Source organism: Esox lucius, chromosome 11 (assembly GCF_011004845.1).
Source record: "Esox lucius isolate fEsoLuc1 chromosome 11, fEsoLuc1.pri, whole genome shotgun sequence".
Lineage (NCBI taxonomy): Eukaryota > Metazoa > Chordata > Actinopteri > Esociformes > Esocidae > Esox > Esox lucius.
Window position 1 is genome coordinate 39,157,626 of NC_047579.1, and position 144,179 is coordinate 39,301,804.

The 144,179-nt window shown below is 43.9% G+C and overlaps 4 protein-coding genes across 8 annotated transcripts; 2 read left to right on the forward strand and 2 right to left on the reverse strand.

Annotated features, from left to right (window-relative positions):
- The first annotated feature begins 343 nt into the window (after positions 1–343).
- On the forward strand, positions 344–14,790 carry psmd3 (proteasome 26S subunit, non-ATPase 3). 2 transcript variants are annotated; one of them, XM_010866869.5, is made up of 13 exons: positions 344–735; positions 1,409–1,479; positions 2,984–3,148; positions 3,755–3,945; positions 4,328–4,465; positions 9,155–9,291; positions 10,241–10,431; positions 10,578–10,681; positions 10,791–10,905; positions 11,209–11,328; positions 11,530–11,633; positions 12,929–13,135; positions 14,452–14,790. In XM_010866869.5, the coding sequence occupies exons 3-13, from the start codon at positions 2,989–2,991 to the stop codon at positions 14,527–14,529; spliced, it is 1,545 nt and encodes a 514-aa protein (XP_010865171.3). In that variant the 5' UTR covers positions 344–735; positions 1,409–1,479; positions 2,984–2,988; the 3' UTR covers positions 14,530–14,790. The 2 variants fall into 2 exon arrangements, with proteins under 2 accessions (XP_010865171.3, XP_010865170.3); XM_010866868.4 differs by lacking the exons at positions 344–735; positions 1,409–1,479 and adding an exon at positions 2,779–2,873.
- A 16,262-nt stretch (positions 14,791–31,052) lies between these two features.
- LOC105007811 lies at positions 31,053–35,155 on the forward strand. Its single transcript, XM_010866870.3, has 5 exons — positions 31,053–31,299; positions 31,585–31,748; positions 32,300–32,431; positions 34,662–34,802; positions 34,961–35,155. The coding sequence occupies exons 1-5, from the start codon at positions 31,284–31,286 to the stop codon at positions 35,153–35,155; spliced, it is 648 nt and encodes a 215-aa protein (XP_010865172.2). The 5' UTR covers positions 31,053–31,283.
- Positions 35,156–37,275: 2,120 nt separating this feature from the next.
- On the reverse strand, positions 37,276–100,609 carry ppp1r9ba (protein phosphatase 1, regulatory subunit 9Ba). Of its 4 annotated transcripts, none has more exons than XM_029123152.2 (11): positions 100,466–100,609; positions 97,054–98,591; positions 55,240–55,372; positions 53,997–54,117; positions 53,566–53,670; positions 48,743–48,878; positions 45,506–45,649; positions 45,218–45,271; positions 44,895–45,124; positions 41,574–41,670; positions 37,276–41,385 (listed from the first exon to the last, which is right to left on the reverse strand). In XM_029123152.2, exons 2-11 carry the CDS (start codon positions 98,515–98,517, stop codon positions 41,332–41,334), a joined length of 2,538 nt encoding a protein of 845 aa, XP_028978985.1. In that variant the 5' UTR covers positions 98,518–98,591; positions 100,466–100,609; the 3' UTR covers positions 37,276–41,331. The 4 variants fall into 4 exon arrangements, with proteins under 4 accessions (XP_028978985.1, XP_028978988.1, XP_028978987.1 ...); XM_029123155.2 differs by lacking the exon at positions 100,466–100,609 and adding an exon at positions 100,124–100,202; XM_029123154.2 differs by lacking the exon at positions 100,466–100,609 and adding an exon at positions 99,602–99,648.
- Positions 100,610–107,015: 6,406 nt separating this feature from the next.
- Positions 107,016–126,950, reverse strand: col1a1a (collagen, type I, alpha 1a). The gene is given in 49 exon segments (XM_034295243.1): positions 107,016–108,361; positions 108,850–109,092; positions 109,226–109,416; positions 109,536–109,818; positions 109,918–110,025; positions 110,183–110,236; positions 110,317–110,424; positions 110,573–110,626; positions 110,786–110,893; positions 111,022–111,183; positions 111,414–111,521; positions 111,678–111,839; positions 112,169–112,222; positions 112,358–112,411; positions 112,648–112,663; positions 112,665–112,753; positions 113,065–113,096; positions 113,099–113,117; positions 113,692–113,853; positions 113,969–114,175; positions 114,419–114,463; positions 114,699–114,752; positions 114,862–114,915; positions 115,082–115,189; positions 115,326–115,424; positions 115,602–115,655; positions 115,787–115,885; positions 116,253–116,306; positions 116,858–116,965; positions 117,100–117,153; positions 117,310–117,408; positions 117,573–117,617; positions 117,732–117,830; positions 118,414–118,467; positions 118,588–118,632; positions 118,959–119,012; positions 119,138–119,182; positions 119,297–119,350; positions 119,519–119,572; positions 119,718–119,771; positions 120,101–120,154; positions 120,887–120,940; positions 121,356–121,400; positions 121,903–121,974; positions 122,766–122,858; positions 124,091–124,126; positions 124,385–124,410; positions 124,872–125,063; positions 126,720–126,950. Coding segments are annotated over 49 exon segments (4,347 nt in total). The 5' UTR covers positions 126,802–126,950; the 3' UTR covers positions 107,016–108,214.
- Positions 126,951–144,179: the final 17,229 nt, after the last annotated feature.

Genomic DNA, 144,179 nt, shown 5'->3' on the forward strand with positions numbered 1-144,179 from the left:
CATGGGGCTAGCCATTGGATTAAAAATGTGGTAGACATTATAATAACATGGGGCTAGCCACTAGTAACAGTATGCCCAGCCAGTAAGTAACAAAGGGCTAGTCAGTGAGATAACTAGAGGCTAGTCTGTTGGATAACACTGGGCTAGCCGTTAAGATAACATGGGGATAGCAATTTGAATATAAGGGGGTTAGCCAGCAAGATAACAAAATACTAGGGGTTGGGATAACAAAGAACTAACGAATATAATAACAGGGGCTAGCCAGTGGGAAAACAACGAGCTAGCCAGTGGAATATCAAGAGACTACCCCATTCTCCTTCCGATATGTTACATTTGTATGCATTCCAACAGTTCTCCCAACACGAAACGTGGACCTAGCGTGGATGTTTGTGGAAAACATTTCTACTGAGCTATTTACGTTCTTAGCAGTGCGCATTCATTGACCTTTGTTTTATCGTGTTCAACAATTTTGCTTTTCAATGTTAATTCATATTGTAGCATTTTAAACATTTTAGCATGCTTGCCAAATGGCTATGGGAAAAGTGTAGTTATCAAGCGTGGACAGGTTTTTGGCGATATACTGTTGGGAGACAAACCCTAATCAGTGCTAGAAATAATCAGTGGTAGAAACAAACCCTAATCCGTGGCCGAAGAACACTAGTCATTTGTCCACGATTCTGGATAATGGAGGAGTTGAGAACACGGCCCAAGTTTAAGCATCGCCTTCACCCAATTGTGAGTATTTACAAATAATCAGTGATGGAAAAAAAAAATACAGAACTATCTACTATATTATGTTATCTTAGCCCTTCTAGGCAGAGTTTGTATTACAAAGACTCTACCCACGGGGGATTGAGGTGTAGAGACAAACACTTACCTTGGTAAAATGTTATCCCATTGGTTAACTCATTATAACATAGCTACTGGCTAGCCCCTTGTTACCGTATTGAGATATGTGAGTTAACGGTAAGCATAGGTCCTGGGATTTTTTTCTTCACTGATAATTTTGACAAATTGCAGGTAGACCTGGCCACAGTTATTTTACAGATACATTTGATAATTTTCAGAGCTTTTGCTCTAATGCTCACAAGTGTCATCCCATTCAATAAAGATTACTCGGTGTGTGTTTGTAGTAGAGGCTTCCTGTGGATTTTACTGTGTATTTCTAGCTCTTCTGAATTCTGCCGGTTTCAAGCATTCCTGTATATATGTGGTATATAGGTAAATGTAACGACCAAAAGAATAAAAATACAATGGAAATGTATTGGTAGAATTCTGTTGTGATTCTCCTGAGAGTTATCTTACAGCATACTGTAGAAAATGATATTGTCATCATAACTTGAATTACACTTACAATACCTTTGACTACCTGATTGTTACCTTGCAGCTAATACAATGTCTTATACAGGGAGAAGCATTGAGCAGTTATACCATTCACATTTTACAGATCATCTAAGCCAGTGCAATTTGTGCAAAGTGGTGAGTGCATATTTTTTCATAAATTTGTATGCAGTAAAAACATCTCAATATATCCAAATCAGACCTCAGTAACCACATTCTGAGCATGTTTTAATAAATAATGACATTTGACGAATATGCACTTCCCCCTCCCCAACATGAATACTATTTTCACATTAGCATTCTCTTGTAATGGAAAGAAAATTGCACACTGTACTTCCTTGTAACTCACAAGTAATGATTTACCCTTCCCTGAGCCAAATAAAAATATAAAAAACATTATTCTGCTCAAAGCAACAAAAAAAAAAACAGCCATCTCCTTTCCTTGACCCGATCAGCTCCAAAGGAAATATTTAAATGTTAGCACAGTTTTGTATTAGTATGAGGAGTTCTGTGTTGTTGGAGGTATATCTGGGTGTTTTGCTCTGACCAGGTTGCCCTCTCAAATCTGCCCAACTTGGTGACCGCTTGTGCCACTGTAGGCTTGTGAGTGGAACAGTTTGTGGACGATTTTTACCACTGCTATAGTATACCATGTAATGCCTCAGTTAAACCACGGGGTACGGCATGACTACACCTCGATCTCATTTGTCGGCTTCTTAAATACAGGAAGGCAAATAGAGCCCCTTAGTGGCAGGATTCGGCAATGCAGTTCATTTGAATAATTTGTGTAGGTATAATTCTAGATTTATACAATCCACAGTTGATAAGCTTTTCCATTTCAAAACACTTTAACGAAGAATTGTGATTACATAACTTCATGGCACACCTGTTGCCTTTGGCTTGGTGTTTTCACAGCATGTAGTTAGCAGTTGGTATAATTTGGCTATATCAGGATAAAATACATAGACATACAATAGAAATGTCACGATTCAAGTCAATAAGTCATTTGTATTATTTGTGGTTTTGCTATGTGTTTACTCGAAATCCAGATGGATATATTTTGGCAAAGTGGACCCACATGATCAAATGAATAATAATTGTGTAATTGTGTGTGCCTAAAACTCTTCACTGGTCATACTAATTTTCAGTGGATTGACTCATAAAGTAAATTATTCCAGTTCCCACTAATGATGTACTCCATAATTCATTAACTGATGAAAAAGAACGTGCTTACTGTGGGAACAGGACTTTAAATTAATCCCCACATAGGTTACAATTCTGTAAATTTTTTGTATGCCGAAATCATTTACTAAATTCATTACTTGGGAGGAGTAGAGCCCATAACGAATGTGATTACTCTCAAAATGTGGGTTATTTCAATTATCAGCAGCTTTTCCTGTCTTATCAAAACAATGTATTTCAGCTATCTATTACTTTTGACTGCTCGACGTCATTTTCAACTAGTACGGTGTGTCCCCCATGATCCTTTGCGCGTCACAATAGTTGCCAGTCATTCTGCCGAAAAGACGAATGTGAGTGTTGACTGGTTCCGAATAACTTCTAACTGTAAACTGTACCTTATTTATATTGGCACTTCGATTGGATGTGTAAGTTGTTACATTATATTGCAATCGAATTTCAGACAGTATGAAGGAGACAACAGCTAAGAGACGCGAAAAACCCAAGGATTCCAAGGCTGAGAAACAGAAGGATGCGGGCCCCGAGCCGCAAGATGTGGAGATGCCGGAGGAAGACTCGGCTACTGCAGAAAAGAAACCCAAGGAACTTGATACTCTCACACTTGAAGGTAGATGCCGAGCTGCATGAACATAAATACTTTAAGTGATACTTTCAAACGAAATGTCAGATATGAACAGATATAGAAGATATGAAATATTGAGTTCGTGTCATTCACCGTTTGCTAACTAGCCAGCGTTAGCATTCAGTAGCTAGCCCAGACATTTCTGTACCGCAATAGGTAGTTACTTAACCAATTATCTAGCTAACTATTTAGCTAGCTACGTTTTGCAAAGTTTCATTGACATCGTTTAGTTCAAATATAAGGCAATATAGTTACAATACGCTATTGCTACTGCACAACAAGTTAATGCGTTGAAGGATTCTGACATTCAGTCGTACCTAACTACAGGTACCCAGGTAGTAGAGTATCAACAACAACGGAAGTTATTAGTCATTGCTAGCTGCCTAGTTATCTAGTTAGTTAATCTATCTAATGTGTCAGCTGTAATTTACTACAGTTAGCTTTCAAAGCAGTTTTTCATTTTCAGTTTCTGAATATCTTTCCCGTTTTGACAGGAGAGGAGAGAACTGAAGCTAACTTCCATGATTTTTGCCCACTCTTCCACAAATGACTGAACTCACAAGCTCACTCCTTCCTGCTCTTCCATTGCAGACATCAAGGACCATGTGAAGCAGATAGAGAAGGCTGTGTCAGGCAAGGAGCCCCGCTTTGTACTGAGGGCCCTGCGAGCCTTACCCTCCACCAGCCGCCGCCTCAACCCCAACGTCTTGCACAAGGCTGTGTCTGGATTCTACACCTCCAATGCTGCAGGCAAGGAGTTCCTACTCAGCTTCCTGGAGGAGGTATGTTGACCGGATATCTGTGTTGTAGCACTCCTGTTTGGGACCTGAGTTACATTTCATCATTTGACCCTAGGGGACTCACTTGGTCAGTAGTTTCAGTATTATTATTATATATTTTTTTTATATATATAATTCAATTTAGTAGCAACAGTGGCAGATATTACAGTTATAAATGATATGGTTATCCTTAAAATTAAGCAATTTATTGGTGTTGTATAGAAAGCTTGGACTGCAACTTGAACACTTGGACTCAAGGTTTGGTGATGTTTGTTGTTGAGAAACCTTGGCTAATGGCCTCTTTTTACTCTTTTCTGCTCCCCTTCTGTTTGGTTTCGGTCGTTCCTTCTCACCCCTCTCCCCTGAAACTGCCGTGTCTGGTCAGCCCATGGACACAGAGGGAGATGTCCAGTTCAGGCCCCGTACTGGCAAGGCAGCCGCAACCCAGTTGATCCCTGAGGTGGAGGCCTACCTGCAGCTGCTCTTGGTGGTCTACCTCACCAACAACAAACGTTACACAGAGGTGAGTTCTCCTTTTGTCTCTTCTGCCCCCCACCCCCCATGCTTACACAAACACACATAGTACATACATATGCTGAAGTAGGCTTTGAGAACCCATTGGTATTTGCAGCATTGCTGCGTCAGTGTGGTCATTAGTAACCCAATGATAACGTTGATGGAGACAAGCAAAGTATGTTAGCCGACAAATGCCTGCTTTTCGCCGGTCTCAGGTGTAGTAGACAGATGAAAATATCCCATACCATACCATCTTCTTCCGCTTATCCGGGGCCGGGTCGCGGGGGCAGCAGTCTAAGCAGGGATGCCCAGACTTCCCTCTCCCCAGACACTTCCTCCAGCTCTTCCGGGGGGACACCGAGGCGTTCCCAGGCCAGCCCGGAGACATAGTCCCTCCAGCGTGTCCTAGGTCTTCCCTGGGGTCTCCTCCCGGTGGGACGGGACGGGAACACCTTCCCAGTAAGGCGTTCCAGAGGCATCCGAAAAAGATGCCCAAGCCACCTCAGCTGACCCCTCTCGATGTGGAGGAGCAGCGGCTCTACTCTGAGCTCCTCCCGGGTGACCGAGCTTCTCACCCTATCTCTAAGGGATCGCCCGGCCACCCTGCGGAGAAAGCTCATTTCGGCCGCCTGTATCCGGGATCTTGTCCTTTCGGTCATGACCCAAAGCTCATGACCATAGGTGAGAGTAGGAACGTAGATTGACTGGTAAATCGAGAGCTTCGCCTTGCGGCTCAGCTCTTTCTTCACCACAACAGACCGATACATCGACTGCATTACTGCAGAAGCTGCACCGATCCGTCTGTCAATCTCCCGTTCCATCCTTCCCTCACTCGTGAACAAGACCCCTAGATACTTAAACTCCTCCACTTGAGGCAGGCACTCTCCACCAACCTGAAGTGGGCAAGCCACCCTTTTCCGACTGAGGACCATGGCCTCGCATTTGGAGGTACTGATTTTCATCCCCACCGCTTCACACTCGGCTGCAAACCGTCCCAGCGCATGCTGAAGGTCCTGGTTAGAAGGGGCCAACACGACAACATCATCTGCAAAAAGCAGAGACGAAATTGTGTGGTCCCCAAACCTGACACCCTCCGGCCCCTGGCTGCGCCTAGAAATTCTGTCCATAAAAATTACGAACAGAACCGGTGACAAAGGGCAGCCCTGCCGGAGTCCAACATGCACTGGGAACAAGTCTGACTTACTGCCGGCAATGCGGACCAAGCTCCTGCTTCGGTTGTACAGGGACCTGACAGCCCTTAGCAAAGGACCCAGGACCCCATATTCCCCAAGCACCCTCCACAAGATGCCGCGAGGGACACAGTCGAATGCCTTCTCCAAATCCACAAAACACATGTGGATTGGTTGGACAAACTCCCATGAACCCTCCAACACCCCGTAGAGGGTATAGAGCTGGTCCAGTGTTCCACGGCCCGGACGAAAACCACACTGTTCCTCCTGTATCCGAGGTTCTACTATCGGCCGTATTCTCCTCTCCAGAACCCTGGCATAGACTTTCCCGGGGAGGCTGAGAAGTGTGATCCCCCTATAGTTGGAACACACCCTCCGGTCCCCCTTCTTAAAAAGAGGGACCACCACCCCGGTCTGCCATCCCAGAGGCACTGTCCCCGACTGCCACGCGATGTTGCACAGGCGTGTCAACCAAGACAGCCCCACAACATCCAGAGACTTGAGGTACTCAGGGCGGATCTCATCCACCCCCGGTGCCTTGCCACCGAGGAGTTTCTTGACCACCTCAGTGACTTCAGCCCGGGTGATGGACGAGTCCACCTCTGAGCCCTCATCCTCTGCTTCCTCAATGGAAGAAGTGACAGCGGGATTGAGGAGATCCTCAAAGTATTCCTTCCACCGCCCGACGACATCCTCAGTTGAGGTCAACAGCTGCCCACCTCTACTGTAAACAGCGTTGGTAGGGCACTGTTTCCCTCTCCTGAGGCGCCGGATGGTTTGCCAGAATCTCTTCGAGGCCAGCCGATAGTCCTTCTCCATGGCCTCACCGAACTCCTCCCAGGCCCGAGTTTTTGCCTCCACAACCACCCGGGCTGCAGCCCGCTTGGCCTGTCGGTACCCGTCAGCTGCGTCAGGAGTCCCACAAGCCTACCAGGCCTGATAGGACTCCTTCTTCAGCTTGACGGCATCCCTTACTTCCGGTGTCCACCACCGGGTTCGGGGATTGCCGCCTCGACAGGCACCCGAGACCTTACGGCCACAGCTCCGAGCGGCCGCTTCGACAATGGCGTTGGAGAACATGGTCCACTCGGACTCAATATCTCCAGCCTCCCTTGGGATCCAGTCGAAGCTCTGCCGGAGGTGGGAGTTAAAGATCTCTCTGACAGGAGACTCGGCCAGACGTTCCCAGCAGACCCTTACAGTACGCTTGGGCCTGCCGAGTCTGTCCAGCTTTCTCCCCCGCCATCGGATCCAACTCACCACCAGGTGGTGATCAGTTGACAGCTCCGCCCCTCTCTTCACCCGAGTGTCCAAGACATACGACCGCAGGTCAGATGAGACGACAACAAAGTCGATCATCGACCTGCGGCCTAGGGTGTCCTGGTGCCACGTGCACTGATGGACACCCTTATGCTTGAACATGGTGTTCGTTATGGACAAACTGTGACTAGCACAGAAGTCCAATAACTGAACACCACTCGGGTTCAGATCAGGGGGGCCGTTCCTCCCAATCACACCCCTCCAGGTGTCACTGTCGTTGCCCACGTGGGCTTTGAAGTCCCCCAGTAGAACAATAGAGTCCCCAGTCGTAGCACTTTCCAGCACCCCTCCCAGAGACTCCAAGAAGGTCAGGTACTCTGCACTGCCGTTCGGCCCGTAGGCACAAACAACAGTGAGAGACCTATCCCCGACCCGTAGGCGCAGGGAAACGACCCTCTCGTTCACCGGGGTAAACTCCAACACATGGCGGCAGAGCTGGGGAGCTTTAAGCAAACCCACATCAGCCCGCCGCCTCTCACCATGGGCAACTCCAGAGTGGTGAAGAGTCCATCCTCTCTCAAGGAGTGTGGTTCCAGAGCCCAAGCCGTGCGTAGAGGTGATCCCGACTACCTCTAGTCGGAACCTCTCAACCTCACGCACGATCTCAGGCTCCTTCCCTGCCAGCGAGGTGACGTTCCACGTCCCTAGAGCTAGTTTCCGTGTCCAGGGATCGGGTTGTCTAGGCCCTCGCCTTCGACTGCCGCCCGATCCTCTCCGCACCGACCCCTTATGGTCCCTCCTGTGGGTGGTGAGCCCACGGGAAGGCGGCCCCACGTCGCTCCTTCGGGCTAAGCCCGGCCGGGCCCCATGGGGAAAGACCCGGCCACCAGGCGCTCGCATACGAACCCCGGGCCTGGCTCCAGGGTGGGGCCCCGGCTGTGCCATACCGGGCAACGTCACGGTACTCATAATTTTTTTCATCATTAAGGGGGTTTTGAACCGCTCTTAGTCTGACCCGTCGCCTAAGACCTGTTTGCCTTGGGAGACCCTACCAGGGGCATATAGCCCCAGACAACATAGCTCCTAGGGTCACTCGGGTACTCAAACCCCTCCACCACGTTAAGGTGGCAGTTCTTGGCCAAAATGTCCAGTGGGAAATATGCCACATGAATGAATAAATACATTAATAGCATATTAAATAGCTTGATATTGTGTGACCTGTATGATCTGATTTTGTTGCAGAGAAAACAGCGATGCTCTGCTCGCTCTTACAGTAAGACATTACGGAGTGTTTGGTCGTGACTAAGCGTGGCGTCAGATTCAAAGCGTTATTTGAAATAGCCTTCCTTACAAAACGTGTTTCAATATTTAATTTGCATTTGGAAAACATATATTTATATCCATACATTTTAAAGCACATTATTTAATTAGGAAATATGTTTGGAAATGTCAGAAATTGTACATTATTAGTAAAAAAAACTTTTTTGAGTATGAGGAGTTCTGTGTTGTTGGAGGTATATCTGGGTGTTTTGCTCTGACCAGATTGCCCTCTCAAATCTGCCCAACTTGGTTTTTGACCAAAGTTTTATTCCTTTGGTCCATTAGAGTTGATGCGACAAATAAGCGACTGAAATGCATTTGTTTATTAAACAATAATGTTGAGAAATTTGGCTATGTTATTTTGCGTTGTAAAACGATTCCAAACTAGATTTAAATACTGAAATTTAGAAGCAAATGTGTTTCAGTAAATTATCTGCGCCTATAGCTTTCCGCAGAGCTGTCAAACGCTCGGACATCCTCTGGAAACTGACATAATTCACATGGTATTTGTTGAGATGTTTCTAACACTGTATTCAAACTCCCTTATTCAGATTGGAAACATGATTTTGGAATTAAAATATTGTGCAAAAATATGTTGTCTATAAAAATAATTGCGATCTGGCTAAAATTATTTCAACCAGGCAGTTATGTAACAATTGGGACAGCCCTAAGTGTAGCCTATATACTCAGTTCGCAAATATTGTGAAGAGTTCATTCTGCTGACTGATTTAATTAAAAAACATTTGTTGGATCACTGAGTTTGTTTTATTGCTGTTTAAATGTAGGCTATATTATGGCTGTGTAAAACATGTACTATAGCTGTTCTATATGGCCGGAATTCTCCAATTTTAACGTCCTTATTCACCATAACAAAAAAAGTCCAAACCTGTTTGGGTGGTTAACCCCTGTCACGTTCCTCTCTCCAGGCCCAGAAGGTGTCAGACGACCTCCTGCAGAAGATTGGCTCTCAGAACCGACGGGCCCTGGACCTGGTGGCAGCCAAGTGTTACTATTACCACTCCCGTGTGTACGAGTTCCTCAACCAGCTGGACACTGTCCGCAGGTGGGTCTTCGTTTGGAAATGACTCCTCTTATGAGTGTTTTCTTTTGTCTGGTCATTTCTGCGGCCTACGGAGACATCTGTGAGTGGGGGGCGGATGGTGATGGTTTCAAAAGGCCTTAAGTCTAATTCCGATCTGTGCCGGCACCACGGATATATGCTGGAAGGTTTCGGCGTTAAGCTGGCATTTTTTTTCACTATGTCCCAATGTATTTAGAATTTTTGCTTTGAAATATCAGAATGTCCATAATTTCTGCAGCAATAGTGGAGTTATAGATTCACAATGTGTTTTCACCTTGAGATGATCTTAGCAAATCAAAATGCATTGAAAAAGGCAGACTCTATTGGACAACAGACACCAGAGCAGCTTCTCTTTTCAAAGGATTTGCTGCACACTTTTTGATCAGTATCACAAAACGACCAAACACCAAGCTGTCATTTGTGAGTAGCTGAAATTTGACACAATTTATCTTAATGTAATATGACAAGCATTAAATAGTTTAAGGAAAAAGTGGTTTGGTGCCGCCTTGTCAAAGGATCATTGACATCATTTTCTTGGGGGCTGATAGCCTTGTTATATGAGACCCTATGGCATCATATCCCTTATACTGCTCAAATTAGCATTGGTGACTGGTTTATGATAGCAGTAAGGCTTCTTTGGGTTTTGCAGTATATTGCCAATACACAGCTAAGCGCTGTGTCCAGCAGCTGTTGTACATTGGCCATGTACCCCCCTCTTACTGCTTAATCGCCAAATTCTGGCTTACGGTTTCCCTGCACGTTTTGACATCACTGTCCATTGTTTCTCAATAGACAGGCTAACTCAAAATACAGTTACACTGCTGAGTTACTCGTGTCTGCTCGTTGCTGCCAAGTCTGTGTAATGTTTAAAGAGACCAGGTGTGTGTGGGTGTAAATCTAATTAGCAAAACATGCCCTTCCCTCCTCCAAGTTTCCTCCACACGCGCCTGCGGACAGCCACCCTGCGGCACGACGCCGACGGCCAGGCCACGCTGCTCAACCTGCTGCTGAGGAACTACCTGCAGTACAACCTGTACGACCAGGCCGAGAAGCTGGTCTCCAAGTCCGTCTTCCCCGAGCTGGCCAACAACAACGAGTGGGCGCGCTACCTCTACTACACCGGTGAGAGATGCGGGAGGGGGCGAACAGGGTGGGGGTTATGGACGCATTTTCATTATCTTGGGCCGAAAGTTGTGGAGAGTTGTAGCTGCGTCCTTAGTTTGCTGCTTTCCCCAATCTCCTCAGTGTCTGTCTGCCTCTGTCTTCAGGTCGTATCAAGGCCATCCAGCTGGAGTACAGCGAGGCCCGTAGAACCCTGACCAACGCCCTCAGGAAGGCCCCCCAACACACAGCTGTGGGCTTCAAACAGACGGTCAGCACGCAAGCACGTATACACGGCGTGTTACAATGTTTTGAATAAATGCATTTGTTAAAGAGTTGTGTACTTCAGGTTGTTCACATCTGCTCTCGGTTACTTCCAGGTCCACAAGCTGCTGATCGTGGTGGAGCTGTTGCTGGGCGAGATCCCTGACAGGCTGCAGTTCCGCCAGGCACCCCTAAAGAGGTCGCTAGCGCCCTACTTCCTGCTCACACAAGGTAAACACAGGCCCTTTAAATCACCCATGTGGTTATTCAATGAGGTGATGGTGTGGCTGATTGAAATAGATTGTCTTCTGGTTTACCCTGTCAGGGGAATAACCAAGACCTTTTTTGTTGTCAAAGTCTGGAGCTTGTGATGTGGGCACGATGCTCCCGCAGCCTGTTATCGTTATGTAGACTGAGTGTTTAGATTGAACTGGTTCCTAATCATTGTCGCTCCAGCATGGTGTCCTCTGTGTCTCGTGTCCACCCGTGTAAAGCTTGCAATGAAGCTATGTGAACGTGCTTTCCCCCCTACAGCCGTCAGGACGGGTAACCTGGCCAAGTTCAACCAGGCCCTGGATCAGTTTGGGGAGAAGTTCCAAGCAGATGGCACCTACACCCTGATCATCCGCCTCAGACACAACGTCATCAAGACGGGTCAGTGGCCGACAGCATGGGGGCGTCTATGTCCAGTTATACCGTTCTGATGTTAGGCACTTTAATCTGCTGGATTTGCTCGTGTTGCCTTTTGACAGCTCATCATAGTAATATTCTTTATGGGCTGTATAGTAATAAAGCTTGAATGGATAAATGATTGCTGTGTAGGTGATTCCCTCTCTGCTCTGTTTACTCCTGTAGGTGTGCGGATGATCAGCCTGTCATACTCACGCATATCCCTGGCTGACATCGCCCTGAAGCTGCAGCTGGACAGTCCAGAGGATGCAGAGTTCATCGTGGCCAAGGTAACATTCTATTCATACAAAGAAATGAAGCGAGAAGCGGGTGTCTTTCCACACTGAGCCCTGTGTTACACCAAGGCGTCCCATTAGATTGCAGTGCATTGTATAACATCAACCACTGTCTGACCGTTCAGAGTCCTCGCTAACTCAAGACAATGTATAATACATTGATGTGTGCGAAAATGTGATCTACGTTACACTGTACCAGGGGTCGGAACCAATTTTAGGACCAATGACGTAAAAGTTAAAACAATACAAAAGAAAATGTCAGAATCTGCTCTGTAGGTCATTTGATAGAAGCCTTAATGCCGTTGACTGAGTCTAAATCACGTGACATCATGGATTCCCGGAGAACTGTTTTCAGGGCCTTGACCCTTGAGACTGATTGTGTGGTGTAGCAGCTCAGCAGATGTGACTGGGCAGTGGTACGGTACTGCTCATCTGGGCTAATATAATAGGCTAATATAATGGGCTGTCACTGCTAAGTAGTTTTCTATAGTCCCAGGGGTCCGTTTGTCGCTAGTGAGCGCCACATTAGCCTGTTCATCATACACTTCATCCGCTCCCGCTTTAACTGGAGATTTAAAGAAAATGGAGTGTTTTCCAATAGGGCTTTATTGACCTCACCTCTCACCTAGTTCCCTTGCCTTCCAGAGTACGCTTTGCAAAACGGCATGTAGAGCGCCAATAGTTCAGTCTGATATTTCCCAGGCGTACAGTGAAGAAAAAGAAAATGAATGCATGTATTTATTTATCTTCACGGGTGGACTCAACCGGTCCCCATACCGTACGGCCACAAATTACCTGTAAATCTTATAATGCATCAGGTACCTTAAATGTGGACTCAGCCTGCTGATTGAGTATGTCAGCCAATGCAAGGAACTCTCAATGGAATTCACTCACCAATCAATCAAATGTATTTATAAAGCCCTTTTTACAACAGCAGTTGTCACAAAGTGCTTTTACAAAACACCCAGCCTGAAACCCCAAAGAGCAAGCAACAACAGTGTTAAAGCACAGTGGCTAGAGCCTGATAGTAATTACAAATATAACGCAGAATATAATTGATTGTGTAAGTATTCACTCCATTCTGTCATTATTTGGTAGAGGCAATGTTTAAAGCTTTTACTTTGACATTTTACTTCAATCAACTTTGTGTTGATCACTGGTCATGTCAAAAAGTCAGAGGTGCGTGAATACTTTGGAGAGTATTGTGGTCCTGAAATGTCTTAATCCCCAGTTGACACTGGGAAAACCCCCACAGCCACATAAACCCTCCAAACCCCGCTCCCCTCCAGGCTATTCGCGATGGCGTGATTGAGGCCAGTATCAACCACGAGAAGGGCTATGTTCAGTCCAAAGAGACCATGGATATCTACGGCACCAGGGAACCCCAGCTGGCATTCCATCAGAGGATCTCCTTCTGCCTGGACATACACAACATGTCTGTCAAGGCCATGAGGTTTCCACCCAAGGCTTACAACAAGGACCTAGAATCAGCCGAGGTGAGTACAAATCTTCTAATCCTGTGTATTGGCTTATTGAATTGGCAATAGTTTATGGAGCCAAACTGAGCTCAAATGTATTGACTGTAAGAAAAGAAAAACGTAACAGAAGTATTTCATAGTATGAAAAAACTAAACTCAATAGTTAAATAGATTCAAGCATGGAAAAAAGTATATGCTAAAATCATTAAATGGATTTTCGCGTCCGATCTTAAAATGTCTTCGTTAAAACACTTTCCACGTTCGCTTCTTCTTATGACTACAATTTCTTCCCAACTTCGTTTGAATCATGTTTTCTCAAAACCAAGTTTTGAGCCTCTATTGGCTTGGAGGCGGGGCTTTATCTGGGCATTGAATTCTTGCACCTGATTGTCCATGAATCACACCATTATAAAGTGAAAATCATAGCCTTTCCATGCACTGCTTTCCCAATGCAATCTGTGGCGAGAAGTTTAAGAATTGTATAAACTAGGCTATGTGGGTACATTTAAACAGAATAATAAACTATTATCCACATTTTGCATCAACGTCACTGTTGCCATGGTCACAGACAGATATTGATGAAAGTTTAACGTGTTCTGGAGGTACTATGTACCCCAACATAATCTCCCCCCAGATTAAGGGTGACCAGGGTGACAGGAGCATATAAAACACGGCAAAATCAGTGCACAGTCTAATGGGTGTGCTAAGGTTTATTTAACTAATTAATAACTGTTTATTAATGTAAAAAATGGCAACAAAAAAAACTGAATTCAAATGCGGTAAATGTTATACTTAACTCATTAAGTGGATATTTTTTGCTGTGATGTTTCCAAACCATTAGGCTTAGAACAAATGGTAATTAAGCCCTGTCTAACTTCATTTGAACACGTTCAACTTTCATCAGTGTCTGTGTCTGTGACCATGGCAACAGTGACATTGATGCATCCTGGGAATAACGGAATATTATTCTGTTAAAATGTAGCCTAGTTCAGTCGATTGAATTGAGTTTTCATACTATGAAATATTTCAGTTACGTTTTTCTTTTCTTACAGTCAATACATTTGAGCTCAATTTGGCTCCATAATAGTTAGGGTTCGGTTTTAGGAAAACTGGGTAATACACTTTTCTTGCGGTGTGCTGAGCTGCCACGGATGTTGACCTGATGTGTCCACAGGGAGGTGGTATCTTTACGTTGTTTGTCTAGCGGTTGCAAAACACTGGAAACTTTTGCTAATTTCTGGTTGAATGATCACACGTCCTGTTTCCGCCTACAATTTCAAACTGAAGTGGGCTGTCTTTTGAAAATATTGGCTATTTTTTGTTTCACGTTTCAGGAGCGCAGAGAACGGGAGCAGCAGGACCTGGAGTTTGCCAAAGAGATGGCTGAAGATGACGACGATAGTTTTCCATGAGCCTCTTAAACGGGCGTGTGTGAAGATGCCTTGTTGTTTTTCAATATTTCTCCCTCTTGTAGAAGCTTTTTTCTTTTGGTTTATCTGCAGGTTTAAGGCCAATGTAACATACAGTTAGAACAACTCAATCCAGCTCTACCCACTGGTTCTCTGTCTGCTTCTAGACTTGGTCAGATGTGTCACTGTAAACTTGTCATCAAATAAAATCTCAAATGTTCAAGTCCTTGTGGGAGAAGCATTTGGTGTATCTGTACTGACTAAGGCCGGTGTACAAATAATCTGTCTGTTACTTTTTTCCACTTGAGTAACACTCTTGTATGGTGAATATCTAGCAGCTCTAGAGCCGTTTGGCACAGAGTAGTTCCTCTGGGTTTTATGACTGCTGCCCTATCAATCATGTCATGAATTTGGGAGTACACGTTCAAAGTCCATTTGTTGGCTGCCTTTAAAACTTTCAATGTCTATTTTTCTCTGCCACAAGATCCAGTTTCTCCCTCTTGCAATTTCTTAACTTGGCTCCTCTTTCAAAATGATCTCCTGTCTCAAAGTGAGCACCTGTTCAAGTTTCTGGTATACTGAAACTCCCTCTAGACATTTTACCACCAATGTAATTAGTCTTGATTTTGGGGAACTGGAGCAAAATGTGGTAATTGGGACAAAAAGACAGGTCTACAATTTAAGCAGGTGACAACTTAGTTTTGTAGTTGAGCGAGGCAGGTGAGTCTTTAATTTGTCTGGAGTCAGTGTAAGAGTGGTCAGAACGATGACTCGCCAGTGACCCCATTCTGAAAGGGAGCCTCGAAGAGTGGTGTATGTGAATTTTTTTCTTTTTTACAAAGGATAATGTGTTGTGTGAAGTGGAATATATACATATACTCCTAATTTTTACCATTATCATTAGTTCACTGTACAGATAATGACAGTGTGGTCGCTTCACCCATTTGCAATTGCCTCTGAAAATAAACATTCTGACTTTGTGACTTGATAGCAAAACATTAGGTGCATGTTTTTGGCCATTTGAAAAAAGGAAAGGAATGAATTAAATCCATTGAATTAAAACATTTTTTGTAAACACATTGCACCTACTGCTTGTGATTATTTGTAAAGATGTTTTTTTTTATTGTTTTCTTTTATTCAAATATAGGCTTGGCTGAAAAGAAATAGTCGTTGCTCAAACTTTTTTCTAAGTTTAAAGATCAACTATATAGCCACTTCATTACACATTATTCGGCACATTACACATTATTCATTACACATTATTCGGAGTTATTCGGCACATAGAACCGGGCGTTTAAACGTTTCACAGGTACGTTGGATCCATAGAGACAATATTGAATGATTCGGTAGCTACAGATTGGGCGGCGGTAAATTCTTATTGCCAGGGCCGGTTCTAGGCATAAGTGACATATGCACTTGTGTAGAGCCCCCGACCATTAGAGGAGGTGGACCCAAATCAAATTTTGTGATCAGCAGGTTCCATCTTACTGTTTTTCTCAATTGCTTACAGCACTGGAACCTGGGACATAATGACCAAAATCTGAAACTCATTTTATTCACTCATTTTTCAGTTCTGAACCACACATTTGCAAAACACTACACACAATTGTCAAATTTTCTTTGATAATATCTCATGTTCACATGGAAAATACTGTCATTCAGAATACTAAATTCAAATCACCCCTCACACCACTGACTCCTCATACGGGAAAACACTTGTTACTTTATAATTAGCAATCACAGCTTTAGCAATCAAAGAGCCAAACGTGAGCTCTCCTATGTTGGGGGAATAATGGATTCCAAAGGCAGGATGCAGCCTTTTTTTTTTTCTTAACAGTATTTGAAGGATTTTTTTTTTTCTTTTTTATCTGTTCTGTTTCAAGACCACTTTCCAAATCCAACTGTGTTTTCTGATATATACACTCACCTAAAGGATTATTAGGAACACCATACTAATACTGTGTTTGACCCCCTTTCGCCTTCAGAACTGCCTTAATTCTATGTGGCATTGATTCAACAAGGTGCTGAAAGCATTCTTTAGAAATGTTGGCCCATATTGATAGGATAGCATCTTGCAGTTGTTGGAGATTTGTGGGATGCACATTCAGGGTACGAAGCTCCCGTTCCACCACATCCCAAAGATGCTCTATTGGGTTGAAATCTGGTGACTGTGGGGGGCATTTCAGTACAGTGAACTCATTGTCATGTTCAAGAAACCTATTTGAAATTATTCCAGCTTTGTGACATGGTGCATTATCCTGCTGGAAGTAGCCATCAGAGGATGGGTACATGGTGGTCATAAAGGGATGGACATGGTCAGAAACAATGCTCAGGTAGGCCGTGGCAATTAAACAATGCCCAATTGGCACTAAGGGGCCTAAAGTGTGCCAAGAAAATATTCCCCACACCATTACACCACCAGCCTGCACAGTGGTAACAAGGCATGATGGATCCATGTTCTCATTCTGTTTACGCCAAATTCTGACTCTACCATCTGAATGTCTCAACAGAAATCGAGGCTCATCAGACCAGGCAACATTCTTCCAGTCTTCAACTGTCCAATTTTGGTGAGCTTGTGCAAATTGTAGCCTCTTTTTCCTATTTGTAGTGGAGATGAGTGGTACCCGGTGGGGTCTTCTGCTGTTGTAGCCCATCTGCCTCAAGGTTGTGCGTGTTGTGGCTTCACAAAAACTTTGCTGCATACCTTGGTTGTAACGAGTGGTTATTTCAGTCAAAGTTGCTCTTCTATCAGCTTGAATCAGTCGGCCCATTCTCCTCTGACCTCTAGCATCAACAAGGCATTTTCGCCCACAGGACTGCCGCATACTGGATGTTTTTCCCTTTTCACACCATTCTTTGTAAACCCTAGAAATGGTTGTGCGTGAAAATCCCAGTAACTGAGCAGATTGTGAAATACTCAGACCGGCCCGTCTGGCACCAACAACCATGCCACGCTCAAAATTGCTTAAATCACCTTTCTTTCCCATTCTGACACTCAGTTTGGAGTTCAGGAGATTGTCTTGACCAGGACCACACCCCTAAATGCATTGAAGCAACTGCCATGTGATTGGTTGATAAGATAATTGCATTAATGAGAAATTGAACAGGTGTTCCTAATAATCCTTTAGGTGTGTGTGTGTGTGTATATATATTTATATATACACATCAGTAAACACAGTTGGATTTGGAAATAAGTACTTCCAAATCCAAAGATAAGTATTTCAGAATAAACAAATATTCTATTATAGTCCCTGTGTTTTATATTTGTGTATGAAAACATTGGTTATTGAATGTATGTTAATTTTGAGCAGATAACATTGTTTTGAATGCAATGTTTGCTCTTGCAAGAGATGTGTGGCATTTTGGGTTTTGTGTGTGAGTTTGGGGATTTGGGTTTAGTTTTCTGAGCCACGCTTTCAGGAAACTTGTGTAAGCAATTGAGAAAAACTGCAATAAATACAAAAAAGTATTCAAAGATTTCACACACTAATAATGCAGTTTTCTCAAAACTGCAGCTAATCACCCTCAAAGCATTAGCATATTTTAAAAGTAACAATGCTGTGAAGGTGCAGCACTAAGCCTACTAGAATCTTTTTTCATTGTTTTTGTATTTTTGAGGTGAGTAGGGCTGTGTGGAATTTGTGTGGAGTATGACGAATGGGGGATCAGATTACGCAAACAATGAATGCAGTCAACCAACGATCCCAGTGCTGTCAAAAAAAAGTTTCTCTTCCTCATTTCCACATGACGTCACAACACCACTGAAAAAATATTAAACCCTTTTGTAACAGCGTTCACGTAATTTCTGGGCAGAGCCAAAATGGTGCCAGAAAGTGGCCTCTTTACAACATATATGAATATGGATCCTCCTGACGCCTTCTTCAATTATTTTGTAAAGTAAATGTCATATATAGTGGGGCAAAAAAGTATTTAGTCAGCCACCAATTGTGCAAGTTCTCCCACTTAAAAAGATGAGAGAGGCCTGTAATTTTCATCATATGTACACTTCAACTATGAAAGACAAAATGAGAAAATAAATTCCAGAAAATCACATTGTAGGATTTTTAATACTCGTTACCTGTATTAATGGCACCTGTTTGAACTTGTTATCAGTATAAAAGACACCTGTCCACAACCTCAAACAGTCACACTCCAAACTCCACTATGGCCAAGACCAAAGAGCTGTCAAAAGACACCAGAAACTAAATTGTAGACCTGCACCAGGCTGGGAAGACTGAATCTGCAATAGGTAAGCAGTTTGGTGTGAAGAAATCAACTGCGGGAGCAATTATAAGAAAATGGAAGACATACAAGACCACTGATAATCTCCCTCGGTCCGGGGCTCCACGCAAGATCTCACCCTGTGGGGTCAAAATGATCACGAGAACAGTGACCACACGGGGGGACCTAGTGAATGACCTGAAGAGAGCTGGGACCAAAGTAACAAAGGCTACCATCAGTAACACACTACGCCGCCAGGGACTCAAATTCTGCAGTGCCAGACGTGTCCCCCTGCTTAAGCCAGTACATGTCCAGGCCTGTCTGAGGTTTGCTAGAGAGCATTTGGATGGTCCAGAAGAGGATTGGGAGATTGTCATATGGTCAGATGAAACCAAAATGAAAACTTGTCGTGTTTGGAGGAGAACGAATGCTGAGTTGCATCCAAAGAACACCATACCAACTGTGAAGCATGGGGGTGGAAACATCATGCTTTGGGGCTTTGGTGGCTGACTAAATACTTTTTTCCCCACTGTATAATAAATGTATCCCATTCATTCATTAAATCCTTGCATAAATACCGAGTGATCTAAGTCAAACAAAGTATGAGCAATTTGGTTTGTTTGCATTCTATCTCTGCTTACTAATGTTACAAACGTTGGTCAGTGGTGTTGACCATTATGAAATAGCCTACTGGGAATTCCAGCTTTGTGGTTTATTCTGTAATTTATCGTTATTATTATAACTACATAATTGATTTTGCCTGTGTGTAATAAACAGTGGAACCAAAACCTTGCCTGATATGAAATGAGTACTGCACGAGCTGATTTCATCAGTCCAGTCTGTCTGTTTTAGCTACATCAAAACGTCTGCATTTAGCTTCAAATTGTGGCCTCCACAACGGAATTCTATAAAAATGAAGGCCATCTATGGAGCCAAATTGAGCTCAAATATATTGACTGTAAGAAAAGAAAAACGTAACTGAAATATTTCATAGCAGTGGCGTCGTTAGCCCTGGGCGTGCGGGGCTATAGCCTCGGATCTTTTATGAATAAACCAGGATCTCCCAAAAAATTATTTCATTTAGGCTTGTTTATACCATTCTTAAACTTCTCTCCCCAGATGGAAAGGCTATGATTTTCACTTTATAATAGTGTGATTCATGAATAATCGGGTGCGAGAATTCAATGCCCAGATAAAGCCCCGCCATCTACACCAATAGAGGCTCAACACTTGGCTTTGAGAAAACATGATTTCGAACGAAGGTGGGAAGAAATTGTAATCGTAAGAATAAGCGAACGTGGAAAAAACGTGTTCTATTTTTTTCAGACGATTTAATAAAATTTTTTCATACTATTAAATATTTCTGTTACGTTTTTCTTTTCTTACAGTCAACACATTTGAGCTCAATTTGGCTCTATAGCCATAATTCTTTGCATTCCTATTCTGACATCCAACTTCAGTTCGTGGATCTTGCCCATTTCCATACACTTGTTCCCGCAGTTGTCAGCCACCACCAACCTTCAGTGACGTAACCGTGACGTCCACTCCAAATTGGTCTATAGGAAAAATACCCTTTTTGTGTAAGAGCATTTTGAAAGAAAAACAATTAACTACTTCCTCGTTCACGAAGATGGGAATGTCTTGGTGACATCAGAAGTAATCCGAACTGTTCATATTGTTAAAGGGATGGGGTTATCCGTTCCGTATTTCACTGAAAAAAATAACGTTCTGTTTTCAAAATGGTATTTCCGTATTTTACCATCTTAGTCTGATTCATAATTAACTCAGCCTTAAATGTGTTTTGTCACAGCACGATACAACTGACGAATGAGCTGGCTGTGTGTGGGAGTGCGAAGGTTGAAGGGCCATTTTGTTGTCGTGGTAATGATGAGGAGCGGGTGCGATAAAAGACAAATGTGGAATCGTGGAGGTAGATTCTGTACGTGCGCATTTTTTCTGCGCATGTATTTCATTATGATTAAGTACACGATTAGATATTTAACAGAGCAAAAAGTATTTAAAGTAAGCAGTGATGTAGCAGTTACTTCATGCCACACTTAACCATAGTAGTAGCGCTAACTGCAATGCTTGTGTTGCGCTTCATTGTGGGTGGCTTCAAAGCCGTTATAGGCTGAACTCCCGAGATTACGCTAGCACATTTGGTAGTGTAAAGATCATAAGGGCATACACACAAGCAGTTTGCAATATACATTAAGTGGATCTAAGTGGATTGTGTAACAGAATGAACCATGAAAGACCTCTCTCCAACTCCATGTCACATTTAATATGTGCGCTGTTCAACCATTACTGTACTTCCCACTCGTTCCCGTTCAACTCTTTATTATTTGCCCCTAGAATATATATATATAGACATTCACATTATAACGGATTGTTATTGTCATTAAGTCTGTAAATTATTATTGTTATTGTGTATGCCAATGCTTATCATCCTAAGTCAGACAAAAGCTGCACTTTCGTAAAGGGTATGCATATCCACCAATGGTGTAGAATTAGGGGGGACGTGGGTCATGATATATAATCAAAGTCATCATCATCATCTTCCTCTTATCCGGGGCCGGGTCGCGGGGGCAGCAGTCTAAGCAGAGATGCCCAGACTTCCCTCTCCCTAGACACTTCCTCCAGCTCTTCCGGGGGGACACCGAGGCGTTCCCATGCCAGCCGGGAGACATAGTCCCTCCAGCGTGTCCTAGGTCTTCCCCGGGGTCTCCTCCCGGTGGGACGGGCCCGATGCACATTATATGTGCTGTTCTACATGAGACCAGCATGGCACAGTAGGAATACGGCTGTTATGTTTAGTGGTTACTTTTCTATTCAGAATCCTCGACACAGTAGCTTAATCCCATTGGCTAATTACCATTGCGAGCTTTGACAGGATGTGACTTCCTGTGACCATGACTTCCTGTGAACCAGTGTTCTGTTGTTATCTAAACACATTTAACTTACAACACAGCGTACATTCATATGATATTCTCACAGCATGGATAGACCTGAACTGCCGCTGCCTGTCTTATCTGTGGTCAAATGAGCAAGATGAATATGTGACAGTCTATGGAATTTACATCTCTTTCCAATTAAAATTTCTCCTGTGGGAAGACCACCCGGACACCCCTCCTACCTGGTCCTCCCCAATGTGTAACTGACTGTTTTGGCTTTCACACACAGACACACAAACACACACACGCTTGTGTGCTCAAAGCACTCGTATCTCGGTGAACAATACAATATGCTGCACAGCAGCATCAATGACTTAACCAGCAAGCTTTGATAAACAACCATGCATAACAATTCACTTCCTGGTTTATTAAGAACCTTCCCAGGAAGGCGTTCCGGAGGCATCTGAAACAGATGCCCAAGCCACCTCAGCTGACCCCTCTCGATGTGGAGGAGCAGCGGCTCTACTCTAAGCTCCTCCCGGGTGACCAATCTTCTCACCCTATCTCTAAGGGATCGCCCAGCCACCCTGCGGAGAAAGCTCATTTCGGCCGCCTGTATCCGGGATCTTGTCCTTTCGGTCATGACCCAAAGCTCATGACCATAGGTGAGAGTATAATCAAAGTGATTATTTAAATGGTAGCTGTCCATCACATCTTCCAGCCGCATTCCACCGCAAGAAATAGTTGGCCTCATTAATTCAACATATTTAAGAACATATTGTCACCAGTCTTTTGATTGGTGAATTAACTAAATGCTGTATGTCTGTTTTTTAGACCTTGATATAGGACACTGTGTGGCATTGTTAAAATCTTATTCCCAGATTCTTCTGCGGAAAGCAGAATTTGCGGAAGATCGTGTGGAACGTTCAGCAAAACTTTGCCTTCATTTGCCAACAGGGCAATGTTTTAATCTACGAACCAATAACCTCCCAAAACACCTCTCCATGTGCCGTTTGCACTTTAGCATCAATCCCTACATGGTTTTGTTGACATGAAACAGCTCAGTATACTATGCCGCTGAGCTATTTCCAAAAAGACTGCAGTGACTTGGGGCAGAACAATGGACTTTTCTGGGGGTGCTATGGCTTGCTGTGTCGGGCATTGTAGTTTTGACAATGTTTAGGTGAGGTTTGGATTTCTATGGTATCTATCTATGGCATGCTATCTGTCATACCATTGGCAACCTGTTTATCCGTTGGAAGCGCTATGAAACATGAGCAATGGTTTGCACAAACATGGCTTAAGGGTATAGGCTGATAAAGTATCTTCTCTTGTTGACTTTGTTCCTTCGTGGATGTCTTGGACACGTCTTTCTTTGTTTTTGCTGCCGCAAATTGATACTGTGGGGGATTATTTTTTTGTTCATAATTTGTGCGTCACAGCCCTTCTTTCCGGTATTCCGTATTACAAGTATTTTATTTTATTTATTGTCTTGGTGGCACATAGTCATGCTCGCGACTGGATGTAGTTACTCCTGTTTCCAACTTGGTCTCATTGGAATAAGTAAACTATTATACCTAAATCTACGGTACCTCTCTCGCTCGTTTGCTTCACCATAAATCGTTATTTTATGCCCATACTGGATTTCCAGGACCCTTTTGCAAACCATTAGAAACAACACCCAATCGCTACTGATGCATGAAAGCTGGTTTTAATTAATGTGTTTGACATTAATAATAAAAAAATTAAAATAAATCACTGTCAAAAAGGTCTTTGTTTTTCTTGTAGCACCCAATTTTTACACATCTGCAAACGTTACTAGGACGCTACCTAAAACTGAAATGGGCTCCCCCACCATGCTACCCCTCAACACTTCCTGTTATGTAGCCTGCTAAGAAATTAAGATGTTTTTGCTGTTTATCTTGTATCTATTTTTCTATGTCTGCCTATCTGTCTGCGTTGCCTATCAGCAATCCAGCCAAGAGTGTTTATAACATTTACAAATTATATAATTAATTATCAATAAAATGATAATTTGTCAGTTTCTCTTGGCTCTACCAATTTGGGATATCAGAAAATGTTGTTCAGAATGAAATGGCAAACTCCCCCATATTATATTTAATCATATATTCAATACCCATACCAGAAAGTAAGACAACCCATCATTTTAATCAACATTTTGAAAGGAAGCTACTTGTTCAGCAAATCCTTTTTTTATGCCTTCATTGAAGAAGTCAATCAATATCTTAGGATGTTTGATAGACCATTGATATACCATTTGCTAGATTACCTCTTGGACACTGATGAGGTTCACTGTTGAGATTTAATTTCACTGAATAAGTGTTACATTAGTTAGTCAACAAAAAACCCACATGTATTTTGAGAACAGGAAGTGATTGTATCATATCCCGTAGGAGTCATCTATATGATTAACTTTTAAAGTGGAAGAAGCCTGAGGGGCTCTCGGGAGATTCCTGAGAGAAGTAAGCTATCCTAATTACCACTTTTCCTCCCATATATGAGTAAGATAAACCGTTTCTTTAATGTATTAAATCCAAATTCAGAGTCACGTAAGTCATTGTGTTCATGTTTGTTGTTGTACCTACAGATATGTACCGTGCTGACTATAATATCATTGTAACGGATGAAAGACAAAAAAGTGATGAGTGTCCATGTGTGAAACTTGACCACAAAGATATTTTTCTTGATTTTGTTCATAGCAGAGCCTTCATATTATGTGTCCAATTTTGTTGGGCAAATTGTCTATGAATACAGATTATTAAAGAGATATTATTTCCAAGCTTTTATTGAAGGATATTAGTCTATATAGTGGAATCACCATTGCCCCTCTGTTTCAGGGCAACATAATCAAAGGAGCAGTTTGGTTAACAGGCTTTTCTTGTTTGGTGTACTCTATCACATAATTTGTGCAGATATTAGAGAACTGTCAATGTCTAGTGTTAATTCTAGGCTATATATTTGCCTTAACATAATGATAGATCAAGTGACATGCTCTAGGACGTAGTCGTGGATGATTCACCCACTCCCGTCTGCAGAATAACATCTGCAAAACTACAGAAGGTGTAAGGTTTGAAAAGCAGCGTGTCAATATTGCAGTACCTAAAACAGCCAGCAGAGTTCTGGAAATAGGTTTTGTGGACAGATTGATGGACCAGAGAGATAGCAAGAGGACGGTTTAGGGCATGTCTGGCTCCTGCTGCAACTGGCCTGCTGCAACTGGTTTCTATATATGCTAGGGGGATTCAAAATACAGTACCATCTGTAATTATTGGGATAGTTAAGTATTTTGTTGTTTTCTTCTATTGGCTCTATTCTCCCGAAGTTGATATTGAAGTTGACAACTATTTCTATGTGGTGAAAGTATAGGTTATTAGCTTTTATTTGAGAGTACATATTGGTTTCACCATTCACTTTAAGTGACACTAATTACATAGTCCCTCTATTTCAGGGATGCAAAAGTACTTTTGTTTGGTATGTGGTTGTTCTTGCATTTACGTGGCTAACTTCACTGTTTATGTTTTGTCAGGTCGTTGCTGCAACTGGCCTCTCATCACTGATGATGTCACTGCTGACGAAAAGTGTACAGAAACCTTGTCTTCTGTATTACAAGCAAATGCCAAACTAATTGGATGGCGTGTGTACAGCAAAACCACGATGGCCAAAACAAACTACCACAGCAACTAAGGGATTTTCTATCTGGCCAATCTCCAAATTTAAATCCAGTTGAACTTGCCTTTCATTTGTTGAAGATTGAATGTAAAGTAAAGAAAATACCTCAAAACCAACAACAGAAGATGCCTGCAGCACCAACCTGACAAAACATTGTATAAATGGAATAAATGGGCAATTATCACATCCAATTCCAACATGGCTGGTAAATTCAGTACTGTTAAATGCATCATGCAAGTATTGCTGTAGACATACAGTACAGTGGCCTCCGTCATTATTCAGAAAGAGAAAATTTCTTTAAGCTTTTCTCCAAAAAATCTGGAAATTAAATCAGAGAATTACAATGATGTCAAAGTACAGATTATCAACTATTAAGGGAGTTTGCTTTCACCATTAAGTGCACCAAAACTAATCAGGGCAACTAGTGTTTTCGGACAGATTACCTTCCCATCTCTGATTACAAAGCTGTTTTATTTGAAGTCTCTGCCCCTCTTTCTAAGCAGCATTACTGTCACATCATTGCCTTCAGAAATATAAAATGCATCACAGCTACTGATCTCATGGGCTTGATAAACACATACCCAATCACTGACTCACAGACCCCTTTAGACTTTATCACTCACTACAATGACTGCCTTTCCTTTCCCTGGATGCCCTTGCTCCGCTTAAAACACACACAGTCTCCTTTACCCACACCACTTCCTGGTACACCCCGGGAACTCTGCCTGTTAAAAATTAGCGGGAGACGTCTTGAGTGTCAATATAAAAGGACGGGCCTAGTCTCTCACTCATAAGCCTACAAATATCTCCTTTTGGGGTATAAAAATGCACTTTCCGCTGCTCTTTCATACTACCCTGATATTATCAATTATAGTTATAGCAACTCTAAGCTTCTCTTTTACACCTCCTGACAACTTTCCTTCAGATCCCTCCCCCGAATTGTGCAATACATTTTTTAAATTTTTTTATTATAAAATTAATGACACCCATCGGCACATACAAAGTCACAGTACTCCAGTCTAGAACCTTTCCTACATGAACATCTAACACTACTTACATCTCAGACTACACCTGGCTACAGAGAACCTCATCACAGAGCTTATCAGAAAATCCAAAACATCCACTTCCGAATTAGACCCAATGCCCACCAGTCTCATCAAAGCCTGCCTGCCTGCATTTCCCCCTTAATCACTAATATAGTTAACTCCTCCCTCTCCACTGGCATTGTACCACCCACTCTCCAGATTGCTGCAGTCACCCCCACACCCAAAAAGCACAACGGTGATCTTGATGACCTGAGTAACTTCCGTCTCATATCAAACATTCCTACATGTCGCTAAAATACTGGAGCGGGTGGTGGCTAATCAACAACATCTTGAATGCAATTTTAGATATGAATGATTCCAGTCTGGTTTTCACACCTAACATAGCACTGAAACAGCATTGGTCAAAATCACCAATGACCTGCTTTGTTTCCGCTGACTCAGGTCTTTTATCAGTCCTAATCTTACTTGACCTCAGTGCAGCCTTTGACAGCATCTCACATCACCTTCTCACAGAACATCTGGCTGGTATCGGTATCACAGGTATGGCACTCCTGGTTTTCCTCTTACCTTACTGACCGTCCACAGTTTGTCCAATTGAAACATCACATATCAAGTTGTGCGACTGTCACATGGGGTGTCCTCCAGGGGTCAGTGCTTGACCCTCTCCTGTTCATCATATACCGCCTACCCCTGAGTAAGATTATGCGACACCACAATATACACTTCCACTACTATGCAGATGACATCCAGTTCTACCTCTCCACCAAACCTGCAACTGCCCGCACTCCTACCCGCCTCATCAACTGCCTCCAAGACATTCACAATTGGATGGACACAAACTTCTTACAACTCAACAGCAATAAGACTGAGGTCATGCTCATTAGCTCCAAATCCACCCTCTCCAAACACCACAACTTCAACATCACCATTGACGGTTTCCCAGTCTCTCTGTCAACTCAAGTTAAAAGCCTTGATGTCACTCTGGATATTTATCTTTCATTTGAATCTCACACAAAACAATTACCCGGACATCATTTCTTTTACCTCTGCAACATCAGGCTCAGACCCTCTCTGTCACATGCCAGCACTGAAACATTCTAACATGCCCTTGTCACTTCTCGACTCGATTACTGCAACACTCTACTCGCCGGTATTCCCAAATAACACCTACAGACACCAACTGGTTCTCATACAAAATCATCTGAACACATTACATCCCTTCTTATCAGTCTTCACTGGGTTCCTGTGCTCTACCGAATAGAATTAAAGACCCTCCTCCTCACCCACAAAGCCCTCCATAGTCTTGCACCTTCTTACCTCTCTGACCTCCTGTCCCCTCTCACTCCCTCCCCTCTGCCTCTGCTGACCTCCCTGACCTCCTGCCTGGCTATGTCCCCTCTCACTCCCTCCCCTCTGCCTCTGCTGACCTCTCTGACCTCCTGCCTGGCTGTGTCCCCTCTCACTCCCTCCGCTCTGCCTCTGCTGACCTCCTGCCTCGCTGTGTCCCCTCTCACTCCCTCCGCTCTGCCTCTGCTGACCTCTCTGACCTCCTGCCTGGTATGTCCACTCTCACTCCCTCCGCTCTGCCTCTGCTGACCTCCCTGACCTCCTGCCTGGCTATGTCCCCTCTCACTCCCTCCGCTCTGCCTCTGCTGACCTCTCTGACCTCCTGCCTGGCTGTCCCCCCTCTCACTCCCTCCACTCTGCCTCTGCTGACCTCCCTGACCTCCTGCCTGGCTGTGTCCCCTCTCACTCCCTCCACTCTGCCTCTGCTGAACTCTCTGACCTCCTGCCTGGCTGTGTCCCCTCTCACTCCCTCTGCTCTGTCTCTGCTGACCTCTCTGACCTCCTGCCTGGCTGTGTCCCCTCTCACTCCCTCCGCTCTGCCTCTGCTGACCTCCCTGATCTCCCGCCTGGCTGTGTCCCCTCTCACTCCCTCCACTCTGCCTCTGCTGACCTCCTGCCTGGCTATGTCCCCTCTCACTCCCTCCGCTCTGCCTCTGCTGACCTCTCTGACCTCCTGCCTGGCTGTGTCCCCTCTCACTCCCTCTGCTCTGTCTCTGCTGGTCTTCTTGTCACCCCCTATTTCCGCCTATCTACTATGGGTGTGAGGGCTTTTACCTGCTCAGCACCTAGGCTCTGGAATGTGCTTCCACCACTTTTCCAGAAATCTTTTAATCTGTAGTTTCATTTTTATTTATTTTATATTTTGTTATGTTACACCCCACTGTAATACAACCAATACCAGGTTTTAGTCTTTTTTCCGTTCTGTGTAAATGGTGTCTTTAATATGTAAGATGTTCAGAAAGGCGTCCGCCAAATAAAATGTATTATTATTATTAAATTAATTATGTTTCTTATTTGATTGAATAACCTTGTATGCAATGCATCTGCCTGAAGTGTGTGTGAACTATTGACCCCACCAGACTTCTCTGGAGGTATCTTCTTTGGTGGTGCTCTGCCGGCCCTGTACTACAGTCTCCTGTATGGCAGCCATCTTTCCTTGTTATTTATTTTAAGGTCTTTAAAAGGGCATTATGTAGACTTGTTTTACATTGTAATGTCTATAATATATCTACAGTATTAGACAGTGATGCAGTGTTGTCTGGGTAGGTGGGTTTAATGTGACTTCTAAGGGACAATTTTTTTGTTGTTGGTTTACCAGATTGTAGCTGGGGCAAATGACCAAGTGGCACACGCCATTGACCTGCCATTGACAACTACAGACCTCAATACACAACCACCAACCTCTGTACATGACCACAGACCTCAGTACACTATCACAGACCTCAGTACACTATCACAGACCTCAGTACACTACCACAGACCTCAGTACACTACCACAGAACTCTGTAAACGACCACAAACCTCAGTAAACAACCACCGACCTCTGTACACGACCACAGACCTCCGTAAACGACCACAGACCTCAGTACACGACCACAGACCTCAGTACACGACCACAGACCTCAGTACACGACCACAGACTTCAGTACACGACAACCGACCTCTGTACACGACCACAGACCTCAGTACACGACCACAGACCTCAGTACACGACCACAGACCTCTGTACACGACCACAGACCTCAGTACACGACCACAGACCTCAGTACACGACCACAGACCTCAGTACACGACCACAGATAAGGGCAACACTATCTAAGTTCCTACGAGGTCAAGACTGAACAAGAACTGGAGAAACCTGAGAAGGCTCATCTGAAGTCCTACATACCTGAAAAAACAGTGTTTCTATGGTGATATGAGACATTGAGTTCACTTTCGAGTTTATTGTATAGACAGACTTTAAACCAATGCTAAGTTGATTCTGCGGTTGTGTAAAAATTTATTGATTACCAATATTGATTACTCATATCACAGGAAACATTTGTGGCACATAACTACACATGCAGCGTTGCTGGATGACATCATATTGTGGTTTGTCTGGATACAGCCCCTGGCTCTCAGTCATGGCATACTGGTCAAGTGCCACAAACCCCTGAAGATAAATATGACAATATCTACCCTACAAATGTTCAAAGCCAGCTGGTTTTCTGTCGGACCTCATCACTAATTATACCCACCTAGTGTCCTAGATCTAAATACGTTTTCTGATTAGAGGGTTGAAATGGAAAATTGGAGTGGAACAGACACTGAGGTCCAGAGTTGAATGCCCCTGTCGTATACCAATATAATTGGTATTTCTTTTAAAATCACCTGGTTGTTAAAGGAGTCCCTGTTGCAATGTGTCCCAACAAGGTTATCAGGGCCTTGTGGAGGAAAACAGCACCATACTTCAACATCACAGATCCACCACCATACTTCAACATCACAGATCCACCACCATACTTCAACATCACAGATCCACCACCATACTTAAGCATCACAGATCCACCACCATACTTAAGCATCACAGATCCACCACCATACTTAAGCATCACAGATCCACCACCATACTTAAGCATCACAGATCCACCACCATACTTCAACATCACAGATCCACCACCATACTTCAACATCACAGATCCACCACCATACTTAAGCATCACAGATCCACCACCATACTTCAACGTGATTTCTGCTCATCAGACCATAGAACCTGGTTGCAATTGTTCCAGCTCTAGGCACTGGCATTTACGTATTGATGAGAGTAGAAGTTTTTCTTCTAGCAAAAAGTTCAAATAGTGTGTTACCATAGAGATGGCGTTAAATTGTAATTTTGGAGACTTGGTGACCCTAGGCAAAATACTCTTGGGTTATTTTCCAGGCATGTTTATCACAGGTCCAGTTGAGTTAAACCTTCCCGTAGTAGTGAAGATGGGTCCCCACACGAGGTACACCCCAAACCCCCAGGTTAGCCTCTGCTCTGAGATGTTGCTCTCCTGGAAGACCCTGTGTACCAAGGCCTACATTTTGCATTCAATGTTTGAACCACCCGGTTTTTAAGTTGCTTTATCTGATTTAAATACACAATACAACAAATATTAAACCAATTAGCCCGGAAAGAAACATCTGAAGTCACATATTTCAAGCATATAATAAGACTAAAAAATATAACGTGAATAAAGTTGACGGAAGTGAACTGGGTAAAAGTAAAACCTGAGAAAATATCAGCGATTGCTACACATTTCTGACCTCTAGCAGCACCCCGCAAAAGGCAGTGACGATTTGCGCTCGTCACACAGCTTAAGTGTTCCAGTAGTCACCGATGGCCCAATGCAACTTTGGGTGAATGTTGCGCACTTTTTTTTTGGTTAAGTTCGCTTGATTCAATCTGGTTTTATTACCGCTCATCGGAAATTCCAATTTACGTAAGTTGATTCATATATATATACTTCAAGTTATCTTCAATGGGAGACATAATCCTCCATCAATTGTCAATATACACTAACCATACTGGCACGGAATGAACGCTCTCAAAAGTAAGTGTTCGGAAGATAGACTCTTATTGAGTAGTGTGCTTGGCGCGACTTGGAAACATTGATCTATTTTTTATGACAGGACTGTTGTATGAAAAATGTCATAGTTAGGACACATTTTGAGTAAAACGTAGTCTCACGTGCATTACGCACTACAGAATTGTTGGGAGCGCATTTATTGGAGACCATTCTTTTTTTTAGCGCTACGGGTTGTTCCTTGCATACAAAATACGTCGTGTTGAGGATCCTACCGAAATAAGTTTTGCAACTTTTTTTTCTTTCTCAAAGTCTTAGGTCTGCTCTGCAGCTTTACCTTTCTCGCCCGTGCTGCACCTACCCCCGAGAAGTCAGCGGACCCAGAGTTCAAAAGCCATATAGGGCGTGCAAAGAGTTTGGTCGAGAAAGTTCTTGGCTACATATCTGCGGTTCACCAGTCTTGTGTCAGCACAGAGGTAAGTCTGAGAGCGCGACGGCGAACCTTAGGTTTGCTGCCTTTTAACGTATTATATGTAATGTACCGGACACTTTTTATGGGTAATCTAGCTCTGCATGCATGAAATTCACTTGCACGACATATTTCTCTAAACCGTTGTATTATATTGTGTTTAACAATATGGAATACACAGTATGTTATGCTAAGACAATGGCTCTAATGCAAACAGAAATACATAAATTAAATAGGGCACCTGGCTTGGTCGCTGGGTGTGTTCTGAGAGGGAGGGGGCGAGATAGTTTCTAATAACTTTGTACTGCGCATAATCATCTCGACGTGGAGGTCTATGGTTCGGCGTGCTGGGCTGTTCCTGTGATTTCATAAGAACTGGCGCTGACCTGTAGTAAAGCAGTGAATGTCGAATTGGTGTTTAAACTTAATTATGGGTTAGTTCTCCATTCAGTCGACATGACCACTACACCATATAGACTAAACGTCCAAACCTGACATCTGTATACTATGTGTTACACAATCTCCAGCGCCACAACAATACCCCTCTCTCTCCTATAGGGCCTGACAATTGACCCGTCCGGCCATCCTAGAAACTCGCAGTACCATTCCATGGTAATCTCCCTGGGCATCCCCAAAGCACCAGAACTCGGAACCACCTGCAGATCTCTTAACCAAAATAACCTCCCTCTTGTGAGTGTGTCCCTATCTTTGTTGTTTTTAACAGGCTTTCCTATGTTACCAGACAAGTCGACCAATAGTGTGTGCAAGTATGTTTCATATATGACATAAACAGCAACTTGAGGGGCGTAACAGTGTTGTCATGATACCAAAATTTGGACTTCGATACTGATACCAAGTGTAGTATCATGGTACTCTATACTGAAACTATACTAAAAGTACTAAAAACTGAAATAGAATAATTTGACAATGGTTTAGTCTTTTATTTTCAATTGGAACTTTTTACAATGTGTATAGAAATGTAAGCATAAATAAAATGAGCTTTAAATAGACAGAATGCAAAAATATACAACTCAAAATAAAATCGATTTTGAAAAAAAAAACATTAATATGAACACAAAATTTGAACATTGAACAATTTTGTAAATATATAATTTGGTAAAAAGTACATATTTCTGTCGAATTGAATTCATCATTTTATTATTTGGATTAACTTATGACTATTTGGAACAGGATTTGTATCACACAACACATACCTGTAGCTCTTTAAAAACATTTTATAGAGGTTTGGGTGACTGTCATTAAAATGCTTTGCGATGTTCCTAGTGTTGCCTCCCTTCGCTGAACATAATTTGAAGCGCTGCTTGCATATGAAGAAGCGCCATATCTCACTCAGAGCTCCTTGTTTATCAACAAGTTTTGGTTTAGCAGCCGCACGTTCTCCACCTGTAGCCATCGCTAATCCACGACGACCCACCTTTTGCCCCTTGGCTCCGCTTCAAACACACACCGGCCGCATGTAGCACAGCACAGGTGTGACGTTACACTCAGGTCGACTTTTCTTGAAGACACAGTACAGCTTATATCGCTGAGGTTCTGCTGCCTGTTTTGGTGCATAAAAGAACAGTTTTTTTCTTAATGCCAGTGTAGTACCATTCCGAAATAGCCAGTACCTGGTTCCGGTACCGGTATACCATGCAACACTAGAACGTAACAGCAGAATCATTGAATAGTTGGGTCATGATTTCTTCAACTCTTACTAATAATCATAATAATAATGATAAGCCTGATAATAATGTCAGTTTAATACTAATAATGATAATAATAATGTCTCTTCCTGAGTCAAGTCTTCCTGGGTTTTGGATGCATCAACTCTCAGTGCATAAGACAAGCTTGGTGCATATAATTGATTTAGTCAAACCTAGGTTGTATTGATTATTTTTAGACTATTGAGCAACTATATATACCGTATGTATAATGTCAACTTTATTTATAAAGCACATTTAAAACAACTGTTGTTGACCAAAGTGCTCTACAGAGCTAAATCAAAATATATGAAATTCACATGTAAATTTTTTATGTAGGTACACATAACAAGAAACAGACAAAATACTAGCACAGACATTTGATGCCAACTTAGCTAGGATTAAAAGGTAGTCTTTAGCAATTACATAAAAGTCTATATAGTCTGGGCGTTTTGAATATGCAGTGGTAGGCTATTCCAGAAGATGGGACCACCCACCGCGAATGCTTGATCCCATCTTGTTTTTTAGCCTGGCTTTTGGGACAATTAAATGTAACTGGTTAGCTGACCTCAGTGCTCGGGCTGGAGGATGACGATGTAAAAGTTCAGATAGGTAGATGGATATAAATGGGCCAATCCATTTAAAACCTTATAGACAAGCATTAAAATCTTAAAGTCAAACCTGAAACAAACAGGAAGCCAATGGAGGGAGGCCAAAATTGGTGTTATGTGCTCCCATTTTCTTATTCCGCTTAAAAGTCGAGCAGCGCATTTTGTACTAGCTGGAGCCGATTTAGGGTTTTCTGATCTACCCCCAAGTACAAGGAATTACAGTAATCCAGCAGAGACGTAATAAATGCATGGATAACTATCTCAAAATCCCTCGGAGGAAGATAGACCTTAACCTTTGACAAAAGTCTTAGCTGAAAGAAGCTAGATTTTCACTACTAGACTAATTTGCTTATCGAATATGAAGGAGCTATCGAAGATAACACAGAGATTCTTAACAAACGGACTACTATAAGAGGCTAGAGGGCCTAGGGTACCAAGAGGATCACCCAGCAAGTTACCTCGTCCACACATAAGAATCTCTGTCTTACTTTCATTTAAAGTTATATGTAACAATAAATCGGACATTTCTTTGGGTTGTCCCAGTCTACTGAGCGTGTTTCTGGGTGTGTGCGCTGATTGGTGTGTGTGCTGCCTGTCCCCGAACAGGAGGCGTGTTTGAGTAGCATGTCCGCTGGTCTACAGCTCTACCAGGATGTGCTGGGGGTGCTGGTGCTCAAGGTGACCTCCGCCGACAAGGTGAAAGAACTCCAGGCAGACATCCGAGACCTGCTGGCCCAGGTCAACAAGGTGAGACTGGCGTGCATGCAGACACACACACACACTTTTGTCATAATTTCCATATGCATGTAGACTGTCTCAATATTATTCACACACACACACTCATAATTTCATGTGCATTGAGGTGTTCATTTTGTCTAAAAACCTGCGTGTTTTGTGTTGTTCAGATGAAAGGGCCGGGCCAGACGGGCAGTGCAGCCCAGTACCAGGCCTCAGCTCTGTCCGCGCGTCTCCAGGGCGACTACGAGGTGCAGGTGGCCTCTCACTTCACTCTGCTGCATCTTCGCGACTTCACACAGGACCTGAAACGCAGCCTGCGCAACATTGAGAATCTGTCCTCAAAGTCCATTCAAAAAGCGTGAGCGGTTAGCCCCTCTCCAGGCCGGGACAACAGCTGGGGCAGCACGCTACACCTGCACTGCCTCACAGGCTTGACAATCAAGTCAAATATGTCCCCTTCCCCTGAAAATATGCAACAGCAAATCGATGCCAGAAAATGTCCTGTGCTGACTTTCACTACATCGAACTGTCAGTCAATTGGAATCGGGCGTTTCAATTTTTTGGGGGCAAAAACAAAAACCAAACGTCTGGCCTTGGAGATAAGCCTGATGGGTTGATAATATTATGTTTTTATTTATTTTAATGTTTTTGTAGGGATGTGTGTATTTATTATTTATTTATTTATATGAAATGTACAGAATTTATTTAAGTGTTTATTCTGTTTCTTTTTTAATTTATCAATGCAGACATTTTGAGTAATTTTTTTGGTGGGTTTTAAGAGTTTTGTACCATATATGGTTTGTCAGAGTTTCACCTTGAACATTTATATAAAAACATGTATTAGACCAGTTTTGTTTATAGAACTGTTGGAAGTCAGGAGCCAGTAATAAAGAGTGCAACATATAGTGAAGAAGGGACAGCCAAGTCATGACTTGCTCCAGTTTGACTTGGGGGCATGTATATCTGTGGGAATCAAATGAGGAATGAAAATAATTATTACTCAACAGTCCACACTATAGTAATTTCCTGGGTGTCAAACAATATTTAAGATGTTTTGATGATGTTTGTTCCTTCAGGAAATTCCTTTTGAAAAAATCCAGAATGAGGAAATCTGAATGGCTATGTATGTTTGAGTACTGATTTAAATTAATAGTGTTTGAGTCAACACTGTGTTTGGTGAAATGGTCTCAAAGTTGTTTTTATTTTATCTATGATAAAAGACTATTCACCCTGATCATTTTGGTAACTAGAGCACTGCATGATAAGCGAAGTTGCAACTTGCCAAAGCCGTATCCTAATTGCCTAGTCATAAAATTCCAACATACCTGTTCCACAAGTAAGACATGTTGTAATGAATGTCATTTAAGAAGGTTATTTTAGGAATACTAATTCTAATGAGAATCAAGTGTGTTTAAAGAGGTTGATGTCTTCTTCTCAACACAGATGTGTTGTTAGTAAACCCTATGGGAAAATAACTTTTATACATTTTGTTTACCACCTTTATCCTCTGCCTGAGATTGCAATCAGGGGATTTCATATAATTTCCACAATGTTTTTTCCCTGTTATGCCATTGATAATAAACGTTAATGTGTAACTAGACATATTTTTTGTTTCTTTCATCAGACTGGGAGTGACCTGAAGTCATTGTTTACCCTGGACGGTTTGGTTCTTGAAAAGATAAGGTCGATTTGACTGTTGTAATTTGGAAATGTTGGAATACTGAACTTTTCTATTAACTCCATCCTCAATGAATCAACAATCTGTACACATTCAGGTCTGTTTCTTTGCTTCAGGAAATAATTTGGTCATTGCATCACTTTGGAAATCCAAAAGATAACTGCCTTTATAAAAATCCAGCCCTCTACATCCTCCTGCAAATTCCTAAATCTGCCATGTAAACTTAGCTCCACCCTACTCTTAACCTTATCTCCATGGTATCCCAAACCTTTGTTCCACCCAACTCCCAGTCTTGCGCCACCCTATCCCTAACCTTAGCTCCACCCTACTCTTAACCTTATCTCCATGGTATCCCAAACCTTTGTTCCACCCAACTCCTAGTCTTGCTCCACCCTATCCCTAACCTTAGCTCCACCCTACTTGGCTCTGCCAAGTCTTAGATCTGGCTATGAAGAGTCAATGCTTATCATGCATTATCAAGGCTACTGCATGACTGCGCGCCAAACCGGAAAATCAGGCGCTCCTGTAAAGGTGTTTGTAAAGCGAATTGTAAATTTAAATTAAAATCTGTCAGTTTTCCACTTTCACACGGTTTTCCTGATCTTGCCCCACACGTCTGATCTGCAGTCTGCTTCGCAAGCCTTCCCAAAAGTCTCACGAGATTGTTTCTGGGTTCAGAAACACAGTGGTCTAAAAGGTATCCTGCTACGGGGAGATAGTCTGTGACAGAGATACGTTTTTCTGCTTTCTAGGTATGAAGACTTCCTCCTTAGAAAAAGCCTAAAAACAACAGAAGTCATTATGCTCCATTGAGCTCACCTGTGTTTATTGAGGACAGTATTATGAGACAAACAAGATGAATTTCTGAACATTTTTCAATATATATATTTATACCATTTCCTCATATTTATTGTGTTCGCAAACCACATGGCAGGGATAAAAAAATACAAAAGGAATGGACCTGGTTTCTTTCCCGTCAGGAGTGCACCGCTTTTACACTGTACCAATGGATAACGGTCAATACTGCAGGAGTCCAGTACGAATCAGAGATCCAGAACTTGTTTCCAAAGACGTTTATCTGTCATTTTGAATCTCATGCGCTCAAGTAACAACAAAGTGTACAATGGAATGTAATAGATGAGAGAAACTGTAAGACTAATTCTGCTCTAAGACAATATAATAGAACGGTTCAGTTTCACGGGTCTGTCTGCAGGTTCCACGTGTTCGTGAGGTTTCCCTATCCTGTTCTAAATTACAGACATGAACATGCATTCCTCGGCAGATGTACTGTGTTCTAATGCTGCCCCAAGGAGTACTGAAACCGTGAAAAATATAGGTGCCGTGTCAGGGTTCCACTTTACTAAATGACACAGCTTCTTCGCCTGACCATTTCAATAGTCAACTACACCCACCCTGACACATTTCGGTCAGCCAACGCACAGGACCGATGGGTTTTACGTCATTGCCAGTGTAGCCAGCCACGGAATGTTACTGTATGTGAAAACACTTGATCAAGTCCAGTTTTTGTCAAATAATACTTGTCCAGTGTCGGTCCAAGAGGTGAGAGGCGGTCCATTTCGTAATGGAGACTGTACAGGCAAGCCCATCGGGTTGCGTCCATTCGAGAGCCATCCTAAAACCGATGCGGTAGAACAGCACGCATCCAGCCGTGTTCTACGCACAGTCCTCCTCCTCTTGGCTAGCGGAGGTAAACCGGTTTGTTTCACGAATGTAGGAAATTCAGCGGAGATGGATTTAAATGAAGGTAAAATACACATAAACTGCTTGAAGCTGCGAGAGAAGCACACACTACCAATAATACAACAAGGATGAGAGGCACTGCTTGTCTCCATGAAGGTGAGTTGCCCATACCCTGAACACTCACACTGTAACAGCATCCTATATAGGCCTACAAGCATGCCGAATGGATTCAATAGGCTAATAATGGTTCAATATCTTCCAAGACTAAAAGAGCAACAAAGAAATGCTCGAAGCGTGTTTCCTTTTAAGTCCCCTTTCTATACGACGTCATGACTGACCGCATCGTTGCTCTTTCCGCACTGACTAATATCAGCACCTTGTGAACAGAGATCAGAACTTATTCCAGACGGTAAACCAGGAATTAGCCCCTTCCCGGTGACCTAGGTCAGTGGTTCCAAACCCCTCATAGTAACTGGACCGCCTACTGAATTCTGATCTGCACTGAGTTCCCCTGAATTACCCGCTGTGGAGAGGCCAATACCCAGGGTCGGGGAACACTGACTTAGTATTCCTCTGAAGCCTGTCAAACAGTGACCTCTGTTGGTGTGGAGCAGTATTGCCACATAAAATACAATAGGGCCAATGAACACTGTGAAATACATGTTTTCCATAGTTAAAATAATCAGAATTTGACATTAAAACACCAAATGACACCAGATGACACCAGCTTAAAAATGACATTTGGCCACTGATTTTAGAAAAATCTACTAACTGTCGGGGGCTGGGGGGCAAATGTGTCCAGAAAGAAGAGACGGTTGACAAAGATGAGCAACACTGATGGTGCAAGGCAGCAGGTTGGGTTGAGAGGAGATCGGGGAGCGTACTGATCAACATCGATCCCTGGATCTCAGTAGTCAGCTTTGGGTGGCGAATCGGGTGCCGAGTCGGCTCCTCCTACACTGACCCGAGTCGGCTCCTCCTGCACTGACCCGAGTCGGCTCCTCCTACACTGACCCGAGTCGGCTCCTCCTGCACTGACCCGAGTCGGCTCCTCCTGCACTGACCCGAGTCGGCTCCTCCTGCACTGACCCGAGTCGGCTCCTCCTGCACTGACCCGAGTCAGCTCCTCCTGCACTGACCCGAGGCCATCTGGACAAGAAACAGGTCCTCTCACAGGCTTTGGATCGGGAACACACATTTCTTTGCTTTCACCTCCCCTTTTATGTCACAGGTCAGAGAAAACATGAAGGAGAAAAGCCACTTGCGGTTACCGAAGCAGGCTGGAGTCACCCACGCCTCGCTCAACCTCAGACTCTTTTCTCCACCACCCACTCCTCCCTCCACCTCCCAAGCCTCCTTCCACCTCTCCCTTCCACGGAGAGTCTGTGTGACACCCGGACATTGCTGTCCTAGTCACCCGAACATCACACAAACACACACATCCGCTACATAGACTAGGAAGGGATGCACTGACTGGGGACTAGACTCAACCACTCCTGCTAAAACTCCTGTGGTTCTAGGCGCAGAGGTGAGCGTGTGAGAAAGACCTTATTTGTTGGAGTGATGGGAAAACCCAGATTCTGAAATGTATATGGAGTAAAGCAGAAGGCCGTATATAATACTGACACTAAGTTATCACGACCAAACTGTGAGACTCACTTAAACCCACTGGTAACACACTGAACTGTTGACCACATCTTCACACCCTGTTTGCCATTTTGCTAATAAAAAAAAGAAAATGCAGCACTTGGCCTTGGACTTCATTCACATGGACGTCCTTTGTGTGCCCTGTCTTTTCAATATCAACATCCTCCCACACCCCAGCTCAGACCCAGCCATATTGCTTAAGCCTTTAAACAATTTTAAATATATGTAAAGAATATATACAGACAAATCAATCTCCATCCAGCATAGCGTCACTGTACAAACAAACTTTAGCCCAACATGAGTCTCTCTTTCCATAATACACGGAGCAGCTGAACAAAAAGGGTGGAGCAGCTGTAGAGATCATGCCACACAGTAGAATCACCATCCATCATCAGTTATCATTACAGTCCATCACCATTTATCATCACCGTCCATCACCAGTTATCATCACCGTCCATCACCAGTTAGCATTACTTGTCCATCGCCATTTACCATTGCTGTCTGTCACCCTTTATCATCGCTGTCCATCACCAGTTGTCATCACTGTCCGTCACAAGTTATCATTGCTGTCCATCACCAGTTATCATCACTGTCAGTCACAAGTTATCATTGTTGTCCATCACCAGTTATCATTGTTGTCCGTCCCCAGTTATCATCGCTGTCCGTCACCAGTTATCATCGCTGTCTGTCACCAGTTATCATCGCTGTCGATCACGAGTTATCATCGCTGTCACTGTCCGTCACCAGATATCATTACCGTCCATCACCAGTTTCCATTAATGTCCATCACCAGTTTTTATCACTGTCATTGTCCGTTACTATTCATCTTCACTGTCCATCACCAGTTATCATCACTGTCACTGTCCATCACCAGTTATCATCACTGTCACTGTCCATCACCAGTTATCATCACTGTCACTGTCCATCACCAGTTATCATCACTGTCCGTCACCAGTTATTATACCTGTCCGTCACCAGCTATCATTACTGTCCATCACCAGCTATCATCGCTGTCCATTACCAGTTATTATTACTGTCCGTCACCAGTAATCATTACTGTCCGTCACCAGTAATCATTACTGTCCGTCACCAGTTATCATTACTGTCCGTCACCAGTGACCATTACAGTCTGTCACAAGAATCTGATGAGAGTCTTTGTCCTCATGACAGTTTCTTCTGTCCAGTGTGTTCCCCATATCCAGTATAGAAGCATTGTAGATGTCAGGAGAGGCTGTGCATCCCGGTTGGTTGGTTAGTTAGTTACGTTACAGGTAATATTATAAAAAGACGAGCATGGACGTGATCTCCATCACAGATCTCTTGGTAAGTTAACTAGTTGACTGTGGTTTGATGCGAAGATTCAGGTTCTGAAAAAGACACCCCCGCCACTCACTTTCAAACTGCTGCCCCTAAAGTCTTTCTTTTTCCATTATGTTCTTTATTTTTGTCGTTCTTACAATCCATCATGGGAGAGGTGGATTGGGAGAAGATGGTCCCAGTGTGAAGGCAGATTTAGGAGGGATCAGAAGTCTTCAAAGCACCCACCTTGGTCTCCAGATCTGTGATCTGAGGACAGAGAGAAAGAGAGAGACAGGGGGCTTTAATATAAAACAATATGTCCAGGCAGCAAGATAACACCCCAGTAACACCTCTTCCAATACGCCTTGACATTGCATAGCAACATACATTTCTTACATCTTTAATGAGAATGTGGTTATATTGAACACACTGAACCTAAATATCCAACTACACACCTTGTCCTGGAGCAGATCTGCCTGTTCTTTATGAGTTGCTTCTGTCTCCTGTTGGGCTCTGCGTTGGGCTGTCTCCTTCTTCAGATATTCAATCTCCCTGAGACACAAACAGCCTGGTTACACTAATCCTACCAATCAACTATCATACAACTTCTAGAATCCACATTCGTCTTAGTCCTACGAACCCCAGAATTCTCTTTTCATATTCATTAGCATAGCAGTTCAGACAGGAACCCCCGAGGAACCTCATTGGTCAGTGACGTACCAGCTGTCCACTGGGATAGGTCCTATCAGAATTGTGGATTTCAAACTGACTATTTAATCGTCAGGTTACTCAGTCATTCAGATGTGTGCTGGTCTACAGGCAAGCAGGTGCGAACCCACCCACCACCCCTGCCTCCAAATGTTCGGTTCTGTGTTTCCTTTGTGGGGGGTTGGTACTGCGTACCTTACTCATTGCCTATGGGGATTGCTATTAGTGATATTATGGTGTTGATATCATTATTAGTAGTATCGTATACACGATCATGTTATGGCAGTGAGTTTTCTTTGAGGAGCAAAGTCTAACGCCAAGACCTGTGTAAATTATTGTTGTGCATGTTCTAATAAATGGTTAAACTTAAATGTGGCATTTTCTGTCTGAACTCCTACAAACCCCAGAATTCTTTTTTCATATTCCTCCTACAAATGTAATCGAGCTTGAGGGACGCGCTGTCTTTAAATCTGACCGAACAGTGGTGGATTATGGTAAGATCAGAGGAGGTGGCCTGTGCATTTATGTAAACAAAGCATGGTGTACTGACACTAACGTAACCGGGAGTCACTGCTCAACCGATCTGGAGTACCTGATGATTAAGTGCAGGCCTTTTGTACTTGCCTCAGGAGTTTACATCTATTGTTGTTACTACAACCTACATACCACCGTATGCTAATGCTAACCTAGCAATGGAAGAGATGCTAGCTGCTATTAGCAAGCAGCAAACTGCCCAGCCGGAGGGTGCCTTTATTGTATCAGGCGACTTCAATCACACAAATCTGAAAACAGTTTTTCCCAAATTCCATCAGAACGTTTTCTGCTCCACCAGAGGAGAGAATACACTGGGCCAGGTGTACACAAACATTCCAGAGGCTTACAAAGAAAGTCCCCTCCCCCACCTGGGTCAGTTAGACCACCTCTCACTGTTCGTTCTCCCCAAGTATTTACCCCTTGTTAAACGGGTGAAACCTTCAATGATGTCAGTCGAAGTGTGGCCAGCGGGATCAGACTCACTACTACAACACCAGTTTCAACACACAGACTGGAGACTGTTTGCCACTCCAGCCACACTTGACTCCCATACGGACATTGAAACATATGCTTCCTCCGTTCTGGATTACACTTGCACCAATGACGTCACCACCCACAAACTAATAAAGACCTTCCCCAATCAGACACCATCTCCATAGCTTTACACTCTGCCCTGACCCACCTGGACAAAACCAACACCTATGTGAGAATGCTATTTATAGACTTCAGCTCAGCATTCAACAGCAGTCATCCTCTTTAGGCTGGTCAACAAACTCCATGAATTCTCCTCATATTCCTCCTACAAACCAGAATTCTGTTTTCATATTCCTCCTACAAACCAGAATTCTGTTTTCATATTCCTCCTACAAACCAGAATTCTGTTTTCATATTCCTCCTACAAACCAGAATTCTCTTCATATTCCTCCTACAACCGAGGGTCAGCAATGCAGGGTTAAATTAACAGTTTCAAGTGGTAAGCCATTAGTAGCCTAAAGTAGCCGACTGTAGATGGAAGTCCACGATTGAAATCTCGGGAGGTGACTCTGCAACAAGCAAAATTCGGATACTGTAGTGGTTTTCTTGGGCAAGGCTCCGATCAACATGGCAGCGTTGCCTCTGTTCATAAGTTATTCTTCAAAATGTAGTAAACACATCTCGCACAACAAAACATGCGACGGGTGCAGCTACTGAGAAGCAACTGCAAAGACTGCAGTCAAAATGTCATAACCTTAGATCACACGATTTTCATCCAATCAGAATTTACTGTAAAAGCAAGTCGTAACATTTTATTCCTAAAATATAAGACACTTAAAAATGCAGTGACAAACGCTGGGCTAAGTCTTAATGAAACTGATCCAGTAAAACCAACATCAAAAAATTCAAGGGATCATCAGGTGGATGGACTCTACAATATTAGCATTGAAAATGTGACCAATGTTCGAAAATTACATTATAAACTGTTTTTTTAAACATTTTAAATATTGAAATGAAAAAAATCACAGTCTATGTTTTATTGTAGTAGCTGACATTCACTACATATGTGATTATGTTTTAGTCTGACAGCTAAAGAAGGCGTCACTCTGTTTTTGAGCTTCAAACAAATTAATGGATAAGTGCTCCTAATTATACGACAGACTCATTTGTTCATGTCAGATTTTTAGACTTGGCTCATGTACAAAACTAAATAACTCTAAACTGAACACTAAATTAAGTGTTCAATTGTTAATGAGGTTCATTTCTCATAAGTTGACGCATATTAAACCTCTAGCCACTCTGTGGAGGTCAACCTCAGCAACATGTGACCACGGAAGGCCCCTCCGATCAAGTTCGTCGAGGATATGGGTTGGATTCCGATCTAAAGACTATTTCTCGTCCTCCAACAAGCCCCACGCCCCCCCTGTCTCCGTTCCTCCAACAAGACCCCACGCCCCCCCCGTCTCCGTTCCTCCAACAAGCCCCACCCCCCCGTCTCCGTTCCTCCAACAAGACCCCACGCACCCCCGTCTCCGTCTCCGTTCCTCCAACAAGCCCCACCCCCCCGTCTCCGTTCCTCCAACAAGCCCCACCCCCCCTGTCTCCGTTCCTCCAACAAGCCCCACGCCCCCTGTCTCCGTTCCTCCAACAAGACCCCACCCCCTCCTGTCTCCGTTCCTCCAACAAGCCCCCCGTCTCCATCTCCGTTCCTCCAACAAGCCCCACGCCCCCCTGTCTCCGTTCCTCCAACAACCCCCACGCCCCCCTGTCTCCATTCCTCCAACAAGACCCCACGCCCCCCCGTCTCCGTTCCTCCAACAAGACCCCACCCCCCCGTCTCCGTTCCTCCAACAAGCCCCACGCCCCCCTGTCTCCGTCTCCGTTCCTCCAACAACCCCCACGCCCCCCTGTCTCCATTCCTCCAACAAGACCCCACGCCCCCCCGTCTCCGTTCCTCCAACAAGACCCCACCCCCCCGTCTCCGTTCCTCCAACAAGCCCCACGCCCCCCTGTCTCCGTTCCTCCAACAAGACCCACGCCCCCCTTACAGCCAGCCTTACTTCTGCTGGTACTCCTTGATGAGGCGCTTGGCCTTGGTGTACTTGCGCTCCAGTGTCTGGTACTGGGCCTGCGTCTCCTTCAGGTGCTCGTCCACTGCCTGACACAGACTCTGGGCCTCCATCCAGTAGCCCTCCAGCTTTTCCATGCGCTCCTTGTTCTCTCGCACACTCTGCTCCAGCTGAGCGCGCTCCGTACGCCAGCGCAGTTTATCCTGCTCCGCATGTGCCAGCTACAGAGGGGGGAGGGAGGGGAGGGGGTAAGGTTTACTCCTGGACTTTGTGTTGACACCAGCTCTGTTAGTTCGTGTTGGAGCCGTTCTTACCTTCCTCTTCAGCTGTTGGATCTCAGCCTGGGTGACGGCATGCTTGATTTGAAGCTTGAGAGAGAGAGAGAGACAGAGAGAAAGCCAAAGAGAAAGATTAGACAGAAGCAGAGGGAAATGAAAAAGAAAAAGACAGAATAACAGATAGAGAGAAGGTTGGAGACGGAGAAAGAAATGTGTAGGTTAAAATATGACACCATGGCGTACTCCAGCAAAATGTATTATAACCCTCAACAAAGTTAAACAGAACACAATTTTTTCATACTCATCTTGAGATGATTTGCTCACCTCTTTAAACTTGTGGGCCAGTTTCTCTGGATCCATCTCTATTGGGGAGAGCATGTCCTCCTGCTCCGCCAGGTCAAACACCTCGATGGCGTTGGGGAACATGGGGCTCATCTCCTCCTCCTCATCTGTGGCGTACTCACCCGTCTGCAGGACATTCAGAAGATCCACAGAATCTTCACAATATATTCAGAGAGTGTGTATAAACATCCTTTAATGTCTTATTGTCTGTGGATGGGGCAGTTCTTAAAAGACAAAGCATACGTCTTCATTTTCTTTTTACCAGTGTTTCCCTTCACTCAAAAACGGCCACTAGATGGTGAAGTGGAGCTAAGTGGAAAAAGCCTTTTCAGGAACAGCAGAGACCAGTGGGCCAGAATTGACAACCGAGAAGTGGGCAACCACCATTTTGTGTTTACCAGGGAATCCTGTTAAAAGGCAGAGCTTACATGTTTGTGGACACCACAGCCTTCCACACATACAATAAAACAAACACACCGGTACAAAGAAACACACACAGGATACACACACCAGAAGACCGGTAGGCAAATACTAATTCTCATGGGGGACACAAACACGTTTTCACCACAACTTTGTTAGATCGCGGCCTCAACAAAGCACCCTCACCTTAATAATATGTCCCTCTCTTAGGGAAGACCAGACCACTGCTGTCTCTCTCTCTTATTCTTCGTTGTGGGGAGTAGCTGAAACACCTTGTGGGGACTAATTTGTCAGGTTATACTATTTTTTATTGGTCCCCACATGCATACATAAAAGAGGGAGGCCTGATCTGTGAGGTGGAAGGCTTGATCTGTTGGGAGGGAGAACTTATCTGTGGGGAGGAAGGCCTGATCTGTGGGGTGGAAGGCCTGATCTGTAAGGAGGAAGACCTGATCTGTTGAGAGAGTGAACTTATCTGTGGGGAGGGAGGCCTGATCTGTGGAGAGGATTAGTGTGACGAACAACAGACCAAGCCCCTGGCACCTGGCCCACACAGTCTTTCACACCCAGGCATCTACTGAATGCGACTGAATTTAACATAGAGACGGATTCAATTATTCAAGCATTTCCTCTCCATGAAGAAGACTGAGTGGAGATTAGGCACTAAATGTGTCTGACTGGGTTTCCTTCCAGAAAGCTGTCTGTTCCTCTCGGTTCTCAGTCAGGCCTTGTAGAAACCTGAGATGACTGCAAAGGTATAAAGCACTAGGTTGACATCTAGTAAACATATATTATATATTTGTTTGTTTGTCAAATATAAATACATAATTTCCAGCATTGTAACATGGATTTTAATCGGTGAGTTAGATTTGTAGATGTGTTTTTAGATTTTTCACGTTTTCTGGGGGGTTTTGGGACCACTTACACCCCTTCCAGCATGAACAGGGAGTGACATGGAGGGAACATCCCTTTGGATGTGTGTTGGTGTAAAAGCATCGGAGCCCCCTGCTTCTGTGTCAGGGAGGAAACGGCTCTGCCAAGGGGAGGGGGACAAGGCGTGTGAAAGAGATCACACTTCACAACGGATCAAGGCGTATTCTTCCATTGTGCCAAGAGCCTGACAAAACATCTGTTGTCGGTGGCGAGGGTGTACGAGGAATGTCACATATTTCATTCATTTTGACATATTATTGAGTGAATTAATAAAGATGTTTTGGATGAATGAACCTTTTTAATTGTGAGTCTCTGTCTCCCTGTGTGTCTCTGTGTGTCTCTGTCTCCCTGTGTCTCCCTGTGTGTCTCTGTCTCCCTCTGTCTCCCTGTGTGTCTCTGTGTGTCTCTGTCTCCCTGTGTGTCTCTGTGTGTCTCTGTCTCCCTGTGTCTCCCTGTGTGTCTCTGTGTGTCTCTGTCTCCCTGTGTCTCCCTGTGTGTCTCTGTCTCCCTGTGAGTCTCTGTCTCTCTGTGAGTCTCTGTCTCCCTGTGTATCTCTGTCTCCCTGTGTCTCCCTGTGTGTCTCTGTCTCCCTGTGAGTCTCTGTCTCCCTGTGTATCTCTGTCTCCCTGTGTGTCTCTGTCTTCCTGTGTATCTCTGTCTTCCTGTGTGTCTCTGTCTCCCTGTGTGTCTCTGTCTCCCTGTGTGTCTCTGTCTCCCTGTGAGTCTCTGTCTCCCTGTGTATCTCTGTCTCCCTGTGTGTCTCTGTCTTCCTGTGTATCTCTGTCTTCCTGTGTGTCTCTCTGTGTCTCTGTCTCCCTGTGTCTCCCTGCGTGTAACTGAGTGAATTAGTGAATTAATAAAGATGTTTTGTATGAATGAACCTTTTTAATTGTGAGTCTCTGTCTCCCTGTGTGTCTCTGTCTCCCTGTGTGTCTCTGTGTGTCTCTGTCTCCCTGTGTCTCCCTGTGTCTCCCTGTGTGTCTCTGTCTCCCTGTGTGTCTCTGTGTGTCTCTGTCTCCCTGTGTCTCCCTGTGTGTCTCTGTGTGTCTCTGTCTCCCTGTGTCTCCCTGTGTGTCTCTGTCTCCCTGTGAGTCTCTGTCTCTCTGTGAGTCTCTGTCTCCCTGTGTATCTCTGTCTCCCTGTGTCTCCCTGTGTGTCTCTGTCTCCCTGTGAGTCTCTGTCTCCCTGTGTATCTCTGTCTCCCTGTGTGTCTCTGTCTTCCTGTGTATCTCTGTCTCCCTGTGTATCTCTGTCTCCCTGTGTGTCTCTGTCTCCCTGTGTATCTCTGTCTCCCTGTGTGTCTCTGTCTCCCTGTGTGTCTCTGTTCTCTGTTCATTCATCCAAAAAGATGTTTTGGATGAATGAACCTTTTTAATTGTGAGTCTCTGTCTCCCTGTGTGTCTCTGTGTGTCTCTGTCTCCCTGTGTCTCCCTGTGTGTCTCTGTCTCCCTCTGTCTCCCTGTGTGTCTCTGTGTGTCTCTGTCTCCCTGTGTGTCTCTGTGTGTCTCTGTCTCCCTGTGTATCTCTGTCTCCCTGTGTGTCTCTGTCTTCCTGCGTATCTCTGTCTTCCTGTGTATCTCTGTCTCCCTGTGTGTCTCTGTCTCCCTGTGTATCTCTGTCTCCCTGTGTCTCTGTCTCCCTGTGTCTCCCTGTGAGTCTCTGTCTCCCTGTGAGTCTCTGTCCCCCTGTGTCTACCTGTGAGTCTCTGTCTCCCTGTGTGTCTCTGTCTCCCTGTGTCTCTGTCTCCCTGTGAGTCTCTGTCTCCCTGTGAGTCTCTGTCTCCCTGTGTGTCTATGTCTATGTGTTTGGCCAGGGCCGGATGCTAACAGGTCATGGTAGGGGCCCCATCCCAGATGATCCCCTCACCTCCTCGTCCTCCTCCATGTACTGGTTGTAGCGCTGCTCCATCATCTCCTTCTGCCAGCGCTCCTGCTCCAGGGTCTGCTGGATCAGCTGAGCCACCTCACTCTGCTCCCCGGGCTTCTCCCGGCCAATCATGAACCTACACCAGGACAACGACACGTTCAGCTAAGATTTGTCAAAATTCACACACACACACACACACACACACAGGTATTAAAAGGCAAACGTGAATTGGAAAGTTGTTTTTGGAATACAACAAACTCCTCCGCAGACACCCACTGAGGCTGGGGTCAGGGTCACCACTGTCCAGTGACCCCAGCGACCCTAAAGCAATTCAGGCCAAGTTGCTTAAGGCTATTTTCTTTGGCATCTTTACTCTGGGATTCGACCTGGCTTTGTTTCAGTTCCTGGGCCAACCCTCTAAATCACCTCCCACCCTTATGTGAGCAGCAGGCTTCTTTGTTTTAGTTGCTAATGCAGTTTTGAACGTGCAAAAATGTATGTTTACTCGTGTACTCCTTCAAATGGTGGAAAACAAACGTGGGGAAATGTGTTAATATTACTCTGGGACAGTAGGGGGCGATGAGCTGGTCGCAGTCATACAGTATACGGCTTTAGCAAGATGAAAAAACTCCAGTCACTGCCGAAATTAACCAATCAAAATAAAATGTCTCAAACTTCAGGTACTACACTTTGAGTTGCATCAAGAAAAAATGCTGTGTGCGCTAATAACCATCAAGAAGACCGATATGACCCTGTTTGCCACAGAATGTTGTCAGAATACACACACACCAAAATAATGAACCGCCCCGGAACCTTTCTTGTTACATTCACCAAGACACCACCCCGACCTTTAAAAACAAGTGCAAAGTTGCCACTTGTGCCTGGAAGGGAAATGACAATCACTGCCAATCTTCCCTCTATTCAAATTGTTTTCACAACAATTAGCATGAAGGAAAAGTTAGTTTGAGGAGGGAATTGAGTTAAGAGGGAGGACATTGGGTGAACAAGTGTTGAAACACAATCAGAATAGGACATTGACGCCACCCTATGCATTGTACGGCACACAACGTCGCTCCAAAGCCCTGTGGGCGATGGCTAATACGAAGGCAATGCATAAGGACTAGCATGTAATAGCAGTTGCAGCCTTTCCCTTTGTAGGCTCATCACAAATAAAGAAATGAACGAGCCCTGATGAAACAACAGGAGGACGAGCACTAGACAATGAACGCTGAATACCTGCATACTGGTAGAGTTAAGGATTTGAAAAATACAGTCTAGTATAATCTTTTGAGGCAGAGAAATACTCTCTATAAAAACTGTTACCTTTATCTTTTATTTCCAAACCTTACTACAATGGTTACAGCTAAACAGTTAACTAGAGAGACAGAGTATAACTAGACCAGGGTGTTTAATTGACATCCTAGGGAGTTACTTTCCATCATATTTCATGGACTACACCTGCTCACTTGCTACTGCAATGTCTGACTCTCTCTTTGAGCTAGTTTCATGTTTTAAACCTGGGTGATAAGTCAAATGTTATGTGCATGAGCAAGTTACATCAGCAGAACACACTATCAAATACAATTCCATGACTTGACCATTTCAAGGATCTAAGAGTTCATATCCATATCATATTCAAATGGACTTTTCCCAGGACGTTCTACATGTACAGCCCTGCATGTTCATTTTACCCAGTGGCACTGTCAAATGTGAGACTTTCAGAAGGCAGACAAAAGACCCTAAAAACAACACCTTCCACTATTCATAAACCTAAAACCCGGCGACACCATATCAAATATACATCGCCCAGCCTCCAGAGGGACACGCTAATGCACGTCTCTCTGTAAGGTGTTTTCGTAGCACGTGACTGTCTGTCTCCATCGTCGAGCCCTTTCAGTCATGGCTCCGTCTGACACACACTCCCCTGCAGATGGGATCCTTCAGGCAGCAACACAGGCTGTCACATGTCGTCCACAGGAACGACAGAGCGGAAACACCTCAATTGGACGGCCTCCCGATGAGGATTTTTCACACCAGCGATGTGCGTCAAAGCTGCCAGATGCACACTGACGAGTGTGACGCGCACAGAAGCAGAGGACTTGTGTCTGTATTCACGGCAGCAGTGGGAGAAAGACAACTTTAAATATCAATGCTGTCCAATGATGAAATATGTCATCAAATCTGTTATATTCTGTTGACAGCAAAGATCACAGGCTTTAGCTGGTTGACAGCAAAGCAAGGGGTCTGTATTCTAAGACTTCATACAATGTAATGGTTAGCAAAATCTGACAAATTAAGGAAGGTAACTATATTTAATGTCAGTGTCAACTAGGTTAACAATGCATTATGTATTTGAGAATTGTTTTAGTGTATTTTGTATTTGATCAACAGAACTCTAGCAACGATTTGGTAACTCTTCAGTAAGTCTTTAGTAACTATTTTATAACTGTTTAATAACTCTCTAGTAAATGTTCAGTAACTCTTTAGCACCTGTTTAGTAATTCTACAGCCATGTTTAACATTACCAATGTGAAACGTATTGGCTTTCACGCCCTGCTTTAAGCTCAGTGATAGAAGGGAACTTTTAATTAACGGTCACCAACATCTACTCCTGCCTGAGATAATTATCCAAACATGACCTGAGAGAGTTTGACTCCATAATTCAACAGGGCTTCCAGCACCACTGCGTCAACAGGGGTTACAGGACAGTGTTTTTAACATCAGTGGCCCTTTCTTGACTGAGGAGAAATGACTCAGTGTTGGACCACAGGGGTAACCACCAAGCTGTGCATGGGAAAAGATGTCACACACCAATGACACCTACTCATCTACAGATTTTTCAAACCAAACCACGCAATCTGTTATCTGGGACTTGCGCTGGCATAGTAACGAAAAGAAAAACTGTTCTAGTTTTGAACGAATCAAATCAACATCCCTGGTCAGCGTGTTCAGTCAGCAACCTGCCGGCGGGTGATTGACAGATGTGCTAACCGATGAATATTCACAACTTCTGACACACACTATGCAGCCTGCAGAACATGAGATGAGGGGGAAAACAACCAGGCCTTGTCTGGAACTGTCTGTACATGTGAATCTGCAAGAATACCCTATCTACCATCTTTAAGACCATGCTCAACCTTGGAAGGGGTCAAACACCATTGTGGGAAGCAGAAACCCCCAATGAGATTGTACAGAGAAAAGCCCTTTTTTGGACTATCATAAAACAGCACAAAAACATTGGACAAAAGGGGACGAATTCACTTTGAGTAAAGGTTTTTCGACCTAGGTGAAACAAATGTTTGATTTGGTTGGTGATGACATTTTTGGGGCATCCCTCCCTCACTTTCTACCCCTACTTCTCCCTCTGTCCTTTTTCGCTTACAGTAGTGTCAGACAGCAACCCGAGCTTAGTCCAAAAATCAGGCTATGCAAGGCTGTGTTATGAATTTCATGGTCACGCCCTCAGTGCCACCCAGCTCTCCTCCAAGCATTAACCACGCCCACCTGTCTCTGAGTGGCTGTGATGTGAACCAACAGGAGAGATGCATCTCCAGCTACATCAGGTAAAGTGGCCGACGACACAACAACACAACAACCCTCGTCAGCAGGTAGTAATGCAGGAGAAAGGGAATCACATCAGGATCGGAGGAGGTAGTGTTATGGCACAAGGAATAGTAGTTTTGGTTCCCTATCGTCTGCCTTGGGTCTTTCCTTTTTTGCATCCAGACCTCGCCTCCTTCTCTTCGTCCCTCCCTCTAATCCTGTGCATAGTTAAAATCCTAAGATGTGTTGTAGCAATAACGTAATGGTAAACTTAATATTCTAATCACAGCTAATGTGTTGGTGTTCTCATTTGATGGTGAACCTAAGATTCTCTTGACGGCTAGCATGTTGGTGTTCTCATTTGATGGTGAACCTAAGATTCTATTGACAGCAAGTGTGTTGGTGTTTTCATTTGATGGTGAACCTAAGATTCTATTTAACAGCTAGTATGTTGGTGTTCTCATTTGATGGTGAACCTAAGATTCTCTTGACAGCTAGCGTGTTGGTGTTCTCATTTGATGGTGAACCTAAGATTCTATTGACAGCTAGAGTGTTGGTGTTCTCATTTGATGGTGAACCTAAGATTCTATTGACAGCTAGCGTGTTGGTGTTCTCATTTGATGGTGAACCTAAGATTCTATTGACAGCTAGTGTGTTGGTGTTCTCATTTGATGGTGAACCTAAGATTCTATTGACAGCTAGTGTGTTGGTGTTCTCATTTGATGGTGAACCTAAGATTCTATTGACAGCTAGCGTGTTGGTGTTCTCATTTGATGGTGAACCTAAGATTCTCTTGACAGCTAGTGTGTTGGTGTTCTCATTTGATGGTGAACCTAAGATTCTATTGACAGCTAGTGTGTTGGTGTTCTCATTTGATGGTGAACCTAAGATTCTATTGACAGCTAGCGTGTTGGTGTTCTCATTTGATGGTGAACCTAAGATTCTATTGACAGCTAGCGTGTTGGTGTTCTCATTTGATGGTGAACCTAAGATTCTATTGACAGCTAGTGTGTTGGTGTTCTCATTTGATGGTGAACCTAAGATTCTATTGACAGCTAGTGTGTTGGTGTTCTCATTTGATGGTGGACCTAAGATTCTATTGACAGCTAGCGTGTTGGTGTTCTCATTTGATGGTGAACCTAAGATTCTATTGACAGCTAGCGTGTTGGTGTTCTCATTTGATGGTGAACCTAAGATTCTATTGACAGCTAGCGTGTTGGTGTTCTCATTTGATGGTGAACCTAAGATTCTCTTGACAGCTAGTGTGTTGGTGTACTCACTTGACGGTGCCGGTAGTGTTCCTGAGGACTGAGGCGGCAAAGGCCTGGGTCACTCCAACTAGGCTGGTCCCATCCACCTCCACGATCAAGTCATTCACCTGGATCCTGCAGAAGGGAGAGAAAGAGAGAGAGAGATGGTGAAAAAAGAGGACAAGAAGCAAGGGGAAAACTGAATTCTGGGAAATACTGATGAAATTCTGTTGACATTTTGTCGACATACTGATGATATACTGACAACATACTGATGATATACTGATGACATACTGTGGACATAATCTTGACATACTGATGTTATACTGACAATATAATGATGACATACTGATATATTGATTAACATAATGTTGACGTACTGATGACATACTATTGACATACTGAAGAAATACAGTTGATATACTGATGACATACTGATGTACTAATTGTCTGGAGCATACCTTCCATCTCGATGTGCAGCGCCTCCATCTGTGACTGTCTTGACAAAAATGCCCAGTTTCTCCAGACCCATGTCTGCCCCGGCACCCATGCCAATTATGCTGATTCCCAGACCATCACCGTCTATGGAAAGGAGGACATGGGAGATAAAAGATTTTATTTGATTAAGTACTACAATAACCCCATGGACATCCCCTTTCATTGTAATTGTGTGAAACATAGAAATGTCGTTACTGGGGTAAAATGGGGAAACTTAGCTAAAATATTATTATGTAGCTAAAGCTACAACACATTTGTCCACATTAGCTACATGATCCGTATTAGAACCTAATTAACAACTGCTAAAAGCCCCAATCTAGTATAATATAAGTTTAATGAGGAGATAATTGTTCTGCCGATGTTGGTGACCACTTATCACTTCCCAAGGTGTTAGCTGGGCATGTAACGATCCTATAAGTCCTATGCTATGGAGAAATATGGATGATTTTCATTTAACGATCTTATAAGTCCTATGCTTTGGAGATATATGGATGATTTTCATTTAACGATCCCATAAGTCCTATGCTATGGAGAAATATGGATGATTTTCATTTAACGATCTTATAAGTCCTATGCTATGGAGAAATATGGATGATTTTCATTTAACGATCCTATAAGTCCTATGCTATGGAGAAATATGGATGATTCTAATTTAACGATCCCATAAGTCCTATGCTATGGAGAAATATGAATGTTTTTCATTTGACGATCCTATAAATCCTATGCTATGGAGAAAAATTTATGATTTTCAGCTTATTTGCATATTTCTGTCTCCATATGTATAGACACTGAACCAAAACCCAAAACACAGAATAAGGAAAAGAAAACTTTGACCTTGTTAGCTGGCCATATGAATTTACAGCTGCAGCTGTAGCCAACAGGCGTATGTGGAGGGGAGGATGGATTACAGACTCTAGGTAGTTGACGCAATTAAATTACACATTTAACGGGAAGCACAAAATGACAGACTTCACTGAAAATGTGTAACTACTAGGTGTAACTTGAATACAGTTACATGTTTACTGTTAATCCTCTCAATACAACTATTTGGGTCATATTGTGTTATGCGGTTTGAACTCCAAAGCATGTCGAATGCACATTCTACCTATGGGTGGCCCACAACTTCTGAACCATACAGGAAGAACAATACATTGTGACGTTCCGTAAAGGTTCTGCAAGCTTCTGGAAGGCTCCACCATGCTGTACCTTTCTCCAACTCCACAGGGAAAAGGTCCAGTCTCTCCACCCTTTTCTCCAGCTCGTATTCGGCTGATGCCGCCATGGGGTCCACGTCATCGTTACGCCGGTCATAGTCCTCATTGGAGTACGTGGTGAACACCTACCAGTAACACAAGACGAGAGGTCAAAGGTCAGTCGGACATTCACGTAAACCATGGGTTCCAAGGCTGCACACTGTACCAAAATGTCAGCAACGGGAAACATTCTGCAACGCAAACTAGAGTCTCTACTGAACAGTGTCAGGAGAAACTCAGGAGATCATCCAAAGAACTTCCAAGGCCTCTCGCTGAGCCAATGGGTGTCCAACCGAGTTTATCTGGTCTAGTGTGTGTGTTTGTGTCCGTGAAGATGGAGCGAGAGAGGGTGAGTTGGTGTGTCCGTGAAGATGGAGCGAGAGAGGGTGAGTTGGTGTGTCCGTGAAGATGGAGCGAGAGAGGGTGAGTTGGTGTGTCTGTAAAGATGGAGCGAGAGAGGGTGAGTTGGTGTGTCCGTGAAGATGGAGCGAGAGAGGGTGAGTTGGTGTGTCTGTAAAGATGGAGCGAGAGAGGGTGAGTTGGTGTGTCTGTAAAGATGGAGCGAGAGAGGGTGAGTTGGTGTGTCTGTAAAGATGGAGCGAGAGAGGGTGAGTTGGTGTGTCTGTAAAGATGGAGCGAGAGAGGGTGAGTTGGTGTGTCTGTAAAGATGGAGCGAGAGAGGGTGAGTTGGTGTGTCTGTAAAGATGGAGCGAGAGAGGGTGAGTTGGTGTGTCTGTAAAGATGGAGCGAGAGAGGGTGAGTTGGTGTGTCTGTAAAGATGGAGCGAGAGAGGGTGAGTTGGTGTGTCTGTAAAGATGGAGCGAGAGAGGGTGAGTTGGTGTGTCCGTGAAGATGGAGCGAGAGAGGGTGAGTTGGTGTGTCCGTGAAGATGGAGCTAGAGAGGGTGAGTTAGAGTGTCTGTAAAGATGGAGCGAGAGAGGGTGAGTTGGTGTGTCTGTGAAGATGGAGCGAGAGAGGGTGAGTTGGTGTGTCTGTAAAGATGGAGCGAGAGAGGGTGAGTTGGTGTGTCTGTAAAGATGGAGCGAGAGAGGGTGAGTTGGTGTGTCTGTAAAGATGGAGCGAGAGAGGGTGAGTTGGTGTGTCTGTAAAGATGGAGCGAGAGAGGGTGAGTTGGTGTGTCTGTAAAGATGGAGCGAGAGAGGGTGAGTTGGTGTGTCTGTAAAGATGGAGCGAGAGAGGGTGAGTTGGTGTGTCTGTAAAGATGGAGCGAGAGAGGGTGAGTTGGTGTGTCTGTAAAGATGGAGCGAGAGAGGGTGAGTTGGTGTGTCTGTAAAGATGGAGCGAGAGAGGGTGAGTTGGTGTGTCTGTAAAGATGGAGCGAGAGAGGGTGAGTTGGTGTGTCTGTAAAGATGGAGCGAGAGAGGGTGAGTTGGTGTGTCTGTAAAGATGGAGCGAGAGAGTGTGAGTTGGTGTGTCTGTAAAGATGGAGCGAGAGAGGGTGAGTTGGTGTGTCTGTAAAGATGGAGCGAGAGAGGGTGAGTTGGTGTGTCTGTAAAGATGGAGCGAGAGAGGGTGAGTTGGTGTGTCTGTAAAGATGGAGCGAGAGAGGGTGAGTTGGTGTGTCTGTAAAGATGGAGCGAGAGAGGGTGAGTTGGTGTGTCTGTAAAGATGGAGCGAGAGAGAGGAAGTGAGTATGTGAAGGTAGAACGAGTGAGGGCGTCTGTGAATGTGTGTGGATTTAAAGCCGGGCCTCCGCAGCCCAGCCTGGAAGCAGGGACATGCAGTACTTCTGGTCAGTGTGACCGGACAGACAGGCTGGCAGCTTGTGGATGCAGAGGGCTGGGGGGTGGTTTATATTGTAACAGACAGGATGCCTTTTTCCTAACAATCCCTTCCGTTTCAGAGAGGGGGGACGACCCGGTCGCGGGAGACATTTTCGGGGGGGCACGTTCAGTTCCGAGACAACCTAGGTTAAATATTTGAAAAAGGGTCACGCGCACACACAAATACCCACACAAACACGCACACAAACACACACAAACACACACATGAGGGTAATGGAGGTTGTTATGAATTACGCGTTATTACATTGGGAGGAATCCTTCCTACAAGCTGTTTAAGCTGGTCCGGTGTTGCCATGACAACATTAATAAAATGAATGCTTTCAAGAGTGAGGCCCTTCACCAACCGATTACATTGCCAAACCCCAACAATACATCTCAAATCACAAGTGTTGTCAAGTCAAGTAGATATCAAGTTAATCCTCTTAGAATAGGAGGACAAGATCAACACAAACAACAATCAAACTACATACTGTTGTTATTCAAATAAAAAATCACATTGTGTTCCCTGTTATCCTTACGAGGCTAATCTTTTATTTGCCACTATTAATGGCACCCTTGGTAAATTTGTGCAAAAAACATACAGCTCCGGAAAAAATTAAGAGACCACTGCACCTTTTTCTTTCCTTTCCAAAAAAGTTAAAAAGGAAGGTTTTGAGTGAGGATAAGAAGCGTTCAATTTGCAGTGGTCTCTTAATATTAACCCTTCTGTTCTTCCCTCAAAACCTTCCTTTTTAACTTTATTTGTATCCTCTTGGTCTTTCATAAAAAAAAACACAAAAATCGAACCCTTTCTTCATATTTACCAAGTGTGCCAATTTTAGTGGATGGCACTACACTAAGTCACAGTTAGTAGAATAATGAATTAGATTAGATGAGATTAATCTTTATTGTCATTGTACAGTATAACAAAATACAGTTAGCATCTAACCAGAAGCATAAATAAAGAGGGCAGAAAATGAACAACAATTAAGTATATGTATATTACAAGTGGAATGTATAGATGTGCAAAGAAGTCAACTGTGGTACAGATGGCAATACTAAATGCGCAATTAAGGCAAATAGAGGAGGACAGACAATTCACAAGTATTAAGTATAGAGTATGTTTCACGTGGGATAAATAGTTGCGTGGGTACAAATGGCAATTCTAAATGGCATTCTAAATGTGCAATCGAGACAAACTGAAGGAGTAAGGTAGCATGTGCAGAGATAGCAGCATTGAGGTCCTGAGGTAGACATGTATATGTAACAACCGAAAAATGCAAATGCAATTCTGAATGAGCATTGAGGGCAAGTTGAAGGTGCAAGGTGCATGTGCAACTGAAATGCAGGGATAGCAGCAGTGAGGTTCCTGAGGTACACACATACCTGTAACAATTGAAAACTACCTTATCAGACTTTGCTAGGCAGTGTCAGAGTCCAGTAGTAATTGGCAACAAATTGACATTGGAAACTTTTAGAAGCTAAGTAGGAAAGATAATAATTTAAACCACCTAAACATGGTCGCAATATCTGAACATCAATTTACTATTTTATCTATAAAAATTTGCTTTCCCACATTTAGTTTGCTATTATTCTGCTTTGGATACTTTTTCTACACATAATACAATATTGTTCCTGCAGCAGACCATTGTGTGGGACGAATGATGATATCTGACCGCAGAGCAGATTGCCCAACTGTTTTTGGGCAATATGATCAACAGTCAAATTGTTTCTTTAAAAGACATTTTTAAGTTATGCATACAGCTCCGGAAAAAATTAAGAGACCACTGCACTTTTTTCTTTCCTTTCCAAAAAAGTTGAAAAGGAAAATTTGAAAAGGACAGAAGCGTTCAATTTGCAGTGGTCTCTTAATTTTAACCCTTCTGTTCTTCACTCAAAACCTTCCTTTTCAACCTTTTTGGAAAGGAAAGAAAAAGGTGCAGTGGTTTCTTAATTTTTTCCGGAGCTGTATTTTCTAATATGTGTATGCTTATGCAGTAGTTTTTAAACCTCCATTCTAACACACGACATGCACACAGAGACACTCACGACATTTCATTTAGATGCTTGTATTAGGATTTATAGGTAAAACATAACGTACAATTGAATGTGTCCTTAGGTTTCAAAAAATAAATATGAACAAAAATGATGACAAAGAAATGACTAATAAAACTCACACTCATCTCCCTGATCAGGCTCGTTGTCATGTGCAGTGCTAACTGGCTAGGGTAGTCAACAGTTACACTGGCTATGAATTGTCTTGATCATGCAAAGAAGTATATCCATTGACCTTTTAAGGTGGTGCAGCAAGAATTGATTTGAAGGCCCTAACGTTGGATGATCTCCATCACACACCAACTACATTTGGTGATTATAGGTGACGCTAATTCAGAAAGAGGCCACTAGCCACTTTAGGATGTGGTGGGATGCAGTGGATTAGTGTCGTGCAGTGGGGTGGGGCGGGATGCAGATTGATGCAGTGGGATACAGTGTCATGCAGTGGGGTATAGTGGTGTAAAGTGATATGCAGTGGGGTTCAGTGTGATGTGGTGTAATGCAGTGTGGTACAGTGTCATGCTGTGGGGTGCAGTGTGATGCAGGGAGATGTAGGTATGTTACACAGAACACAGATCACTGTGTGTGTGAGAGAGACAGAGACTCAGATAAAATATAAATAAAACAATCATCCATCAGTCCAAAATATCCGCAATACAGGGGTCAATATTTCACCCTGGCTGTTGACCCCTCCCTGGACCCCCCCCCCCCCACCCCTATCTCCTCTCTCCCTCTTTCTCTCCTCATGAGCATCAATATTTTACAAAGATGCACTTTGATCTCGACTCACTGCTTCTCAGGAAATCCATTCCTATTCTTCAGCCCAGCTCTCTCTCCCCTTCTCACGCCTTCTCTAACATCACCACTACATCTGCTGACTGGTTTCTATTCAGTCTCTTTTCCCCTCGCCTTTATTTCTTGTTCATTGTTCAATCCCTAAAACGGTAACTCCTTCACTCCCTCCCAATCCCCCCCATCTCTCCCTCTCCTCCTCCCACCCCAATTTCTCCCTTTCCTCCCATATCTTCCTGCTCACATTCCTTCGCCCCATATGATCACAACTTAAATGTACATTCATTTTGGTCATGTCCAAATGCACTTCACAACGAAAGAAGGTTTTCATTCTATCCCCCACTTTCACTTCAGCGATAATCTCTCCATCTCTCTCCTATCAGTCCTCCTCTCTCTTTCCCCCACTATTCCCCTCCATCCTCTTCCCTCCGTCTTTCCCCCTCTCATGGAACAGCTTCCCCACTCTGTGAATACCATCACCATGGTCACGTGGTGCCCATCACCATAGTAACACGCAGCATTGACACCAGTTTCTGTCCCCCCCCCCCCCCCTTCCTGGGCCGCAGGAAGAGGACAGGTTTGTTTTCGGTCTAAGCATCTCTCTCTCCCTCTCTCTCTGTCTAGACCTCAGGGAATTCATTCTACACATGCCCGGCACACACAGAAATAAACAGGTTTCAGTGTCTTAATGACGAATATCTTCTCATCGTGGAAATCAAATGTAGGTACTGACATGTAAAACCCTTATCTACTAGATTGACAAACATGGTCTAATTACCGAAAGGTTCCGGAACGGGCAAAAACGGAAACGATAAAGTACCCTCTATTGATACGAACAAGCTGACTGGCTTAATGATTTATATTTACATCTCTTTATCTAGACAAACAGTTATAAATGTGCTGTACTAAAAATATCACAGAATAAAGCCAGGTAATGGAAATGAGGGTGAGAATTGTCCCCCTGTAGCTCGGTAGACCACAGAACTTGGGGCCCCTGGATAGTGAGTTTGATTCCTGGGACCAGCTATATGTACATTGGATGCTTGCACGATTGCAGTTCGAGAGAGAGAGAGAGAGAGAGAGAGAGAGAGGGAGAGAGAGAGAAAAGATTTCAGAGGAGCTCTGATGTTCCGATATGACTGACAGGGAATGACTACAGCTGCCCAGACGGATTTCACAGCCATAAGACATCATCCAAATGGATACATGTTTTTGTTTAATTGCGACACTAAAACTTAGGGAAATGTGACCATAGTTATTGCAGCAAATGCAATTGTAACAAGAGCAGTTATTAGAGAGTCAGATAATTTGCATATAATTTATCCCTGTCGCTAGCCGGTCTGCCTTACTAGTTCAGCAAACACCAGATAAGGTATCCATGGAGCTAGCCCGTCTGCCTTACTATTACAGCGAAAACTGATGCTAGTGTTCTGTAGCCTTGTTCAATGATATGTTCACTGATGCGAAGAGGCTAGCATGCAGACTAACGTGTAGGACCAACAGGAATGAGTACAGTATGTTAGCAAATCCATTCAGCTCTGAACCATGCTCTCCATTATGGGCCCTAGTAGTTCTGCCCTAGTCTGGTCTGACACATCTGGGAAGTCATCATTCCAAGCTGGCAGCTTGTCCTCTTTCCCTGCCTACATTCACTCATAAACATAGACAGAAGCCAGGGACAGAAACACATGGAATGAAATGAAGGAAAGAAAGAGACAGACAAAGACCGACTGAGGAAGAAACAAATGAAAGAATGACAGAGACAGACAAAGACCCGACTGAGGAAGGACAGGCTGAGGAAAGACAGAAAGATTTAAGAAAGTAAGACAAAGACAGACTGAGGAAGGACAGAAACAATGATGGATGGAAAGAGCAAGATAGACAAAGAGACCCTGAGGAAGGATGAGGATGTGGTTCTGGTAGTGTTCAGTTTGTGGTAGCTGGTCCGAGCTGCCAGTCCATGAATTACACTAGTAATGAAGATGAGCCCTGGGGATAAATCTGATCCTGGATCTGTGGTTAACTCAAACATCTAGCTGGTTACTCTGGGTAGGAAGACTGTGTCCCAAAAGGCACCCCACTCCCCATATACTACTCACCCTCAGGAGTAACACACTACATACAGAATATCAATCAAATTTCTAATTTATTTATAAAGCCCCTTTCACAACAGCAGTTGTCACAAAGTGCTTTTACAGGAACACCTGGCCTTAAACCCCAAGGAGCAAACAACAGTAGTGTTGAATTTCAGTGGCTAGGAAAAACTCCTTAACAAGGCCGAACTTTAGGAAGAAACCTAGAGAGGACCCAGGCTCAGAGGGGTGACCCCTTCTCTTATGGCTGTGCTGGGTGAGATATTAAGAGTCCAATTGGAATAAATCCAGAGTCTATTTAAATTTAGACTAGGTCAGAAGTATGACCAGATGGACAAGGACAGGGACAGTAACGGGCCCCCCAAACCAGGTACTCCGCAGGTGTGGCCCAGGACCTAATGTCCTCCTAATGTTTAAAACGGGAGTAGACTGGGAAAATTCAGAAAATCAACAACGATTTATAGTGGAGAAGGAGAACTTATTGGAGAAGGAGAACTGACCCTACTCCCCCAACACAATAATATAGCAACGTAAGACCTTGGAACTGAGACAGGGGGGTCCGGCGACACTGTGGCCCTACTTGGGGGAGGCCACGGACAGGGCCCAATAGGCAGGAAATCAATCCACCCACATTGCCAGGCATCAACCAAAGGGACACCCATAGTGGACCATTTGGGTGGCAGAGAGGGACTGTGAGGAATGTGTCCGGACCAATATATTCACCAATCTCCCCATCACTGCCTCTCAGCCATTCCAAAGGCTTTAGATATAGTGTGACCGGCACTGTGCTCCACTTGGCTAGCAGCAGCACAGCACGTTGCTAGTGTTAAGTCTGGCAGTATCAACGGTAGCACAGCACATTGCTAGTGCTAACAGCCTAGCAGTATCAACGGTAGCACAACACATTGCTTGTGTTTACAGCCTGGCAGTATCAACGGTAGCACAGCACATTGCTAGTGTTTACAGCCTAGCAGTATCAACGGTAGCACAACACATTGCTAGTGTTTACAGCCTGGCAGTATCAACGGTAGCACAGCACATTGCTAGTGTTTACAGCCTGGCAGTATCAACAGTAGCAAAGCACATTGCTAGTGTTTACAGCTTGGGAGTATAAACGGTAGCATAGCACATTGCAAGTGTTTACAGCCTGGCAGTATCAACGGTAGCACAGGACATTGCTAGTGTTTACAGCCTGGCAGTATCAATGGTAGCACAGCACATTGCTAGTGTTACAGCCTGGCAGTATCAATGGTAGCACAGCACATTGCTAGTGTTTACAGCCTGGCAGTATCAATGGTAGCACAGCACATTGCTAGTGTTACAGCCTGGCAGTATCAATGGTAGCACAGCACATTGCTAGTGTTACAGCCTGGCAGTAACAACAGTAGCTCAGGCTGCTGCACCTCCTCTCTGCTCCGCCCAGATGTATGCTGCAGTGGTGTGGAGGGAGGGTTGGAGGGAACACTGGAAGGAAACAAAACAGCCTCTGACAAGCGTAGTGTGAAAGCACTGGCACTGTCAGCAGTTTAGACTCCAGCAAGGTGGGGGACTGTGTGTGTGTGTGTGATAGTATTTCGCTAGCTTTCTCCCCCTTGGTTTTGGTATTGGTTTTACATGCATTAAGAGAGCTAATAATTGTGCATACAGGTTGAGAGTTTCACATTGCTAGCCTAGTTTCACAAGGAAATGCGAGCACACCCACGCATGCACCCACACACATACACACACACACAAATTTGACATAGCTTATTTTAATCCAAACATCACATTACAAAAGAAAATATTTTAAAAGTGTAAAGGTCATGGATATCAAGAGACTTATGGGCACCAGTTCCTTCTTCATACCGTTAGGTTGACCATGACCTCTGACCTCTGAACCTTTCTAATTTCCCTGCCAAGTTTTTTGAACAGTTCCCAGAATCGGCTTTAGACAGCCTCAAACCCCTTAGACAAGGTTGGTGGGACCACCCGTCTGGCCCCAGGAGCTTCCAGGTCAAAAAGGTGAGGTCACGATACGGACGGCAACAAGCTACGACAGGGACAACCAATTACAACTGTCTCAGCAAGTATGATGCAGGTGCATTGAGTGGGGTGGAGAGTTTTCTGTCACCATCACGTAGCAGTCTATAACAGCGTGTGTGTGTGTATGTGTGTGTGTGTGTGTGTGTGAAGCGAATATTCTCCCTACCTCTGCCAGTAACCGGCAGTTTTTTGTAAGCTCACTGCAGAGAGAGAATGCAGCAGAGCGGTCACAGAAATCTTAACATCTATCTGTCCACAAGGCCTAAACCACACAGAAAATGAAAAGAGACTGGCCATTCACAGGTTCTACATATCTACCTAACAGTTTAGAAATGCCCCCACCCCCAGTATTCCCTGCACACCTGTTTTATGTTGTGATTCGTGCAAATAACTAACCTGAACCTGTAGAGCAAAACATTTGACAACCTCAACACAATTTAAAACACTTTGCTGCGGAGGTGATGGAGATTCAAAGCACGTGGATATGGAATGCTTTGAATAGTTAATGTCTCATCTCAAACAAAGGCTTCACGTACATTTTAAAAATACCTAGTGAACGAACATCTTCACACCAACACCGTCAATTGGATTTGCAGCCTGGCTGAGTCAACGTTAGCTCGGAATATATGGCTGTTTGAATTAAATAAACCGGTGAAAACTGTTAATTATTCAGATAAAAAGATAGGTTGAGGGGAAAACAGCAGGTGGTCCCCTTTAAATCAATTCTCACATCCCACATTATAACACAGACTTTTTCCCAGCCACCAATTTATATCACCGCCTCCGAGCCCTGGGCATGAAATCAACTGCAGACTACCAGATAGCACCATGGGGGCAAGAAGATGCTGGGGGTGGGGGGCAAATAAGCCAGTTGGTGATCTGATAATGAACCAGAGGATACATGCTGGTTTTCACAGGGGGGTGAGCGGAGGGAGGGACGGATTAAAAAAAAACACACACATAGAGAGAAAGACGTGAGAGTGAGAGAGAGACGGAGAGAGAGACAGAGAGAGAGAGACACGGAAATATCTAGAGAGAACTACAGTAGCTGGTTTTGAAGGCAGATTGACTTTACTGTGTAGACTTGATGTCATGATGACAAACTGACATGACAATCTCCTCAGTCTGACACACACAAACACACACACCACAATGAACACTATACTCAAGCCCACAAATAAAGTGTAAGATTCATAAAGACAACATTTGTGGGAGCTCTCTTTGTAAGTACCCCTCTAGCTGCTTAGCCCTTCACTTACATAGGACTGTCACTTAAAGCCAAGCACTGTCACTGATATATGCTGGGAGCTGCAATGCAGCTTCTGCAAGTGCATATTTAAAATCACTAACTATGCTGGGTTGGACGGAGGAAAGTGAGAGAAATGTTTACATCTGGGGTGGAAGTACAAAAATGTCTTATTGTGGTTTAGGACACTAGGATAAGGGGGGAATTTCATGATTTAGTATCACTTTAAAAATGACTCTGGGACAGTTTCTGATACCAGCGGCGTGAGACAGGAAGCACAACACGACAACAGGAAGTGGCGGAGGAAGATTGTGTTCCACCTCTGTTGTAACAGCCATGTGAGTGAGTGGGTCTTTCTACTTTCAGACTGTGGGTTTGAGACTACTCCCCTTCCTGTCTCTGTGTGTGTGTGTGTGTGCCTTGAATCTTTTCAAACACTATCAACAATAGTGTTTTGGGGGTGTTTTCTTGAAGTACAGCTACAAATAAAGCATACTGCCAGAAATCAACACAACCACAGAAATCAGCTGCTATTAGGAAAAACACTGTTATCAAGCCTTGTACGTTTTAGTCTTTATGACTGCTTGGACATAGTCCTAGATTATTGTAGTGAAATAAACCATTCATAGTAGGAATTTGAAACAACCATTCACAGTTTCACCTCAGTAATGGTGTGTATGCCTTTCTGTAGAAAAAAACTCTATTTGGATGCCGTCTCTCGTAGCTGAAACATCATAGCGTTTTATCACAACCTAAGTGAGTGACTGGTTTAAGGGGACCTCAGTGTGTTTTACTTATTGTTAGTTTTGTGGTTTCTGAAGCCATCGGTTCATAATGTGCTCAGTGAATAGATTGATTTAGTGTCCATGACCATGTTAGACCTTAGATTTCAATGGCAGACACTGTCAGTCCCTGTCAGTCTGAACCCCAGTACAGTACAGTACAATGAGATACTGTATGTATATATATATATATATATACAGTATCTCACAAAAGTGACTACACCCCTCACATTTTTGTAAATATTTGATTATATCTTTTCATGTGACACTGAAGAAATGACACTATGCTCCAATGTGAAGTAGTGAGGGTATAGCTTGTATAAGTGTAAATTTGCTGTCCCCTCAAAAGAACACAATGCACAGCCATTAATGTCTAAACCGCTGGCAACAAAAGTGAGTAAACCCCTAAGTGAAAATGTCCAAATTGGGCCCAATTAGCCATTTCCCCTCCCCGGTGTCATGTGACTCATTAGTGTTACAAGGTCTCAGGTGTGAATGGGGAGCAGGTGTGTGAAAATACGGAAATAATGCTGGAAAGATGACTGAAAATGATTCTGAGTGGGATGCATGGATCATGAAGCTGAATGGCAGTAGCTACACACTGCACGTTAACATACCTGGCCACAGCAACTTTTACTTTCCTTTATTTAAAGTTCATTAGTCACAGAGTGTGTAGGCGCCTCAGAAATGTGTCACCTCAAACATAGATGTCACAGACAATCACACTCCTTATGTTTACAATCCCATTTCAGGTGAAAAGATCAAAGCTTGAATGCATTTTATTGATTGCAGGAAATGTGGCTCCTTTTAGTGGTCAATCAATAATTCAATCCCATTTCATTAGGATTTACTGCCCTGCAATAGGAGGAGAACGGCCGCAGGTGGAAGCCATCATCATGTCCCTGTAATTACATTCATTGACAGGAACCCAACAGACACAGATCTACCAACACACAGACCTATGAACACACACACACACACAAAACATACCAACAGACAAACATTGAACTACCAACTGACACACAAACACGCAGACATACGAACAGTCACACACAGACACAGAGACACCAACAGACACATAGAGACACACAAACATGGAAACCAACAGACCTACCAACACAAACAGAGACATACAAAAACACACAAACAAACAGAGCTACCAACAGACAAACACAAGCACAGACCTACCAACAGACACACAAACAGAACACAGAACTACCAGCAGACACATGCAGAAACAGAGACACCAACAGACACACACAGGCACAGACCTACCAACAGACACGCACAGTGGTGAAGGTAGACAAAGAAGTGTGATGTGGGGGATGGTAATGAGGGTGATAAAGACGTGTGATGTAGGGGATAGTGATGAGGGTGATAAAGAAGTGTGATGTGGGGGATGGTGATGAGGGTGATAAAGAAGTGGGATGTGGGGGATGGTGATGAGGGTGATAAAGAAGTGTGATGTGGGGGATGGTGATGAGGGTGATAAAGAAGTGTGATGTGGGGGATAATGATGAGGGTGATAAAGAAGTGTGATGTGGGGGATAGTGATGAGGGTGATAAAGAAGTGTGACGTGGGGGGTGTTGATGAGGGTGATAAAGAAGTGTGATGTGGGGGATGGTGATGAGGGTGATAAAGAAGTGTGATGTGGGGGATAGTGATGAGGGTGATAAAGAAGTGTGATGTGGGGGATGGTGATGAGGGTGATAAAGAAGTGTGATGTGGGGGATAGTGATGAGGGTGATAAAGAAGTGTGATGTGGGGGATGGTGATGAGGGTGATAAAGAAGTGTGATGTGGGGGATGGTGATGAGGGTGATAAAGAAGTGTGATGTGGGGGATGGTGATGAGGGTGATAAAGAAGTGTGATGTAGGGGATAGTGATGAGGGTGATAAAGAAGTGTGATGTGGGGGATGGTGATGAGGGTGATAAAGAAGTGTGATGTGGGGGATGGTGATGAGGGTGATAAAGAAGTGTGATGTGGGGGATGGTGATGAGGGTGATAAAGAAGTGTGATGTGGGGGATGGTGATGAGGGTGATAAAGAAGTGTGATGTGGGGGGTGTTGATGAGGGAGGGAGAGTCTCTCTTCCAGGGAGGAGGGAGGAAAAGATCGAAGTAGAGAAATGAATAGTGTAGAGGTTTATAGGTTCCTATGCTTTTGATGCATAAACCGTATCACACAAAATACAAAGATGGGGAAGCTGTGTTAACTTGAGTTTAACCCTTAATATGCCACTGGGCTGGAGGAATGCAGAATTCAGTCTCTTTTCTAATTACCCACTAACCCTTCCCAGAAAGACAGGAGTGAGGAAGGCAGGAAATGAAGGACCGAGCACTCTGCTCTCTCCAGCTCTGTTAACAGCCCTGCGCCTAATGAGATAGACATGAGAGAGAGAGAAAGAAAGGAAGGGAGAGAGATGTATCGTAATCTCAATGTTGTCAATTTCAAATGTTTATTCAGTTTTTTTTTTACTAATATACAACAAGCCCTAAAGGTGACCACCTGACTGAAGGGTTTGACTGACAGGTCCTTCGTCTGTTTTACGAGCATTCAGAATTTGACGACTTGCTGAACTCCAAGTCCATCTTAACAGCATATTTTTACCAAGAAGCCAATATAGCATAACAATAATGGTCAAACCCCTCCCTCAGAATATTCTATGCACCGCCGTGTGCCTTATAAACAATCAACCATGAAAAGCTCTGATTGGTTATGAGCTGATTCCGCCTACCAGAATCAGCCTAACAGAGGACACATGTTAAACTCCCAGATCCCCACAAGTGCTTAGCATTTAAGGCTTAGCATGTAGGGTTTAACATGTAAGATTTAGCATGTAAGGTTTAAAATGTGAGACTTAGCATGTAGGATTTAACATGTAAGATTTAGCATGTAAGGTTTAAAATGTGAGACTTAGCATGTAGGATTTAACATGTAAGGCTTAGCATGTAGGGTTTTACATGTGAGACTTAGCATGTTGGGTTTAATTTGTAAGGCTAAACATGTAGGGTTTCGCATGTATATATTAACATGTAGGCTTTAGCTGTTCCCCATCCTCCATCACCCCCTCCTTGTTCCCCATCCTTCATCACCCCCTCCCTGTTCCCCATCCTCCATCACTCGCTCCCTGTTCCCCATCCTCCATCACCCGCTCCTTGTTCCCCATCCTCCATCACCCCCTCCCTGTTCCCCATCCTCCATCACCCCCTCCCTGTTCCCCATCCTCCATCACCCCATCCCTGTTCCCCATTCTACATCACCCGCTCCCTGTTCCCCATCCTCCATCACCCCCTCCCTGTTCCCCATCCTCCATCACCCCCTCCCTGTTCCCCATCCTCCATCACCCCCTCCCTGTTCCCCATTCTCCATCACCCCCTCCCTGTTCCCCATTCTCCATCACCCCCTCCCTGTTCCCCATTCTCCATCACCCCCTCCCTGTTCCCCATTCTCCATCACCCCCTCCCTGTTCCACTCCCCCCTGGGACAGCCATGGCTGCTGGAGCAGTTTGACCAATCACAGAACACCACTGCCACAGTGCATGAGCCCCTCCAATCACCTTGGAAAGACAGAGAGAGTAGGTAGCCATTCAAGCACACACACACACACACACACACAAACACACCAACCACTGATACTTATTTATGCGCAAACATGGGGTTTCTCACTGTCTTTCAAATACACACACATGCATAGACACAAATACACACACGCGTAGACACAAATGCAGACAAATATGACCAAGGACCTAAATGTGTGTATTTAAAAACAGCCAGACAGTATTACTCTCTCGCACACAGAGACACACACAGAGCTTTGTCAAAGAGTGTGTGAAAATTCAGAGCCATTGAGCTCTCTACATAACAAAAACAAGCACACCTCCCTCTCCCACCTCCTCTTCTCTCTCTCCCTCCTTCTCTTCTCTCTCTCTTTCCCTCTCTTTATCCCTTTGTCAGCCTGCAGCCCTTAGATATGAACAGTCCTAAACACGACTCTACTGTTCTATCATCCATCCCTCCCTCCGTCTGTCCGTCAGTCTGTCTGTCTGTCACCAATAGGATCCACTAAGTCTCCTAATTGGACTATTCCTACACATTATGTAACAGGGACACTTACTGTCCAACGCTCCAGACGGTGTTTCACCTAGCTGTCCTGCAAAGCTAATTCCTTCCTTGACTACCATTGTTGGGTCCAAGCTATCCCCGATGCTAGCTGGCTAAAAAAAACCAAGAGGCTTTTGTTGTTGGCAAAGTTTTTTGACCATAGGCTATTTACACACCTAAGCTCTGATCAAACTTTTCAGACAAACTGTGGTAATTTATTGTGCTAAAATGGCCATTGATATTGCATATCAATAATTTCCCCCTAAGTTTGTTACTTTGACCCTCTACTCTCGCACTGTCACAGAAAAATTACTTTGGCTGACCACTGTGCAAATGTCAATCCTCTTGTCCCCAGACACTGCCTCGCGCTGTGTTCAATCACCTGGGGAAAAGGTTAGAATGTCTGAGATGTGATAGGCGTTCCGTCTATCCAATCAGCATTGGCGGAGGGTGTGACCTTTTTCACAAAGATGTATCAGGGAGTCAGAGATGTGATAGGCGTTCAGTCTATCCAATCAGCATGTGCTGAGGGTGTGACCTTTTTACAAAGATGTATCAGGGAGTCAGAGATGCGATAGACATTCAATCAATCAAATCAGCATTTGTTATGGGGAGTGACCTTTTTCACAAAGACGAATCAGGGAGTGAGAGATGCACAACTAGCTCCCAGACTGAGCTGAAGCTATGACTACCCAGTCCACACACTAACCTATATTTTATGTTGAGGTCGAGAGGCCCGGTAGCGAACTCTCCACAACCCGGTACCAATCTGAGGACTGGAGGTTCAGAATGTCTTAAGTGACACACATCTGTCACTTAAGACATACAGAGAATAACCCCAATCCACCTGTTTTCTACCAAGGTTGAAGACATACAGCTTTGACCAACAACAGTGGCAGTTTTGTTATGTTATACTTTTTACCGTGTTGGCAGGTTGCTTAGGATTCAAACCTTTTAAATTCAAACCTCTTCCAAGGGATTATGGACATCATCTGGTAATTTGGACAACATGCAATGGTAGCTTAGATTTGAATTCAACATTGAACTTCAACTAAATTGCCTATCCACGGGTCAGTACCATAATGTCTGTACATACGTCCATCTCACCGTAAGCGGTAAAAGCTGTTTTTTGCCCTCAGGCGTTTTCATCCTCCTGGTTCCTTTACCTATCCCTGACCACTGGGCCAGGACAGAGCGTGGGCACGCTAAACCGGCCATCACGCTGCCGTTTGGCCACAGAAAGCAGGCTCAGTGGAGCGGAGGGAAATGGGTCACGGTCAGAGGCCTGTTGCCTCCTCAGGCTACTGTCTGTGCCTGTCTGTGCCCCTAATTGAGGCTGGCTACAGCTGCGGCTGGCGAGGTCACTAGTTGCTACTGGTTTCAACTGTATGGTTCCTATGACGTTAGGAATACAGCTCAAAGGAATAAGTACAGTCTGTTTAACAGAGTTGAAGTCATTTATCAGTGCTGGAGAGAAAGAGAGAGATAGAGAGAGAGAGAGATAGAGAGAGAGAGACCCACCCCAAAGCTACTACCAGTTAGAACAAACAAACAAATCACAATATCTCCTCTCAAACCACTGCATCTTTACTTTCCTTCCTCCAACCCCCTCTCTGTTTCCTCCCTCCTTTCTGCAGAACCATAGCTGGTGGTTAAATGTTGTAGCTGTAAGGAATAGGATTTCTAAAACAGTTAACCTTGTGTGTATGCACACACACACACTCAATTACAGTGGCAAAATGAGGACACCCTGAGGAGCTGGAAGAATATTACCAACATGTTTAAAAAACATGACCCAACCCCCACAAACAAACACACACACACAAGCCAGGAACTAAAGAAAATAAGCCATGTAGAAAAGGAGAGAGTGTAGTGGGTGGAGTGTATAGGGGAGAGTGTATGGGGGAGAGAGAGTGTATAGGGGAGAGAGAGTATATAGGGGGAGAGAGTGTATAGGGGAGAGTGTATGGGGGGAGAGAGTATATAGGGGAGAGTGTATGGGGGGAGAGTGTATGGGGGGAGAGAGTATATAGGGGAGAGAGTGTATAAGGGAGAGTGTATGGGGGGAGAGAGTGTTTAGGGGAGAGAGTGTATAGGGGAGAGTGTATGGGGGGAGAGAGTATATAGGGGAGAGTGTATGGGGGGAGAGAGTATATAGGGGAGAGTGTATAGGGGAGAGTGTATGGGGGGAGAGAGTGTTTAGGGGAGAGAGTGTATAGGGGAGAGTGTATGGGGGGAGAGAGTATATAGGGGAGAGTGTATGGGGGGAGAGAGTATATAGGGGAGAGTATATAGGGGAGAGTGTATAGGGGAGAGTGTATGGGGGGAGAGAGTATATAGGGGAGAGAGTGTATAGGGGAGAGAGTGTATAGGGGAGAGTGTATGGGGGGAGAGAGTGTTTAGGGGACAGCGAGTGTAGAGGGGAAACAGAGTTTAAAAACAGCACTCGTTCTTTCCATCTCTCGCTCCCTGTTTTTCTCTCTTTAACTTATGCAAGTGTTGTTGTGCATGAAATAATCTTTAAAAAAGGAACAAGTTTTCCATGAAATGTGGAAATGATGTGTTTAATTATTTACTGCTTTGCTGATTTTATATCCAAATGATGGGAAAAAGTATAGATTTCTATTAGATTTTATTGTTTTGGAAAACCTTTTCTTACCCACATTGTATATTTTCCTACAGTGCTCAGCCTTACCATACTGTTGATCAGCCTGTGAGTATCCTAGAGCAATACAATGACCCCTCCTCGTTCCAGACAGTACACATATTCTATATATTGCATATAAAAAGCTCCAACTAGTCATTTTTAAGGAATTTATTTGTAAGTGCACCTGATGGTTATTTTCCATTGACTCATTAGTTTAGCATTTGGTTGATAACCACTCAAAACCTGTGATTAAAGCTGGTCTTTCATTTCAAAGGGCCTCTTCGTTGTCCCTCACCTCCTCCTCTGGGTCTCTTAGCCACGATGCGTGAGATCAGAAACAGCCCTGGAGGTGATGGAGCCAGAGTGACATGGGGCCAATTGGTCACGTCACCCAGAAAGGACAATGCATTTGAAAAGTACGGAAAACTGTTTTGAATGAAAACAATATAAACGCTATAGGAATAACAGGCTAAAGTAATACAACGGAAAAATAGTAATTAGCTAGGAATTGACATGACAAGTTACCTACTGAAACTGTACCCTGTTCTCTGGAGCAGAAATTTCTATCAATTATCAAAGAGCGATCAAATGAAGTCTTAACCTTTAGCCAAATAGTGGTGACAGCCCTAGCAGATTAAAAAATATGTTGAACAAATGCAAACACATTAAATGATAAACAAAAATACATGTTATGATGGGAACCATATTAAACTGGAATGTGCCCGAACTAGTCTAATACAAAATATGAATCATGCAAAGTAAATTTCTGTCATTCCGGTGGTAAATACATAGGATCCATTTCAAAACGTGTTGCGTTCACGATGCATTCAGTTCATTGATCAGAAAAAGCTATGGCCTGCCACTCAGTCCTCATGGGTATCTCCGCTTGCTAACACTGTGAAACGTACTACCGCAGACTGTGATATACAGGTAAAAATCATTTAGTTCACAGTTCTAGCGAAATATTTATGACTAAACTCTGAGCGTCCGTATTTTACATTGGCAAGTGTTATTAATGAGTTTCATGGTTCCAAATATCAAGTTAGTTACAATTATACACATTTTATACAAGTACAAAAGTAATTCCAAGTTTGCAACCTTATTTACAACTATAAAAAACGTATTTCGTGGTTCTACCTTCAGACTATCGCGCCTGAGGACAACACACATTCACAACACAATTTTCCAGATTTAATTCTCCTCTTAGAATGTCCAGATACAGTATCTCACAAGTGAGTACACCGCTCACATTTGCAAATATTTGTTTATATCTTTTCATGTGATAACACTGAAGAAATTACACTGCTACAATGTGAAGTAGTGAGTGTACAGCTTGTATAACAGTGTAAATTTGCTGTCCCGTCAAAATAACTCAACACACAGCAATGAATGTCTTAACTTTTGGCAACAAAAGTGAGTGCACTCCTAAGTGAAAATGTCCTAGTTGGGCCCAATTAGCCATTTTCCCTCCCCAGTGTCATGTGACTCGTTAGTGTTACAAGGTCTCAGGTGTGAATGGGGAGCATGTGTGTTAAATTTGGTGTAATCGCTCTCATACTCCCTCATACTGATCACTGGAAGTTCAACATGGCACCTAATGAAAAAGAACTCTCTGAGGATGTGAAAAAAATTATTGTTGCTCTACATAAAGATGGCCTAGTCTATAAGAAGATTGCCAAGACCCTGAAACTGAGCTGCAGCACGGTGGCCAAGACCATACAGCGGTTTAACAGGACAGGTTCCACTCATAACAGGCTGCACATGCTCAGCATCATATCCAGAGGTTGTCTTTGGAAAATAGACGTATGAGTGCTGCCAGCGTTGCTGCAGAGGTTGAAGGGGAGAGGGGTCAGCCTGTCAGTGCTCCGACCATACGTTGCACACTGCATCAAATTGGTTGTCGTCCCAGAAGAAAGCCCGCAAACAGTTTGCTGAAGACAAGCAGACTAAGGACATGGATTGCTGGAACCATGTCCTGTGGTCTGATGAGACCAAGATAAACTTATTTGGTTCAGATGGTGTCAAGTGTGTGTGGAGGCAACCAGGTGAGGAGTACAAAGACAAGTGTGTCTTGCCTACAGTCAAGCATGGTGGTGGGAGTGTCATGGTCTGGGACTGCATGAGTGCTGCCGGCACTGTGGAGCTACAGTTCATTGAGGGAACCATGAATGCCAACATGTACTGTGACATACTGAAGCAGAGCCTGATCCCCTAACTTCGGCGACTGGGCCACAGGGCAGTATTCCAACATGATAACAACCCCAAACACACCTCCAAGACAACCACTGCCTTGCTAAAGAAGCTGAGGGTAAAGGTGATGGACTGGCCAAGCATGTCTCCAGACCTAAACCCTATTGAGCATCTGTGGGGCATCCTCAAATGAAAGGTGGAGGAGCACAAGGTCTCTAACATCCACCAGCTATGTGATGTCGTCATGGAGGACGACTCCAGTGGCAATCTGTGAAGCTCTGGTGAACTCCATGCCCAAGAGGGTTAAGGCAGTGCTGGAATATAATGGTGGCCATACAAAATATTGACACTTTGGACATTTTCACTTAGGGGTGTACTCTGGCAACGTTTGTTGCCAGCGGTTTAGACATTAATGGTTGTGTGTTGAGTTATTTTGAGGGGACAGCAAATGTACACTGTTATACAAGGTGTACACTCACTACTTTAGTATCATTGTAGCAAACAGTCATCATTGTAGCAAAGTGTCATGTCTTCAGTGTTGTCACATGAAAAGTTATAATCAAATATTTGCAAAAATGTGAGGGGTGTACTCACTTCTGTGAGATCCTGTATAGACACACACATAAATATGAAATCACCAGAAAAAAACATCACTATTTTCCCTCTGAGCTTAGCTATTTCTACACGATACCAATTACCTTATTTTGGTTGCAGTTACACCCAAGCTATTACTTATACATCTGCTTTTTTTCTTTGCTGCCTGTTGTGAAAACTGAAGTGCCTTGGTTTCGCTTCCTCCTCCTCGGGCCGTTTGCCTCAAAACAAGCGACATGACAGCAAAACTTAGTTGTGCCTCACTGGCAAAATACAGTCCCAGGCAAAACGCCGACCCAGGCCGCTCTCCACCACTCTGTTTCCTGCCTGTTCTCTGCCAACATGGTTGTATTGCAAAAGTGTATCATGACCCCCGGCCATCACAATTCGTGTGACTGGACCTTGAAGTCACTATGTTCCCTTGAAAATGGCTACAACATGGTAGCAGTAAACCAAAGCTAAGGCAGGGATGTGATATACGTGTAGCCATGTCTTATTCATGTGTAGTTATAATCTTATAAATACGTTATTCATGTGTAGCCATTTCTTAAATATGTGATTCATGTGTAGTCATAATCTTATAAATGTGTTATTAATATGTAGCCATGTCTTATTCATGTGTAGTTATAATCTTATAAATGTGTTATAAACGTGTAGCCATGTCTTATTCATGTGTAGTTATAATCTTATAAATATGTTATTCACGTGTAGTCATAATTTTATACATTTGTAATTCACGTGTAGCCATGTCGTATATATATGATATTCATGTGTAGTCATAATCGTATGTGTTATTAATGTGTAGCCATGTCTTATTCATGTGTAGTTATAATCTTATAAATGTGTTATTAATGTGTAGCCATGTCTTATTCATGTGTAGTCATAATCTTATGAATGTGTAATTCATGTGTAGCCATGTCTTATAGAGACATTATTCATGTGTAGCCATTTCTTAAATATGTGTTTCATGTGTAGTCATAATCTTATAAAAGTGTTATTCATGTGTAGCCATGTCTTATTCATGTGCTATTCATGTGCAGTTGTGTTTTATTCATGTATAGTCCTGTCTTATTCCTCTGTTATTCGTGTAGTCATGTCTTTCTCATGTGTAGTCATGTCCTATCCATGTATGGATATGTTTTATGCATCTATAGTCATGTATGACTCATGAGTAATCATGTCTTATTCATGTGTTACTTATGTGTAGTCCCGTCTCATTCATGTCTTATTCATGTTATTCATGTGTAGTCATGTCTTATTGAGGTGTATCCACACCTTATTAATGTCTTATTCATGTGTAGTCCTGTCTCATGCATGTCTTATCCATGTGTTATTAATGAGAGGTCATGTCTAATTGAGGTGTAGCCACACCTTATTCATGTCTTATTCACGTATAGTCATGTGTTATTCATATGTTGTCACATCTTATTCATGTGTAGTCATGACTGATTAATGTGTTGTCATGCCTTATTCATGTCATATTCATGTGTAGTCATGTCTTATTCATGTGTAGTCATGTCTTATCCATGTGTAGTCATGTCTTTTTCTTGTGTTATTTACGTGTGGTCATGTCTTATTCATGCATAGTAATATCTTATTCATGTGTAGTCATGCCTTATTCATATGTAGTCATGCCTTATTCATGTGTTGACATGCCTTATTCATGTCTAGTCATTCCTTATTTATGTCTGATTCATGTGTAGTCATGTCTTATTCATGTGTAGTCATGTCATATTAATGTGTTATGTGTAGTCATGTCTTTTTCATTTCTTATTAATGTGTAGTCCTGTCTTTTTCATGTGTTATTCATGTGCAGTTATGTCTTTTTCATGTGTAGTCATGTCTTATCCATGTCTTATTCATGTCTTAGTCTTGTTACTTAATGTTATTTAATAACATTGTCTTCATGATAAGTTAACACAGAACTAATTGACAGTTCACAATCTGTTTATCATGTGTGTGACTGCCAAATGACATCCTATTTCCCTCAGTGTACTATTTTTGACCAGCTTAAAGTAGAATCATATATATGGGAAATACAGGATGAACAAAACAGTGTCACATTTAGTGCTGTGATTCAAATTTCAGCCTTCATTTCAGCAGCAAGCTGACTTCCAGAAACAAGTTCTTTTAACAGTGTGTTCCTTAGTTTCTGAGAAAATGGAAGGGAACTGCTGAACCGTTAAATCAACAGAGCTGTCAGGATAGAAAGGCAATGGAATGACACAAAGTGATTTTATAGACATGGTTATATTCATATGCATAACCAAAGACACGATTTCATAGACATAATTACATCTACTGTATATGCAGAACCACTTAAAGCTGTGATAAATAGTATTTTTTCAGTAAAAAAAACTATTACAGCATTTTGCAATTACTCAGCGGTCAGAAAGCGGGTTCCGCACCAATGCCTGATAGAGAATTAAGATCTGAATAAAAATATGAAAAATACAATTACCTGTTCCAAAAAATTTTAGAACTCAGAGTTCGATGTTCTTAGCCTTGCTTACATTAGCTTAGGGTTCCTGATTGCTAGCCATAGAGAGCTATTCAAAGTCTTCTTTTGCATCTTTGCAGTTTTCGTAGTGTATGTTGTAGTAGACAAAGAAGGAATTGGCAGTTTGTCGTCCTGGACTCAAGCTGTCATTTTAGTTTCTTACAATAAGCCAAGTTCGCTCCCTATGGCGTACTTATGCCATATACAGTATATACAGGGATATATAAAGTCCACACACCCCTGTTAAAATGGCAGTTTCTTGTGATGTGAAAGAATGAGACAAAGTAATGTCAGAACTTTTGCCACTTTTAATGTGACCTATAATGTGAACAATTCAATTGGAAAACAAACAAACCTTTGAGGGGTAAAAATGAAAAAATAAAACTCTTACAATAACACCCTCTTATAACTGGGGATGTGGCTATGTTCAGAATTAACCAATCACATTCAAACTGTGAAATAGAAGTCATTACACACCTGCCATCATTTAAAGTGACTCTGATTAATCACAAATAAAGTTCAGCTGAAAATGTCAGCTGATTTTCCTGACATTTTCTTATTTGCATCTCAGAGCAAAAGCCATGGTCCTCAGAGAGCTTCCAAAGCATCAGAGGGTTCTCATTGTTGAAAGATATCAGCCAAGAGAAGAGTACAAAATAATTTCCAAAGCATTAGATTTACCATGGAACACAATGAAGAAAGTCATCATCAAGTGGAGAAAATATGGCACAACAGAGACATTACCAAGAACTGGACATCTCTCCAAAATTGATGAAAAGACAACAAAACTGGTCAGGGAGGCTTCCAAGGGGCCTACAGGAACATTAAAGGAACTGCAGGAATTTCTGTCAAGTACTGGTTGTGTGCTACATTTGACAACAATCTCCTGTATTCTACATATGAATGGGCTATGGGGTAGGGTGGCAAGACAGAAGCCTTTTCTTACAGAGAAAAACAACCAAGTCCGGCTGAAGTTTGCAAAAACAAACATCAAGTCCTCCAAAAGCATGTGGGAAAATGTCTTATGGTCTGCTGAAACCAAGGTTGAACTTTTTGACCATAATTCCAAAAGGTATGTTTGGCGCAAAAACAACACTGCACATCACCCAAAGAACACCATACCCACAGTGAAGCATGGTGGTGGCAGCATCAGTTCCAAATACCAGGCAATATTGGCACAAAACCTTCAGGCGTCTGTTAGAAAGCAGAAGATGAAGAGGAAGTTCACCTTTCAGCACGGCAACGACCCAAAGCACACAAAAGCATGGCTTCACCAGAAGCAGATTAATGTTTTGGAATGGCCCAGCCAGAGCCCAGACCTGAATCCAATTGAACATCTGTGGGGTTATCTGAAGAGGGCTGTGCACAGGAGATGTCCTCACAAATTGACAGATTTGGAGCACTTTTGCAAAGAAGCATGGGCAAATATTGCCACATCAAGATGTGCCATGCTAATAGACTCCTACCAAAAAAGAGTGAGTGGTGTAGTAAAATCTAAAGGTGCTTCAACCAACTATTAGTTTAAGGGTGTGCACACTTATGCAACCAGGTTATTGTGAGAGTTTTACATTTTTTATTATTCCCCCTCAAAGATGTCAGTTTGTTTTTCAATCGAATTGTTCACGTTATGGGTCACATTAAAGGTGGAAAAAGTTCTGACATGATTTATCTTTATCACAAGAACTTGGCATTTTAACAGGGGTGTGTAGACTTTTTATATCCACTGTGTATATATATATATATATATATATATATATATATATATATATATATATAAAATTCAGGTAAAATGCACATTCACAAAACAAGCCAAGGAGGAAGGCCCGCCCCGCCAAAGGCAATTGGCTGGAAGGCCCGTCTCGCAGGCGATTGGCTAGAACAGGATTGCTGGAACAGAATTGGCTGGAAAGTAACGGCATGCTCCAAAAATTATAAATTGACATTGCACTGGTACTGAGCTGTCTGTGTTGCTAAATAACTCTTAAGAGAGCCTCATTAGCTTACACAACATGTTCATAGGGGACAAAACGTCCTACCGAGAGCAGCCCACCTGTTAGACTTTAAGAAATTACAATATGCAGAAATCTGTTTTGATATTTGGACATTTCACGCCAACCATAGCTGGGCATGAGCCAGGCATCTGATGGGCCTTCCTCACCATGACAGTCATCAACTAAGAAGTATCGCTTCTCTCTCCGACCATCACACACATCGTGTCTTACACAAGAGCAGGAAGTGTCAGTAGGCGGGGGCTGAACTAACAGATCTGTTACAAGATGAGACGCCATCACACTCGGATGAGTACAGCCTCAACTGCTCGGCCTGTAATTGGAGAACTGAAAGACCAAACAAACAACTAAGACTGTTTGGAAGGAATACTCGAGTGCCTGGGAATCCACCAATTATATGCTAATACTTGAAGCCTACCAATACCACCACTCATTTCAGCTGACTAGTTTGCTTTACATATCCTCTTGCCTCTTTCTGCTAGATTGCGCTGGATAACACGTCGGTAGAGGGAGACAGAGAGGAACGGCCCAGACAGTCGTCCAAGCTTGGGCTAGAAGCCCTGTCACCGGGGGGCATGAGTGGTCCGGAGCTCAGACAGCTACACCAGACTTCGGCACAAATGTTGGCACTTCTAAAAAAAACAGCAGCGGCAAAAATCATCATGGGTTGTCTGTAATACAAAGACCCTTTTCACTGAGGGCTTGCTGAGCAGGCAAAGAAAAAAGCAACATTTAAACAACTATAAAAAGAGTGGAACAACAAGGCCAGCTTTAATTCGTAGGCTGGAGATGAAAGATACAGCCTAATAAAAGACCAGGTGGGACATTGAAAGGTAAATATTAAGCCTGTGCTCCTCTTCAAGTCATGTAATGTAGACACAGCACCTCTCTCAAAGTCTCACATTGCTTTCGGATTCTGGGAATTCAGGAGGAACAAAGTGAGCATCAACTTACCAACAGCCCTATCAGCTACTGCGTAGCTACACTACAGCGAATCAGAGAGAGCAGAGAAGATGTCGGCTGTGATGCCAGAGTTCTATACCACGCCACAAAGACTCTCCGACAGTCTGTCACAGGGCTATGCAGGGGAGAAGGAGTGGGCTGAGAGAGACTAGAGAGCGGGGGGGTGTCACTGGCCTGGTTTGAGATGTCTTCTCTTCCTGTGTGTGTGTGATGCGTGTGAGGTAGTCTGTGTGTGTTCAAAAACTGACTCGGTATGAAAAGGGAAAGGGACAGTTGAGAAAAAAACTGCGATAGCCATCATTATGAGTGTCAAAGGGAGAATGAGAGAGAGAGAGAGAAATGTAATGAAAAACAAAGGAAGAGGTGGACAGAGACACAGAGACACTGACACAGATAAAGTCTGACAGACAGAAATCAAAAGAGAGACAGACAGAGACATAGAGATGGAGAGACGGAGATAGATGGACAGAGACGGAGACAGACAGACAGAGACAATGAAAGATATACAGTAAGTATGTGTTTGAGACAATGAGGGCCGAGACAGAGGGAGAAATGAACGTGTCCATGAGAGACAAAGCTCTTTTTCCCTCCTTAAACCCCACCAAACTTACCCAGCATGACTTGTACTCTTACTATCATCTACTATCATATCTGACTTCCCTTCCTCATCTGCATTCATAACCAGCAGTGACAATCCCTCTTTGCCATTTGTCGTTTTCCAGGCGGGTGCGGTTCACACATCCCCATGCTCTCGTGGGTGTCTGGACCCAAATCACCAGAAAAACATGTCAGAGGAGGTATGAAACAATATAACACTAATACCAGACTTCTGTTCTGTCTGAGTTACTCATTTTTAGATCATAACTAAGCTTATATCCAAAGGGCTGAAAGCCCTCACAGTGCTATATACTGCCTCAACAGCAGTTATAGTGGGTTGTTATGAAATGCAACATTTGCACACAGGAGTGTTATGAATACACTATATCTTTCAGGCTAAGACTCTATTGTATTTCAATTCACTCAATTCAGGAAGTGAAGAACACCAACCTACAAGACAAAGGGAGCAAATTTGCCTAGAAAATAAATATGACAAATTTCTATCCATGACATCTGTACTGACTCAAGAGAGAGGAAGGGGAAGAAACAGAGGTGATGGAAGACACAAATACAAATACAAACACATCCAGACAGAGACACTCCCAGACACAACCACACACAGACACATTCAGACAGACACATCAAGACACACACAGACAGACACATCCAGACAGCCACATCCAGATCCAGACCCATCCAGACATAGACATATCCACACACAGACAAATTGAGACAGAAACATCAGACACAGATACATTAACACACAGACACATCGTTAAGACACAGACAAATCCGCACAGACATCCAGACACAGACACATCCACATACAGACCCATTCAGACAATGACACATCAAAACACAGACACATCCAGACACAGCGTTAAACAGCCTCACATACAGACCCTTTCAGACAATGACACAGCAAAACACAGACACATCCAGATACAGACACATCCACATACAGGCCCATTCAGACAATGACACATCAAAACACAGCCACATCCAGACACAGTGTTAAACAGCCTCACATACAGACCCATTCAGACAATGACACAGCAAAACACAGACACATCCAGATACAGACACATCCACATACAGGCCCATTCAGACAATGACACATCAAAACACAGACACATCCAGATACAGCTTTAAACAGCCTTTCAGTTAAATCCAGGTTAACACTGAAAGGACAACTTCAGGAGAAAGAGATCTCAGAATAAAGGAAGCGTTAGAGAAAAAAGGAAAGTGGCATGACTGAGTCACGTCACAGAGAGTTTGGAACATGCTGTGACAGCGACCAGAGACTTAGTAACCAGTGGAAGGGGTTGCCAGTGGTTGCCCTGCCCGCATGTGTCATTTTAACCACGCCCCTAAGGATCTTTGACAAGTTAAAGACTTATTTCGATACAGAAGTTAGAACAGATACAAAACACAGTAAAAAAAAAGAATGGCAGTGATTGAGCCAGGGAGGTGGAATGGTGATGGCTGAACCTGCATTGGGGTAATCCTACACAAAACAAAGGCCTTATTTAAAGCAATTCCAAAATTCCTTATAAATAAATGAATGGTGAAATGCCAAAAGAACCTGTCGCACAGTTCACCGCCCGGCTTCATGGGGATTGTGACACGTCAACTATTTCAGTCTACACCAGGGGTGTCAAACCGGATCCACGGAGGGCCGAGTGTCTGCAGGTTTTTGTTTTTTCCTTTAAATTGGTTCCCAGTTCAGACCTAAACAACCAGGTGAGGGTAGAAGCTAACCAATTAGTGACCTAATTAATCAATCAATTACAAGGTGAGAGCAAAACCCTGCAGACACTCGGCCCGCCGTGGAATCAGTTCGGTACCTGTGGTCTACACCAACAGGTTTCCTTGTTTCCAGGGTAGTCCTAAACAGACATGCCTGGTTTCCAAACTGATAACATGTGCCACACCAACGAAAGCAGAATGAAGTCTGACGGATTGGGTTCAGTCATTTTTCCTACTTGTCTAGTGAGCCCATTCACACCAGAAATGTTACTCCTCTGGGTGAGACTAGTGACTAAAAATGCCAGGGGTAGATGGTCACAAAGAAAGGGCTCCCAAGGACGAATACTTCAGTCTCCGCTAGACTCAAAGTACTCAATTAAAATGGGGCACCAGGCGTGTCGGTATAGGGCTACCCTGGATCCTCTTCATGCTATGACCTCCTTTCACAGTGCCACTGTCCCAGATCTCTCAGGGGAATCTCCAAAATACATAAGCCCCCATCAGGCCTCTGTCCCTGGGCACAGCTTAGAGGTCACTGGGATCTGATCTTGAGCCACAGATCCTCACCGGACAGCCAGGAAACAATCAATAAAAATAAAGCTGAACTCCTGCATATAGTATAAACTGTCCTAATAGTGGAGGTATTTGGTGCAGAGCTGATCCTGCAACAAATGCTAAGAGGTAAAAACTCATACATTTGAGTTGCCTGGACAACAATCACTTCGACAACCATTCAAAGGTCAAAAGCCTGCACTGACGTCTGATGGCTTGCCTCTTTATGTTCACTTCATCTGCTAGCCTATATAATGTCCAAACTACAATGACCCTAAAAAACCAACTACAGCAATCAGACATTTACAACGTAACGCTAACCATGGTTTCAGTGTAAAGAAATCACGTTATCAGTTGCAGTGTGGAAACAGTTCCTTGGTGTCGATCAGCTAGATAGTGACAAGGCTGTTTATTGAAAGAAATATATAACACACAGTGTCTTCATGCTCATCAAAACGTTTATCAGAGTGACTAGTCTTGTAGACATTGGTTTGCTGCGTGTATTTCCAAAAGTCAAATTCCATCATGGCTGGTATATTCTGTAAAGTTACTCCCGGTTTCCTCCCACTCATCCGAGGACGACATGCTGTAGCGGTAATCCTATTATTTTAGGTGAGAGGTGGCTAGCTCTACAGCGTAGCGCCACACAGTGGAGTGGTGAGGGTCAGGAGGATTAGTGAGGGCCAGAGGCTGCTCTACTAAGAGGCTCAGTTAGGGAATGAGAAGATGGAGTTAAAGTACAATGAGTTACAGACAGCAGGGCACCAGACTAAGGCCATTTGGTTGACCTTTTTGACTTAATTGTCTATAATTGGTTGCATCAGCACAACCTTCAAAAAAGAACCATCTTTTATTTATTCCACGTTTCGTGATTTGGTCAAACAGCGTGCTAATCGTCCCTGTTGTGAAACCAAACCCTAGTGGTTCTCTCCCTCTCACTCACCCCCGTTAAGAGGAGTAACTGAGAGCGCGTGAAACAGAGGCGCGGCTGCCCCACACAATTAACATTTAATAAAAGAAACGGTAAAAGAGGCAGAACGAACCGAACAAGGACACAGAGAATTGTTACAAGCCTGTAATGTGCCATTTAAAGTTCAAATAAGAGATTGTCCTACAGAAATCCAGCTCCCACTCAATCCGACGTACGCAGAAGACACAATATATGCTAGTTTTATTGGCATCAAAGCAAATAATATAAAGGAATACAGTGTTGGTTCAGTTGCCACTATCTACACAGAAATCTGTCCCCAAACCAACGTGAGACGCGTGTAAACCACTACTAGTGATGTGCAGTTAATGAACGTTCCCTGCAAGGTCATTGCTGTAAATGATAATTGTTCTTGGCATACTTGCCAGGTAAAATAACAGGTAAAAGTGCTCGATTAGGCATAGTCATGAATAAAAGTGAACCAGTGATTAAAAGTGCAGGGTAGGACCATTTTGGCTCCAGTGAGAGCCAAGAGGCACTAGGTAGTCCATCAATCATTACCACAAAATACTGTAACTGTAATTTCAGCTCAACTTAGACTCTGCAATGCACAAAAGGGGAGGGCCCTATCCATTCGGCACTCCGGACTCTCAATCCATTTAGCACAAACAAGGCATTCTCACGCACCCCCTTCTCTGAGGGAAACAAAAACAAAAACACTGACGAATAAATGGGATCAGTAAACTTGCGGAGGTTACTTGTGTGAAGCTAAAACAAGTAATGGGGTATATGGGGGTTGACGCTGAAGACATATTGCCTGTACCTGACGCATACGTGCAGTCTCACCCTGACAGGACAGGCTAGGCACTGTTGGTATTCCCACGGACACAAATGTCATCCTATCATCCATTCATCCATCAAATGATGATTGCAGTTTACTGTGACGACGCTCGTCCTGTCCAAAGTGCCATTGTTGGCTACTTACAACTTGACTACTAAACAGTCAATACTGTGATGTGCCATATGTTTAGGTTAGCTGAATTGGTTGAGGCTGTCTCACCTTTAGGAGGCTGTAATGCTCATTCAGTAACTTTATTGTCCATGTTATAGCGAACGACGTAAACGTGTCCCCTGCCTTGCTCAAGGGCAGCCCTTCTTTAACCCGGAAGCACTCCCGCCTCCCATATCAATTCCCAGACTTTTCCTCAGGACAACATTTGGCAAACGGACCAAATCCTAATCAGCTGGGCAAGCTAAGCGCCCCAATGACGCGTGTGCCAAGGCTGTGTATGACTTACAACGTTTCCCTTCCCTGGCATTTGGTCACAACGTTTCCCTTCCCTGGCATTTGGTCACAACGTTTCCCTTCCCTGGCATTTGGTCACAACGTTTCCCTTCCCTGGCATTTGTCACGTTTCCCTTCCCTGGCATTTGGTCAGAACGTTTCCCTTCCCTGGCATTTGGTCAGAACGTTTCCCTTCCCTGGCATTCGGTCACAACGTTTCCCTTCCCTGGCATTCGGTCACAACGTTTCCCTTCCCTGGCATTCGGTCACAACGTTTCCCTTCCCTGGCATTCGGTCACAACGTTTCTCTTACCTGGCATTTGGTCACAACGTTTCCCTTCCCTGGCATTTGGTCACAACGTTTCCCTTCCCTGGCATTTGGTCACAACGTTTCCCTTCCATGGCATTTGGTCACAACGTTTCCCTTCCCTGGCATTTGGTCACAACGTTTCCCTTCCCTGGCATTTGGTCAGACTTCTGACTGTGACAGAGGCTGAAACTACCTTTATATGGTAAGTACAAGAGACTTGAGGCTACAACGAACTGTCAAATAAGCCCTGAGGGACCACTGGAACTTTCAACGCCACCCCGTTTTGGGTGGAGATTTAAGCGAGCCCAAGTCGAGTGCAATATTACAATGTTTCATAAAATAATATTTAATAATCGCAACTCATCATTGGAAATCAAATCAGTTACCATACCACTACAACCAGCAGCAGAATCAATCTCGCGAGAAGTAGGACGTTCATCATGCTGTTGACGGGATGAGTGCTGAAGCTCTGCCACGCGTCACTAGAACAACCGAGACTGTCCTATAAACTGACCAGACAGTACAAGCTATCTCTGATGTATAATACCTGCCAGGGCGATTTCTTTGAAAAATATTGCAATTATTGCGATTTTCAGACATGGGTGTAAACAGCGTAGATAATCTCACCTAATAATAGAGATCATAGCCTATAGGATGTGCTATTAAACTGAATACAAATCTAGTTAAATTGTATTCTATTTTACCCTTATTACCAGAAGGTGCAGCCTGTTTCGAACTACTCGTTTAAATGCTCATTTAATGCAATGGCGTTTGCAGCGTTTGCTATGTTTGTGCCGTTGCCATAGCTGGTTAGGCAACATTTCTCAACCCTTGAAGTATATTTTCTCCCATATTAGGTATGTTTGTAGGCACCGACATTGAAGCTGAAACTTTTAAAAACAATGTTGTTTTGTATGTGGGACAATTTCTTGGTGCCACTCGCTAACTTGAAGCAGACATCTTCGCTAGCAGTTGCAGTGTTAACTCAAACTAACACTGTAAAACCAACGACCAAGTATTTAAACAAAATTAGTCCAGGTATATAAGTAATCTACCAAAGCACCTACAACACCCGCAAGAAAAGCGGATGTAAAGTACGTGCCCATTGCCTCGCGTTTAGTGCATTTCATTCACCTTTTTTGGAGTTGAATATTGCGTAAGTTGGCGATTTGGATATTGCACTGTCAATATCGCAATTTCGATTATAATTTGATTAATCATGCAGCCCTAATACCTGCCATTCAGCAGAACGCTTTTGTCTGAGGTAACTTAGTGTCAAACATGCACACATTTTTCACATGGGATTCCCTTAGGCAAATCAAACCCATAAAGCTCATCCTCTTTAACAAAGGACCACACTGAAGCTCACCTCACAAACTTGTATGTTTTACAGTACACTGCCTCTAATTCCATGATAGATAATGTGGAGGCTTACACATACAGTACCTGTTGGCCAGGAATAGCCTTTCTAGGCCATGTTAGGTCACCTCAAACAGCAATGAAGTAAAAATGGACGTACAAAACCAGTTGGCAGAAACTGACAGTGGTTCCAATTACAGTGGCTTTTACAGGTAATTGGGAGATCCTGCAATATCCTATTTTTTTTCATATCTTTCACTCCCCCTTCTGATTCTGTCACGGGGGAGTAACATAAGCAGTTCCAAAGGCATCTGAGAATGATGGCATGTGATTTGTTGGCATGTAGTTAATTAGTATCATTAGAGGTTATTATTCACCAGCAGACAAATACAGTTAACGGACAGGCCAGAGACTTCAATGGTTAATGCATCAATACAATAGAATCAGCTGAAATCATTGATAACACAGCAACTTCCCTGTGCCAGCGATATTGTCACTATGCGCCATAGGAAAACAGAAGAAAACATGAGAGCATCGATGTGCTGTTTGTTAACGGCCAAGCTGAAACAAACGGAACATGACAGAGAACACTAAGGTTCTACTCTGAAGTGAACTGACATCAGCAAAACATTCAGAGGGCTGCAAAAAAAAGTCAGTTGTAGCAACGTTTGGAAAAACAATAATAGGTGAGGTTGTTTTTGAAAACACCTTGGGAAAACAATGTCTGTGCTGTAAGCGCAGTGGGTGACAACTGACAGAGGGCTCTAATTTTACAAAACAAACAAATGCTCCCACTTAATAAAACAATGGGACATTTTAGAGGAATTCTATGCCTATCACTTACCATCTCCAAAATAAAAGCCTGACAGTCAGGGTCCGAGCATAGACAATTCTAAAAACTATGGATAGATGATTGTTAGCACATTTGGATTGTGTGTGGCCTTTGAGTGTCTCAGTGGTCTAAGTTACTTCCTCACAGTAAAGCTTCATCATTGTGGTCTGTGAGCCCAGTCGAGGTTGTTGGCAGAGTAATGTGTTACAGCGAAAACCGCCGGTTGAGTAATCAGTCGGGTAAGAAGCCGAAAGCCTTGGCAAGAAGTGCATCTGAAGAGACGTCTCCATACTCGACTGTCCCGCACCTGCTGTTGAGAGGAAATCTGGTAAAAAAAATTGTGATGCTTAGGAATTTCTAGCATGGCCTTGGTATGACTGGTTTGACACCCATGCGCTGTCAGTTTGAGGATGTATTAGATACGTAATGCTATCTTCACAACCAAGAATGATAGACACAAGGCTGGCAAGGCCACAAAACACCAAGGCAACCTTTTCTGTAATGCCTTGGAGTCAACTCCAATACGAAAGTTAGTGTGCTGTAGTTTATGTAAAATCTAGCCGGTCAGGCGGGTCTAAAAATCTCTACCAGCGCTCTTTTTAAATAATGTTCACACCTAACATATTTCCAGCCCTCCAATCTGCGAACAAGAAAGCTGATATAAAACAGGTACATAACCATTCTTTGGGCAACAGCTTGAAAATAGCAGAGTGCTGACTTTAACAGATCAATGTTGCCAACTACTTGCGTTTGACACTAGCCCTGCCTCACCGCAAGCCAAAAATAGAGCCTCAAGACTCACAGACTAGCCTATATCCTGTCGGGGATTGGGAGAAAGAAAGAAAGGGACAGGTTTTTTAATAATCCATAGCTCCAGAGGGGAGGTGGGGCATGCGTCAGATGGAGGCGAAGGAAGCAGAGGGAGGTCTGCTGCTCGGGCATGCGATCAGTATTGTTCTCCTTCCTCTATTTAATATGCACTCGCCAAAACTCCCGGACACAAAGAAGTACACTGTGAACTGCCATACGGCGTCCATCACACAGTCCACCAATCAACATGTGGACACCAACTCTTGACTTCTTGTTTTGTTTTGGTACGGGTAAAGCTAAGTAACAAAAACATAACATTGCCATATTATCAAAACTATGCCATGTATCTTCAACATAAGCCTATCAAAACTACTGAAAAGCCTTAGACAATATACAGCACAGAACATTGTGCCATGTCTGGGGACTGGTCTTCATTCTAGCTCCACCCATTACAGTCAAAACAGTGTCACCCTTAAGATGTCGGTACAGCCAGAAAAGCCAGAACAGCAAGTGTCGGCACAGCCAGCAGAGGACTGGCCACCCCTCAGAGCTCCTCTCCAGGGTTATTCTGAGGTTCTGACCCTTCTGGGGCATCTTTCCTAGACACTGTGCACTCGTTTTTTGTTGCCGTTGCTTGCTATTTTGTTTTTGTTTAAGCTGGGTATCTGTATAAGCACTTTGTCATGAACTGTCAACTGCAGAAGTAAAAATGGCTTTATGAATTAACTTTGATTGATTTATCATGACATTGTTAGAGAACACACACACACACAAAGGGAAATCTGCTGTTCATCTTCAGTTTGTTTGACGCTGCGTGTTTTAAGGACCACAAGCTGGTGGATGTCTAACTGCTAACATTGTATTGGTTGGCAAATACAACCCGCCCACTCTGTCTGTTCAGAGGTGCTAAGTACTCACTTACCCAGCCAACGCTGCTACGCGTACGTTAAAGCGATTAGACAATGACAATATCATTATCAGGAGTTCACATGGAGGATGGGAACAGAGGACACTAAGACCTCCTGTCTCACTGCAGGGGGTAGAACTATGGACAGTAGTGGCTAAGCCTTAGGCAACATTGTAAACATATAAAACAGCTTTGTCAGGGAGTGCATCTGGTCAAGTACCGCGCCCGTCAACAATGATCCAATCTCAGTTGACTGTCACCTACGCTGTGGTAACTCCACCCATCCTCCTCAACCCACGGACCGGCCCTGCGCTCCCCCCGACCATCCTGATGCAGGCGGAGGTCTTTAAATATCGCCTGTTGGTTCAGAGGCTGGAAGAATCCAGCTGTGGATTATGGGAACCTTCAAAGCAGTAGAACTGTATTTATAACTGCCAGGGAATTCTGCTAACACAGGGCTAGGCAACTTTCATCCTGGAATGCCGAAACACTAGGCAACACGTTATGGACTACATTATTATACCAGCCGAAACAGCCTGCATAGCCCAACGCCATAGACAGATGTTGAGAAGGCCGTTTTTTTCGGAATAAGCGAGAAATACTTGAATGGAATTATGCCTAACAAATCTAATTATAATGCTGTCTTCTTTCTGGTTTAATTAAGCATTGATGGCAACTGGGTGTCGTCGGTTAACATGTCAAACACCAGGTGCATCAGGTGTTGCCACGCTGTAACACTGTGAAGGGCAGCCAAGACAATCTGCAGTCAGACAGTGACGGAGACCTTTGACCCGTGATAAGACGTTGACAGATACAGAGACGCGAGCCCAGCTAGGCTGTGGTGATAACTGGTCCCTTGGTGGGCCCTTAATTTCAGCCTCGGCCTATTCTCTGCTTCAAACCCCTGGAAAGATTCAGATCTCAATGCACTGGAGGTTGCACGTCAACACACACAAGCTCTCTGTCACACGTGAAAATTTCTCTTCCCCTTTCTCAATCTCTACCTTTCTCTGTGTAAAATATCTTGGGTGACTTCCTGCTTTGAGACTTGCCCCCACCCAGGCCTTGTTTCCCCTAAAATGGCTCCAGTCCCTCTGCCCCCTGAGCTGCCCAGACGCCCCCGCCGTCCTCTACACTGCTGGGCCATTTCCTGCCTTTGAGAAGATAAGAGGTGCCGCCGAAATCTGTCTGGGATCAGGATGCACTTAATAACACACACACACACACAGGATAAACAGATACAAACTCTCACCTTACTTAGGAATACAAAAAATACCACTGAACACGCACACACACACACGTATACATTTACACACATACATACACACACACACACACACGCTCACTAGTCTCACTAAGCAGACCAGAGCAGACAGTTTCTCAATTATCTTCCAGACTACTTAGTGATCTGGGATAAGTGGCAGATAGGCCAAATGAGGCTCATAGAGGACTGAAGGAATGTCCTGGCCAACTGACCCACAGAAAAAGAGAGAGAAAGAGAGAGAGACAAGAAGAGAGAAAAGTGCGAGACTGAGTGAGAGACAGAGGGATAGTGACTGGCCTTCAGGGGCACTCTGCACTATGGATATTGAAAAATGACTCTGATTACAGTGAAAGCATTGGAAATCAGCAATGGTTCCCCAGGTCTCAGAGCATTGTTGCACCGAGAAGGAAATCCTAATGTATAAAAAATTTAACATTTTGGGCACTAATAGGACCAGAAAGTGTCTAATCAGGTCCCATGGTTAAAAACCAAATTATAGGAAAAACCTTCGTCCTTGGCAAGAAAACAACCTGACTGGACACAAAAGCTCATGAGGGCTGAACGTCCTTCATGGACTGTTGTCCAGTCCAATGGCTGATAAAATAAACGTAGTCTGTACCTGAGTTCATTCCTGTACTTATGATTAATGATTATGATTAATTCAGGCTAATTATGATGGACAGAAAAAGTAGAGGTGGACTACTCAGTCCAAGTTAGATACCAATTTGAGTTCTCACAAATCATCTACAGATAAACACTTTGTTTACCCTGACCAAAGGAACAGGTGCAATGTAGGAAATGATAGAATGTATGCTGCGTCAGTTGGCTATACTACAGTTAATCGGAGTGAAACACCCTCTCATTTCCAGGCGAGACAAGCTGTCCAATTGTTCGTATTTAGGTGTAGGCTGCTACATTTATGTAAGCGCTTTCGGATGTCTCCATCAAGAGTGATGTGTTATCATGCATTGATGAATAAACATACTCCTGGAGGAAAATGGACAGTGCGCCTTGATCTTTATGTCTGGCCATGAGCTGAAATTTCCCAGTCAGGCAGTCAGTACAGAGTCTGCAGTAGCACTCAGATGAAAAGGATGGAACAATTTCGAATCCACTTCACCTGACTTTTTTACACTTTGGGAGTAGGTATTTTATAAAACAAAATCAGAGGCCACACCCGATTTAAAAGTGGCAAATCCAGCCTTGCCACATATTTTTAACCCCAGCGCTGTTTGTTTTGTCCATTTTTTATTTAGAAACACAGACAGAGCAGTGTGGGTAAGACACTGAGGGATACAGTCAGTTAGGGAGATATATAAGACACACTTTTGCTTTCAGAGTCTTTGAGGTAAGAGTGGGAAAACTAAACAAATAAACCACTTAAAAGAAAAAGGTATGACTGCAGGCAAGCTTGAAAACGCAGGTTAAAAGCAGAGGAACAAAGCAAAACCAACTGTTTCCCTGGAAGGTTTCAGGGACAGAAAACACAATCAGTATTTGAAACACGACACAAGAGCGCAGCTGAACTGGTCAGACACGTTGTTCCCTGGAAGCCCGGAAGATTCACCAGCTAGAGATAGTGCCTATTTCTACACAAAGCTGTCCTTCAACTGCTGCATCTTATGTCTCTTATCACAAGGGGGAAGTATGTTTCACAGTATCCTTAAGGTGGCAATTCTTCTAGTACTTGAACCGAACAAAATATGTGCAGGAAAGGAGGTCACAGATGTGGAGCATGTGTTAGTGCAAGAAACACCAAGGTGACCACCGCAACCTATTTCCCTGCATTGTTTGTCCCGCTGGCTATCGATTAGTAGGAAAGCCCCATGGGGTATGCAAATTGGCAAGCATCCCCTTGGGGAGAAGGGAGGCATGGACAGCAGGGTTACTCCTGGCCTCGTCGTTCTCTGGCGACCCCCTCCGGCAGCTCATGCGCCCGCAATGTCATCAGGTGAGTGAGTGTGTCTTCGCAGGCATTGACCTACTTGACGTCCTGTCTGACAAAAGTGGGCAGGGCTTTCGCGTGGGTGGCCGTGGGGAGGGAGGGTTTGTCGGGACACATCAGAGTCAAGGGCCAGACTGCATTGGAGACACCCTGCAGCAGAGACTACTGGGGTGTCAGAGTATTGTGACTCAACGGAGGAGTTCCACAGATGGACAGGAAGCCAGAAGGCCCATGGGAGGAAGCCCAGTGAGTGAGATGGAACTGGGCCCTGGGCCTCAAGATTTTACTTGTTGATTAAATATCTGATCTCAACACACTTTCTATCACAAGGGCAAAAGTAATTACAGAGTGGCCATTATTTCACTTTGCCAAAGTGAAAAAAAAAGGGTTACTTAGGAGTGCGAGTTGAGAGTGGTCCTAGGTGTTTCTGTCAGCATTACCGCCTGACTGGATCTCGCTAGTTTATGCTTAGCCATGCCCACCTTCATATGAAATGACAGCTTGCGGGCTATATCTTGAGTTAGATATAAACATCAGAGGTAATCCCTCGAAAAGTTAGATTTTACTGACCACCTCATATAGGATCTGAGGGCTACGTTGGCACTTTGTTTCAGGCATGCTGCCCCGCACCGGACATACGCTGCGGCCACCAGACTCAACTCGTCTTGACCCTAATTTGAGTACTTGAGGTAATTGCAGCCGTTCCTTTTTCCCTGTGGAACCGTTATTATGAAAAGCTGGCTAGTTCCATCAGGCCTCCAGGACCCAGGCCAAAACAAGACCTCCCCAGCTCCAGGAGCTCCATCCCTGGACGTTGTGCACCGAAAAGCATCTTATTTTATTATCTGTATGGTGCACACTCTGGCTCAGCTCAAATATAAAGTAAAAAGAGCTACAAAACACACGTCTTATCTTTCGGGGATGTTGTCATTATAATTTCTACCTTAAGCCATCAACAGCTACAGACCTATCTCTAGGAAGAAAACAGAAACTGCTGTGTTATTCACACATTTTAACAGCTATCTGAGGATACAGCTAACCACAGTTCTACAAACAACTTTTTCCCCCATATTATCTTGTGAGCCCATTTTAAAATCAGACGACCTCTGGTTTGGAAAACGCTAGGGAAGAAGGTCACAGACCTCCTATAACCCAAACACTCTGCAGCAAACTGAGAGGACAGTGGACTAGCCTGTTCCATTTCTGAAAGAGGGGACAACACGGGTGATTCACAGAGTGATCCCCTAGGCCTTCTGAATGAGAAACACATTCTCTTCCCCAGTGCCTTTGACTTGGCAAATAGACAGAGTCAGAATCAGTCACCCATGGTACTGGTACAGTGTGTCAAAATCAGGCACTGCTGCAGACAAAACAAGACAGTCAGACATTGCCACGATTATCAACATCCGAGTCTGTCAGAAGAACAAAGTCCCAGGTGCATTGGAACTCTAATGGCTAAAGGGATTCTGGCAATGTAGCTTTACCTACTTCCCATATCTCTGTGCATTGTACAATTGATGCATCGCTAGGTGTCCACTGATGTCCAGTCGTTGTGCTAACGCTAGTTGGCAATTGTGCAAACGCTGGATAGAAACGTCTGGCAAATAGCGTGCAGGGTAAAAAAATAAAATAATATCTGATGCTTGGGAAGTAGAGGAAGAGCTTCATTGTAAAAATTGGGAACTGTCCTTTTAAGCTTAACTCCTAAACTAAAAGGTGTTGTTGAGTCAAAGTCAAATCAATTCAATAGACCAAGTTCGAACAGTTCTTCCACAGGTTAATTCTGCAAATTATTCAAAAGATAGATCACCACTACAGTTTCAAACCACTACAGTTTGAACTCTCTTCAACACTGTTTTGCAGCATCCTGGACCCAGCTTCGTCCCACCACCTACCAACATTGAATTATTAAATAAATGTTGATATAATTGGGTAAGTTGGGGCCGCCCAGGCCTGTATGATAACTATCTAGCCATGGCAACTGAAGAAGAAAGGGACACTGCCCGGTGCGACAACAGAGTCATGGCGTGCCACTGCACATTTCACAAGCGGCTGCGGTTCAAGGGGTGGCCAACGGCAGAGCGGACATTCAACATGCCTACTAGGATTACAAGGCTCGGCGGCAAATCTCTGGGGCCCGCAGCAGCCATGAAATCTCCCCAAGACACTCATTGACTGAGAAGAGATGAAGACGCATTGTACGGCAGCGTTCCTTTTCACGGGCACACAAAGCCACTGGAAATCCCTCTCGTGAAGAATTGGGTCGCAGAGACACGGCGGTCGCCTGGTTGACTAGCACGCTGTGTGGGCGGGTAGATAAAAGATGGCATGGCTTGGTTGATATTTCCTATCAAGTTACTAAGGGGACAGGAGGGTCAGTTTAGAATTAAAATATAGACAATCGCTCGGACCGTATATTGTACTACCAGCTAAACAGGTAACCTCACATTTGGTGTAGATTATGCAGTCAGCATTAGGCGCTGTGTATACAATTGATTGAACATGTACATGCAGAGGATATAAGCAACGAAAGAGGGATTTCCACATAGGTTTTCAACAACATTGTTTTTTGCTGATGCACGATGAAATGTTGAACTTCCCAGACATCATGGCAGCAGGGGAGAAAAAGTCCCTTCTGTGTCTTGTTGTCAGGGCTACTGCCTGACTAGGCACTCAGTGTCTAGCAGATGATGCTGCTGACCAAACCAAAAAGAGATTTCACAAGTTGTCGGTCACTTATTGCGGGGGCCGCTGTGACGCTGAAGGTGTATAGCGGTAAATGTGTGCTGTTTTGAACGGCTAAACTGGTAATCCAACTGAAGGTGGAAGTAAGAAAGTGGATGCGGTTTCCACAAAATGTTACAGCAAAGAATGCAAAGTGGGATATGGGAAACGTCTGGCATTAGTTTGTGGCAGCATCGATCAACTGCTGTTATGACAGTTATAGCTGCCACACAAATGATTGCTGGGAGCCTTGAGTCATGTCTTATTTGGGTATTGATGCTCATCATTCCTCATAACATTTAGCATTCACAAAACTTAAACCTTAGACTGTTTCTACTACTTGTACAGCATTAAGGTTTAAGGGGCCTGCTGAATACAGTCACAGGTAAATGGTGTTGTTCCATCCGACACGATAGCAGAGCACCTGCTCATCTTAGAGATGCATTGCTGTTTTCATGAAGCAGTTACAATATATCCACTGCTTGACTTTTAATGGATTTAGAAACGTGTCTTGTCTGGGCACCTACAGAGATCAAAATTCTACATATGATTAGAAACTGTTAGCTGACATGATATCCAAACCCAAGGATCCAAACAGGTTCTATGTTCTAGCTCCAGTTTATCAGAACTTTTCTGATCTCAGTTTGGGACCAGGACGGATATCCTATCCCTTACTAATATCTTGATCTACCCAGCCAATATCGCTTGAAATCAGAGACTGACCTTAATGGGTCCAGTGCTGAAGCAGATCTTCCTGTTCTCAGGAGGGGATTCCTCCTCAGGAGGCAGCCCGGGGATCTCAGAGCAGCTAGACTCTGGCTCGTAGGGCTCATCTTCCTCCTCATCTTCATCCAGCTGACTGCCACCAGAGTCCTCTCCGATGCCGCTGTATGCGCTGATGTCCACCAGGTCGCCCTCTGAGTAATCCTCTTTGCGGGACTCCTCCTCAACGCCATCCTCTTCCTGTCTCTCGCTCCGGGGCCCCTCCCCTTGACACTCACTCTGGCCCCTCTCTCTTTCCTGCCTCCCTGACATGTCGCTGGGGCCCTCAGGGGCCTCTCCATTCTCCAGGGAGGCATGAACATCGGCCTGCACCAGCCGACTCCCAACCTCGGGGGCAGAAGAGGAGTCCCCGGCGTTTCCTGGTTTGGGTTCCCTACCTGGCTCACTTTCGGTACTCAAGCCCCTGGCTTCTTTGCCACTTTCTGTCTCAGGCTTGGCTTCGCTGGAGGATGACGAGGTCCTGTCCCTTGGTCGTGGACTTTCTGAGGAGCCATCCACATTTTGGGGGGCTGCTCTGTTCTTGGGGCTTTTGGGAGAACCCTCAAGGTCGGTGGGCTGGCCATCCTCTTGACTCCCAGGGGGGAAAACTCGCACCTTCCTTGGGATGACTCTGGAGTTCAGGCCTACTGCCGTTTTAGCCGGAACAGGGCTTTCTCCTCGGCAGGGCAGCGGGGATGTGGAGGTTGGCCGGTGCAGGTTGTTCCTAAGATCTGCCTTCTCAAACACGGCGCTGAGCTGGCTAACGGTGGGCGAAACCGCCTCACCAGCTCCCACTACCGTATCCAGGCTGTCCAGAGACTCTGTGCTGCCGTTAAAGCGCACCACCACATCCAGGCGGCTGTCTTGGACTGCAGACGAAACCGGACGTTCTTTCTTCAGCAGTATGCGGTTGGTGGCAGACTGCTTCTCCTGCAGCTGTCGCTGCTCAAAGATCTTCCGTGTCTCTTGCAGCTTTGAGTAACCCGTGGCGGCACCGCGCGAACCACCAACCTCACCGCCCTTGGGGTCGAAGCGGTTGACACGCTCGGAGACAGTGGCACCCAGCTTGAGCAGGGCGCTGTGGTTCACGTCCTCGTTGAGGCTGCTAGCCCGGGGCAGGGAGAGCCGCACCGCCTGGTCCTTGGCCTTGGCCGGGTCGTCCTCGTCCCCTGGCGACTGCATCTGCATAAACATGCTCTTGATGCGGTGGACATTGGAGCCGTACTGGCGGCGGCCCCTCCCGGTGGGTCGCAGTGGCTTGCCATCCTTGGTGGCTTCTTCCCCATTGGCGGCACTGTTCAGGGCATCATGGGCCTGCTTCAGAGCTTGGATGCCAGCCTCGTAGGCGTTCCGGTGGGGGGACGGGCTCCGGAGGGTTGAGCTGGCGCTGGCGCCGCCCGCAGGCGGGGGTTCAGTCTTCATCATGGTTGATCACACTGAGCCGGTGAGAGTGGGCAGTAACGGCATAGCTCCCCTGTTTTATGTCTTCCTTCCCCTCCCTGGATGGGAAAAACAAACAGAATTAGTCGAGTTCACCTGAGGAAAGTCTCAGCACAGCGCGGAGAGGCACGAACGCAAGCCAAGAAATTGAGCAACAGAAAAGTGGGGTGGGGGGGATTCTGTGGGTGAGTGAAAAATAGAAGGGAGATGGGAGATTCTAAAACTTCAAGAGTGGCCAGTAGATCAACAAGATAAGAAAATGAGAGAGAGAGAGAGAGAGAGAGAGAGAGAGAAAGAGATAAATGAATAAGGAAGACCCTGCGGCATTGCATCTATTTATGCACCTAGACTCAGGAGGACCGGCAGTGGAAGCTACATGGGAGAAACACCACATAACTAGTCCCTGGCTCACAACAAAGACACCCAGATAACATACTGGAGAGTAGGCCATTCGGATCTGTAATCCAAGCGGTGATGGATGACTTGTAATGCATGTATCCCATGTATCCCATGATAATATCTCAATTTTATCATGTTGATCGTTGGTATTTTCTTAGCTGTGCCTTTTTAAGATATCTAGTCTGGACAGAAAAGGCTGCACAGGGTTAAAGCTAACGGCAAGTTTTACAAAAACCCACATTCATGCAATCAGAGCCAGAAGTCTGGAAGTGAGTAAAAAGAGAATCTGTTATAATGCTCATTGTAATTTCTTTATGCTCACCCATGGACCATGTTTGAGAAGCAGATAGGCTTGGTTGTTGTTGTAAAACAGGCAGGACTGCTCTTATTCAAATAACAACCACAAATGCCTTTGTATTTTCAACCAGGCACAACTGCATTGAGTTTCCTGTTATTGTAAATTACCAGACCGACCCCTTAACCCATGACTTTTTCTAATTGTAGATGAAACAATGAGAGCAGTGACCTTCTACCCACCATGAACCCATATAGGCTGGACTACATTTCACATATATATTTAAAATGACTTAAAAATTAATATATATTAGTTATTATATATATAACAAATTTCAATGCATATACGCCTAAAGATGTCTATAATTAAACCTACCTAACATAAGAACTTGGTGACTTGACTCAACTGGAGAATGAGTTGAATATTACTCAGCTGTATAACACCTAAATGAAATGAGACAAAATGCGGATATCCGTATCTGAAAAGCTGAATATTCACGGATAGACCGTTATAGCTGGTTATAACATCAGAATAAGCACTTATTGGTTGCAACAATTAATGCATTCATTATCAAGACTAGGCCTCTGCGGTGGTGGCACAAAGGACTTCTAAACACGAACGAAACTGATACGTAGCTAGGTCTTTAGGCACAGATCATGCTTTTTGTCAGCAATTCCATTCTCCGCGAACAGACCATTCGTTGTGTCACAAAATAATTATTTCAAATTTGTAACTACCGTACAACATCTCCTAACAGGAACCTACATTTGCATATGGTTTCTTGACACATGTAGCAAATTGTGTCGGTATTGCAAAGGTGCATCAATTCTAAATAAACACATCTTGCGTGGACAGTCATGTGTTAAGATAGGCTTTGTTGTGACGTGAATAGCATACCTGGCAAACAGACGCATAGTTGGATAGGCTTAACTACAAACCCAGTTTAGCCAACAAACGGTTCGCTGGCGCTGCTCCACAACAGACTATGTAAATATATATAGGCTACACACGTATTATTAACTGGCAATAATGTCCGTCTGTCAATCACCTTTGTGGTGTTGTCAAAAACATTAGGACCCAGCGGAAATGTAGGGCCTCTGCTCGAAAACCTCGCTTGCCTGGTGGCTCTACGTCGCTTCCTGCATCTTCTGCGGAATAACAGTTCTCTTCGTAACAGACGAGCCAAATACAATCACAAAAAACGAAATGCTGTTACTTTACGTGGATCATTTAACCTACCTTGTTCCAGTGTAAACCGAGGTTGGTTCAATTTACGATCCGCCTGCTAGAGAATCCATTGTGTCCACGTTCTGTTTTCGCTCCTGATTCCCCTGCGAGCTTAGCGAACTGACGCCAGCCAGCCCTCGTTCATTCTCCCCCTCTCCATCCTCCCCCTCCCTTGTCCTCATCACCACAGCATATGGCATCACAGGCACCGTTAACCCTTGGTGGAGGGCAAAACAGACTTATTGAAGATATCCCTCTTCTCTTTGGAAAGAGGTATACCAACCCGAGTTATCAATTGTGCTGATACGTAGGCCAATCCGTTAGTAGTCGCTGAACTACATTATAGTCCACTCATTGGTTTATAGAATTAGACCTATGTCATCGGTTGACCAAAACACCAAAAGTCTTATGCAGGTTGCTCTGAATTTAAAAAAAGTAAAATAAATCAAATCAAAGCCCAATATTGAAACGTTTGGTACACACATATGATCTAAGGATGAAAATGAATGTGTATTGTCATGGGTATTGACATGGGTATTGTCATTATTCGTGTTTGTTATCACTGTTATTAATTTGTTATCACCATCATATGTATATATATTCATTATATGATTCGATAATTTAATGATAAGCTTGCTGAGGGAGTGGATACATTGTTACATTGTTAGGCTATTGGTGGAATGCAACATGTGAGTGTCGGCGACCTCGTGAGGAAAATCTGTGAACGCACACGAAGAACATTAAGACGCTAGGCCTGGCGCATAATTCAGTTTTTTCGGTTTTTTTACCACATTGTATGATTATCCGTTCAAGAAGGAGTGTTTTAAGTGACGCGTTGTCATTGTAATTTTCTTCGAATTATAGGTTTGTAATACAAATAAATGCTACTTTATATAGGACCATTGTCCCACTTCCATCCCAGCTAACCCGATTTGTTTCCCTGAATGTTCTGAGAACGTTGCGTTTTGATTTTGGGAAGGTTCCCTGAATGATGTAGTGTCTCTTAAAATGCTCCCATGGATGGTTTTCTTGAACGTTCAAGAAATGTTATGATATGTCTAAAGGTTACATTGTTTATCTGAAGGTTGCAGCCTTTTCCACGATGGTTTGCTTACATTTTTTTTGCTTACTCTTGTAAAGTTACATGATGGTATGTGGATAAAAGAATAGGGTAATTATACAAAAAGAATAGGAGGATTACTCAAGTATTAATTTTATTCTGAAGAAAAATAACATCAGCTGGACTGGTTAATGAGTCACTCCGTAATTAAATATATTTCAGAATATTCAAAAATGATTACTATGGTGTCACGAATGACTTAGAAAGAACTGTTTAAACTCGTTTTTTTAAGTTAGTTATTTAGAAAATGACATGCACTTACCTCTACGTACTCTTTATCTCATCTCCAACCTTTCATCTTAGTTTTGCTCGTATACGAGAATGTTCATTTACATACGAACAAATGGAAACCACAAGGGAACTTAACGTAAAAAGTTCTGATATCCAACACAAAATAATGTTATTTCAGGTGGTTATTTGAACTTTCTCAAAACCAATGATTCTACTTTTCGAATATAGCAAGACTCCATAAAGGTCGTCTTTTGGTTCATATAAACATACATTCCCACAATGTTCTTAGAATGTTCTGTGAAAGTATATTTTCTGTAAACCAAATAACTTTTAAGGAACGTTATGTGGATGTTCTCTGTTAGGTGGGATGTCAGTACCATTTTGCCAAACGACGAATTGGAGCTGAGCCTAATACCATTCTTCCTAGATTACAACAAAAATATTTTTCTCGTTTATGGGTTTACTGGGTATGTGGGCCTAATCTGGATGATATTTGGATGAGGTTATTAGATAAAGGCATTTCGGTGTTTCATGTTTGTTGTCTAGGAATCTAATTTTGGGATTAGGCCAGTCTTTAAACAAATTCCGGCTTAAATAAAATATGATTTGATTATATCATATTCCACATCAGAGCATGAGTCATTTACCAAGGTATTTATAGGTTTTTTAATATTTAATTAATTCTACTTAGATTGAGATATTGTATTTCATCATAGTCTTGACTGAGTAAAAAAATATATGCCTAGTTAACTTCTATTTATAGTTAACCACGTCAAATAAATGTTTTTTTTTTATAGCTTGGTCAAAAAACTAAAACAAACATTTTATGAAAATGTACAGAAATAGGGAAAAATATATATTAAAATGTTAAAATTGTTTTGAATTTCATGAATTGTTACTCATCTTGCTGCTTTTTGCATTTCTTTTTTTATGATTAGAATTATAATTTCTATATACATGATAAATATTTTTTACATATTTAAAATGTATTTCAAATTTTTGCTTCACTGACAGAGAAAAGATTCTGATCAAAGAAAGAGTAGTTCAGATTCAAAAACATGCTCCGGCAGTTCAAGGCCACCAGAGGAATTGGCTAGAACACTGGACCAGCCTTTGCCATATGATTTCTATCTATTATCTTTGTTGTTTTCTTTTTTTATTAGTATTAATTAATAAAAATTCTCCAAGCCAATACTCCTAGTACTTGAGTTGAACAACACCATGTAATTTTCTTTTATTGCTTCCTGTCTGTTAAGGATGAGGTTTGGTGACAGTGTCAGTACAGCATCCCCTCAGGCCTTTGAACCACACTAATAGACCTAGAAGATTCTGTAAAGACATCAAGGGAAAACTCTGGGAAAACTATGTTCTAAAAGAACTCTGTATGCTGAACATTCCTGCTGGTTAATGGGATTCCATTTGTCGTCCAGTCTTCACATAGATCTCTTTCCTTTATCGCCAGCAGGTTCTAATGGGCACTGGCAGATTTATCATTCAGTTGGGTTAACCAGGGTCAGTATATGTAATAGAGTCCCACATCGGCAGATTATTATCAACATAATGCACTACTTTAGACCAGTACCAAAAGTATTAACCTATGTAAGAGAGCCCTGATCAAATCTCCATATCAACAAGATTAACTGCAGAGAGAGGATTAAGATAAGGGTGCTTATGTTTGTGCTGTTCTTATAAGTGTACAAGCTATTTAACATAGCTACAGTATCTTATAAAGAATGAATACAATGTCTACCTATTCATAATATAACTTGTGTTATCCCCAACAATGTTAGTAGGATTCCCATTTTAGCCAGCTCATGTAAATCTTTATTGTCACCAACTCTGTGAAGCCAGTAGATGGCAGAGCGATGGTTAGATTTCACAGTGAACCATAGTGCAGGCCACCGGCGGTTCTAAACCTGCCGTCCCTCCTCTTTGTCAGCTCATGCAAACAAGAAAGTTGTGCCCCCAAAAGCCCAATGTGAAAAGCTGCAAAAGAAACAGACAGTATAATTGTTTACCAGAAAGAAAGCATTTGTCAAACACTCATGGGACTGCCTAGTACCCTTTTACAGACAATTGTGATTGCTTCTTTTAGTATGTCTGTCTGTTTTGTATGTTTTTTTTAATTATTGTTGCTGCACAACAAAGCTCAGCTGTAAAATGAACATTGGTTACTGCTGTATATTGATGTTATTTCTCACTATATAAAATCTTCAACATATCCACATCCATGATGCATAATAAATTGCTACAATAAATATTTATTTTCTTCTATCTTCTGTATGTGGTCATATGGTGAATGACAAGACTGCTCTGGGAAGAAGAGTCAGAAGACCAGAGATAATGGTGCAACGCTATCTAGTGTTTTATAATGTCTAATGACAACATTTATAATATTATATAAATACAGAGGCAAGACTAGAAGAATCCATTCTATCACATTATTATGGGTCTGTGGGACAAATCAAATTGAAATGATCAGACATCTAAACCATAGTTTGGTCATTTACATTTTTTATAGTCTGATAACTCCTGCTAACACAAGCCACAAATTTTAACCTGCTTATTAACTCACTGGCTTGCTGAACATTTGAATATCCTGATAAATGACATGGCCAAAAAAAAGTATCTTATAATGCCTCACAAACACTATCATGTAGTTATAATCTCCAATCCCCGGCATACAAATAAATTGGACTGGTCATGCCTCAGAGTCTGGCTCCTCTCAAGGTTTTTTCAGAGATTCTTACCACTAGAGGAAGTCATATTTCAATATGATGTGGTTAGTCCTATATGAACTTAGTAACTGGTTCCAGAAGATGGCAGTATTCACTCTACTGACATGAGAAATATGTGCACTAAAGAAATAAGCTTTTTTATTCAACTTTTCTAATAAGATTTCAATAACCTTTGGGACAACACTGAAAAAACGTGTTATTGTATTATGTTAATTTGTATTTATGTAGTGTTTTTTCTGAGCGAATTAACACTTACTGCCCAGAAGAATGAAGTCCCTATTGATAAAAAAAAGTTTTTTGGGAGGTGTCATTTTGGGAAAAAGCAATTAGCAATTTTGGTGATGAAATTAGCTTCATTTGGGGGGAATTTGGGTTTGGCTTAGTTTTTAGGCATCACTTTTTAGGTTTATGGTTAGTTGTTAAGGCTAGGTTACATTTAGACAAAAAGGTTGGGTTTAGGGCTGCAACAACCTAATCAACACTCATGTTTTGTGTTCAGTTAAAGCTGCCTGTTTTATGATCCTCAGGGATGTGCTACCCTTCCCCGTTTTTCCTTGTTAGTCTTTATATTTTACAGGTTCATTTAGCACACAGTGCAATGTGAACACATTCTAAAATTATATGTTTGTTCAAGATATTTGGAAAAGAGCATAGTGCAAGATAAGAAAAACACTTAAAACGTTGATGTAAAATGAAACAAATATTTAATGCAGGAAATTTTAATTTAGATCAGATTAATTCAGATTAGATTCAACTCTATTAGCATTGAACAAGTACAAGTACAGTACAATTAATTATTTGAAGTAGTAATTCTAATCAATTATTAAAATAGTTCTTAGTTGCAGCCTGTCCCCCCAAAGATAGAAAACAAAAATCTACACAAGTGCCTTTTTTTGTTTCATCATTAATATCTAATTTCCAAGACCACCTGTGGTAGTTTGAACATTTCGGAATACCTGAAGCGCTCCTGCTACCACCACATAATTCTGTGTTTGTGTGTGCACGTGTGGTGCATAAAAGCCAAGTACCAGGTGTTATATTTGTTTAAATTTCCGTTGGTTCGTATGTCATTTTATTTGTTGTCAGCTTGTTTGACTACTGTTAACCATTTGTAATTTTGAATGTCTCCCTCTATAGGCCGGAAAATACTAACCGTTTCCAGCCCGCAGGCACGAGGTTATGAGCAGAGAGGTTTAGGGGAATTGCTGAATAGAGCTCGTACAGTATTTCAACTTTTCTTGCACGTTTCTTAACTCTGTCACAGCTGGGTATTGTCAACAAACAAAACACTGGGGTCTAACCATAAAACATCCTGGTTGGAGCCCGAAAGCCCGGGTCTTATTATACCCCCTGGCGTGTCCACGCTCCTACCGACACTCCTGACCACGTCACACTATCCTTGATATACATAGTCAATAAAATGACTTTATTGGCGCTATTATCGCAAAAGTACAAATGCATTTCTTTACCTCATAATTGTTTTTTTATATGACTTTGATTTTGACCACGTTCGTTCTAAATCGAATGTAGTCTACCCCGGAATAACACACGATACAACATCTCCCAAAAGTATGAACTGTTTATCAGTTAAACGTACAAATATGTTGTAGCCATCGTGTGAGCGGAAACGTTGAATTCTACAGAATAATTCTACCCCCTAGTCTTCTCCGGAATTTAGGAGAAGCCGCCTACTATGCTGCTGACACAGGAAGGTGGACAATCGGGCTCTTTGTGAAAGTAACTCAAGCCAACTGTAGAGTAAAGTCCACCTGAATAGTGTGCCACAGAAGGGGACAGAGATGGTCGGACTTCCTAGGCTACAGCACTGACTACACGGGTGATTTTTTTATGGATTAACTATGTTCTATTTTGGATTAGCTTTCTTGAAACAACTGGATTTAAATTCTGGAGTAGTTTGGGCTTTTCCAACATAACTTCAATATAAGGGCAGTGTTTTTTTTTCGTGCGCATCTATGGGCTGCATTCTTCAAAGGCGCGCGAATGTGGATATCACTGTGGACCGAATGGAGAGAATGGATTGTTGTACGTAAGTCCACCCAATTGAAAGGAGACATACAACGTGCGGACTAACGTCAGTGTCATGGGTGTGTATATTCAGGTTTTGGATTTGCTGTGAGTGGGTTAGAATCAGCAAACGGCTAAAACCATTTATCCTAGGTCTTTCGTAAGTTAGTATTGAAGTCTACGTTTTCTTTTGACATTTTTGTACAGCTAAGCGCTATGGTACGCTAAGAACGGCGGCCACCATAACAACAGGCCTACTAATTATGTTGACCTGGACATGGTTCCAGGCGAAATGTCATCAGATTCTGAGATGAATATAATTTTCAGAGTCAAACATTTCTGAGATTTTCTTTAATCTTTCAGTCAAAACAACTGTAACAGGTGCAAGCTGTGCTTCATTTAAGTCCATTTGGCAGCTCGGGAATAGTGAAGATAAGTCTGACAAACATAAGGTAGACCACTTAACATGCTTTATTTCAGCATCCAAAATAATTAAAAACATCTCAAATTATTATACATATACAAAATAGGTACAGATCCTCTTGTTTTAATCCCCCAGCGGTGTGTCTGCTTCTCTCATAATTTGACGATATTTCAATATTTTTCGGTGTTATTTATTTTCTTTCAAAAAACCCTTCGCATAAAATAACAAGAAAAAAAAAAACTAAAACAATTGGGGGGGAGAGAGAAAGGGGGTACTGCTAGAAGCAATCTGACAACAAAAGGGGGGATTTCAAAACGAAACAAACAACAACCAAAAAGTGTCAAAAGATGTTTAAAAAAAAAGACTCAACAAATCCACCTGCTAATGCTACACTCGACAGGACCGCGTGCATCCTAACTACAGTACATCTGTAGCTAAAGCTCTGTTGCTAGGAGAGCTCAACCAAAACTTAAAACACATCTGTTACGACTGACATCAAGACGATCTGCTAATTTAGCACCTAAGGTCCCGCAAGCAAGAATGACAACACAATAGCACAATTTGCATCGCCCCTTACTGACAGGACCTCATGAAGAATAGCACCATTTGCAGCTGTTACTTTCGACCATACTTCTGCCGTGTAAAATCTGACCTGGGGTTCACTAACACTGGGTAACGTGGATTTCCTTTTTGAGGTAGCCATGAGATTAAAAAAAGAAGTTGAACCCATGCTTCTAATGCTGCTTCGTGTGACCTCAGAAGGAACAACAATTGCTTCTCCAGGTGGGTACAACAACAAGACACTTTACTGTCATTTTTATGATTTATTTGACATCACCTGAAATTGGTACAAAGCATTTGATTTTCTTTTTTATTGTCCTTCCGCAGTGGTAAAAAAGTCACGTGTATCTGGGATGTTTTTTTCTTTCAAACTCCAGGGGGGATTTTACACTTTACAAGTATATATTATTTTCTTGTTGCCAGGGAAACAAATGAGTCTTCTAAAGCATCCTTGGTGTTGATGGTGGTGGTAATAGTGGTCCCAAAAAAAGCTTGACAACACACAACCACTGTCTTCAGATGTGCGGCTTTAAGCAAGTGGACCATTTGAACGGCCAAATGGAACTCTAGGGTTTTTTAAATGCAAAGAAAAGGGTTGAGAGATGACTGCTAGAAAAAAACACACATACACACACAAACAATTTCAAGTCCAGATTTCTTTTTTACAAGAAGCAGACTGGGCCAACTTCAATGCCAAATTCCTGATTGGGTGCACCAACGTCCATAGGAGCGATGTCAATAATAGGCAGACGGGATGTTTTCGTTGTCTTGTAGTCGATGACTGTCTTGCCCCATGCGCCAGTGTGCGACTGTGATGAGAGAGAAGACGGAAAAGGCACAATCAGAATCCATTGTATTATTTTCCGATTTGTTTCAAATGATTCCCTGCCCTCTCTCTTAACTATTACCCACTCAACAGATGGCTTTTGGAAAGGGCCCTTTACATCAACCTATGAGATATATTATCACAGATACAAAAAAACATCATCTGTTCTCATTTAGTGACTCTTATCCTTTACTAACACTTATCATATTCCAACAGCCCTTTCACATTCAACCTGTGCTGCTGCTTATAGCAACAGGCTAAAAGTAATTCCCTCTTTAAGAGGAAAAGACTCCTACTTGAACAGTTCCCAAGGCGGAGGCATCTTTCTAGAATTGATTTTGCAGGGAATTATTGTTTCTACCACATTTCCTGGGGGAAGTGGTCTTTCTAGATTCTGAGAGGAGGTTTTTTTTCTAGAACAGTTCCTGAGCAGAAACCACCTAAGATGCAGCAGGAGAAAGGAGAACTCACCGTGCAGCCATCCTCGGTGACGCTGTATGTGAAGCGGCTGTTGCCCTCGGCTCTGATCTCGATCTCGTTGGAGCCCTGGAGCAGGAGGGCCTTCTTGAGGTTGCCGGACTGTTGGTCCATGTAGGCAATGCTGTTCTTGCAGTGGTATGTGATGTTCTGGCTGGCCTCAGTGGACATCAGGCGCAGGAAAGTCATCTGGATGTTCACATCCTGAGCATTGGAGCCCTCACTGCCATACTCAAACTGATGGGGTGATGAGAGAAATGGAGAGAGATTGAGTTAGCATGGTTTGAAGTTGGAGTACGAAGCACTTGTCATCCAAAACAATGGCGCAACTATGACCTTCTTTCATATACCACTGTTCGTTGATTCTCACCTGGAAGCCATCGGTCATTGCCTCGCCGAACCAGACATGCTTCTTCTCCTTGATGTTCTTGCTAGTGTACCAGCTCTTCTTGGGGATATCTGACTGGGTGGGGTAGACGCAGGTCTCGCCAGTCTCCATGTTGCAGTAAACCTTGATGGCATCCAGAGTGCAGCCCTGGTCGGGGTCGATCCAGTATGTACCTGCGTGGAGAAGAGAGTGGAACATGTCAAGAAGAGTGCAGACTGCAGAAACTAAAAGAGCATGTGAATACAGATAATATCTTTGCATTCCGGAATGAGTCTATGAGTGTCCAACTTACCGCTCTTCCAGTCGGGGTGGCACATCTTCAGGTCTCTGCAGGTGCGAGCGGGGTTCTTCCTGGTGCCCTCGGGAGAGCGGATGTTCTCGATCTGCTGGCTCAGGCTCTTGAGGGTGGTGTCCACCTCCAGGTCGCGGTCGCGCATCACGTTGGCATCGTCGGCACGGTAGTGGCGGAAGGGATCGGGGGCCTTCTCCTGAGCTGGCTGAGCAATGAAGCCCATGTCGAATCCGCCACCGGGAGGTCCAGGGGGGCCAGGGGGACCGGGAGGTCCGGGTGGTCCCTATGTTGTGGCAGAAACAATAGACCAATAACTGGGTATGAAGAAAAATGGAGTACAAGGAGCAAAGGAGCTGATTTTGAAGAGGTTGGAGTGACTTACAGCAGGTCCCATCTCTCCAGAGCGACCACGTGGTCCAGGGGGTCCAATGGGGCCGGGCAGACCGCTCATACCATCCTTACCGGCGGCACCAGCGGATCCAGAAGGTCCCTAGTGCGGGTAGAGCCATAGGTTAGTACGGCAGTGTAGACTGCAAGCTTCATGATGCCACCAGAGAAATGATCACAGTCGTTGAGTTGTTGTGCTGATAATATTTTGACACAATGGTAGTGATGCTGACAATCGTTCTAAAGTTGGTGATACTCACTCTAGGTCCAGCAGGGCCAGATGCTCCAGCGGGTCCTTGCTCTCCAGATGGTCCCTACAGGCCGAAACAACAGATTTAGGTCATACATGAAACACATCATTTATTTTTAAATGGTCATCAGCGTTGGTACTCACAGCGGGGCCAGGGGGTCCCTGCATGCCGGTGAACCCTCTGTGTCCCTTCATGCCTCTCTCTCCAGCCTCGCCGGTCTCTCCCTTGTCTCCACGAGCACCAGCGGGTCCCTGTGTGGGATTATTGACAGGAGTGAGGTTCAGTGTACCTCTTCGTTAGACCCGCAGTGCGTTCTCCTCAGATTCTCAGTGTAAGGGCAGACATTGTGTTTGTTGCGGTCGTATTGACTGTGTCTTTGAGGACGGAATGTGTACGTACAGCAGGGCCACGGGGACCAGCAGGGCCAGCAACGCCAGCGGGGCCAGAAGGACCCTGGAGGACAGAGAAACAGATATGTTCCAATCAATTCAACTGTGATATGAAACCTGTAGCTATCAACTACTGAGAGGTTCAGCATGGATGGTGTTTTGACAGGACAACAAACAAGTTACCCAAAATCCACACAGAATGACACAGAATCCGGACACTTACAGTCTCTCCACGTTCACCGCTCTTTCCGGCAGGTCCAACAGGTCCTGGGGCACCAGGGGGTCCGGGGGCACCAGGAGCACCAGCAACGCCGGTTTCACCACGGTCTCCCTAAAGGCAGGACAGGGGGAACAGAGATGGGTCAAGAGGAGACAAAACCGCTGCAGTATAGCAGCAGAAGTCAGAACAAACGGAGGGGTGAATGTGTTGCGAGGACTGAGTACGGCCATCGTTCTCACCTTGGCTCCAGCAGCACCGTCGCGACCAGCAGATCCCTCATTACCAGGAGTACCCTCGCGGCCAGGCTCGCCAGGTGCTCCAGCCAGTCCAGGGGGTCCCATGGGTCCGGGGGGTCCACGCTCACCAGCGGGACCACTGGGTCCCTGCTTGCCAGGCTCTCCCTAAAGCAGGAACCACGGAACAGGGTGAGGCCTCAACCACAACAAGAAAGGAACCAATATTGCAAGAGCATTGCCCTTTCCAGCGTACATCTTGGATGAGCTAGCATTGAAAGCCTGAAGCGTTCTCACAACAGGCCTTTAGACAAGCTAGTTGGCGCTCGATTGACAACTGTGGATGAAACAGCTTAGACTTGATGTGATAATTTTTTTTTTTCCTGTGCAGTACTGACCAATTGTCCAGCCAGGCCGGGGAAACCACGCTCGCCTCTCTGTCCGGGCAGACCGACAATACCACGCTGTCCAGCAATACCCTGAGGTCCAGGAGTACCAGGGGCTCCCTAAAGAAGAAAGATGAGACAAAGGGATGGTCAGCCATGGAGATGTCAGGCCTGAACTCCATGAATGGGTACCACAGATGCACTCCGACAGGGTTACTGGTACGAGCGGTCAGAGGGCAGCTCTGGGAGGGTTTGACCCTAGATCGGGGCACTTACATTGGGGCCATCACTGCCGGGCTGTCCCTTCTCTCCCTGGGGACCAGGGGGTCCAGCAGCTCCGAGCTCACCAGGACGACCGGCGGGGCCAGTCTCACCACGGTTACCCTTCTGTCCTTCCTTTCCTGAAGGTCCTGCGGGTCCAGGGGGTCCACTGTTGCCCTGAAAGGAGGGAGAAAGGGAGACTTTGAATGTGAGAGAGGCTTAGGTTAAACAAGTACGCCCGTGTGAATGTTTGTTATCGTCCTTGGTCTTTTAATCAATTAGGTGTTAACCTAATGCAGAGCTATGGGCCTGTTTAAAAATATGGACGACACATTGTGCCTTGGGTTGGCTGAATAATGTTGTGTTGTTGTGTTAAGCTATCGTTCAATGGTTTCAGTATTGTTCTGTTTGCTTGTGCTGGAGTGGTATTGTACTGGAGACTGGGTACTGGCCAAGATACTCTCACCTGCCTCGGTGTAAATAGTGGTGGGGGATTTGGTACTTACAGATGGGCCGGGAGGTCCAACTCTGCCAGCAGCACCAGGGAAACCAGTAGCACCCTAAAGAGAGGAGACAGCCACTCGTAAACGCATTATATCTGATTGGGAAGCGTCATATTACTTTATAAATGATACACTTATTTTATGGTTGAGGTACACAAGCGATGTTGGAGGATTAGATACAAGGCTACTTACAGGGGGACCAGCAGAGCCACGGGCTCCCTTAGGTCCGGTGTTTCCAGCGGGACCCTTTGAGGACAAAACAGTGTTTCAGTCAGTAACCGTGGTAACTCAAAGTATCACAAAGGAATATACAATGAAACAATTTTTTCCATATAATGGGACACCTAAATCCAAGTGACTTAGAGTCATTGGTATATTAGTACCGAACCGGGAGTTAAACCTGCTGTCCTGACACTGCAAGAATCAAGCTCTGCCAATGTAGCAGTGGGGAGAACTACGGGATGGGTCTCAGTGTGTCATACCTGAGGTCCGGGGCTCGGTGGGCCCAGCGGGTCCTTGGGGACCAGCATCACCCTTAGCACCATTGTCACCAGGCTCTCCCTTAGCACCAGGCTGGCCATCACCACCCTGAGAAGGAGCAAGGAAGGAGTGAATGAATGTGGCTCGGGGGTAAAATGGATGATTGTGGAGCTTCATCTACAGGGATCATCCATTGAAATTAATTCAGTTGAAACACATTAATGGTTTGAAATCTACGCTTTTTGTGAAACAGTGTTAGAAGTGCCCAATGATGTATGTGCTCTGTATATCTGTTTGAATTGGGAGGTGATGTTATTAATCTGGCCTAGATTTGGCAACTGATTCTGTGTGATTTGGAACCAATTCCTGTGTGAATTGGAGCTGCTTTCTGTGTGATTTGAAACAGAAGTTGTACTTACAGGAGGTCCAGCAAATCCAGCGGGTCCAGGGCACCAGACTCACCACGCTCACCCTGAAGGAAGAGAGGAGTATAGCGTTTAAACAAATCAAGGAATAGAATGCGGGTGGATTAGTTGTTATGTATTAAACCAGGGTTGGGTTGGTTACTTTGTAAATGTAATCCATTACAGTTAGTTACCTGTCAAAAATTGTCATCAGTAATGTGACTGAGCATTTGGATTACTTTGTATTTGCTGTGTCATCATAGCGGTCTATTTGAATGTAAAAAAAACCTTTAACACTGTTCGGTTTTTCAATGCTGATGTGAATTTAATCTAGAAAATGTTTTCAATGTCATTTCTGAATTTGAAAGTGATCAAGGTTTCTTAAAGTTATCTGGTACCAGGTCAATATAATTTTTTTGCTGGCAATGTAACAGATCATAGTTACACATGTTGAGTGTCTCTCATGCCCTTGGTATGCCTTCAGTTTGAGTCAGTTTAGCTTATCTTCATGCATTGTGGTGATGTGGTCTCTGTTTTAATAACCAACGTCTGCAGCAACATGGCTGTTGAGTTAGGTTTCTAGGACTCTATGTGTCTGTGACGGGGCGGTATCCAAAGGCCTGGCAGGACCCAGAAACTCACAGGGGCACCACGGGCACCAGTGGGACCAACAGCTCCAGGAGCGCCAGTCTCTCCCTTGTCACCAGGAGACCCAGATGGGCCGGGAGGTCCGATGGGGCCAGTCAAACCGCGGATACCATCCTTACCAGGGGCACCATCAGTTCCCTTAGCTCCTTGGTCACCCTGTGGACAGAAAAGTTATTGAGTTACAATTTGAATGACTGTTCTTTAAGTGGAGCTGATGGGCATGACTCTGGGCACAAAGGATGGTGAGGTGAGGGCAGGCATCGGTACTCACTCTGTCTCCCTTCAGACCAGGCAGGCCAGCGGCACCGCGCTCACCGGGCATTCCCTGCAGGCCTGGGGGTCCCTGGCCACCGGGGGCGCCAGAGGCACCGGGCTCTCCCTTAGCACCGTCGTTACCAGCAGAGCCGGGAGATCCACGGGCTCCAGCGGGTCCAGATGGTCCGGGGGCACCACGCTCACCGGGGAAACCTCTGTCACCCTGTAGTTTGGAGAAAAGGAGAGGCTATTGGCTTTGGTTCTAGGGCATCGCAGGTGGATAGAGTAAAAGGAGGTTATCGATGTCAAGGCTAGGGGAGTAAATGTGCCAGTTAATATTTTTAGCCTGTGGGCTAGTTTGTGTCTGCTTTAGCTGGAATTGTCCATCTTGTTTGATTAGGCCACAATGTTGCTAGAGCGTTAAAGACCCAGGGAGGGATGTCATTGCTGGTTGTTGGATACTCACTCTGGAACCGGCAGCACCAGGGGCTCCAGCTTCACCGGGCAGGCCCTAGAGAAAGGATCAAAAGGGGAGAAAAAAGAGAAAGAGCACAAGGCATTAGAAAGGACAGGCCATTCATCTTTAGCAATGCAGACGGTTGAGGGAAATCCTACATGCTTTTATGAAAACATTTAAACAAGTCAACAGATCTCAACCTGAAGTCAGTGTCACACGGTAATGGGTAGCATGGGAATGGCATGGCACACGGCCGATGTCACTGAGCTACTGCTACGTTCGTAAGTACCTGCTCTCCGGGCTTGCCAGTCTCGCCAACAGCTCCTTGTGGTCCGGGAAGACCCTGTTAAACAGAGAAGACAAGGGAGGGACAGGTGAGCCATTGGTCAGAATTCCAGAGGTTGGGGAAGGTATGTGATTGGTTCAGAGGTGTGATCAGTTCAGTGCCGTACCTGGAATCCGGGGGGTCCAGCGGGTCCCTGCTCGCCTCTCTCTCCAGCAGGTCCCTATGTGAAGGAGGAGGTGAAGAAGGAGAGTCGTTTAGGGACTTCAGGAGGAACAGCACAATGGTATCCTCTGCAGCCTGCTAATGCATGGGGTTACCGTAGTGCAGGGAGTACTGAGGGAGTGAAGCATTATGGGATGCTTCACTCAGGGTGGTAGTGTACTTACGGAAGGTCCAGGGGCACCAGGAGCACCGACATCACCGTCCTTGCCGGGAGCACCACCAGCGCCAACGGGTCCCATGACTCCTCTCTCACCAGGCTTGCCAGCCTCACCCTATAGGGGGAAGACAAATGTCTGTCAGCTGAGTTACCTGCTCAGTCCAACCCTGGACCACACATCTGGGAATAAACCCGAAAATGATGGCGTCTCCGTGAGACCGTGAAGGGATCCGGAGAGAAGGGTCACTCACAGCGGCTCCCTTGGGTCCGGGGAATCCCATGACTCCGGGCTGGCCTCTGGCTCCAACGGGGCCTGGGGGTCCGGGGCGACCATCTTGACCAGCGGCACCCTATAAGAGGGCAGAGAGAGGGAGAGAAAGAATGTGAGTGTGAGAGTTTCCCTGACTGACGAAAGGGTGCCATTGAAGCAAGTCGGTGACCACAGTGACAATGAAGACGTCAGTGCCTTTTAGTGACATTTAGCTTTTCTTGTGAGGGTAAGGCGATTCAGTAGCCTGGGTACTTACAGCGGGGCCAGTCTTTCCATCGGGACCAGGGCTGCCAGGGCTACCAGTCATACCCTAGAGATGGGTGAGGGCAACGTAGAGGGGGTAAAAATCAAGGCCAGAATAACCACATAGGCGTATAACACAAATGCCAGTTGCACGCAGGTTTCCTTGTCTTGGTCTCCAAGACAGGCCGTCTAACTCACCTTGGAACCAGGCATACCGGGCTCGCCGTTGCGACCAGGCTCACCAGTGTTACCCTTGGCTCCAGCTACGCCGACACCACCGCGCTCACCAGGGGCACCCTATGGCAGAGGGACAGGGACAGAAGGCCTGGTGAGTCTCCACATAGTTAGCGACCGTAGCTCCTAGCCATATCAAGAGGTTGATTATGCTGTACTGAAACGTGAACAGGTGTAGGTTCCAGGTGTGTGCTGTGCATGTGTGCTGTGCATGTGTGCTGTGTGTGTGTGTGTGTGTGTGTGTGTGTGTGTGTCTTGAGGGGCTTTGGGTGAATGTGTTTTTCAGGTGTAGGTGTGTTCAAGCTTTGCAGTGTTCCAGTTGTGTGTGTGTGTGTGTATGTGTGTGCATGTGTTTGTGTTTCAGGTGTGAATGTTCAAAGAGTGTGTGCGCGCTTGTTAGAGGTGTGTGTGTATGTGCGTGGGAACTCACCTTGGGGCCAGCAGATCCATCAGCACCAGGGAAACCACGGCCACCTGGGCACCACTGCAGGGGTCGATAAACCAACAAAGGTCAACACTGGCAGCGCGGCTTGTCACTCAGTCAGAACCACAACACAACCATTCAGTCATATCATGTCGCTGCTTGGTGCTCACTGCTCTCTGGTGGACAAATGAGGGTGTAACAACACTAGTTGTTCCAATTAGTTTATTGTTCAGAAAATGGGATTCCAGGACGAGTTGGATTATTATAGATTTTTTTATGTGTGTGTGCCATTACGAGCTGTAATGCCAGGACATTCGCTAAGTAACGTAAAAAATCAACAGGTGTCCCACGATCCTGGTATAACGCTCTCCCACTGGGGAGGCAGAAGGTCAATATGGGATATATGATATAAGACAGTGAAACTGAGAGATTTGCTTTAAGATTATAGCCATCCTCGTGCCTTATTAATCGCTCATTTTCGCTCCAACTCTCACTGTCTTCAGAGTGAGGGGAAGCACAGCAGTGAAGGGGAGGTAGGAGGGCCCAATGTTAAGGAGAGCAGGACACTACGACAGAGGGGGAAACAGTGTGCGACTATTCGGGGGACTCACGCGCTCGCCGGGGGGTCCACGTGCGCCGGCACTTCCAGGCTCACCACGGGCTCCTCTCTTGCCTTCCTCACCAGCGGGGCCGGGGGGTCCCTGGACTCCAGCGGGGCCCTGGTTAGTGGGGGAAGAAGATGGAGTTCAGAGGAGTGGAGGCATTGGCATTACGGCTTGCGCCCCCCTGACAGGGTGGGTGTCTGCGTGCGCGTGTGTGCATGCGCAAAGATAAAGTTGCAAGGTTTACTTACAGCCTCTCCCTTAGCACCAGCCTCTCCTTTAGCACCATTAGCACCAGCCTCACCCTGTGTTGAAGACATGTAACTGCATTATTAAAAGGCCGACGGCCTGCTCATCCTGACCAACCCACCGCGGCATCGTCGGAGGAGTTTCACTGTGTCCTATTTCTTTTCTATCTAGCAACAGTTGATGATTGAAGTCTAGGACAGCTGGACACGTACAGTGTTTCCCTTGGGGCCGGGAACACCTCCAGCACCCTGGGGTCCTGGGGGTCCACGGGGTCCGGGGAAGCCAGGAGCACCAGCAATACCAGCAGCACCCTAGAGGAGGTGGCAGAGACACAGTGATGAGCGTTCTACTCCCCGGGTGTGACATCACCGCGAGACACACACACAATGGATCTGTCACTTCAGTCGGCTCAACCATCAACAATTGTCCCGATTGAGCGATGTCCGCACAATCATGGGGGCTGGTGTGTACTCACGGGGGCACCCTTGGCTCCAGCGTTTCCATCAGCACCGTTGTTTCCCTGCGGGAGAGAGGCAGACCAGAGGGTTAGATGAGGTTAGATCAAGCTCAACATCGATCACCAGAAAGGTCCAGTGGTCCATTTGGGTATGGGTTCCCCCCGGGTGAGACTTACAGCAGGGCCGGCAGGGCCAGCGGGTCCGGGGTTGCCAGCCTCTCCACGTGCTCCCTGGGGTCCCTCAGCGCCACGAGCTCCCTGGGCACCAACCTCTCCCTGTCGGGGTAAAGACAGACATGGTCAGGGACACAACAGGAAGAGCAGGAGACTACTAGTACTATTGTCATTTCCTATGCTAAGTCCTAACACATCCAAGTACAAACTCTACAGTAGTACTGTAGTAGTACTTCACCCTACTCCTTCCATGTCCTTCCATGAATGCCACCATACCAAGGTACTATAGTCTAGTAGTGCTCCAACTACAACATTAAGCCATTATTTACTGCCATTAAGTATTGCTGTACTAAAGCTGTATTATGATTTGCCTTGCAAGACCCTATATGAACCCAAAGTGCCCCATGACCCTATATGACCCCTATGAAAAGGTCATGGTAAAGGCACATGGCCTGGCAGCAACACCAAAGGGGAAGCTTCAACCTGTGGCCAATTGACTCTGAAATTACCTAATTATGGTGCATATGGACACCGTTGTCAAGAACTATTTTACTGCTGTTGATTTCTTTGGCTCCTGTGGAAGCTATACTGTATGTTTTTATCACCTCCACCTCTTTGGATGGGGTCTCCTCCAGGAGGAGCTAGAGGAGAATAGGTGTGTTAACGGGGACAGGCGACAGCTCACCTTGGCTCCGGGACCGCCTGGGAAACCGGGGGGACCGGCGGGGCCAGTGGGACCCTAGAACACAGGACCCAGAGAGACGACGGGTTCAGAATGAGGTGACAGTAGACATGAGAGGCTTGGGGTAAGTTGGCCTCTGCCTGAATGTGTTAGTGTTGATGACGCCACAGTACTTACGGGAGGGCCTGCAGCTCCAGCAGCACCATCGTTACCACGAGCACCCTGTGGGACAGAGAGAGAGAGGGAACAATCTTTACTGTCCAACACCAACATTGCTGAACTTTGAATTTCATTGTAAACAAACAAAATGGCCGACCCGTCAGTGTCGGACTCCAGTGTGAACTGCAAAATCGTAATTACTGGAATACTGTGCAGTTGAAACTAAAGTTATATTGTGTTTACTAGGCTTTACAGGGCCTACGTTCAACAATGTAGGAATTTAAAGTGACTGAATGGGACTGAGATATGCTTTATTCCTGCAATCTCTATATGCAAAGGGGGTGTGGTGATGGTGACATTATCCCCTGCTTGTTTTGGGGGTTACTTACAGCAGCTCCATTGGGACCAGCGCGACCTCTCTCACCGGGCAGACCACGGGGTCCCTAAAACAGAAGGAGAGAGGAAGAGGAGTTTAGCAACCCTGGGCGACAGTTGTATTGTCCATGTTTTGCAGAATCCTCTGAGTAAGTCATCTTTCAGAGCTGACGAAATGAAAGATTGGACTCACCATTGCTCCAGGAGTACCGTTCTCACCGGCGGCCCCATTCTCTCCCTAAAGAAACACAGAGGCCCAAAAAGACCAGTCAGTGAAGGCCGGTGCGATTGGGGAGGAAGAGGGGAAAGGGGGGTGGCGTGGCGTGAGGTTGTGGGGGAGGGAGGGTCTCACCTTGGGCCCAGCAGGCCCAGTCTCTCCCTTAGCTCCATCAAGACCGCTGAACCCCTAAAGAGAGGAGAGGGAGGGAGAGAAAAGAAGGGGGAGAGTGGGGAGAGAAGACCAGGTTAAGACTGCTTTTGTGGAAGTATTGGGTGATGTGGTCCCCAGTTCAATGGGCCAAGAACAGTTCCTTGCTCCTTCATGTTTATCAGGTCTGGGCTACTGTTGACTTACTCTGTGTCCCTTGATGCCGGGAAGGCCGGGGGTTCCTGGGAATCCACGAGCTCCCTGGTGACAGAGGGAGAATGGGAGAGTTATTTCTGCAGTTGATGATGCAGTTGTTATCAGTGATGTCCCTTTTGATTGACCAAAAACTCAGTGAAGAAACACGATTATAATTAGTTTTGTATTTTCCATGCTGATTCAGACTCACCTGTGGGCCGGAGGGTCCACGCTCACCTGGGCGACCAGGCTTGCCAGACTCACCCTGGACGGGAGGAGAGGAGAGGGTTAAATTACAGATTTTGATTCATCCCAACAGGCTTTGTCCTGGGACTTAAGAGGGTCAATGGTAGATGTCCTGAGACTTAGAGGGTCAATGGTAGATGTCCTGGGAAATAGTGGGTCAATGGCAGATATCCTGGGATATAGAGGGTCAATGGTAGATGTTCTGGGACATAGTGGGTCAATAGCAGATGTCCTGGGATATAGAGGGTCAATGATAGATGTCCTGGGACATAGTGGGTCAATGGCAGATGTCCTGGGACATAGAGGGTCCATGGTAGATGTTAGTAATGGTTGTCTTCTGTTACTTACATCCTCGCCGTTCTTGCCAGGAGGACCAGCAGGACCACGAGGACCCATGGGACCCTGTAGAACACACACATGTTAGTTAGATGTGTATGCATGTGTGTGTGTGAGAGAGAGTGTGGGTGTGTGTGTGTGTAAGTTGTTGATCTTGATGTGAGAATATGTGTGTGTGTGTGTGTGTTTATTTGTGTGTGGGGTGGTTACAGTGAAATAGATTGTGACCTTTGACCTTAATTGACCCTTTACAAGGATCCAGGATAAGAACCATGCATCAGGTAGTACTTTTGGTAGTAAAATTTGGAAGTGTAGCTATTGTTTCAGATTGCATTGCCCTGCAGAATGCAGAGTGGAGTTTACATTCCACTAAAATGTGTGTTTTTGAGGGATTTGGACACTGAGGTGATACTGAAGTGATATTGAGATTATATTCTGGTAATATCGTGGTAATACTGAGGTGATATTGTGGAAATATTGAAGTGATATTGAGGTGATATTGTGATAATATTGATGTGATATTGTGGTAATATCGTGGTAATATTGAAGTGCTATTGAGGTGATATTGTGGTAATATCGTGGTAATACTGAGGTGATATTGAGGTGATACTGTGGTAATATTGTGGTAATATGGAAGTGATATTGAGGTGATATTGTGAATATATTGAGGTGATATTGTGGTAATATCGTGGTGATATTGAGGTGATATTGTGGTAATATCGTGGTAGTATTGAGGTGATATTGTGTTGATATTGAAGTGATATTATTTTCTGGTGGATCTCAGAACAAGGTACTCACAGCAGCACCAGCCTCACCAGGCTCACCAGGGGGGCCAGTGAAACCCTGAGGTCCCTGTAGAGGGAGACAAAGAGACGTTGTCATCCATAATGTCCATCGACACAACATTGTTCTAGTGCTGTTGAAAAGTGGCTCTGATGTCATGGGAAAATATGAAAATTCCCACGGTCTTAATAGCTACAAAGGGTATATACAATAAATACTGTACTTAAATCTGCCCATGGAGCCCACAATAAGCTAAATAAAATTGAAATATCATGTTTAAAATGAAATATATAAAACAAAATATCAATGATCAGGAACCTATTAAACCCCTGAATGAATTTAACACATACATACTATGCATACACAAAAAACTCCCAACATGCAATTCACCTAAACTGGCCTCTTTATGACCCTTGACCCCATCTCCCTTCCCCTATGCGACACGTGCTTCTCAAAACCAGTACACAAAGGAGGTAATACTTACACTTGTGCCAGGAGGTCCTGGGGGACCACGAGGACCCATTGGGCCCTGTCAATCAAACAGAAATAAAGGAGGAGTCAATAATCAACCAATCACAACAATCGTACAGTTAGAATACATCATTGAGAAGACACCACGGACGGGCCAAGACTGATGTCCTTCTAAAGGATATGGCCAACAGTAACAACATAGACTAGTACTGGAACAATGTAAACAGTAAATTAATAGATTGGTAATGGGGATTTTAAAATAAGAAGAGACTAACATTATATAGGTATTGTTTATGTAACGTACAGGCTGAGCTGTTTCACTTATAGTGTTATTTAAAGTAGACAGGTCTGCCGCTCCGGGCAAGTTTCTGCTAAATTACTAAAATACAAACAAAAATGCACATATTTTACAAGACATAAAAAAAACGTGGTATGACGCGGCTTCTGCTGTGACCGATGTGACACCGCAGAGGGGAACAGCCTGATGCCTGCCATACTGTTTGTTGAGCAGATGTATGAAACAAACAGAGATAGCGTTTTACTGACAAACGTGTTCATACCATGGGGCCGGGAATGGCCATGGCTGGGCTGCTCTTCTCATCGAAGCCACCGGACATCTGAGGGGAGAAGTTCTGTGGGGGAGAAACGAGGGAGACAGTGATACAGTTAGTGCTGATCTCTCCATACACAGATGGGCCTAAGGCAGCCCAAGATGGTGATATCTGTTGCTGTTCACTACATATCCACAGGGCAACATCTGTGGCTTTCCCTGGCTGTGGGGGCTGGAGGCATCTAGTGGGCAAACTAGGCCACTTCAGCTATTTTAATGTGGTCAAGTGAGCAGGGATTTTGACTTCTTCGGCTGGTCCTTCCCGACGACCCGGTTGGGTACCATGGAGTGGTCCCGCCCACTTGACAACATTAAAACAGCCAAAGCCTTCAGTGACGGTGTGTGTACCCTCACTGACTCCACGAGGAGACTTGACTGTGAAGTTAAGGCACTGGCTAGGAGCTGTCCGCCTTTGCTGGTGCTGAAACACAGACTGCTCTACACTGAGTGGGATAGCTTAGCGTCGCAGCTACGCTCTTCATAGGGATGCATCCTTATGATTTGGGGATCTTGTTGGTTTTGTTTTCCTCTGCCTTCATGCTATATGCAGGTGAGTTAGTTTGAGGTTAGGATGTGCATGTAGCATCGCAACGTATTCTTAGATATCCTATTCAATAAAATAATTTTAATTTTTTTGTGCAATCAGAATGGGCCACTTAATTACAGTAAGTCACGCCTAAAATAAGGCACTCTTAGTTTCTGATTCACACTCCTTGGCCTAACTCGTAACCTTTCATCGTTCCAGCCTGGGTCCTACCCGCTCCAAGTTAGTGCCAAGGGGGATGACATTTCGTCGCGGCCTGAAATACTTACTCCGCCGAGGCCAGGGGGTCCAGGGGGGCCTGGAGGTCCAGGAAGACCAGGCTGGCCGGGGATACCATCGTTTCCGGGAAGGCCAGGGGGTCCCTGCAGGCGAGAGGACAGAGAACGGCCAGTCAGTGGTGAATATTCTCCAAGACACAGCAGTAGTTACAATACACGCTAAAGGATCTCTGGGTCTACGGGTGCAAAAGGTCAGTGGGAAGTGACGTGGGGAAGCTGGAGTACAGTAAACGCTGGGCGGTTGGTGAAATCAAGGCACACGTGCACATATCGAGGCAGGTGTGATACGGGTCAAGGATAACCTGTTCATTGGTCCATCCATCCACTTATACATCTACCCATCTTTCCGTTTGTGTGTATATTTAACTGTTCTCCCAATTTGCATACATTTTCTCTAGCCTGTGCATCTGACCAACTGGTTGAAGTTTCTTAGGTGACATACAGGGTAAAAGACAATTCCGAAGAAGTTTTGAGTGTTGTATTTAAGCACTACACTGTACCCACTTAAAAATGTGGTTAGTACCAGGCACCTCTCCAAATATCGGGACTAGGTGCCAGAGTATGTAAATTAATTTGAACTGGGGGTAAGATTTTTATCTAAAGAAATATGTTCTATTTTTAAGCCTACACAAATACATATGCTGGAAATATTTATTGTATTTAAAAGCTATTTACCAAATTGATGTCCAGACAGTGTTGGACAAAATAAAACGTGTATACCAATAGAAAAATATTAAATGAAATGTACATTTTGCCATTTCGCTCAACTAGTAAACTGCAAAGATTGTTCAGTTGAACCCTTGATGTACATGGAACACAAGTGTTTCACTACATCTACTATAACATCTGCTAGATGGTCTACGCAACCAATAAACCTTCATTTGACCTCAGACTCTTAGCCATAATGATGGAGTAGAAGCTACTAATAGCTATTATCTACAATTATATTAAAGAGTATTGTCCTACTCTAAAAGAGGCCCTCCCTCATGTTAGTCGAGGCAGTATGTTTCCAGTTCTCAAGGACACAAGTATCTTCAAAATCAGCCTCTTTTCAGCTGAAAACCAGATGTGGAAATTTGGCTCAGGCATTATTTCATGTCTGCTACGTTTGGCTAACTGAGACCAAACTCCTGCTGTGAGTCTGACAAGCTATTAGAAACATCCTTATGAGTGACATGTGCTTTGGTCATCCACACACTCATGTCCAGGGAGTGTTAAGGCAAGTGTGTACTTGTTATCTGTATCTCATGTTTGTTAGGATTTGGTCCCTATATGGAAAATGCAAAGTATGATATGAAGCAGGAAGTCAAACGTACTTGGTCTCCCTTGGCCCCACGGTCACCTGGAGGTCCCTGTTTGAGGTAAAGATGTTAGCGTTAGTGCGTTGTTGTGCTTAGATTGTGCTTCTGGCCTACTGGTTTTGCTGTGTAAAATAAAACAGTTTCGTTGCAGTGATGTTTGAAATGAATCTACAATAAAAAATGTGTACATTTTAAAAACGTTGACTATAATATGACTTTCATATAATCAAATCATAAAAGCCTAATCCAATGACTAATAACAATCTAACAGAAAAACATACAGTAATATAATTGTTATATCATATTTACCTCAACCTTCTGCTGCTCCTGGAAGCCTATGATAGCAACACATGAAAAGAAAGTTGATTAAAATCTGAAATAGTCTAAAATAGTAGTTAACAAATTAAATGTTTATATTGTGAATTCAAATTATCCTTTGTTAATCCAGTTAGAACTCATAGGGCTCCATCAAGTCTAAACTAGGCCTAATTAAATTGTATGTAGTTTCAGACTAGGTCAAAGTTGAGCAGAAGGCCAAATGTAGACTGGGCATGCGCAGAATATGGATTCAATATCCCATTGCTTTTTGGAGAAATTAGTGTGGGGGCTTGAGTCACGAGAGGAATTATAACTGAAATAAAGTTATATCCAAGTGTATTCCTGGTCGGTCATCCGTAAATGTTGGGCATCCCATTTGAACCCAAGTACATGAGAAACAGTCCCTGTTGGTTCGAAAAAAAAGTAACGTCTACTCCACAGGGGGCATGCGCGCCGCGTCTGGAGAAAATCGTCGTACCGTCGTCGGGGCAGATGGGGCAGCATTCGTCGTGGGGAATCACTGGATTGGGGCAGTCGGATGTATCCTCGCAGATGACTTCATCGCACATAACGGTGCCGCTATCGCACACACAGATCTGGCATGGCTCGGGTTTCCAGACGTCTCTGTCGTTGTAGAATTGACCATCCAAAGTACAGCTGCTGGCGGTGCCTAAGCAACATACGGAGGGGGAAGTTGTTAAAACCATTTGATTTAATTCATGGCATTGGAATTTAAAATTATATATATCATATTTGAATTACAAACAGAGAAGATGTTCTAAAAAACGACTAACGTTAAACCAATTGCCAAATGCTGTTATTTATGAAAATCTGTCCTTGTAGATTGCTTGTTTGTTTTACAATCAGACATTGCATTTACAATGTGAACCTAGTCGAGCTTGAACTAGGCCCATATGGCCCATGAGGCCAGTGCATAACTTTTGTTGTCTGGGTGATAATTTACCTGCGTCCTTATAAAACCAATCATGTTGCCCTGCAGTGGGCCTTGTTAGGGTGAAACGGTAGCCTACTCTCTAAATCGACAGGTTGTCTACCGCAATGCACCGACGCTACAGCTCTTGCTTCTGTCTGCTTTTAGAGACTAGCGAAACAAACTAAAATGTTCTTAATGGTCCGGCTGAAACCGCGGATTTTGTCAATGGAGAAGGTCCGATTCGTCTGTGTTGACCTTCAAATCATGCTGAAATTAATTGAAAACTGTCGGCTTGGCAAGCATCAAAGGTTTTCCCACAGTGGAAAGTTTGCAGCGCCTGCATATGTTTTTCATTATCATAAAAAAGTGAAAGGGGTGGGGGAAGAAATGAGATCATTTAAGTATAGGTGATTTCTGTATTGCGTATCAGTACCGCATCGCGGCGCTGGAGGGCCGTAATGCGAATTGCACAGCTGTCCGAGCCAGATGCAATCTGACCCTATACTCAAGAGGCTGTTTGGAAAAAGAGATGTCTAGACAATTTGAATTTTTACAACGAAATCCTTTGGATATATTGTGTTATTCTCTATAGTGTGCCTCTATGGTGTGCTCGTTATTTGAGTTTTTCTGTTAGAATAAAAATACGTTTTGCATGGGAGCAAATATTGAGCTTGAATCGACTCAAGGGAATTTGCACATGATGATGCTTTGTCCTCCTTCAATGCTTAGTGAATATCTGCACTTTCCACAAAAGAGTAAATGTCTATTTTCTATTAAAAAAATAATTCTGATTGATAAGGCTACTTGATTTATGGTAGAAAGTGTAATTTAGAAAAACTCGAGGTTAACGATTTCCATCGTTCAGGAATGGCTGTTGTTTTCCCTTTGGCTGACATTCAGCCAAGCTACGAATGATTGTTCCTTAATCAACTCGACACATTTATCTTCTTTTTCCAGACATTTGTGACATATAGGCCTTCTCAATCCACGTAGACGTCCTCTCTATCCCTTAAACGCCTTTCAATTTGTCTGATGTAAAAAAAAATGTACCTCCAAGGCAAAAAAAGAGCGAGTGCAGAGGATAAACTTGCTTGGAACCTGTCCCAACTCGTCCCGAAGGCAAGCGCCAAGCGAGCATGAGAAGGCCCACAAGCACCGATGCGCACACACTTTGCTTAAGGTGTAAGATAGTTCCTTAAGTATCCCACAGAAATATGGTACCCACTCAAAAATCAGTAAGAATTTATCAAGAATTGCAATATGCATATGAGTCACCACCAGACATATTCCCTACATGAAAACCAAACTTTCTCCTACAACACTGTCTCCATTTCAATTTTGATCATACAAAGGGTACCAGAGGCAAAGGATAAACTAAAATGTGAAACTTACGATCGTCCTCGCCTTGTCCTCTTGCCAAAAGCACTGTTGCGCTGAGCAACAGCGCTAACCGAATATCCACAAAGCTGAACATGTCTAAATATTAGACATGTAGACTCTTTGAGGCGAGGGGGAAGTTGTTTTTTCCTTTAGACTCCAATCATACAAGTAGGGTCCGGTCTTCTGTATTTCCAATCCAGACCCCGCAGAAAACTCCCTACTGCCTACATAAACTTTTTGCCCTGGCTTTTATATTCCAAACTTTTGGGGAGGTGCTGGCCATACCAGAAAGCTCCATGCAGCATGCTCACGTTCATGAAAAAGTCCCTCCTTCCATTACTGCTAAAGGGGCTGTCTTAGACAGTTTTTTTTTTACCTTAAACTCTCAGGAAACTTGATCTTAGAAAAGCTGGAGGTTTACTCAAAAACCATTGCCTATCCTGGCTTAGACGGAGGACAGGCCATGACATCTCTAAAAGTCTCGGCGAGAAGGGCCCGGATAGCTCAGTCTCGGTACATTATTCAGGGTTTTAAGTAAATAGAAAACGAGTTGTAAGCAGCTACTATGGACATTTGTTATTTTGTAGTCAATATTACATGCCTTTTAGTTGTCGCAGACTTTTACGCCTCTGTTTGGCCACATCATGGGCACTAAATTGGTTTTGCACTGTTCCACGAGAAGTTATGGTTTTGTTGCAATTTATTCTGCTCTCGGGATTGATTGTCGAAGCTTAGGCTACCGTATTTAGGCCAAACAGGTATTTTCTGATGGAATGTCGTATAACGCTTGCCTACACGTGTGATTAAGATGAAATGACTCAGCGATTGAAACCAGATGTGAGGCCATATCGAAATGTATTCATATGATTTTTTTTTTGGTTTGAAGGTTTTGACAGATCAAATCCAAATGCTGATAGCTTATTGTGTGTGCCAAACCTTTCGATGAGGATGCTAATTTGCCGAAGGGTGGCTGGGCCTTACTGTTTAGGAGAAGAGTTTGAAGACAGTTTGGAAAGGACTTTGTGCGTTGTTATATGTGGCAGAAGCGAAGCTCACGGGTTAGGTTATAGTATTATTTTGGCAAATGATTTGTTCACATTTAATATTTGGTCGTCAGTCCAAGGGATATGAGCTCTGCTTCTGAAGGTACGTGGACCAAGTGATCGGAAAATAGAATGCCTGTGGATTGCCAACACTCCTTTCCCCTTGGCATCAACCCAATATGCAGGTCGTCTGAGTAGAATACCATCAATTTACTCTGGTTCATAACATATTTGAAGAATATATACCTGATCTGTGGATGGAAACCAGTCATTAGTCTACTTCTACTGGCCGTACGTAGGCGGCAGGACCTCTGCACAGACATAAACAAAACGCTAAAAGTTCTACCGATAGAAACAGATATAGAACCTCAGTTTCTACAATGGAATATATCGCTGGCAAATGAAAATGTGTGTATTTTAAGACGTTTGTCCCTTGTCCGGCTACAACGAATAAAAAAACTCCCCTAAATATGTCATACATCTTCCACTTGCACACAGCATCATCATATACTTTATTAGGACATTTAGATATTAGAGAATAACGTCTAATTGTAGGTAGATTAAGCCACTGTCCAGGAATTCCATCATGCAGGTGCTGTCATTTCTGCGCACGGAAAAGACACCTCTGATGAAAAGAGATATGTTGGCATCTGTACAGTAGTTTCTCTGCACCACAGACCACGTTGCAGCTATGCACTATTGCAATCCAAACCTGCTTGTGCGTCCTTTGCTCCAGAATCTCTCACGTGCCTTGACATTATTCAAGATAAGGACTGGCGTTTTTTTTTTTTACAGACTTTTTTTTTTTTACATTGATGACGATGGTGTGCTTCCTTTCAGATAGAAAGCGCCACCTCATCATTTCGAGTTCTGAATCCGACCGAATTGCAAGTGTAGCCTATTGTCGCACTGTAACAGACGGGCCAGGGTGCACTTCACATGTGTTTCTCATAATGAGGGCGGTTCTGTGAAAATACACTACTCTAGGCTTCGAGGCTTGCTGTGTGTCGATGCGCCAAATCCATTTGGACATCATTTCGGATTGATTTTACTGCAGTCCAATGGCGGCCTACAGAAGATACATTTGCGAGGCGGCCAACATTAATGTGAAGTACACAATTGGTCTTAATGACCTTAGGTGACACCAAAGCAGTTTTAACATGTTGAACATTAAAGAACTGGTTTATTTTGGGAATTTCAGGGTTACTTGTGGAGTAACACCTTAAATAAGGGAGTAATTGGATGTAGAATCCAATATCTTGTATATTAAACAAAAAGAGTTGAACTGCAATGACACATTGATAACTGTTTTGCATATTTTTTTTTCTTTCCAAATGTACTCTCTTTCTCTACCAATTTACAGATGTCCCATCAGTGGTGTTATTACAGCATCAGTAGTGTTATTACAGCATCAGTAGTGTTATTACAGCAACACCAATGACCGCAGTAGAGTAGAAGATGTGGACATGCATCCTCAGAGGTATACTTGTCAAGCAGTTGTGCTTCTTTCCACACTGTTCACTCGCCCATGAACCCCTTGCAGGCGCCCGGCCAGCCAGAGGGAGGCACTGGAGCATGATGAAATACTCCATGGTCTCCAGGACCCTTGGCCAGAGGCAACGCAAAGCCCAACGTACCACTCATTGAAGCCTTCCTGTCAAGACAACCTGGGATACACTCGGGTATAAAACCCAAGATGTGGTGACGCTTGGGAGACCTATGGTTTTCTATTCATTGGCATGTAGGCTCTATAGCCTTGGCTATGCTACTACCAGTGTTTCTTCTTGCGAAGATGACAGGGTTGTGTACCAGTTACGTCTGACACCTTGAGGTTAGGCTGTGCTTGCTCTGAAGATACAAATGCATTAGTATGTTTGTTTAAATATGTAATCTTCACCTAAACTTTGCAAAAAAGAGTAAACTTTCAAATGTAATCTTGAACTTGCATTGAAGTGAAACTGAAAAAGCCAGTGTTTTCTATTGTCCCTCCGCTGGAAGTTCTGGAACTTGAAGCTCTTTCAGAGCTGGGGACTGTATGTTGTGTTTATATCAAACTGTTAGTGACCAATGTCTTCAACAGAAAATGTGGGCTAACTTCTGAACGGTCACTGCCAAGGAAAATAATAATCTTGCCAAGGAGCTGTGACATGCATATGAGAACAAATGTCACTTCAAACTTATGGCCTTTAACTCAAGGCACTATCATAGCATGCATCATAGGTGGGCAGAGAAAGAGAAAAAAAAGTTTAATTCTATTGTTTACTCTTGACCGATGTGTTTACTCTGGAAATAAATGACCTTTTGGCGGTCAAATGATGGGTAACATTGCCTTATGCGCCCAAGGAAAAAGTGTAGTGTAAAATGAAAGCCCAGTGTTGCCTGCCACCTATTTATTTCACCTATCCAGTCTTCTCAGAAAAATGGTCAGGGTGGGATGAAGATTAATACATTATCGGCCTTTGATGGCTTTGATATGCTACTTCCTCAGCTTCATTTATTTTAACCGTTTTGGGTTAGGTACAGTATGTCTATTTAGTTCATTTATTATCTAAGAGCAGAAATTCTGTTTCTCAGGTTTTCACAAAATATATAGTTTGAAAGCAAATGTTTTCTGAAATCCATGTGGCACAGTTTACAGTACTATGAGCCTCAACCACTAGCAATTAGACTTCCATTCAGTAAATATCAGCCTGTTGCCATTTGAGTGAAATGTTGCAAGATATACATTGACAAGTTGCATAATAAAAGGACCAAGCACATTATTCATTGATTATTCTGGGTTCCTAATGGCTCATTACACATAAGAATGAAACCGAGAAATGACGTAGTATACATACATGTGTGATGTAATACACATACATATGTGATGTAATACACATACATATGTGATGTAATACACATACATACTGTAATACACATACATACTTACCTTATCACATTAGTATGTGTAAATACTATTACATACTTGTATGTACACATACTAATGTGATGAGGTAAACATGTGATGAGGTACACATACTTATGTGATGTAGAACAGAGTTTTGTGTCCTGGGTTGGTTCTTGAGCACTACTTTCACAACTATTTGATAACATTTGCTTATGTCCCAGGCAGGCTTTATAAATCTTCTCTTCCCAACCAAAACACTTCATAAGCAGCATTTAAGGACCTCTGTACGTTAGGTTGTAAGTTGCAGTTGAATTTCCTAATAACGTCTGTCTTTGAGTTGAGATGCAGTTCATCCAAAACATTACAATAATTTCACAAACCACAAATGTTTGTATGTTCAAGAAGAGTATGTTCTTGAAACATGAAATAGTCTACATAGAAATGACTGTATTCCTAATATAGCCATTTTTCTCCTGTCAAGTTATTTCCTTTGTGAACCGCGGAGCCTTGACACTTGTAAGAACAGAAAGATTAATTTGCATTATTCCATTTTGTTTCATTTTGCAGTGTTGTAAATTCATCTAATAAACACTGCATGTTAACAGAGAACTAAAAAAGGAGAGGGAGAGAGTCTGGCTGATGGGCTGATGGGCAGGTGTCAGTCTTGAGCAAACAGATGGGAGAGGATGCCTCTGAAAAGACCAGCTTCTTACAGGTTGGCGTTTTACTACAGCTGTTCCAACAGATAACGAGGAGGAATCTCCTAAACCTGGAGAGGAGGAGAAGAATGTCAGATAGACCCAATGGCAAAGCAAAACCTTCATTATCATTGGAATGAAAAGTGGATGCTGCTTGTTCAAAAAATTGTTCAGTCTGGTTTAATAGCTTCATGTTGCGGCGATAAAGTGGGCCGCTCTTAAGACATTTTGGCCTTTCACTCAGTGCTTGTAAATAATGCCTTGTTAGGTAAGTTAGTTTATCAACTGAGCCACAGGAGCCCCATATGAATAGGCTAAATATCTAGCTAGCACAAAGAGTGCAAGCTATGTGATGTAAGTATCAAGCCAATGCAGCTCTTTGCCACTAAACTCCAAAACAATAACGTATCGACAAAATCGATAAATTTAGGACCATTCCGAACCAGACACCGTAGCCTGATGTAAAACGACACGAAGACTTGCTCATCAAACAGTGTCAATAATTATTTGTGGATTAATTGTTTCAAATTTTCTTACTACATTTCAGCATGTGTTAAAGGCAGCTCCTCAAACCTTGGTTATGGCACAATTCCGCGATCTCTGTATGAATTGCACAAGCCACAAACATTGGGGCAAACATACATTTAAAAGCTGACCATGAATAAGTTCCTTGCCAAATTATTTTCAGATGAAACACTGCAATTATTCTGCCGTATTCATCATTGTGGTCATTTTTATATTTCATATTTTTCACATTTGCTAACATAGCAAGCTTATGTTGATTGTTGAGTATAAATTAGGCTAGCTTAGCGGGCATTTTCGATCTTGGGAATTGGTACTCAATGAAGCAACATCTGGTGACTTCCTCAACTAAAAAACATCCACATGATATATTCCATCTATACCCTTCTCAAAGTCCATAACATAGAGAGGTGGTAGTGGAATGTTCACTTTATCTGAAGTTAGAAAATGATTACTGTCTATTACTAAACTTGTGTAAGTAACATTATCTGAGGCTCCAGAAAAATATTTTGGCAGCTTGGGACAAAATAAAGTATACAATCAAAATAAAATGTAAATCTTTGCAGGAAGCTTCAACCAATCAATTTAGGTAAGACAGAGACCTATCAAGCTATCCCTCATCAACCCCACCATACCCTTTTATCACATACCATCAGCTAGTAATGATGTAATCAGAATTTTGGCCCTGGTAGGGGATTAATGCAACCCAATTCCACCTGCAAGGATTCATGTGGTACCTACATACTATATAATCGGTGCTGTGCTGTTATTTCTAGTTGAATATTCCAGCATACTATTGCTATCGTCTGCCCTGCAGCAAAACTGTGTTCTATTATTAGCAAGGAATGAGACGAAAACAGGAATTAAGGAATAAATACTTCAGACTTACAGCATATATTATAGTCATGCATAAAGCTGGATATTTTAGCTGAGTAGTAAATAGGATTTACGTGAGTGTTGATTAAAGTGCTGGTTGAAGCCAGACAGAGTAGAGAAACTTCCCGATGTTGAGAAGCGCCCGGCCAGCACACCAGCCAACCGTCAGACTGGCAGCGTTCCTGGAATTGGAGCACAGATGCTAGATTGGGGAGGAACTCATGTTGGAGAGGAAGCAGGAGATAGTGTAGAAAAGTATTTTCTTTTTGGTTGTTGGCTTTGCTCTTTGTAAACATTAAATAGTTCAATACATTGCACATTTGTTAATTATTACACTACAGGGGTATGTTTATTAAAAAAAAATTATTACATTTCCCGGTGTTATTATCTTCCATAATTAACTCTTTATCTGCAGGTCCGCTTGTGACGTTACATAATATGCCAGGAAGGCCACAGTAAACAGGTAAGTGACCCACCTCCACATTTAAGTGACCCACCTCCACATGTAAGTGACCCACCTCCATGTGTAAGTGACCCAGTCCCCATGTGTAAGTGACCCAGTCCTCATGTGTAAGTGACCCAGTCCCCATGTGTAAGTGACCCAGTCCCCATGTGTAAGTGACCCAGTCCTCATGTGTAAGTGACCCAGTCCCCATGTGTAAGTGACCCAGTCCCCATGTGTAAGTGACCCAGTCCCTATGTGTAAGTGACCCAGTCCCCATGTGTAAGTGACCCAGTCCCCATGTGTAAGTGACCCAGTCCCCATGTGTAAGTGACCCAGTCCCCATGTGTAAGTGACACACCTCCCATGTGTAAGTGACCCAGTCCCCATGTGTAAGTGACACACCTCCCATGTGTAAGTGACCCACCCCCATGTGTAAGTGACACACCTCCCATGTGTAAGTGACCCAGTCCCCATGTGTAAGTGACACACCTCCCATGTGTAAGTGACCCAGTCCCCATGTGTAAGTGCCCCCATGTGTAAGTGACCCACCCCCATGTGTAAGTGACCCAATTGACCCAGCCCCCTTATGTAAGTGACCCACCTCCCATGTGTAAATGACCGTCCCCCCAATGTGTAAGTGACCCAGTCCCCATGTGTAAGTGACCTACAGCGATGTGTATGTGACCCAGCCCTATGTGTAAGTGACCTACCGCGATGTGTAAGTGACCCAGCCCTATGTGTAAGTGACCCAGCCTTCCCGAGGGCACTGCTGGTGCCTTGTAGGGACTGGAGAACAACCAGTGTCTGAAATGGAAACAGTGATTTCCAGGGCCGCTTCGCCTGACAGGACTCTTTGTAATCTACTGTTTTGTGGTTTGTCTCTCATACAGTTCAGACTGGTGGTTAAGAAGGGTGGAGTCCCACTGGACCAATGTGTCGGGTTGGCCCGGACTCTCAGATAGAGAGACGGAGAGAGAGAGGGAGGGAGAGAGTGAACTGTAACTGCAAAGGTTTCTTCTGCAATGGACACAAGACAATAGCCATTGGTAGGGATAGCAGATGTCAGGTTATTGAGTTGTTGGACACAGACAGTGGAAAATCTCAAAAACTTGAGGCAGTTGAGTGCCAAAGAAGCACATTAGAATGACATTGGCCTGAACCAAGGAAAAATAAGGTTTCTTGTTGTGGAAAGAAAACAGTAACACAAGACAAATGAGATGTTGATTCACATTTTTAAAGACGGACAGATGATTCCATTTAGGATATCTACCGACAGAGCAATGGAGCAGGGTTGGATATGAATCATATTGCTGTTTCCTTGATTCATTTTGCCTGCTGCCCCACACAGACAGACACACACACGCACACACATTCATGTTGGTTTTACTAAAGTGAGGACCAACAATTTAGGACTGACAATTTAATACCTAAACGTAACTGTAAGCCTAATTCTAACCCTAAATCTAACGCAGAGACTGGTAAGGCTTCATGTCAAAATAAGGACCGGCTAGATATCCTCACTTCGCCTGACGTTCCTTGTTTTACAGTTTGCTTGTTGGGAACTGAAACCTAACCCTAACCTAGAAACCCATGTTCCCTGTTCTCTAGCCCTACACCTAATCCTTATTCTAAAGCTCAACCTAACCCTTACCCCAATCCTAACCTTCATTTAACGATGCCTCAATAAGGTTAACTTTGGTTAGAACTGAATCTTGGTCAGTTCTAATGTATAGCCCTTCTCATATTCTTTATGAGAGCTAACAGTATAAAGATGATCAAGTGCAACATAATGCATCTCTTCTGATGAGTACTTACTAAACGATGAAAGACTTGACTAAGTAGAAAGGTCAGCATTGGTGAAATAAGCAATAATATCAGAGAATATTATCATAACTCAGGCTTCACTACTTACTGGGAGTCAACTCCTACATGCTATTGCATCACACCTACATACTGTAGGCTTATGATCGGCCTGTCTACCTCGCACGTCAGAGCAGACTGAGGCACAGTTAGGACAATTGAATAATTTTTTTATGATTTTTATTTTCTTCTCTTCCATTTTTCACTAGGCAGACCAAAGACTTGCAGCACAACGTCAGCCAGCGTGGCAAGCCACGAAAAGGTGACTGCTGCTTTTTCATTACCTCCATAAGAGGCTTTAATGATTACACTGATGCTTTTCCCCTGAGCACCCACAACCTAGAGGTGCCCCTCTTTAAAGCCCCCTGTTTTTATGAACGGAAGCCGACCGTTTGAAGTTTCGTAGGAGCCATATGTTTGCAAAGGTAGCTAGTGGATGTCAGTGGGGAGGAGGGGGTAAAAAAAATGTTTCAGAGGGGCTAATAATCATATATTTAAACACACAACATGTAGTTTATGAACATCTGCAAGACAGGAACCGGGGCACCAGTAAATTGTTTTTGTGTCTGTCGGAGTGCGGTTTAACAAGGTTCACTTTACCTAAGGGTTTTTTCTCCTCCCTTTGCTTCTGCACAGTGGGGTTCAGGTCCCACCGGAGCGGCTGTATGGAGGTTTCTGGTACCTGTCTGGTGTTGAAAAGTGAAACCCACAGTGCCTGTGTGATAATGGCAGCCTGTAATTTCCCGGTGATGAACATGGGCTCATATCTCAGAAGCTGAGATAATAATAGTAGGAGAGGTGTACTCAGAAGTCATTAGAGGACGCTGATGGTATCATGTGTAAGAGTTCATTCTTTTCATTTTGTCACATCACTCAAGCGTGTCATGAATAAGTGATATCCAGTGTATTAGAGTGTTTGGAGATTTGGATACATGAGCTACAATGTCAACTGACACAGTATGAGTTTATTTCATATTATATGTTTATATTTTATATTTGTTGATGGTTAAAACACTTGATTTAGGGAGTCCCACTTGCCATCTGTAGAGGTTCTGTAGATAGTTTGTTCTAAGTTTCTTGATATTATTACTATCTGTTTACAAGCAACTGCTTTCTAGGTTAGGGTTAGGTTTAGAAGGGTTTAGGGAAAGGGTTAAGTTTCTGGTTTGGATGAAGTTTAAGGTTAGGGTTAGTAGATTGTTAAAATCTTAATGTGTGTTAGTAGATAATCTATAGAGGATTTACAGAAACACGTTTGGGACTCTGAAAATAGTGTTTCCTTATATTATTTCTGAATAGAATTGCGTTCCTCATTGAAAAGCGCCCCCCAATTAGCAAAAATCACAGCAGCTCAAAAGGGTTGCACCTTGTTAGGAAATGTTTGATCCTCATGTACTTCTTTTCGGCTGCCCTGTAAAGCAGGTGTCAGTTTAGAACAGGCGCTGTGCAGCCACCTCATTGCACCGGGGGGAGGGGGGCTTTTAAGTTATTGCATGTGATGCCGCTCATTCATTTTACTATACACCATAGCACAGACCTCGCTTTGATAGATGATCGGGTTCTTCCGTTCTCCACTTGTCATCTTTGGTCATTGAGGTTGAGCCATACAGCCATGCAGGGAAGGAAGGTTAGCGTGGCTGTGGGAATGCTGCCTTGGTGCATTTACCTCACTGAAGTCAACGTAAACTTCAATGAAGTTTATGTGTACCTCAGTGAAGTCGAAGTTTACCTCAGTGAAGTCGACGTTAACCTCAGTGAAGTCGACGTTTACCTCAGTGAAGTAGACGTTTACCTCAGTGAAGTCGACGTTTACCTCAGTGAAGTCGACGTTTACCTCAGTGAAGTCGACGTTAACCTCAGTGAAGTCGGCGTTAACCTCAGTGAAGTCGGCGTTAACCTCAGTGAAGTCGGCGTTAACCTCAGTGAAGTCGACGTTAACCTCAGTGAAGTCGACGTTAACCTCAGTGAAGTCGACGTTTACCTCAGTGAAGTCGACGTTTACCTCTGTGAAGTAGACGTTTACCTCAGTGAAGTCGACGTTTACCTCAGTGAAGTCGACGTTTACCTCAGTGAAGTCAACGTTAACCTCAGTGAAGTCGACTTTAACCTCAGTGAAGTCGACGTTTACCTCAGTGAAATCGACGTTTACCTCAGTGAAGTCGACGTTTACCTCAGTGAAGTCGACGTTTACCTCAGTGAAGTCGACGTTTACCTCAGTGAAGTCGACGTTTACCTCAGTGAAGTCGACGTTAACCTCAGTGAAGTCGACTTTAACCTCAGTGAAGTCGACGTTTACCTCAGTGAAATCAACATTTACCTCAGTGAAGTCGACGTTTACCTCTGAAGTTGACAGGCACCTAGGAAGTGAAAATAATTGTTTCTCATAAGCTTTCTTTAGGTTTAGAACAAAAGTGGAGCGAGTGGCTCATCCAAAACATTTCGTGGCAAGATACCGGTGTCTTTTGTCAGGAGAATTAAAAGTAGTTACTGTAAATAAAAGTAGGTACTGTTTCACTCTACCCGCTGTTCATATGTGCGTGTTTATGCAAGTATCTCAGTAAATCTTTAGGTGTGTGTGTGTGTATTTGGCTTTGTGCACCTCCAGGGCAAGGCAGGCAGCAAAGCCTAGCTGTGAGACACACTTCACGAGGTCCTGTTGAGAGGTTAGGGGCGGGAGAGATGCAGGCATTTGGCGCCTGCTTCATACGAGGGCTTCTGTTACGCAGCAGGTGTGCTGGCTGCAATTGGGTTTCCAGGCATTGACGTTTTATTGTCAGGGCTTGATTCTAACCCACAATGCACAGCTACTGCAACTTGGTGCAAATCAGCTAAATGTTTTTAGATTTGACTATATCAGCCAATTTAGCCAACTGGGTTCTTTGCGAAAGGTCCCCGTCCCCGTTATTTTTTGCCACGTCACATAGCGTCACCCTTGGCCGTTCCTACTGGAATCCCATGCCGTCCTAGTCAGTTGCAGGCGAGGATGGTCAGACGGAGAGATGAAGGGGGGGAGGCGGAGCCGGTACTAGCGCTGCAGCCAGCTGCTGAGAACTCAGTCCTGGGCTGTTATGTGTGCAGGTTTAAACTCGCCGGCCAGCAGCCAGGCTTTCAAGCAGGCGGGGCGGGGGCTCCCGCTGGACGGGCTTATTGATGTTACTAGGTTCACCGATATTACCCGTGAGACCGATGAGTGGGGTGTGTGTCAGGAGGTGTATCTGTGTCACTCTCCGTTGTATAGCTGAAGGTGTACCTACAAATCTGGCCTGTTAGGTGACACAACTCTGTTGGTTTGTGTTATTTAATGTATGCTGAGGCTTCCACGGGGCATGCACCGTATAAAAGGGAACGGGACGATTCAGATGGAGACTCTGGCCGGTGCTGATCCGTGATCCCTTTCTTTAAAGGCTAGAGGAGCAGGGGAGAGAGCAGCTATAGATGTAGAGTCGCGGTATATTGTCTATGATTGGGACAACATGCAGGGCCCTAGAACTCCCTGAATTCCCTGAATTCTGTCTGAGCTCATCGGGTTACAGTGTGTTCAGACGTCTTAGTGAAATGAAGACAACAATGATGAGGCCGTTCTTTTGCCCCAATGGGATGAGGTGGGCCTGAAGAGTTTGTTGGTGTTGAGACGATACCCACTCTTTCTCTCTCTCTCTCTCTCTGTCTGTTTTTCATCCTCACCAGGCACAGGGATGGTAGCTTTCATAGGCCCTCACGTACCAGACAAATTATAGGCTGGGGGGAGAACTGGGGCGAAATCGCACCCTTTCAAGCTGCTTCAATTTGGGAGACTGGGAAACGTCTGTCATTAACATAGAGTTAGAAATCATCTGCTCCAATTACAGATACCTGCCACAGTCTTGCCCAATCTTACAGACACAATGGGGCGGGGGTGAGAGGTAAATACGAACCCTTTGCACTCTCATTGGCCGTTTCATCCCAAACATTTCTGGATGTCTTGTTTGGGGTGATGATGTCATGTGATTTTCTTTAAAACACCATCAAGTGTTCCTGTATTGAAAGCTGAAGTAAAATATACTGGAAGACCTGAATGGGTCCTAAGCAGTCTGTGCCGTGTCCATGTCTTGCTATCTTTTTCCTATTGTTATTTGTCACTCTTTATTATGGCCATGCATCTTGTCAACAACTCCACAGTAGGAGTTGGAGAGTAGAAAATCAAGGCCAAGCTATTCAACTGCATATCACTGCTTTCTAAGTTCAACCAGGAAGAATTCACCCTTGTACACACGCATATATTTTATTCCTTATCCTTTTCTTTAATTACAGCCCGTAGTTGATGATGGACCATTCAGTAGACATCTGGCTGGATTGATGGTCTGCTTCATCTTTGCTCATGACATTGCCCTTTCAACACCAACCATGTTAACACCAACCATGTCAACACCAACCATGTTAACACAAACCATGTCAACACAAACCATGTCAACACCAACCATGTTAACACCAACCAAGTTAAAACCAACCATGTCAGCACCAACATGTCAACACTAACCATCAAAACAGTCAACACTAACCATGTCAACACCAACTATGTCAAAACCAACCATGTCAACACCAACTAAGTCAAAACCAACCATGTCAACACCAGCCATGTCAACGCCAACATATCAACACCAGCCATGTCAACACCAGCCATGTCAACACCAACATGTCAACACCAGCCATGTCAACGCCAACATGTCAACACAAACCATGTCAACCCAAGCCATGTCAACGTCAACATGTCAACACCAACCAATTCAACATCAATTATGTCTTCACAAACATGTCAACCCCAACATGTCAACACTAACCATGTCAACCCCAACATGTCAACACCACTCATCTCAACACCACCCATGTCAACACCAACATGTCAACACCAACCATGTCAACCCAAGCCATGTCAACGCCAACATGTCAACACCAACCAATTCAACATCAATCATGTCTTCACAAACATGTCAACCCCAACATGTCAACACTAACCATGTCAACACCACTCATCTCAACACCACCCATGTCAACACCAGCATGTCAACACTAACCAAGTCAACCCCAACATGTCAACAACACCCATGTCAACACCAATATGTCATAACCACCCATGTCAACACCAATGTCAACCCCAACACGTCAACAATGATCATGCCAACCCCAACATGTCAACACCAACATGTCAACCCCAATATGTCAACCCTAACCATGTCATCCCCAACATGTCAACACCAACCAAGTCGACACCAACCAAGTTGACATCAACCATGTCAACACCAACCATGTAAACACTACCCTCACTTCCCTAATTCCTCTCCCGTTATCCTTAACATAGGGTTTTCAACATTTTGTTGTGTTTCTGTGCCTTTGTTATTGTTGTTCAGGGAAGATACTAGAGAATCTTGGAGAGGGGATAATGTGAAGCCAAAGTCAGGGACAGCCCCACAGAGTCATTTGATGAAGTACTCTGTAGTGCACTGGAGCCCTCTGTATTAGGGCCATATCCAAATGGTTTCAGTCATGCTAGAAAGTCAATTTCAATACAATTTCACAAATTGAAAAAACAAACTGCCTTTATATTTTCAGTTAACCTTCTGAATTGAAAACCTGAGTTGACCCTTGCCCTGACCTGCTTCGCATAGACAGAAACCCAAGGGACAGCTTCCCTAACTAACCGACGTGTGGTCAGCCACAGTGTAAGCTTCCATTCAGAAACCCATCAACCCGCTTCATCCTGTGCTAGAGTGATAATCATCTGGTCTCAGAGCTGTTATTGGCGTCTTAACCTAATTCTCATGGCTCAGATCGGGGTGAGTAAACAGCACCGCCTCCAGAAACCCAAAGTTGGTGCCCACCTGCGTGGCACACCTGCCACGGCCAGCCAGCCAGTGCCACACACCCAGATCTGCCGTTCCTCTCAAACCCTAACACAAACACAGACAGGGCCTAAGGACTTGTGTCTGGCACCAGGAGGTCTGTGTTGTATGTGTGTGTGTGTGCGTGTGAGTGTGTGTGTGTGTGTATGTTTGTAGGAATTACTGTACGAGAGGTGGAGCAAGGGAGAGATAGAGAGAAAGAGGGGAAACATGCGATGAGGGAGGGAAAAAGAGGGAGCAGAGGAGAAGGGTGACAGCAAGAGGGACGGAGGGGTGTAAGGGGGAGAAGGAAGTAGAGAAAGGCAGAGAAAGAGGGAATGAGAGACAGAGAGATGTTGAGGGAGAGAGCCGGGGAGAGAGGGTGAGGGAAAACCAAAAGCAGTGTTTTTACTAAATGAGAGAGGAAGAAGCTGAGCCGAGAATGGGAGGGGATAAATTACAGGGTGGATAGGCAGTGTTCTCTGGTTCGCTGGCGGCTAGCGTATGGCAACGTGGAACTGAATAAAAGAAGACTGGAGTAGGGCATCAATTTACCCATCAAGTGTGTGCCAAATCCAGAACTGTCACATTAGCAGAGACAGACTGACCATTGAAAGAGGGGGCTTCATTATTTCTTTCAATAATTTTTTCTTTACTACTTTCTTTTTTTACTTTATTTCCTTTTTACTTTATTACTGTTTTACTGTCTTACTTTCTTAACCTCATGTTTTACTGTCTAAACTTTCTTACCATTTTACTTTTTAAAATTGTTTTCAAATTCATTACTCTCACCTCAAAGGCTCTGGCATGGTTTCCTGTAGTAGATTCTTTCCCCATGCAGGCAGGCATGACTGAAGTGGACCCCCCCCCCCAAAAAACACAAACAGTTATAGGTTTTGTAACTGGACCAGAGGCAGTGACCTCACCATTGTTTCCTGACTGAAACCTCCCACTTTGATAATCTGTGGGACCCTATCAGTGTGGCAGCCATTTTTGTTAAGAACAGAAAGGACCAGCCTTATGGGAAATTAATTCTCTCTGTATTAAAGGGAGTGGTCTACTGCCCTCCACTACACCTCCTCCTTGTCAAGGAATTACAGATTGCAGTGCTTTGGAGGGGAGTATTTTAGGAATTACTTATTGTGGCCTTTTCTGAAGAATAACAACGTTGACCTAACAAGGATATGATGCAATCTGCACCTTTTTCTTGCCTTTCCAAAAAAGTTGAAAAGGAAAGTTTTGAGTTAGGAACAGAAGAGTTCAATTTGCAGTGGTCTCTTAATTTGAATCCTTCTGTTCCTCACTCAAAACCTGTATATATTCCCTGACAGCATGGGACACATACAGTGCAGGCACGCAGACACACCAACACACACGTCACTGGGATGGTCCTGAGCCTGATACAGACCTCTCAGAGCAGTGGATCCGGCAGACAGGGAGTGGATGGAAACTATGACCGCAGTCGGCTGCAGCCAAACCACACCACTGTGGAGAGGAGGAGTGAGATGAAGGAAAAAAGGAAGGAGCGAGGGAAGAAGAAAGGAAGCAGAGGAGGAGAGAGTGGGGAGGAGAGGGTAAGAGAGAGGGAGACCAAACTGTTGAAGCAAGGCAGAGTACAGGAAGAGAAAGACTTCACTTTTTGGAATGTAGGGCACATTAGAAAGCAACAGGCAGACATACGGGCAGAAAGAAGTGAATGGCAATGCTGTTTTATCCCTGTCATTTTTTTGTTTATTGGTGTATACTTCTTACTCCAAGTAAGACTAATCTGTATTGGGAAATGGGGCTTGAAAAATGTTAAGTTGAATCTGACTTTTCAAGGGAGACATATTTCTTCCCTCAGATGCCCTATGAAAGACAGTTCAGAACTGGGTTAAACCAATGGATGTCCGTTTCATGGGGGTCGCCCCAAAAGAGAGCGGTGTGTGTGCTGGAACATTCCTGGCTGAATAACAAAAGAAGAAACAGATGATGAAATTGATAATGTGGAGGTATTTTTCCAAATTGAATTCATGTGTTTTCGTGCTCTTCAGACAGCCATACCGAGTGTGTTCTTCCCTCAAGTATGGCCAGTTATGTGCTGCAAAGTGTGGGAGTGGCATAAGTCACTGCGTTGCAGTGTTCCCATAGAGTCTGCATTGGCCAGTGGGATTTGTCTCAGCACCTTCGAAGGTAGTTTGGGTGTATGTGGGACATGAACGCCTATTCTCTTTAAACTCTGGCAACTCCCTAAGATGGGTTGGGCACCTGCAACCTCAGTCGTGGCTGTTAGCAGGAGAATGCGCTCTCCTTCAAGCATGCTGGTATCAGAAAACCTCCTGGGTGAGCGAGCAGCACGATCAAAAGACTGATGCCCAGCTGTGGTTCGGAGGGACATGTCTGGAACGGATCTTAATAATCCACTGGCTGCAATATGACATGCTCAAAATTGCTAATATTACACTCTGTCTTTGGTTACATACATAGTGTGTGAGGCAGTATTTCACATCACTAGACATTTAACGATTGACATTAGCGTGAGGTTTTAGGTTTAATGACAACAAGAACAGTATCTGGAGATAACGTTGCTCCGTCTATAAGATTGAATAGGTAAGTGTTGAGCTGAGCGCAGTCATTAATGTTATCAGTCATCTTATCATTTCTGGATTCCCCCATACATTAGTGCTAGATAACCAAAACAACTACCTAGCTAGCATTCTTTAAGAGACAGACAAACACATTTGACTGACTGCTGCAACATGAGTGGTTAGCTAGCTGACATTGACTACCCCTGTACCTAGCACCCATTCTGTTCTTTGAGAAACCAACTACTGGTTGGTTAGAAGCAATTAGTGTCCAGGCTGCTATGATTCCCCTATTGGCACACATTCAAAGAATCAGTTCAAGTTTGTCATGAAAATAATTCACAAAGTACGGACCATTCAAGTAAAAGCTTACTTGTTGTTTCACTCACAACGTTGTAACAACAGTAGAGTACATAAACAGAAACTGAGACAAGGACACAGTGCTAATGCTAAATATAGTCATGTGCATAAAGGGTAGTTTAGTGTTTTTTTAGATGGTTTCTGCTTGCAATGCAGCTTTTGTGGCTCGGCATGTACAAGATGTTCAAGAACATCTCAGGGTAAGTAGAATTTCGCTCAAATTAATCTGTCGAACTATTCCTTTAACACTACTCATGGAACAATCCCTTTACCACTCATTAAAAATCAATACAAATACATTTTCATAATGCAGAAAAAATAAATACACCCTAGATTCCGTGGCTGGTGTTATCCCCTTTCCC

Excerpts from the sequence above, each read along its gene's own strand:
- LOC105007811 (XM_010866870.3), top strand. Across the intron at positions 32,432-34,661 it reads ACCAAAATAACCTCCCTCTT|GAGGCGTGTTTGAGTAGCAT; the intron begins GTGAGTGTGTCC and ends GTCCCCGAACAG. Across the intron at positions 34,803-34,960 it reads TGCTGGCCCAGGTCAACAAG|ATGAAAGGGCCGGGCCAGAC; the intron begins GTGAGACTGGCG and ends TGTGTTGTTCAG.
- psmd3 (XM_010866869.5), top strand. The coding sequence starts at position 2,989 with ATGAAGGAGACAACAGCTAAGAGACGCGAAAAACCCAAGGATTCCAAG. Across the intron at positions 3,946-4,327 it reads TACTCAGCTTCCTGGAGGAG|CCCATGGACACAGAGGGAGA; the intron begins GTATGTTGACCG and ends GTGTCTGGTCAG. Across the intron at positions 10,682-10,790 it reads CTGTGGGCTTCAAACAGACG|GTCCACAAGCTGCTGATCGT; the intron begins GTCAGCACGCAA and ends GGTTACTTCCAG.
- ppp1r9ba (XM_029123152.2), bottom strand. The coding sequence starts at position 98,517 with ATGATGAAGACTGAACCCCCGCCTGCGGGCGGCGCCAGCGCCAGCTCA. Across the intron at positions 45,125-45,217 it reads TCCAACAGCTGAAGAGGAAG|CTGGCACATGCGGAGCAGGA; the intron begins GTAAGAACGGCT and ends CCCCCTCTGTAG. Across the intron at positions 41,386-41,573 it reads CAGATCTGCTCCAGGACAAG|ATCACAGATCTGGAGACCAA; the intron begins GTGTGTAGTTGG and ends CTCTGTCCTCAG.